This window comes from Erinaceus europaeus, chromosome 4, assembly GCF_950295315.1.
Source record: "Erinaceus europaeus chromosome 4, mEriEur2.1, whole genome shotgun sequence".
Taxonomy (NCBI): domain Eukaryota; kingdom Metazoa; phylum Chordata; class Mammalia; order Eulipotyphla; family Erinaceidae; genus Erinaceus; species Erinaceus europaeus.
In genome coordinates this window covers 105,196,140-105,339,631 of record NC_080165.1, presented here as the reverse complement: position 1 = coordinate 105,339,631, position 143,492 = coordinate 105,196,140, and the positions used below count along the sequence as shown (strand labels likewise).

At 47.9% G+C, this 143,492-nt stretch overlaps 2 protein-coding genes across 3 annotated transcripts; one reads left to right on the top strand and one right to left on the bottom strand.

Moving 5' to 3' along the window:
• Window positions 1-27,830: 27,830 nt before the first annotated feature.
• NINJ2 (ninjurin 2) lies at window positions 27,831-29,452 on the top strand (the record flags this gene model as incomplete). Its single annotated transcript, XM_060190829.1, is given in 3 exon segments — window positions 27,831-27,878; window positions 29,259-29,316; window positions 29,319-29,452. Coding segments are annotated over 3 exon segments (240 nt in total), but the record flags the coding sequence as incomplete, so codon positions are not given.
• A 4,832-nt stretch (window positions 29,453-34,284) lies between these two features.
• Window positions 34,285-139,928, bottom strand: B4GALNT3 (beta-1,4-N-acetyl-galactosaminyltransferase 3). Of its 2 annotated transcripts, XM_060190325.1 has the most exons (21): window positions 139,673-139,928; window positions 66,152-66,208; window positions 58,681-58,784; window positions 57,831-57,908; window positions 47,848-47,943; window positions 47,620-47,710; window positions 47,272-47,372; window positions 46,932-46,999; window positions 45,381-45,459; window positions 45,214-45,280; window positions 44,386-44,529; window positions 42,917-43,026; window positions 41,952-42,052; window positions 41,680-41,741; window positions 40,148-40,757; window positions 39,132-39,412; window positions 38,044-38,197; window positions 37,817-37,889; window positions 37,084-37,237; window positions 36,292-36,418; window positions 34,285-36,067 (listed from the first exon to the last, which is right to left on the bottom strand). In XM_060190325.1, the coding sequence occupies exons 1-21, from the start codon at window positions 139,842-139,844 to the stop codon at window positions 35,959-35,961; spliced, it is 2,838 nt and encodes a 945-aa protein (XP_060046308.1). In that variant the 5' UTR covers window positions 139,845-139,928; the 3' UTR covers window positions 34,285-35,958. The 2 variants fall into 2 exon arrangements, with proteins under 2 accessions (XP_060046308.1, XP_007526323.1); XM_007526261.3 differs by lacking the exon at window positions 66,152-66,208 and having other exon boundaries at window positions 34,287-36,067.
• Between the last annotated feature and the right edge of the window lie 3,564 nt (window positions 139,929-143,492).

Sequence of the window (143,492 nt, the reverse complement as noted above, 5' to 3'; positions counted from 1 at the left end):
TGCTCAAAGTTATGGAACTGTGAAGGTGCAAGGCCCAAGTGAAACTCTGGCAGCAGAAGCTAACTTAACTAATAAATTGATTAATTTACCAGAAGGTAGTTCAATAGTGGTTCAGAGAATATCTCTTCATTGCAACCCCTTGAATCTTTGAATTGTGAATCATATTAATATAAAAACCTATTCCAAAAACATCTTAAAGTTGACTTTTACGTGTATTGAGTGGCTTATCCACTGAATGTTAGGCCAACAATATGGAAATGGGTTATCAAATTGTTTTTGGTTTTTTTTGGTTTTTTTCTCCAGAAGGGCATCTAAATATTTATGCTTTAAAGTCTTCTCCCCAGTGGGCTAGGCAGTGGCACACCTAGCACATAAGATGATCATGCACCAGGACCTGGTTTCAAGGCCCTGCTTTTCACCTTCAGGGGAAAGCTTCATGAGTGGTGAAGCAGTGCTGTGGGTGTCTCTCTGACTCTTTCCCTCAGTGTCTCCTACTCTCCTCTCAGTCCTTCTCAATCCTACCTAATAAAGAAGAAAATAATAATGGAGTCTTCTCTCTAGATCACTGAGACTTGTCTATCAAGAGTCTTATAGACTCCTGTGGGGTAGGTGTGGGGGGAGGTGGTACACCAGGTTGTCAGTTCTTAGCAGTGAGAGATGAAGGTTGGCTACCCACACACACACACACTGTTTAGATGCAGGTTTTCTGTGCAGTTATACACACAGAGGAGTCTGGGAGGTGAGAAGCATCTAGAGCATGCTTCTCAAGCTGTACATAGTGAAGGTCTGGGTTTTCAACTGTCAGGGGCCCACACTCTGGATTCTCCCACAGGTCACTGGGAAACATATGACCCACAGCAGACATCCAAATGCCCTAACTGTCCTGTCTCCTTATGAGTGAGAAGCCACATGTCTAAATGTTCTGGCCATTTCACATCTCTATAAAAATTCTACACACTTATTCTCACTTTCTGTACTTAACTAGATTCAGACTAGGAACATAAGTGGTAGACCTAAAGCAGGTTAAAAACTACACCATAGTCTGTTTCTGTAGTGAAGTGGTTATCATGTTCGCCTCACAAACTACATCATAAAGGCTCTAGCTCCCCTTGAGGGAGCACAGTGGATAAAGCACTGGATTCTCAAGCATGACTTCTTGAGTTCCATCCCAGCACTGCATGTGCTAAAGCAATGCTCTAGTTCACTCTCCCATTAAAAAAATAATAAGTAAGTTTTTTTAAAGAGCACCACACAGGGCTGGGCTGTGGTGCACCAGGTTAAGCAGACATGGTGCGAAGCACAAGGATCCCAGTTCAAGCCCCACCTGCAGGGGGTTGCTTCACAAGCAGTGAAGCAGGACTACAGGTATCTATCTCTCCTCTCTATCTTCCCCTCCCCTTTCAGTTTCTCTCTGTCCTATCCAATAAAAATGGAAAAAATGGCCACCAGGAGCCATAGTACATGCACCAAGCCCCAGCAATAACCCTGGAGGCAAACAAACAAAAACATGCTAGAAAATAATTCATCTCAAGTCTTTGCTCTTGAGAAGGAACTGTACCAGGCTTTGAGAGGGAATCTGAGGGTTCAATTGTTCTATAAACAGACTTCCAGCCCACCCCTAGCACAACTCTTCACCTCACCCCCATGTTCCTGGGGAGTCTTCCTAGACTGTGTGCATCCTGCAGGTCTCTTTCTGCAGGGATCAGACCCACAGGTTCTGCCACTTCCTCAAAACATTTACTCCTTCTCAGTCTATGTAACTCTTCTCTTGTTCTCTTTGTCTCTGTAGTTTGTGCTTTTGAAAACCCCTTGACTGTTGTCAGGCTGGCAGTCCTCCCCAAACTGACCCACAGATGGAATGCACTCCCTGTCAGAATCCCAGCTGAATTCATTACATATTTGTTACTATAGTTTACATGTACTTTCTTTCTTCTTTTCACATGTAATTTCAAGGGAATAGATGTGTTGGTCTTGAAAAAGAACAAGGTTAGTTGAATCACAGTTTTTGACTTCCACATGTAGCACATGGTACCACTTATGAGGATGCAGGCTCAAGCCCTCGGTCCCCACCTGCAGGGAAAAAGCTTCACTAGTGGGTGTCACTCCTCTTGTTATCTCTCTCTCTCTTTCATCCTCTAACAAAAAAGGAGGAATGAAGGAAAGAAGTAGGGGAGAAGGGAAGACAGGAAGGAAAAAATGAAGGAAGGAAGGAAGGAAGGAAGGAAGGGAAGGAGGGAGGAAGGAAGGGAGGAAGGAAGGAAGGGAAGGAAGCTGGAAGGAAGGGAAGGAAAGGAAGGAAGGAAGGAAGGAAGGAAGGAAGGAAGGAAGGAAGGAAGGAAGGGAAGGAAAGGAAGGAAGGAAGGGAAGGAAAGGAAGGAAGGAAGGAAGGAAGGAAGGAAGGAAGGAAGGAAGGAAGGAAGGAAGAAAGGAAGGAAGGCCCATTGGGAACTGTGGAGTTTCATAGGCATTAAGCCCCAGTGTTAACCTTGGTGGGGAAAAAAATGAACTTACTATCTATGATAGACATAAATTGATGAAATTGAATTGAGAATCCAAAAATAAGCCTTCAGATTTATGTTTAGCTGACCTTTGACAAGAGTCCAAAGACAATTCAGTGGGGGAAGTACTGTGTGAAAAGCTGACTCACACAAAACTGTCACAAGATGGTGGTGCCCAGATTGGGGTTCAGCTTCACCCTTTCTCCCCTGAATCAAGGTCTTAGTTGTGCCATGGATTTCTTAGGACTGATGATCACTATCTCCCTGAGTGACATGGCACTGAGCAGCCCAGAAGCAGAGTGGGGTCACTACAGCCCCGGGGAGCAAGGTGGGCTTATTCGAAACCAGGATGGGTGACACTGGAGCCAGAAGCTGGAGAGCAGGGGTGTAGGTTGCTGGGGAGCAGGGCTGCAGAGAAGGAGGGTAGCGTGGAGCTAGGTTGGGGACCACAGGTAGTCAAGCAGAGTCTAAGGAGCAGAATCAAAGGTTTTTTTGTGTGTTTTTTTTTAATTTTTTATTTGTAAAAAGGAAACACTGACAAAAACCATAGGATAAGAGGGTTACAACTCCACACAGTTCCCACCACCATATCCCATCCCTTCAGTTTTTGTTTTTTTCTAATCAAAAAGTAATTTGATTAGAAGAATAATGGCTTACAAGACAGCTGTAGTCACAAGAGCACAGTTTTTTTGTTTTTTATCTCCCTGTGCTCTTGGTCCAGTCTTTTGCTTTGCTACAATACACCTCACACAGTCCAAGTTTCGACAGGTGAGTGGTTCAGAAAGTTGTAGTGTTTATATACACAGTGAAATACTACTCAGTTGTAAGAAGTGAGGAGACCTCACTTGGAGGAGACCTTGCATGGAGCTTGAAGGACTCATGTTAAGTGAGACAAGCCAGAAGGAGAAGAACAAGTAGCAGGTGCTCAAGCAGCAAGGCATGAACAGGGAAATGCAGAGGTATTCTTTACTGAGCTGTTGTCGTGTGCTGTGGTGGCGTGTCTGTGATCCAAAGCCCCTTCCTGTGGTGTTCTCCACGCATGTTGTTCTGTCCTGGTGGCAGTGAAGGGAAGCAGGTCCTTGCTGAGCTGGAGGAAAACACTCAGCCATCTTGGCTTTACCTGCCATGACTGTTCCAGTGGAATGCTTACTTATTGCTATGGCATTGCTAGCACATATACCTAGAAATGGTGTTTCTGGAGCAAGATGAATTAATAAGCTGTACCTGAACTTTTTTCTCTTATTTCATAAAAAATAATTGGTTTCATTTTTCTAAAAATATCGCTCCTTTCATTAATAACAAATGAAACATGAAAGCCTCTCTATACTTACAAAACCATGAATACATTTGGATTCTCATTTTTATTTATTTACTTATTTATTGGGTAACAACAGAGAGAAATAGAGAGAGAGAGAGACAGAGAGACACCTGCAGACCTGTTTCATTACTTATGAAGCCTCCTCCCCTGCATGTGAAGATTGTGTAAGAAGGCTGAACCAAGTCCTTGAGCATGGTAACCTGTGCTCTACCAGGTGTGCCATCTCTAGGTCCCAAGATAACGCATTTGAAATTCAGATGGGATCCCATCATGTGCTCTCTAGATTCTGTGAATAGAATGAAAGCCAAACTAAAACCAGCTCAATCAATAAGACTATAGACCAAGGAGAACAGAGCAAACAGAAATGAAAAAAGGAAAGAAATGTAGCAATCTCAACACACACACACACACACACACACACACACACATCCTATCTCCACTCCAACCATTATCTCAGGCTTCCAGCTCTACTACTCTCCACCCCCTAGCCCAGGTAACCACTGTCACTGCTCAGAGCACCCAGCACACAGGACCACCCTCCCCTCCAAGACTGGCTGTGAGAACCCCAGGCCTGAGGCACTAAGGGGGTAGCAGCAGCCAAGACCCCCAGTTGCTTAGGTGTAGCAGGTTGTGGGTTGGAGGAATAGCCAATTCATGAGGCTCCCTATGCCAACTTGCTTCCGGACACATTCCCGGGACTCCAGTCAGGCAGGGAGGCTGGGGGGAGCATGGGGATACTGGGGGGGCAAAAGGGCAAGGAAGTGGGTACATAGTCTGAGGACCTGAGGCTCAGGGGATGCAGCGAGGTCCTGGCCATACATCAGCATGTTGCCTTTCCCTCTGAGAGGAGGGGGCTTACTTCTCTGGGAATCAGGACCCTGAGCTCCCTCCCTTGCAGAGTGTGTGTGAGTTCTCAGGGGGGGTATGTCACAGTGAAGGCCTAGTGTGGCATGTGGTGGTCCATACTCTCAGGAGCACCCCACCCCCACCCTGCCTGTGAGGATGTAGCTTTGTTATTATTATCCCAGGGGAAGGGTTCTTCACAGGCTGATTTACAACCAGGCTTTAGAAGACTGCATTTAAAAAAAATATATATATATATATATATATATATTTATTTATTCCCTTTTTTGTTGCTCTTGTTTTTTATTGTAGTTATTGATGTCATTGTTGGGTAGGACAGAGAGAAATGGAGAGAGGAGGGGAAGACAGAGACGGGAAAGAAAGATAGACACCTGCAGACCTGCTTTACCACTTGTGAAGTGACCCCCTTGCAGGTGAGGAGCCAAGGGCTTGAACTGGGATCCTTAAGCCAGTCCTAGCGCTTTGCACCACGTGCACTTAACCCACTGCACTACCGCCTGACTCCCTAGAAGACTGTATTTTTATAATAGGATCAGAACATTCCAGGAAAATAACAAACAAAACACAATATCAAAACAGTCTCTAATCCAACCCCTCCAAACTAGTCAGTTAGCAGTTCTTTTTATTTTTATTAGAATGTTTATTTATTGTTAATGAGTGGAGTAGAGGGGGAAGCAGAGTGTCCCTCAGGTAAGGGTGATGGCAGGGCCCCTGGGGAGTCTAGCACTTCACCCACTGGGGCCACTTGCTGTAGCATTTTTATAGTGTCTCCCAAGCTTTTCTTCTATACATATTCAAGATTTATTTACTTATCTCCCCTTCCCCCCAATCCCAGCTCAGCTCTGGTTCATGGTGGTGCCTCAAACACAGGAGTCCATTTGCATAACCATTATACTATCTGCCGTCTTTTGTTCTATGTAGATTACTTAAGTGTCCCTTTTAGACCCTATCTGAGCATTGCCCATACACCACACATCTTATAGAATAGTTAACTATTATTTAGAATATGATACTCCATAGTATGATTATGCCAAAATCACTTCACCCCCTACTATTATCAATTGCCCAATTTTCACTCTGTGGGGCTGGTGTGGAGGGTAAAAGGAAGCAATCAAGGGCTTTGCAAGACCAGGAATACATCTGAGATGCGTTTGAACCCATCCTCAATTTTATTGCTCTGGGTAGCTTTTTCCTTCCACTACAGAGACAGAGACAGGGAAAGAGACACCACATCACTGGAATTTCCTCTGGTGCTATAGCACCCCCTCATGTGGTGCCAGGGCTTGAACCTGGGCCCCCCGGCTCCCCACCTGCAGGGCAGTCACTTCACAGGTGGTGAAGCAGGTCTGCAGGTGTCTATCTTTCTCTCCCCCTCTGTCTTCCCCTCCTTTCTCCATTTCTTTCTGTCCTACCTAACAATGACGACATCAACAATAATAATCAACAATAATAACTACAACAACAATAGAAAACAACAAGGGCAATGAAAAAGGGGGGAAATAAATATAAATAAATATACAAAATATATTTTAAAAAAAGAATCTAAAACTTTCATGAACTCTATCACTCAGAGATAATTGTTCTGGACAGTCTGGCGTACAATCAGAAGCTTAGACTTAACAAGCAACTAGATATTTTTGTTTTAATATATTTTATTGATTTTTTTTTACTCAGAAGGTTAATGCTTTACAGTGCAATCACTGACACATGAATATAGTTTCCTGCACCAAGACCCTAAATTTCACTTCCACCCCTCCCACCCCCAATTCCCCATAGTCCTTTGCTTTGGTGAAATATGAAATTATGCCCAGTCCAAGTTTCATTTTGTGTTCTCCATCTCTGTCCTTATTTATTAAGTCCCATTTAATAAGTGAGATCATTTGGTATTTGTTATTCTCTTTCTGGCTCATCTCACTTATCATGATGTCTACAAGTTTCATCCAAGATGATGCAAAGGAGATGACTTCATAATTTTTAACAGCTGAGTAGTATTCCAGTGTGCCTATATACCACAGCTTTTTTTAACCACTCATCTGTCATTGGACATCTGGGTGCTGCCAAATTTGACAATTACAAAATGTACTGCTATGAACATAGGTGTACAGGGATTTCTTCTGACAGATATTTTGTTTCCTTTTGGTAAATACCCAGGAGAAGAATTGCCAGGTCGCCTTCTGAGGGTTCTCCAGACTGTCTAGGTTGGATCAATTGTCACTCCCACCAGCAGTGCAGGAGAGTACTTCCCCCCACACACCCACATCCTCTCCAAGATCTGTTGTTACTATTCTTTCTAATTTATGCCATCCTTGGGCATCTCTCCCTTCCCATCATTGTCCGCACCCCCAACAAAGCCCCATCCTGTTACCTGGCCAAGCTTCTTCACCCCTCTGGAAGCCGCTGTCAGGCCCCCCTCGCTGGGCACAGGGAGTAGGAAAGAGCACGGGTGGGATGGTGGAGACAATCTGCTGGGAGATGTAGGCTCTGACATTCATGCCCTGGGTGCTCAAGACGGGAGCACTGGTAACGGAGCCAAGTCTGGAAGCACCCTTGGGCAAAGGAGAAGCAGGCCGTTGGCACAGCATTTTCTGCACACACTCCACACTGCAAATTAGCAGCAGGCTTAGCTCATCTCCTGGCCATTAGCAAGTGCATTTCTCCAGAGAAAACTCCCATCCTGGGAAAGGTGCTCAAGTAAGAGACTCTCCTTTGCCCTTGGGGGACACCACCCGAAGACAAAAAATAAAACCTTACTGTCAATAATGAAAAGCCCCTTGATGGGGAAATAGCATAGTGGTTATGCAAAGAAGCTCTTATGCCTGAGGTACCAAAATCCTAGGTTCCACACCACCATAAGGCAGAGCTGGGCAGTTCTCTAGTAAAATAATAATAATAATAATAAATTAATTTAAAAATAACAATAATTAAAAGTTCCTTATACTAGAACAGTTCAATATAACACTAAATATGTTCATTGTGACAAAGACCTCTTAACAGCTCAGGCTTCACCACAGACTAACAACCACCCAGTTCATCTACACCTTAATTCAGAGTTTGGGCTACTTCCAGAGATAGACTCCACCTCTGAATGCTAATTGCTCATAGTAATTCCTACTGGGCTTAGGCAGTGGCTTAGTGAGCAGGGCACCAAACTTGGAAGCATAAGGTTCTGAGTTTGATCCCTGGTACCCCATGTGCCAGAGTGATGCTCTAGGTCTCTCCTCCCCTTGCCCTTCATTTTGTGTTACTGAACAAGTAGGTTCATTTTTAAAAATTATAACTCCAAGGGAATCAGGCAGTAGAACAGCGGGTTAAGCTCACGTGGCGCAAAGCACAAGGACTGGCCTAAGGATCCCAGTTTGAGCCCCCGGCTCCCCAACTACAGGGGAGTCACTTCACAAGCGGTGAAGCAGGTCTGCAGGTGTCTTTCTCTCCCCCTCTGTCTTTCCCTCTTTTCTCCATTTCTCTCTGTCCTATCCAACTACAATGACATCAATAACAACAATAACTACAACAATAAAACAACAAGGGCAACAAAAGGGAAAATAAATAAATATTTTATAAAAATTATAACTCCAGGGAGTCGGGCGGTAGCGCAGTGGGTTAAGTACACGTGGCGCAAAGCGCAAGGACTGGCTTAAGGGTCCTGGTTCGAGCCCCCAACTCCCCACCTGCAGGGGAGTTACTTCACAGGTGGTGAAGCAGGTCTGCAGGTATCTATCTTTCTCTCCCTCTCTCTGTCTTCCCTTCCTCTCTCCATTTTTCTCTGTCCTATCCAGCAACAATGGCAACAATAATAACTATAACAATAAAATAAGGGCAACACAAAGGGAATAAATAAAATTTTAAAAAACTTAAAAAAATTTTAACTCCAATTAAGTAATTCTTCTCTTCCTTGGCATATAAGATCACATGTTCTTCATGAAATCTTGGTCAATATCAGAAGAAGTGGGGTTTCACTTGACTGTGCTTGACCTCTAGGCTTGATTTCTTTGAGACATCTCCAGTGCAGCCTAGGCATAGAACACCCCCTTGGTCTTATGGAATATGAATAATATGCATTGATTTCATTTTTTTAATTTGTTTTACCTGTTTTCTTTTTTATTGACCACCAGGGTTATTGCTAGGGCTTTTTGCCCATGTGATTCCTCTGAACCTTGTAGTTTTTTCTTTAATATTTATTTATTTATTCCCTTTTGTTGCCCTTGTTGTTTTATTGTTGTAGTTATTATTGTTGTTGTTGTTGATGTCGTTGTTGGATAGTACAGAGGGAAATGGAGAGAGGAGGGGAAGACAGAGGGGGAGAGAAAGATAGACACCTGCAAACCTGCTTCACCACTTGTGAAGTGACTCTCCTGCAGGTGGGGAGCTGAGGGCTTGAATCTGGATCCTTAAGTCAGTCCTTGCGCTTTGCACCACGTGTGCTTAGCCCGCTGTGCTACCGCCTGACTCCCGCTTTTTTTTTTTTTTTAATAATAGAGACAGAGTGGCAGGGAAGCAGAGAGACAGTGAGAGAGCCCACAGTGCCAAACCTTCCTTCAAGGTGGTGAGGGCCAGGCTTATTTCCTTTATAATGTGGAGGATGAGAGACAGAGAGAAGGAGACGCTCTGCAATACCACTCTGCCATTTCTGAAGCTTCCCCTCTGTGTAATGTTTCCATGTGGGGGCCAGGAGTTCAAACATGGGTCCTTACACAGGGTAATGTGTACACTATACCAAGTCTCCTGACCTCCATCTAAACTATTTTCATTTGTCTGTTCCTTGTAACTTAATTTTCTATTTGTTTTACCAGAGCACTGCTCAGCTCTGGCTGATGGTGATGCTAGAGATTGAACCTCAGATATATATATCTTCCCAGACCACTGAAACCTGTGCAATGACAAGAAAATAAATAAATGAGCACATTGGATGGTGCAGTTTGTCCCAGGAAGCAGCTGGCAACTGGTGTCCCACTATGACAGACTGTCAGGCACAGGACAGCAGGAGCAGCTCAACACATGCAGGGCCAGGTGGAAATAAAAGGAGGAAGAAACCACCAATCACAGGAGACTGAGGTGTGTCTACCTGTTGTAATGTGGACCTGTAGAGAAATCTGAACTCTGTTGAGCCTCCTAAGCACATTAGACAAAGTGCTGACACTGTCATTGTGGAGACAGTGTGGGAGAGTAATTTGCTTATTCATTATGTGATGCCAGGGAATGAACATGCACATTACCACACTCCCTGGCCCAGTCTTGGCACTCTTTTTTAACCAGAGCACTCAGAGAGGGAGGCAGACAAAGAGACAGAGAGAGAATGGGAAAGACACCAAATCATAGCTGTCCAAGGGACTCCATGTGGTGGCAGAGTTCACATACGAGCTACTAGCTGAACTATTTCCTAATCCCTTTAATTAAATGATTGGTCAATCATTTTATTATTTTATTTAAATATCTTTATTATTTTAAAAATATTTATTTTAATCAGAGAGATACAGGGTTAGAGAGAGAGAGAGAGATGCATCAGAATCCTGCTCAGCTCTGGCTGATGGTGACGCTGGAGATTGGAACTGGGACCTTGGGGTGTCTCAGGCATGAAAGTCTTTTGCAGAACCATTATGCTATCTCCCCAGTCCAGTTTATTTTTTTACTTTTCTATAATTCTTTTTTCTTTTTTAAACTTTTAAAAATCATTTATTTACTTATTTGTTTATTTATTTATTGGCTAGAAACAGAAAAATTGAGAGGGGAAAGTAGAGAGAGAAGAGAGACAGAGACACCTGCAGCCCTGCTTCACCACTCTTGAAACTTTCCTCCTGCAGGAGGACCAGGGGCTTGAACCTGAGTCCTTGCACACTATAATGTGAGCGTTTAACCAGGTGTGCCATTGCCTGGTCCCTTAGTTTTGATTTTTTTTAACTGAGAGAGAACAGAGAACCACTGCCATTTGACATGGCATAAGGCCTCCCACACATGCAAGGCCTGTGCTATAAGGCTGAGCCATCTTCCCAGGCCTAGATAATATTTCTCACAAGGTCTGGAATGATAGGAAATGACTCACCAGGCACTGCTCCTACTTTGACCTGCTTGAGGACAGGGGTTTGAGCCCCTGGCCACCATACAGGAAAGGGGACGCTTCATGAGCAATGGAGCAGTGTTGGTATCTTTCCTTTCTTTGTCTCTCTCCTCTGTCTCTTACCATCCATCGGGGGGAGGGGAGAATATATGGATCAACTGGTGGCTCCCCTGGTAAAGTGTGTGTGTTACCGTGCAGGAAGACCCTCATTCAAGCCCCTATCCCCACCTGCAGGGAAGAAATTTCATAAGCAGTGGAGCTGAGCTGCAGGTGTCTCTCCTCTGTTTCTCTCTCTCTCTCTCTTTCCCCCTCTGTCTCTCACTCATTATCAAAACAGGAAGAAATATTGGCCACCAGGGACAGTAGAGTCATATAGTCATCAAACCCCAGTGATAACCCTGGTGGCAAAAAAAAAAAAAAAAAAGACAAGCAAAATTGACTGTTCAGGTCAAACTCCAATCCATAACACCTGTGAGATGCCACTGACCCTGAGCCCCCCTTGGTCACTGTCACAGCAACTCCCTGAGGTTGGGGACACTCTGGGATCCTCATTGTGCACTTGAGGAATCCAGAGCTCCAGGAGTTCAGTCACCTGGCAAGCAAAAGGGACAGGCAGACTTGACCCCATTCTGACCTCAGGTTCACATTTCTACACTTCACAGAGTCATGGGAAGCTCCCCACAAATGCAAGCTCAGGGCTGGTGAAATAGCTCACTCGATAGCATACTGCTTTGCCATGTGTGTACCCCAGGTTCAAGCCTAGCCCCCTCACCTTACAGTGGAGGAAGCTTCAGTCTCTCACTCTCTCTACCTCTTTGACTCTGTTTCTACTTAGAGAGAAGGAGAAAGGGAGAAGGAGAGAGAGAGGGAGGGAGAGAGAGGGAGAGGGAGGGGGAAGACAGAGAAGGAGGTAGGGAGAGGGTGAGAGACAGAGGCAGAGAGGGAGGGAGAGAGGGGCAAAGAGAGGGAGAGAGAGGAGAGGGAGGAAGGGAGAAAGAGAGAGAGAAAAAAAGGGAGAGGGAGAAAGAGGGAGAGAGAAAGGGGGAGAGAGAGAGAAAAGGGGGAGAGAGAGAGAGAATGTAAGAAGACTGGCCTGTGGGTCTCAGGAGAGGTTGGAGGGACACAGGGGTGACTTGGTGACAGTCACAGTGATTCCCCTAGCTATACCTGCCAAGGCCTCTCACAGTCCAGAAGGCGTTTCTGCTCAGATGGACATGGGCCCACCTCAAGTGGACTCCCACAGGGCCTGGCAGCCCTCCTGCTCCAGCCTGAGATAAGAGCCACCAGACTGGTGATGCCCAAGGGCCACTTCAGTGACCTCTGTCTTGAGGCCTCAGGGCTCAAGGATGCCAGGGGCTGTGGCCCAGCTCTGTGGGGCTGGCCAGGCCTTTCCAGAAGCCTCCACTGCAGTCCTCTGTCCAGGAGGAAGGAGAAGGGCCTGAGCTGGGGGGGGGGGCCTGAGCCGGGGTGAGAAGAGCAGGAAAGGCTGGAGCTGAGAGGAGTGGGGCTTGCTGAGTGTGTGTGTGGGGGAGGAGTCAGGACTATTTCTGCCTTGCAGGGAGTTAGCACAGCACGCAGCAGGTGAGGCTGCCATTCAGGAGCCCTGTGAAATGCAGAGCTCCTTGGGCTTTGCTGGGGGTGGGGCTGGACGGAGGGTGACAATAACCTCAGAACTTGAAATTGCTTTCAGTCCTGGGGCTCCAGGAAGGGGAGAGCTCCTTCATGCCCTTCAAAGAGAAAGGCACTTGTAGTGGGGAAGAATTCTCACTGGGTGGGGCTAGGGCCTTGCCATGCAAGCAGCCCAGGCTCAAGCCCTGGCACCATGTGGGAGGTATTATGGCACTGAGGGAAGCTCTGGTGCTGTGGTCTCTCTCTCTCTCTGTCTCTCTCTCTCTCTCTCTCACACACACACACACACACACACACACACACACACACACACACACACACCTGCTGCCATCTCTCAATCTTCTTATCTATAATAAAAATAATGAAAAAGCCAGCCTAAGAACAGTGAAATCACACATGTACAGGAACCCAGAGCTACCAAAAAAAAAAAAAAAAAAAGTCATCGCTGGGCATGGTCTGGTCTGATCATGTCCTTCTTCCCCCATCCCCGTCATCTTCCTGAATTTGATCAGAACTAGCTCACCTGGACGGTGCACTCTTTTGCCATGTGTGCAGCCCAGGTTTGAATCCAGCTCCACTGCAACAGAGGAAGCTTCAGTGCAGTGGCAGTGTTGCATTTTTCTCTGTTTCTCTTTCCCGTTCTGTCAGAAAACAAACACAAATAAAAAAAGGTCCACTCAGTGAAAAAAATAGATAGATAGATAGATAGATAGATAGATAGATAGATAGATAGACAGACAGATAAAATTGAAGCCTATTGTGGCTATAGTGCAGTTCTCCAGCTAGAAGCAGATGGGAGCCACCAGCTCTCCTCAGCCTTCACACCCTGTGTTCCCTCCCCTCCTGCTTCTAGGGTACCCTCTCCCTGCAAAGCACATGTGTCATCCCTGTGACATCTCAGATGGACTCTCCATCCAAGCCCCCCTTTGTGCTGCCTCCATCACTTTGCAAACCTTTACAGACTATCAGCAGGGCAGGCAGTGGTGCACCCAGCAGAGTGCCTGCTCTACCATGTGTGAGGACCAGGGTTCAAGCCCCCACTCCCCACCTGTGTGTTGGGGGAAGCTTCACAATCAGTGAAGCAAGTTCTGTAGGTGTCTCTCCTTTGTCTTTCTGTCCCTCTAAGTCCCTCTCTCTTGAGATCAGATGAGTTCAGGTGTGTTCAAGATGGCATGGCCATATACTAAATCCCTCTTTATTAAAAAGAATTTCTTTAATTGAAAATAAAAAAAGATGGCCAGGCACAGCAGAGTCATCATGTAGACACTGAGCCCCAACAATACCCTGGTGGCAAAAACATTCAATTAAGTAATAATAATAATTTTAAAAACTATTGCAAGAGTGTCCCTCCTTTGAGGACTTTCCTATTATTCTCAGAGTTCTCTGTGTAAATTTCAGCAGCTGACAGTGTCCTCCTTGGACCCTTCAGCCCTGTTGCCAAACTTCTACCTCCCACGCACTTCCACAGCCCTCAGTGCCCTGTCCACTGCCACCACCCTATCTGCTCACACGCTCAGAACACACCACCCCCTATAGCCTCCCACCCTGAGGATCCCACCAACACTGTCATTTGTGTCCCCCATTTGAGAAAAAGTTCCCTGGGCCAGTGAAATAGCTCACCTGTATAGAGCGCTGCTTTGCCATGTGTGTGACCCAGATTCAAGCCCCTACCACATTAAAGGAAGCTTTGCTGCTATAGACTCTCTCTCTCTCTCCCTCTCCCTCTCCCTCTCCTTCTCCCTCTCCCTCTCCCTCTCCCTCTCCCTCTCCCTCTCCCTCTCCCTCTCCCTCTCCCTCTCCCTCTCCCTCTCCCTCTCTCTCTCTCTCTCTCTCTCTCTCTCTCTATATATATATATATATATATATATATATATATATATATATATATCCCAGGAAGCAAGGTGATGGTGCACCTGGTTAATACACACCCCACCATTATCACCATCATGCTCAAGGGCCCAAGTTCAAGTCCCACTTCCCACCTGCTGGAACAATAAAGCAAGTCTGCAGGTGTCTCTCTTTCTTCCTATCTCCTCCTCCCCTCTCAATTTTTTTCAACCCTATCAAATAAAATAGAAAGAAAATAAATGGGGGAAGAAAAAAAAAACAGGCCTCTGGAGCAGTGGATTTGTAGTGCATCACTAAGCCCCAGCAATAACCCTGAAGGTAATTAATAAAATGAAATAAAAAGTCCCGAAGGGAAATCTCCATGTCTATCGTCCTTGCCACTCCAGCACCCAACACCCAGTACTGTGCCTGAGACTAAGTACACAGTAAATATACCCAACAACTGCTTATAGAACAAAGAAAAAAATGAGGGGACAGGGTATTTGTGCTTATTCATCATATGTTTGATTGTATCTTTATTCTATTTTTTCCTTGATTATAAAAGAATTCCATCTGGTGTCAAAAATTTTAACTGGAATGTCCTAATTTGGAAAGAAAATTGGTTGTATAGAACTCTTCCCATATTATTTCTGTTTTTCTGCTAATGTATAAAAATATAAAATAGTTCTCTGATTATTTTTCCTTTGGAGCAATGTAAAATCACATCACATTTATAGTGGATTTTTTCCACCACTGACTACTAGTTGTATATATTTTTTATACATATGCAGAGGACTTTACCTCATTGTTCTTAATTAATTTTTCAAGCCACTTTTTAATTTGTGATTAACAGCAGATTACAAAATTCTAAGACGACAGTGTCTAGTTCCACACCACCAAGGTTCTGTGTCTACACCCTCCCAGTCATCATGCCATAGTTTTCACAAAGTTTTAGAGACCATTTGTTTACTTTTTTTACTTTTTTTTTTTTTGGCAAGTTCATGTGCTTCAGTTCTCTGGATTCCACATATGAGTGAAACCATCCACTAGCTGTCTTTCACCTACTTACTTATTTCACTAAGCATCACCATCTCACTCAGACATCTCTATCTTAAAGAGTATTTAGTAATTCATTATAGGGATGTGTACCAATTTACGTAGCAAGCACATTGCTGATTACAGCTGAGGTCACAAAGATGCAGTGAACATAGAGTCTTCTTGTGGAAAAGACTCTAGAAGTGGACATAAGCAAGTGAATACAGATATTTTAAGTCTCTGTAGGCAACTGCTAAGTTACTCTTTAAAATATTGCAGTAATTCTAATGTGTTTGGTGATTATTTAGATTCATATTCCCATCAAATGTGTGAAAATGATTTTATACACAGCGTCATCTGAATATGACCAGTTTCTTAAATGTTTGCCAATTATGACACACATAATAAAGTTATTCGTGATGCTGCTTCAGTGGCCTGTCAATTCAGTCTCTTCGTTTCTTTATTTATTATTTGGGGGGGGGGGTTAAACCAGAGCATCACTCTGGCAGATGTGAAGTGCAGCGAATCAAATTCCAGACAATACTCTAGTCACTGCATGCCCTCCCTGGTAGCACTCACTCTATTTTTCTACTTGGGTCACTTTAACAACCTCATGACCTCTCTGTATCTCTGGGAGGCCAGCCCTGTGCTCTCTGTGTTGCAATTTCCTTCCTCATTTGTCTTTGTCTCCCTGACACTTGATGAGATGCAATGGAATGTGGGGAGGGGTAGGAATACCAGAGCTCAGGCAGATGTGATCACTCTCCTGGTCTTATCTACAACTTACCAGTTAAACCAAGAAAGAGCAACTGCTCTAACCCATGGGAGAGTTATGAGAATGAAAAGCTTTAGTTGGTGCATCTAGAATATTCAGCACAGCAGTCCAGGAGGTGGTGTGGTAGATAGGGTGTTGGACTCTCAAGTGTGAGGTCCTGAGTTCAAATCCTGGCATCACATATGCCAGAGTGATGCTCTTTTTTCCATCTTTCATTAATTAAGAAATAAATCTTTGTGGGCTGGGGAGACAGTATAATGGTTCTGCAAAAGTCTTTCATGCCTGAGGCTCTCAGGTCCCAGGTTCAGTCCCCACCACTATCAGCCAGAGCTGTGCAGTGAGCCTTCTAGTTTCTCTCTCTCTCTCTCTCAAGTAAATAAGTAATATATTTTAAAATATGTTCAGCACAGTGTTTTGCATGAAGCAAGTACTATAAAGGAATTCTTTTTAAAATTTATTTTGGATGGAAGCAGAGAGAAATTGAGAGGGGAAGCAGAGGGGGCGGGGGAAGATACCTGCTGCCCTGATTCACAGCTCATGAAGCCTCCCCTCTGCAGGTGGAAAATAGAAGTTAGAACCTGGATTCTTGTGCAGTGTAATGTGCGCTTAACCAGGTGCACCACCACCTAGCACCTATGAAGGAATTCTTATTCTGCATCCAAGTCACCAAAACTGCATGCAGTCCAGTGTACTGACGTAGAGTATGAGGAAGTGACTTTGTGGTACAGCTTTGCACATGGGAGGCCCTGTGTTCGAAAATCAGCACTACATAAGAGCATCAAAGGCAGAAAAATGAGGAGAGATATTTGAATGGTGGAGTGGTGCTCTACTTGTTCTCTCTCTCTCTCTCCCTCTCTATCTATCTATCTGTCTCTCTTTCTCTTTCTCTCCCTCTCTCTCTCTCTCAATGTCATAAAATACAAGTTGCGCTGGGCAGTACACAGTATGTCCCCAGGATCCAGGGCTCCTTCCTAGCACCAAATACAAAGCAAATTTATTGACCTGTTCTGACCTAGGGGGTTCCTGTCAAGCTCACAAAGGTCGCCCTCAATCTAGAACAAAAAAAAAAAAAAAACTGTCCTGGGATGTAAAGTAGCTCCCTTGGATAGTGTGCTAGGTCCCAGAGGTGGGAGGAGGGCAGAGGGCAGCCCAGGCTCAGCCTGCAGTCTGGGACAGAGCCCTCCAAAGGCTCCTGGCTGTTAGGGAGCTGATGGGCCTGGGCTGCAGGCTGTACTGGTCTCAGCGCTGCCAAATTCTGTGACCTTGGACACAGTCCTTGTCCTCTGGGGGTTAAAGTGAAAATTGTGAATGTGGCAGGCACTTCCAGGGAGAAGTTATCCCCTACCCCAGGCCTTCCACTGAAGACCACAAGCCTTCTTCTTTATATATAAATAAATAAATAAATAAATACGAATTATTGATTAGATAACGAAATGGGGGAGAGAGAGAAGCAGAGCCTCACTCTGGCACATTTCCCTGAGTATCAAACTCAGGACCAATGGACCACCTCCCAGCTAGCAGGATTTTTTTTTTATTAGTGATTTAATAATGATCAATAAGATTGTGGGATAAGAGTGGTACAATTTCATACAATTCCCACCACCAGAGTTCTATATGCCATCCCTTCCACTGGAAGATTCCCTATTCTTTATCCCACTGGGAATATGGACCAAAGATCTTTATGGGGTGCAGAAGGTGGGAGGTCTGGCTCCTGTAATTGCTTCTCTAGTGGACAAGAGGGCTGGGGAGAACCAGAGCATCACTCTGGCACATGCAATTCCAGGGCTCAAACTCAGAGCCTCATGTCTGAGAGTCAAACACTTTACCCACTGCATTCCTGGGCTATAGCTCAAACTTTGCTCTTCAGCCCTGACCCTGGGGAGACACAAGGCCTCCAGTGTCTTTCCTTTCTAAAACCTTTATCTCTGAGGTGACCATGGGAAGAACAGTGCCCCGGGCTCCGGGGAGAAGGGCTGAATCTAGAAGATGCTCTTCCTCTCCAGCCCCTTGCCCTCTTGATTTCTCTCTATCCTATCAAATAAGTCATAAAGTATTTAAAATATTTTTTAAAAGGAAAAAGCATATAAAACTAAAAAGGAAAGAAATACACCCAATCTTATTGCTTAGATGACACCATTAGTATTTTAGTTTATATCTTGTCTGGTTTATCTCTGTATAAAAAGATACACCTGTAAATTTGTGATAGTAAATGTAGCCCTTTGTGACAACAATCTTGTAGGCCAACATTTCCCCAAGAAAATGATATTGAAGTTGAAAGAAGAGCTGATATTACTGGGTCAGAGGACTAGCTCACAGGTTAGGGGGTGAGCCTTGCCAGACACCCAATCCAGGCACCACTTGCAAAGTGCTGTGGTGCTGAAGGGAGCTCCCCCAGTGTTATGGGGTCTCTGACTCTCTCCCTGTCTCTCTGTCTGGATGGAATAGTAGCCCAGAGCACTGAAAGTGTGCATGTGTGAAGCCCCACCTATTCTCTTAAAAATCACAAATTAGACCCCACTATCATCTTATTCTAGAAGCCAGGCGATGCCCAGAGCTGAAAGTTCTGGGGACTTCTCTGTCTTCACTCTCGTCCTAAAAATACAAAAAGCAGGAGCCCACCAGGAGCTGTCACTACCTAAGTTATTTTATTTATTTATTTATTTATTTATTTATTTATACAGAAATTAAGAGGGGAAAGAGAGAGAAAAGAGAGAAAGAGAGACCTGCAGACCTGCTTCACCACTCCCAAAGCTTCCCCTCTACAGGTAGGAAAGGGGGGGCTTGAACCAGTCATTGTACATAGTAATGTGTGCACTCTACCAGGTGCACCAACCCCACCCCACCCCCACACTGAACAGAGACGCCAGGTCATACAGCTTCACAAGGCTGACTGTGAGGCCAGTGTCCAACTCCCCACACCTGGCTTCCCTCTCTGGCTGGGAAAACACAGGGTTGACTGTGTGGGCTCCAGGGAAGACCCAAGCTGCCCCCCTCCCCAGGTTGCCTGTACTTTGCCCTGCAGTAAACAGTTGCGGGTGGCAGGGTCAGTGGACAGAGGCCAGCTGCAGCAGCCATGAAACCAGGCTGAACGGTACTGACCCCGGAGGCAGCTGGGAGGCTGCCTGGTGGCTTGGCAGGTTTAGCTCTGTGTATTTTTAGAAGGAGAATAAGTACAGAGCTGCCACCAGTCAGCAGCCTCCAGCCCTGGGCATCACCAGCTTCTAAAACAGGGGTTTCCAGCCATGGCCTGGGCAGCATCTGGGATCCTGACCAAACCCCCCACTCCTTCCTTTTCAATTTTCATACATTTTTGTTTGCTAATGAGAGAGACAGGAAGGGAGAGAGAACCAGAGCAACACTCTGACACATGTGATGTTAGGAGTTGAACCTGGGACTTCATACTTAGGAGCCCAACACTTTATCTGCTGTGCACCCTCCTAGACTGCTCTTTCCCTTTTTCCTTCTTTCTTTCTTCTTCTGCCTTTCCTTTCTTCTCTCCTTCCTCCTGAGGAAATGAACAGCCATCTCAAGCAGATCTGGGCCTAGAACTGGCCTTCCTGGCCCCCCCCACCCCCCGTGGGCCAGTCACTCAGCCTCTCTGAGCCTGTCTTCCCCTCAGGAGGTCTCAGTTACAAACAAGCAAACAAGACCTTGTGTAAAAAAAAATTTTTTTAACTAAAAATTAAAAATAAATCCAAGCAAGCAGAAGCAAGCAAACTGTTTGTAAGACTTGTAAGACAGTCACTCAGAGAGGCTGAGTGACTGGCCCACTGGGGGCCAGAAAGGCCAGGTGTAGGCCCAGATCTGCTTGAGATGGCTGTTCGTTTCCTCTCCTGTCACCTTCCCGGAGGTGACAGAGCCCTCAGGAATTCTCCTCCAATGCTGGACACAAAATCAGGAGGAAAGAGAGAAGAACTATGTAAGAACTATGGTGGTTATCTCTGGGAGATGGCAGGGTGGGGATACAGAACTTTGGTGATAGGTGTGGTGTGAAACTGGACCCTGTAATCTTACAATCTTTTAACAAACAATTAATCACAAATTTAAAAAAGAAAGAAAAGAAACTCTAGAAGAGGCTGAAAGGAGGCCTGTTGAAGACACATAGCATGGGGGGGGTGTCCTGTTCAATCACCTGAGGAGCAGAGAGGTTGAAGGAATTGCATGTGTGTGGCAGGGGAGCTCAGTTCTCAGCACCAGGCAGCCATCCACCCCACCCTCCATGCCCCCACACCCGCAAGAGCCTACAGCAGAGTGCAGGTGTATTCTTGCACTCAGATCCAATGAATCAGCATGGCTTGGGCTTGGATCCCTGGGCTTCAGTGTTCTGGGGACCCCTGTGCATCTTGTCCACCACCACCACTCCCCACGCAAGCTACCACAGGGCTCCTTCCAGTGACCACAACTGAGTCCCTTCCTGTCCTATAACCCATCTTTCTACGACCATTACTCACACACTGCTGGTCACAGTGATGCAGATAGACAGAGGGGCAGGTGATGGCTGGCTGAAGCCATGCTGACACTCTGAGGGGAGTGCCTGGCACCCCCTGCTGTGTGTGAAGCCCTGGGTTTGAGCTCCAGAACTACAAGGGACCCACCAAAGGGAGCGCCATGGATATGGATGTGTCTCCCTCTTTGTACATGTCTAGTCTTCTTTCTCCTCCCTCTCTAAAAAAAAAAAAAAAAAAAAAAATGAGGACTGGAGGAGATAGCATAATGCTTATACAAATGACTCTTATACTTGAGGCTCTAGGAACCCAGGTTCAATCTCCAGCTGAGCACGGCTCTGGAAAAATAAATAAATAAATAAATAAATGTAAAAATAATAAAAAATTGGGGGCCCCTCAGTGATGTTTTGCATATGGGAGGGAGGCCCTGGGTTCAATCTCCAGCAATGAGCAAAAGAGATAGTCATGCAGTGAATCTCTGCCTAAGGGCTGGAAGATGCCTGAGAGTGCAGGTGGCATCTGACATGGAGTTGAGAAAATGGGAAGGTGGTGAGTTTCCCACCCCACCCAGCCTTGTAGAGTGCTACCAGGGTTCCTGACTAGTTCAGGGCAGCAGGCAGACACTGTGGGTACTCCCCATCCCCTCAAATGAGGTGCAGCAGAGGGCTCAGAGCATAGAAGGAACACCAGGGGATGCCAGGACCTCTGAGTTCTGGCCTAGCAGATGGCAGCCTGGGAACCCAAGCTCTGTCACTCCCTCCCAGCTGCCACTGCTAGGAATGAATGATGCATTTGTAATCCTGCTGCATTAATTCAGAAGGGGCTAAGAGGCTGTGCCTCAGGGCACCGTGCTCTGCTCTGTGGAGCTCTCACCTGGTGCTAGTGGTGCTGGGGCTCAAACCCAGGGCCTCACACACAGAAGTGTATGTACTCTGTCGGTTAAGTTCTCTTCCAGTTTTGTTGGGCACAACTCGGATTGTTTCTTATTCTAATGGGGGATGCATCACTCTGGCACATGTGATGCCAGGGTTTGAACTAAGGGCCTCATGCTTGAGGAGTCCAACACCTTATCCACTGCACCAACTCCTGGGCCATTGTTTCTTATTCTAACCTCCTGAGATTCCAAATGTAAACAATAATAAATAAAATAAATATCACCCTAGTGGAGACATATGCCAACTCATATAGACTCGTACTGTGGAGTGTGTGTGTGTGTGTGTGTGACTATTTTGTCTAGTGATAAGATATTCTACAAGTTATTTTCTTTTTAAAAAAATTTTTGTGATTAATAATAGGTTACATGATTGTAAGATTACTGTACCCACCACCAAAGTTCTTTTTTTTTAATTTTTTATTTATTTTTTCCTTTTTGTTGCCCTTGTTGTTTTATTGTTGTAGTTTTTATTGTTGTTACTGATGTTGTTGTTGTTGGATAGGACAGAGAGAAATGGAGAGAGGAGGGGAAGACAGAGAGGGGGAGAGAAAGACAGACACCTGCAGACCTGCTTCACCGCCTGTGAAGTGACTCCCCTGCAGGTGGGGAACCGGGGGCTCGAACCGGGATCCTTACATTGGTCCTTGCGCTTTGCACCACGTGTGCTTAACACACTGCGCTGCCGCCCGACTCCCACCACCAATGTTCTGTGTACCCACCCTTCTGCCTCCCAAAGGTAACCACCATAGTTCTCACAAGTCTTAGAAAGTTCGCTTCTGTCCCAAAGAACACAATGTAGCCTTTTTTTTTTTTTTTTTTGATTCTTCATGTCATATTCACATACCTCTGTTTAGATCTCCTCTCTGGATTTGGGTCCATAACAAAGTCTAGGGTCCTGCAAAAGGCTCTGTAAATGTCCTTGAAAAAGACACAGAAAGGCTCTGAGAAGAAATACATCAGACCCTTGCGAGCAGGCACCACAAGGCAGCAAGAGGCCAGGCAGGCCGTGGGGTTGTCTGGCTGCTGGTGCAGAATACCAGTCCTGACCCATTTAGTAGAAAGACCTAAATATATTACCCATACTTACTTTTTCTGTCTTCCTTCCTTCCTTCCTTCTTTCTTTCTTTCTTTCTTTTTTTTTTTTTTTTTTGTTGTTGTTGTTCTGTTTTACTGAGCTAGAGAAAGAAGAACAGTTCTTTTTGTGATCCATTTGCTTGGGTCTTTCTACTTTTTCCTATGAAGCTACAACAAAGAGAAGGAGAGACAGCATAACTGGGACTTCCCCCAGGACCAGAGCATTTCCCCATGTGTTACTGGGGCTCCAACCATGCATACGTGACAAGGCACATACTACCCCAGTGAGCACGGTCTCCAACCTGTTTCTGTCTTTCTGGTTTAGGGAGCTAAGTCAGGGCTTCCCACCTGCAGGCATGTACTCTACTAGAATATCCTGGATTCTACCAACTTTCTGATTTGGTGAGGTCAAACCAGAGATTTTACATTTCTGGCAAGTTCCAAGGCCTGTTGCAGTGGCTGGCTGCTGGTCAGGAGCCATACTTTGAGAACCAGTGGGGAATGGCAGAAGGAACAGAGGCTGAAGATCTGACATGGGGCCACCTCTCAGTAACTGTGACTCAGGATATTCTTGTCTCCACATCTCTGCTTGTGCACTGAGACCATGGACACTACATCACACAGTAGTGCTGGCACCAAGTTACTGTTGCTAAAACCTTATCTCCACATGTCCACCTGGGAAGGACCCAGAGACTGAGCCAAGATGGACTGGGCAGGCTTAGAAAGTGTGGCTTAGAGACCCAAAACTAAGTGGGGCTCAGGGGGTAACGTAACCTCAGATGGGTCTGGAAGCCTGTGAACAAGGGGTTATTAGGAAAATGTCTGTGTCCAGGGTTAGGATTAGGGGCAAACAGAAAATTCTTCTTTTTTATTTCATCTTAGTTTATTTTCTTTGATTTCATTTTATTTGATTTTTATGGCTGCGTTGTATTGGGATTACACATTGGCTTCTGCGGCTAGTAATAGTAGGGGTTAGCAAGTGGGGGAACATTTTGGCTATTTCAAGATCCCTAGTGTGCAAAACGCAGAAGTGAAGTGAGGCACAAAGGAAACCTCAGTCCTGTCCATAAAGCAGGTAAATCTCAGATGGAGATGTTAAAAGAGGAGCGGGTGAAACAGTGCACCCTGGATCCCAGAAAACCGGCTTGGAGGTGTTGCCTCCCCTCAAGAAAAGCAGGAAATTCTTAGGAGGCTTCTTTTTGTTTTCAAATTATTTTTATTGGGGATTTATATTTCCCAACACAGTTGTTGACACATGGTACAATTTCTCACGTTCCCGTGAGAGTGTGTGTGTGTGTGTGTGTGTGTGTGTGTGTGTGTGTGTGTGTGTGTGTGTGTGTGTGTGATCGAAGAGGAGAGAGATTCAGAGCATCACTCTGGCAGATGTGATGCTTGGGCTGGAACCTTTCCTCTCATGCTTGAACCTTTGGTGCTTTATTCACTGCGCCCCCTGCCGGCTTTAAGGAAGCTTTTATGTGGCAAATCCAAGCTGCGCTCTAGAGTCCGACATGGAATAGTGTCTCCAACCCAAGGCTGCAGAGCTGAGCGCGTTCGGCGGCTCCCCTGCGCCGCCTGGCGGGAGGCCACGGCTATGCAGCCCCACACTGGCCACTGAGCGCGCCTCTCTAGGCCTTGGTGTGTCAGCAGCGGTGGAGAGGCAGGTCAGACTGTGTGGGCTGCCAGGGCCCAACCAGCACTGGCCACGCCACGCACCCAGCAGCCCCAGGTCCCAGATGGGCAGGCTTTGGCCTGTAGAAGAGGCTCCCAGCTGAATCAGCTGTTTCCTATGGCTGGGCCAGGCCAGCAACGCCTATGCTTTCTTTATTTTTATTTATTATTTTTTCTGATAGAGACAGGGAGAAAGAGAGAGAGGCTCCAACCACAGCACTCGAACTCAGTTCTCCCAACTGGCAAAGCAGAGCACTACCCATGTGTGCTATTTCACCACCCCTCTGGGCGCAAAAATTCACTACAGATGATTCCCCACCTCACCTACCCCTCCAGGACAAGGTAGGATAGGATACAGAATATAGGATATAGGATAGGATATCTGAGATTGGACCCCCACCCTCAGAGAAAAAAACCACCCTAGCAGCAGCCTTCCATCATCCATCCCCATGTAGCCCCTGAGTCCAGGGCTCCCCCCACCCAGGGCTGGGTGCAGGAGGGGGGAGCTGGGGGCAAATAGGCCTTGGGTTCAGGAATAGCAGGTGGCAGGAACGGCCCAGTGTGCTCAGGTCAGTGTGAGCAATGCATGAGTCCTGCCGGGAGCACCGGGCCTGGCAGAGCTGAATCCAGGTATGGACCCTCTGGTACAATGTGGATTCATTTTTACCTCAGGGACAATGTGGGGTCATTCTCACCTCAGGACAGCGGGGGGGGGGGGGGGGGGGGCAGGGTCATTCACACCTCATGACAGTGTTGGGTCATCCTCACCTTAGGAAAATGTGAGGTCAGGTATCACCTCAGGGACAGTGTGGAGTCAGGCCTCACCTCAGGACAGTGTGTGTGTTTTGGGGGGCAGGGTCATTCTCACTTCAGGACAATGTGGGGTCATTCACACCTCTGGAAAGTGTGAGGTCAAGTATCACTTCAGGGACAGTGTGGGGTCAGGCTTCACCTCAGGACAGTATGGGGTCAGACCTCACCTCAAGCTCCTGGGCTGTTAGAGAAGCTACCCTGGACAGTGTGCCTACTTTATTCTGAATATGACCCAGGTTCAAGACCAACCACTACTGCACTGGAGGAATCTTTGGTGCTGTGGTGTCTTTCCTCTCTGCCTCTTTCGATTTGAAAAAAGTCAATCTGGAACACAAATCCTGATGAGGACAAAACAAACAAACAAACAAAAAAAAACTGTGCATACATTACCACCCACAAGGATCTAGTTGGAGCCCTGCTCCCCACCTGCAGGGGTGAAGCTTCAAAGTTGTCTCTCTCCTTCTCCCCCTCCCCTCTCAGTTTTCCTCTGTCCTGTCAAATAAAATAGAAAAAAAAAAAAAAAAAAAAGGCCACCAGGAGCAGTGGATTCATAGTGCTGAGACCCAGAGATAACCCTGGTGGCAATAAAATAAATAAATAAATAAATATGTTTATGTTTAGATAAGTGTAACATTCTTTTTTTTTTTTTCCTCCAGGGTTATTGCTGGGGCTGGATGCATGCACTAGGAATCCACTATTCCTGGAAGCTATTTTTCCTATTTTGTTGCCCTTTTTGTTCATTGTTGCCATTGCTGCTGTTGGATTGGACAGAGAGAAATGGAGAGAGGATGGGAAGACAGAGAGGGTGAGAGAAAGACAGACACCTGCAGACCTGCTTCACCACTTGTGAAGTGACCCCCCCTGCAGGTGGGGAGCTGGGGGCTCGAAACCAGATTCTTAGTTCGGTCCTTGTGCTTGGCGCCATGTGCACTTAACCCCCTGTGCCCAAGGCCCCCATAACATTCTTAAGAAAATTAAAAAAAAAAAAAATTCCCTACCAAGGGAATCCGGATACAAGTGGCTGTGTGGACCTGCATAGGTCAGCTAGTGGAGCTGAGGGATGTCCCAACAGACACACCTCACAGCTCTGGGCTGCTTCTTCATTCAAGGAGGGAGAAGCACCATAGGCCTGTTCCTCCCATCCCACCCTTCCACCACCACTATCCCCCACATCACAGCACCTCCATTGGTGCTGGGGCTTGAACCCAGGCCAAACAGCTGGCAAGGTAGTTCTCTTGACTCTCCCCACTCACAGTGCCCTCATGGTCCCCAGGGGGCGGTGAGAAGAGCAGATACCAGGACTTACACCCCTTCCAGGCTTAGCCCATATGTCCACAACCAAGCAGAAACATGCTGGCTGTTGACAGGGCATCCTTTCTCCACCTGCACCCCACCCCACCCCACAGATCTGCACCTCTGCCCCACCAAGGTCCGCAGCCCTGTCTCTCCAGCCGGCACCCCAAACCCGTCCAGGCCCATATGCCAAGCCTGCACCCTCACACTCCTCAGGCCAGCACCTCATGCCCATACACGCCCCCACTCCAGACACACACACACACACACACACACACACACAAACCATGCCCAGGCCATCAGCCTGAACCCCTGCAAACACTCCATTTGCTCCCCCAGACCCAGCCTCCCCCCACCCAGCCTGCACCCCAGGCCCCCAGACTCACACCCCAAGCTCCAGACCTCCAGCCTGGCACCCCGACTCTCCTCAGCTTGCACCTTAGTCCTTGGCCCAGCCTACACACCCCCACCTCCGCCCTGGGGACGCCCCGCAGCTCAAAGTGGGAGAGGGAAGAAGGGCGGGGCGGGTGCCGTCCTCTGCAGCTGAGAATCCAGCTGACTCACGCTGGCTCCTGGCCGCCACATTCCCGCCTTTGTTCCCGCCCGATCTTAAAGCGCCAGCTCAGCCGCACCCCAGCTTGCACCCCCAGCCTGCTGCACCTCCAACCCACATCCCCAGCCCAGCACCCCTAGCCCTGCACCTTACCCCGCACCGCCAGCCCGGGGCCCCCAGCCCTGCACCCCAGCCTACATCCCAGACGCGCCCCAGCCCCTCGCCGAGCTCCGCAAGCCCGCCTGGGCATAGACCCCAAAATCCGGGTCCCCGCAGGCCAGGCGTGTCACCCCACCCTCATCCCCAGCAGAGGGAGGGCGTAGACACGGGCCACGGGACAGGAGACGCCTGCGGCAAGCTTCCGCGAGGTTCCCGGAGGCACCGAGAGGTTTTCTCCCGGGGTTCCCCACCACCACCACCACCAGCTCCTCTAGGCGTGGGCTGGTGCTGGCTGAAGGGGCTGCCTAGGCTTTGGGGGTTTGGCCCCCTCCCCCGCCCCGGCCGTCCCGCCGGTCCCGCCGCTGCTGCTGCAACCGCGTCCACAGACCCCGCGCGCCCTCATGTGGCCGTTCCCAGACCGACCACCTCGCAGACAGGGTCCCCTCCCCTCCATCTCCTCCAGGGTAATTGCTGGGGCTCTGCCTGCACTAGGAATCCACTGCTCCTGGTGGCCATGTTTCCGGTCTTATTGGATAGGACAGAGAGAAACTGAGAGAGGAGGGAAAGAAAAACACCTGCAGATCTGCTTCATCGCTTGTGAAGACTCGAATTTGTCCTATTCGATAGGGCAGAGAGGAATTGAGAGGGGAGGGGGAGATAGGGAAAGAGACAGAGACACCTGCAGACCTGCTTCACTGCTCATAAAGCGCCCCCTTCCCCAAGTGGAGAGCAGGGGTGGGAGTGGCTCGACCCCCGGTCTTTGTGCATGGTAATATGTGTGTTCAAAGATATATGCCACCGCCCAATCCCTTTTCTTTTACTTTTTTCTTTCTTTAATTTTGCCTCCAGGATTATCGCTAGGGCTCAGTGCCTGCACTACGAATCCACTTCTCCTGGTGGTCATTTTATTTCTCATTGTTGTTGTTGCTGTTATTGCTGTTGTTGGATAGGACAGAGAAATTGAGAGAGGAGGGGAAGCCGGGGGGAGGGGAGAGAGACACCTGCAGACTTGCTTCACCACTTGTGAAGCAAACCCCCTGCAGGTGGGGAGCCGGGGGCTTGAACTGGGATCCTTGCTCTGATCCTTGCGCTCTGCACTATGTGTATTTAACCTGATGCATTCCTGCCTGGCCCCCTTCTTTCTGTTTTAACCAGAACAGTGCTCGGCTTTGGGTTATAGTGGTACCGCTCAGCTTTGGGTTATAGTGGTGCTGGGAATTTAACCTGGAACCTCAGAGCTTCCAGCATTTTTGTATAGCCATTATACTATCTCCACAACCCAAGAAACCTGCTCATGCCCACCTCAAACCCAGGGCCAGCCCAGTGCACCCACACGTGCTGCAGAGCAGCTCCTGGACAAAGGGCTGCACCCCACCTTGGCAGCACCTGGTGATTAACAGTAACATGAGCCCAGATTCTCTTTGCACAGACTGCCTCCTCATCCTGCTTCTCCTCCACCACCTCCATCCTCTTGCAAAGTTGATGCTTCTGACATGCTCAATTTCACTGGTCCTAGAGTTGGCATTTTCATTCATCTAGACAGAAGGAAGATGCCATGGCAGCAGAGCTTCTCCTGGTGCTGTGGCACTTTCAGGTGGTGCTAGGGCTCACACTGGATTATCACACATGATAAGGCAGGTGCCCTACCCAGTGAGCTGTATCTCCAGCCTCTAAACCACTTTATTCTTTCTCCTCTCCCTTCCCCTTCCCCATCGTTATTGTTATTATGATTACAGACAGTGGCAGGGAGTCAGGAGGTGGTGCACCAGTTAAACACCATGTGCAAGGACCAGGATTCAAGCTCCTGCTCCCCACCAGCAGGGGGGAAGCTTCGTGTGTGGTGGAGCAGGTCTGCAAGTGTCTTTCTCTTTCTCTACTTCCTCTCACCTGTCAATTTCTTTCTGTCTTAAAAAAAAAAATAGCAAGGGAAAAAATGGCCACCAAAAGCAGTGGATTCACAGCGTCAGCACTGAGCTCCAGCAATAACCCTGCAGTCAAGAGACAGAGAGAAAGAACAAGAGAGAGCCCACAGCACCAGAGCTTCCCTCAGTGCATTGGGGGCAAGTGTTACAGACAGCAAAGCAGCACAGTATCCAAGTGAGCTATGTCACTGTCTTCCAGCCCACATTCTCAGAGAAAAGGCCGAGACCCCAAATGTCAATGCTACTAAATATAATGTGGGTACCTTCCACCCCTAGCCCCCAATGAGGGCATCTAGCACCTCAGTCTATCAAGCCCTGCCTTAGCTGCCGCTTGACTCCCCCTTACCCCTGTACTCTGCCCCCTGAGGCTCCACCCCCGCCCTCCCCACACCAGCATAGTTGAACCTCAACCAGGTGGAGAAGCAGTAGAGGCTGAACCAGCTCGGCAACACTGCCATCAGCTTGTCTCCATCATTGTGGTCACCAGCATCTTCTTCATGGCCTTTGGGGCACACCAGACAGGGGTCCTGGTCCCCAGGGCCTCACAGAACCCTTTTAAAACAATGGCCATAGGTAGGGGCAGAGGGGCTTAGGTAGGTCTTCTCAGACTCTGGGCTTTGGGATAAGATACTCAGCAAGCCATGGAGCTGGGCACAGGCTGGGGTACAGAAAGGCCCACCTGGTGCCCCTGCTCTGTTAGCTGGAGGTTCACCTTCAGCTTTTTTTTTTTCTTTTTCTTTTTTCCACCTACAGGGTTATCACTGGGGCTCGGTACCTGGCGACTGTCCTTTTTTCCCATTGTTGTTGTTTTGCTCTTATTGTTGTTGCTGCTGTTGCGGTTAGGCAGGAGAGAAACTGAGGAGGGAAAGACGGGGGGGGGGGGGGGGGGAGAAAGAAGTGACCCCCTGCAGGTGGGGAGCTGGGGCTGGAACCGGGATCCTTGCGCTTAATCCAGTATACTACTGTCATGCCCACCCCCACTATACCCCCAGTTTTTTAACACTTTTTTTCCCCAGAGCACTGCTCACTCTGCTGCTGGGGATTGAACCTGAGATCTTGTTGCTTCCGAAATAAAAGTATTTTGCATAATTATTATGCTATCTCCCCAGCCATTTCCTTCGAATTTTAAAAGACTAATTTATTAGAGAGAGAGAGAGAGAGAGAGAGAGAACCAGAGCATCACTCTGGCACATACGATACCAGGGCTTGGATCAAATATGGGACCCCACACTTTAGCCAACACTTTAGTGCAACACTTTAGCCACTCTGCCACCTCCTGGGTTGCTCTCCTTTGGTCTTTTTTTTTTTTTTTTACAGAGGGGAGCAGGGAGGGAGGAAGGAGGTAAAGGAAGAGAAGAAGGCACAGGGGAAGAACTACCAGAGATAGAACTTGGAAGCTCTTGCATGAGAGCCCAGCTCATGGGTCCATTCAGCCTTGAGGATGGGATTTGCCATAGTGTGTGGCTCTGCCCTCTGGGAAGGGGAAGGGTGGGGCTGTGGCCTTTCTCTTGGCATAGTCTGAGGGTCCTTGCTCCTTGATATCTGTGGTCCACAGAGTGGACAACTTTCTGGGGAGTTTGCTGAGCTGGCTCCTGGGTGTTGATGTCTGCCAAGGGCACCAGAGACACATGTTTAGGAGCCTGAGGCTGCTCTGCCCTCCTCACCCCTTCTCTGTGCCCCCTACAGGCAATGGCTCTAGAACTACTCCTCCCCCCACTGCCTGCTAGGCTGATGACACTTGTCATAGCCCTCAGGACAGCTCTCAGAAGCCTGTAGACCCTTCGTCCCTGCTGAACAAAGAAGTGATGATTTAGGGGCCAAGTGATACCATCTTGGACCTGGGCCGAAGGCTGAGCCTGGGGCACTGCCACTCCTTCCTCATGACAACCTTGGCTCTGACTGCCACAGGCCTCCCTCCCCACCCTGCCCACGGCTCCTCTTTCGTAAAATGTCACAACCCTTTATCTAAAGGTTTCTGAAAATCTGTGTATCTGTCTTTAATTTTTATTTTTCTATATTTTATGTACTTTGGATAGAGACAGAAACAAAGGGAAGAGGGAGATACAGAGGGAGAGACACTTGCAGCACTGCTCCATTGCTTGTAAAGCCCCCCCCACACACACACTCACAAAAACAAGATCAGGGGCATAAATCCAGGCCCTTGCACTTAGTAAAATGTACCTTCAAATAGCTGTACCATTACCTGGCCTGCCTCCCCCCTAATTTTTTTTTTTTCTTTTTTTCTTTTGCCTCCAGGGTTATCACTGGGGCTTGGTGCCTAAACTATGAATCCACTCCTCCTTTTTACCCTTTCTATTTTTATTTGACAGGACAGAGAAATTGAGAGGGGAAGAGGAGAGAGGGAGAAAAAGATAAGACACCTACAGGCCTGCTTCACCACTCATGATGCATCCTCTCTGCAGGTGGGGAGCAGGGGCTCGAACCCATGTCTTTACGCATGGTGATATGTGCACTTACTTGGATGCGCCACCTGCCCTCCACCCCCTGGCATCCCAGGTGGAGGCAGAGAGAGACAGTGAAATCAACCACAACACTGAAGTTTTCTTCAATGCAGTAGGGGCTAGACTCAAGCCTGAGCCATGTACATGGCAAAGCACACTACCCAAGTGAGCTATTTCCCTGGCCCTACTGGGAGTCATTTTCACCATGTCCTGGACAAGAATCAAAGGAGCCAGCCCACAGCTTGCAAAGTGGAAGGCTTCTAAATCACTACCTTTCCCATGCCTTGCGCCAGTTACCATCTGAATATCAATAGGCCAGTTCACTCCAGCTTGGCTCAGGGACACATGATCCTTTTAGAGAAGCTGTAGTGCACCTGCCTGTGCCAACTTCTGCATCAGCACCTTCCTTTGGGCGTGTCTGAGGGATACAAGCTAGTACCATCCTTGTCTGGGCCAAACAAAACAAGGAAGGCAAACACACACCTCTTAACCATCAGGAGGGCAAGCAGAAAAGGTTTTTTTGTTTGTTTGTTTGTTTTTTGCCAGGATCCAAGGTTTCTGTTGGGAACCACTGATAGAAAGAATAGTCTCTGGACACAGTCTGAAGTGAAGCATGTTGAGGTGACTTCACGTGTGGAATGACAACCCTTCAGCTTCATTACTCGGGTGAGACCTTTCCTTTCATCATCTCAGGTGGTTCACTTTCTAACAAAGTCCCAAAACCTAGATATACACCAGTTTCTGTGAGAGAGAGCATATGTTCACATGTATCCGTAAACTACTGCAAAATATATACCTGAAAGCAGAAGTACACTAGAGTTTGCAGTGAGTACCCCCCTAACACTTCCTCTCCACTATTCCAAGCTTTGGGTCCATGATTGTTCAACAATTTGTTTGGCTTCGTATGTTAACTTTCTTTTCAGTCACTAGGTTCCAGATGTCATCAGGATGCCGGCCAGGCTTCCCCAGACTGAAGACCCCACCAATGTTTCCTGGAGCTCCGCTTCCCCAGAGACCCACCCTACTAGGGAAAGAGAGAGGCAGACTGGGAGTATGGACCAACCAGTCAACGCCCATGTTCAGCGGGTAAGCAATGACAGAAGCCAGACCTTCTACCTTCTGCAACCCACAAGGACCCTGGGTCCATGCTCCCAGAGGGATAGAGAATGGGAAAGCTATCGGGGGGGGGGGGGAGGGGGGGGTGGGATATGGAGATTGGGTGGTGGGAATTGTGTGGAATTGTACCCCTCCTACCATAGGGTTTTGTTAATTAATCCTTTCTTAAAGAAAAAAGAAAGAATGACTTCATCACACCATCTGCAGTGAGAGAAGTTCAGAGAGGTGGGTACTGGGGTTCCTCTCAAGATGTGGGTACACTGAGTCCCATGTGCATGGGCCTCACCCTATAGCTGTTTATTGAGTATATGCACATAGAGCTATGCCAAGTGTAAACACCTTAGGGGAGTACATAAACATCTTAAGGGCATACATATTTGAATGATCTCTCTCCCAGTATGTAAACCACTTTACATCAGACTTATTATCTCCAATTCTAGTGATTACATTAAATCCTATGTTTACACTGCAAATCCTGACCTTACTCCAAGGATATAGGGGTTATCAGATTCTGCAGAGCCTTTTGGTCCACTATCTGTTTATCCTGATGTCGGCCAAACATCGCTGGAGGCTGGAATTTCTGACATGACTGGGTCTAATACATTTTTTCTTAGTTATTAGAGTAATGGGTCTCATACCCATAAGTAACAGGCATTATGAATTACATGGTTCCCAATACTTTTTTTTTTTCATTATTGGGGCTTCACTGCTCTGAACCAACTTTTTCTGATAAGAGACAGAGAGACACCACAACACCAAAGCTTCCTACAGTGTGGCAGAGGCTGAGTTTGAACCTGGATCATCCATATGGCATAGCAGGTGCACTATCCCAGTGAGCAGTTTTGTTGGCCCCATTATTACTGTATTATTTTATTGGTGCTAAGACCCCAAGTATGTGTAGTTTCAACACTCAGGCTTTTTCTTTCTTTCTTTCTTTTGATTGCCACCAGGGTTATGGCTGGGGATCTGTGCCACCATTATGAATCCATCACTCCTAGTGGCCATTTTGGCCTTTTCTGTTTTTTATTGGAGAGACCTTAAGAGAGGAGGGGCAGAGAAAGAGAGAGGGAGAGGGAGGTGGGTGGTAAGAGAGATATCTGCAGACCTGCTTCACTGCTTATGAAGCACGCGCGTGCGCGTGCGCGCGCACACACACACACACACCCGCAGGTGGGGAGCAGGAGCTCAAACCTGGGTCCTTGCACATGGTAATATGTGTCCTTAATCTGATGTGCCTCTGTCTGGCCCCCTGACTTTTTTAATTATTGTTATTTATTTATTGGATAGAGACAGCCAGAAATTGAGAGGGTAGGGGTGATAGGGAGAGAGACAGAGAGACACTCGCAACACTGCTCCACCATTTGTAAAGCTTTCCCCCTGCAGGTGGGGACTGGTGGCTTTGAACCTGGGTCCTTGTGCATTATGACATGTGTGCTCAACCAGGTGCACCACCACCTGGGCCCCCCCCCGACTGACTTTTTAGGGAGGGAGAGACACTTTCTGTGGCACTGCTGTGACACTCCCATGTGCTGTCCTGGAGGCTCAAGCCTGGGTTGGCACCCTCCCAGGCAAACTATCCCACATCCCAGACATTATGATCTTAGAAGAAATCGCACTGTGGCCCAGGAGTTGGTGTAGTGGATAAAGCACTGGACTCTCAAGCATGAGGTCTTGAGTTCAATTCTTGGCAGCACATGTACCAGAGTGATGTCTGGTTCTCTCTCTTTCTCCTCCTATCTTTTTCACAAATAAGTAAGTTAATATATATATATATATATATATATATATATATATATATATATATATATATATATATCATTATCCTTAGCCTTCCTCATACAGGGCCAGCAGCCCTTCCCACCTGAAACCACAGAATTGCTATCATCTGCCCAGAAAATGCCTCCCTGAGCAGACCACACAGACACCCAGACTGCAGCTCAGGGCAGGTGACAAGCAAAGGAATGGGGTGGGGATCCCAGGTACCTCCTCCAAGGCCTGGCAGCTGGGAGGTGCACCCGGGGCCCCTCCCCCCTCCCTCCCAGGACAACAGAAAGACACAAGAACCACCTGGTTTTCTAAGAAGATGCTGTATTGACAGTTTCCCTGCCCTCTCCCTGGACTTGTCCTCTAGAGCAGGGGTTGTGCCAGGCCCCCCTTAAGGCAGCTGGTGTGGAGGTAACAAACACTGGACACAAGGAAGGCACTGGGAGTAGGGGGTAGCTGGGCACAGCAGGGGGTTGGGGGGCTGTCTGGGCTGACCCAAGTATAACACCTGAGGGTGACAGCTCCCCCCCAGCCAATGGCCACTGTCTTGGCCCTGATTCAGATGGGTCCCCTAAAGTCACAGCAGGTCCACTACAGTCTCTGTCCTTGATGCCACAGAGAGGGGAGGCAGGGGGCTACTCCATCCTACCCCAACATCCCAAGTTCTGCAGGGCCAGATGCTTAGGCTGGGCCCTTGGTGAAAGAAGGGTACCCAGGAGAGACCTGGCTTCTGTCACAGCCTGGGTCTGGGGGCTCAGCAGCCTGGCTGGCACTATACCTCCATAAGCCCCTTCTCACAGTGGGGGGTCTGCCCCCCCCAGCCCCTCAACAGACACTGGAGTGTGAGAACCTGTGTCCAATGCATGGCTGGTGTGTGCAGCACAGCCCCTCACAAAGGCACCTGGGGCTGTTAGTACACGAGAGGTGACATTAGGTGACAGGCAGGTGGCTGGGTTCCCTGACACCCTACTGGCTTGGTCACCATCAATGGGGGGGTGTCTCTGAGGGTCACCCCAAACCTGCACCCCCAACCACCCACAGACCCTTCTTCATCCACCTAAGACCAGGGGGCTGGGGATCTCTCCAAAGGAGAGCTGTGTTTCTGGGGCATCCAGGCCCTGGGGACCATGCTTCCCATTCACCCTTCATTTCAGGCCCTCATCCTGCCGGGCTTCACCCCTTTTCACTCTGAGACTATGGCCCCCCTCAGCCCTCAGCCTCTGCCCCCGACCCCAGCTCCTGGCTCACATGCAGTGACCCCCTTCCCAGGGGGATAAGGCTCTCCAGAAGTGACACCCCTGGAGGTGAGTTGATGGTGGGCTGGGGGCCAGCTCTCAGGGGCTCCAGGGAGAGGGTGTTCCTGGGGGCAGAAGCCTGGGCAAGACCTCCGGGTGTGAGGCAGCTGTCAGCCTGACAAGGACAGGTAGTGGGGAGGGCTGAGGTATGCAGGTGGGGACAGTCCCCCAACAGGCCCCCACCTCAGACAGCATGGTGCTGGGCAGTGACAGAGGGTTTCCTTAAAACAATCACAGCTCCAGAGACAAGTGTGCAGTGACCAGCCTAGCTCAGTCATCTCCCAATGGGCCATAGGGTATGACACGGAGCCCCTAGGCTCTTCCCTGGGCCTGATGTTGACCCTCCTGGAGCCTCCTCTCACCCCTGGGAGTCATCACTCCCCAGACCCAGACAGGGCTGGGGGGGGGGGAGGGTATCTCCCTGCTGGAGCCTCCTCTCAGGCAGGCAGTCAGTCCAGGAGTTCAGGGTGCCTTGAGTGGACGGCGGCTCCACATGCCACGCTTGGAGTGGAAGTGGTGGAAGAAGTTCCTGAGGGACAGGCGTTCCACCTCCAGGCCGGCCTGCAAGATCCTGGGGAGAAGGGGGAGTGAACAGGGGACAGATGCGGGTGGGGACCCCATACCCACACAGACACCCTAGGCCCCTTGAGAGGAACACCCTCACACCCACACAGACACACAGAGCCCCCCCCCAACCCCTAGGGACAGTAATCTCCACCCCCATATAGCACTGAGCCAGGGTGCCAGGTGGATATCCCTGTCCCCACCCAGAGTGGGGAGGCCGAGACCAGTCACCTGTCTAGCAGCTCCCAGTCCTCCCCGCCCCAGCGATCTCGGAACTCCTTGGTGTTCATGCCCCCGATCCTGTCCAGGTCTGACTTGTAGATGCCCAGCAGACCGAAGCCGTTCACCTCCCAGTAGCCTGTGCGTGGGTGGGAGTTCAGGTGAGGGCCGACAGGCCTGAGCTAACACCCTGGCTGTGTGGAAGTGCAGCCCCAAGCCCGGGGTCAGGGTGCAGGAAAGCAGGGGTACTCCAGTGCTGGCGATAGCCACCCCCAGCCCCAGGGCCTAGCCAAGGCTAATGTCTGAGGCCTAAGTGAGGAGAGATAGATGGCAGAAGACTTGCCAGGGCCACCAGAGCCATCAGCCAGTCTTGGGCAGTGCCCTGTAGACCACCAGATGTAGTGGATGAGGAGTTGACCTCTCACACTTTAGGTCCTTGGTCTGAGTCCTGGCACTGTATGTACCAGAATAATGCTCTGTTCCTCAATCACCTCTCATTAATAAAAAAAATATATTTTTTTAAAGGAACAAATGGGGCCGGGTGGTGGCGTACCTGGTTGAGTGCACACATTATAGTGCACCAGGACCTGGGTTCAAGCCCCCACTCGCCACCTGCAGGAGGGGAACTTCACTAGCAGTGAAGCAGGACTACTGCTTTCTCTACTTCTCTCTCTCCCCTTTTTCTCTCAATTTATGTCTCTATCCAAAATAGATAAGTAAATAGATGCATACTTAAAAACTATCTTTAAAACAAAGGAGTCAAGGCCAGAGCCCCCCCCCACACACACACCACTGCCCACTCACCCTCGGGCCTCTGGGGGGTGGCCCCACAGTGCAGCCGCATCACCATGGGGGCAAACGCCATCTTGCCTTCCACGCAGTGCTTGCGGATGGCATCCACCACGCCGGCAGGGAAGTGGATGTGCAGGTCACACAGGAAGATGATGCTGTGGGGGTCCTGAGGGGGAGTGGGGTCAGGGGCCAGGACCTTCTCACAGACAGCCTTCCCTGTGAGTGACCACAGACAGCCAGAACAGATGGTGGGGTAGCACTGGGCACATGCCAGAGCTCTTAGAAGCTGAGTGTGGTGATGACTGCCCCTTCTGTGTCCCCTTCTGTGGACACCAGGACTCCAGGCCCTGCTATCATCGCTTAGCCAAGGACCAGCCTCTCTCAGGCCCCACCCCCCACCCCCATACTCATGCCCCTCCTTCCCTAAGAAACTGGCTCCCTGGGCTGAGTAACGGCTCACCTCATAAAGAGCACATGTCACCATGCACAAGAACCCGGGTTCAAGGCCCAGGTCCCCACCTGCAGGGGGGAAGCTTCTTGAGAGGTGATGCAGGGCTGTCTCCCCCCTCACTAACCTTCTATCAAAAAGAAAGAAAAGGGGGAAATGGCTGCTGGGAGCAATGGAGTGGTACAAGCACTAAGCACCAGAGGTAACCCAGGTGGAAAAGAGAGAGAGACAGAGAGAGAGAGAGAGAAACCAGCTGTCTCCCCAACCCAGTACCCAGCCTGGCCAGCCTTCACCCACCTTCACCAGGTCGATGCCAGCCTGAAGCCCAGCTGAGCGCTCAAAGTTTCCACTGAGCTTCCTGTACTGGTAGCTGCAGAGAACAGAGAGAAGAGGGACTGAGCACCAGCACTCAGCAGGGGCCCCTGAGCCAGGGGAGGGGTGAGTGGCTACAGCAGAAGTGACATTTACTGCCAGGACAGGGCCTGGGGTGAAAGCGGGAGACCCCCCCATCCCCAGGCCTTCACCTGTGCAGGCGAGAGCGCCTTAGGGCAGCATCCACATCCATGTCCTCGCTGCTATAGTCCACCAAGATGACATTCAAGTGCGGGTCCCCAGTGACCTGAGACAGCCATTCCATGTCGCGTATGAACTGCTGCACCCAGCGCGCCTGGTTTTTCACTATGGGGTGGGAGGGAGGTGGCCTTGGCAACCAGCAGAGGGGATGCCCAGCACCTCCAGCAGGGCCCCAGGAGAATTTAGCACCAGCACTAACACTCAGCCCTGACTCTGCCCATTGCATCAACTCCCTTCACTTCTACCTGGTCCCATGGCACACTCTTCTTGCTGATTAGAAAATAAAATTATATGTATTTCCTTTGCCACCAGGGTTCCATGCCTGCACAATTTCATCACACTAGGTGAGTTTTTTTTTAATACAGGATGAGAGACAGGGAGAGAAAGAGATAGACACTACAACTTCCTCCACTCCTAGTGGGGTTTTGTTTTGTTTTGCCCCCAGGGTATCTCTGGGGCTTGGTGCCAGCACTATGAATCCACTACTCCTGGCGGCCAGTTTTCCTTCTTTTCTTTTTTTCCTAATTTTTATTACATAGGGTAGAGAGAAGTTGAGAGATGAGGGAGAGATAAGGAGGGAGAGAAGAAGAGAGACACTTACAAACCTATTTCACCACTAGTTAAGTTTCCCCCCTGCAGGTGAGGAGTGGTAGCTCAAACCCAGGTTCCTGTGCTTGGTAATATGTGCATTTAACAGGGTGTGCCACCACCCAGCTCCCTCCTGGTGGGATTTTTTTGTTTGTTGTTTTTTTTTAAGATAGTGAGAGACAGAACGGGAGAGACAGCCCACAGCACTGCTCCACGATGAACCTGAACTCAGGTAACTGTGTGCTCTACTGTGTAAGCTAGCTCCCAGCCATCCCCCCACTTCTCACTATAAAAGCAGCACCCTCACTCTATGTGCCCCCATCAGCCCCAGCCATGCTTGGCTGACCTCACATCTAGTCCTGCCCTATGGGGCCCCTACAGGGCTCTCCCCTCTGAGCTTGGGGTGCAGGATGGCCCCCCTGGGTTGACCAGCTCAGCCAGCGCGGCTCACCAGGCACGACGAAGTGGACAACAGCGCGGTGGCTCCAGGAAAAGCCCTGCGGCCAGCACAACCTGGGCTCTCCAGGACTGCCCAGCAGCCGGCGGTGGGGCCCCCACACCAAGTCTTGCGGGCTGTGGTCGGGCTCAGGCCAGCCCCGTGTGGACACATACTCGGACAGCCGTACCCGGCGCCGGCCGCGCTCCAGCAGCTCCAGCTCCAGCAGATAGCGTCCCCCACGCAGCTGGTCCTGCCGCTTCTCCACATTCAGTACCCGCTGCAGCTGGTACCGCCTGGGGTGGAGGGGGGTCACAGGCCGGGCTCAGGCCAGCCAGACCCACCCAAGGAAGCTCCACCTCTGCAAAGTCCAGGCCCCACCCAAAATGCATCTACAGAGCTGAGTCTTTCATTGCAGCCTGGGGGGGGGGGGAAGCAGTAGATAACACACTGGATTCTCAAGCATAAGGTTGAGTCTGAGCCTCACATCACATGGGCCAGACTGATGCTTTGCTTCTCTCACTCCTCTTATGAAAATCAGTGGAGCTAGGGGGGCTGGGGAGATAAACGTAATGGTTCTGCAAAATACTCTCCTGCCTGACGCTCAAGTCCTAGGTTCAATCTCCAAAACCATGATCAGCCAGAGCTGAGCAGTGCTCTGGCAAAATAATAATGATGATGATGATGACGATGATGGTACGTTGATTGGATGCAAGAATGACAGGGAAGTCACAGATCATGGGATGCAGGACCCTGGCACTGGGATGGGTCAGCTCAGCAGACTACATGGGGTAAAGGCACTGCAGGGCTATACAGCCCCTGGTGCCAGTAGCTCAACCTAGGGCACCTGCCACCACCCACTCCCAGCCCAGATCTGGGGTCTGAATTCCGAGGTTCTGGCCCGGGTTGGGCTACCCTCTCTGATAGGCCCCCTCCCAGAGTGCCCTGGGGTGGCTGGGGAAGCTTCCTAGGGACACTGCCTTCACTTCTGGGGCGGGGTCTCTGGTGTGGATATGGAAACCCCCCCCTACCCTCGGCTCCGCTGGTGCAGCCTACGTAGAAAGGCACGGGCCACCTCAAGAGCATCTCGCGGTGCCAGCAGCAAATTCCCAGACACGTTGCAGCTCAGGTCGATCCAGTCAGAGCGCAGCGCCTGCAGGTCCAGGCTCGGGGCGCTGAAGGTCTGAGCCCAGTTGACCACCGGGTCGAACCCAGGCATGTAGTCAGGCAGCTCGGCTGCATCCTCCTGTTCCTCCTGCTCCTCCTCCTGCTCTTCCTCCTCTCCGTCCTGCACCCGGGGCAGCAGCCCATCTGCCCTCTTCTGCTCCGCGATGTACGACTCCACCTGGCTCAGCCACTGCGACTGGCCTGGCGTCTCCTGGTGGTCACCCCCCACCAGCCCGGGCCTCTGTATCATGGGTGCCCCTGTTGCTGGCCAGGAGAAGATGCTGGGCCGGGCTAAGAGGCTCTGGAGGGAGCCCTGGGGCTGAGCCAGAAGTTGCCGCAGGCCTTGGAGGTGGGAGTCTGTGCCCCCCTGCCCGGGGCTGGGGGTCGACACCTTGGGGTCCTGGGGCTGCAAAGCTGGGCTCTCCTCGACCACTTCTCCATACTGGGAATCTTCCAGAAAGCTGTCCCCGGCACCTAGTGAAAGCAACAGTCAGCTAGCAAAATAGCTCACCTGAACAACCTAGGTTCCATCCTGGTTCATCACACTGAAGGGAGCTTCAAGGCTGTGGTCTCTTTCACTCCCTGCCTCTCTCTCTCTCTCTCTGAAAAACTCAGCCCAGAGCAGTGAAGCCTTGATGACAAAAAAAAAAAAAAAAAAAAAAAAAAAAAATCACTAAGTTCCAACACCAAGCTGGTGTTAAATACAGACATCTTCAGAGCTGGACAGATAGCTTACCAGGTAGGAATGTGCCTTGCCATGCCAGCATCCCAGCTTTGAGTCCTAGCACCATAAAGCAGCACTGGGAAAGCTCTGGTGCTGGGATGTCTCTCCCCCTCTCTGCACCTAACTGAATGAAAAAAAAAAAAAAAAGGCCCTGCAACAGTGAAATCATACCTGTATGAGTCTGGGCTCTGAAAAAAAGAAAAAGAAAGTCATTTTTCTTATTTTTGACATTAGAGTCATCACTGGGGCTTGGTGCATACATGACTTAACTGTTCCCAGCAGCCATTTATTCCTTTTCCTCTCTTGACAGAGAGAAACACAGAGAAAGAAAGACAACACAAGACTACTCTACTACTTGCTTGTGGAGTACACACACACACACACACACACACACACACATGGACTCCCAAGTGGGATCTAGGGGCTTGAACCCAGGTTCCTGTTCATGGCGATGTGTGCACTCTCCTGGGCAAGCCACCTGCCAGCCCCAAGGAGGTGCACTTTCTCCCTGTGTCTTGATGTGGAAGCTGGAGGGGGGCTCCCTGGCTGTGGGGCTCAGGTCTCCGATCCTCAGAGGCAGGTGCCGTGAACTAACCAGAATCCCTGCATGATAGCACATGGCCACTGTCCCCAGTCTGACCCCAGGCCTCACCTGTCCCTGTGCCACTGTACCTGGCTGCTCTGGCCCCTGCCTCTCAGGCTGATCCATCTTGATGTACCCCTGGAAGCTGAGCCTGCAGGAGAGGGGGACAGGGGTAAGCACTGGGGGTCAGCCAAGGGGTACTGCTCAGCCCCATAGGGGCCCCAAGTCCTGCTGGGCTGGAGCAGAGTGTGGAAGGAGGAGATATGAGTACACATGTGTGAGTGTGTATGCACCAGCACAGGCATCTCTCCCTGCCTCTGAGAGCCCTCCCCAAGGTCACCTCCCCTGCGGTGTCACCTACCTGTCCTGGTAGTAGCTGTTCTCCTGGTAGAAGCATTTGTTCTGAGTCTCCATGTGGCTCAGGCGTGTGTAGTCGTTGGGGTAAACAAAAGACAGGTGAACCTGGAAGAAGCAGAAGCAGCAGCAGCAGGAGTAAGAGGGTGGGGTCTGGGTAAGAAATGAGACAGTTCTATGGCCCAGGAGTGGTAAGGTGGGTAAGGTGTTGGGCTTTCAAGCCTGAGGTCCCGAGTTTGAATCCCACAATCACACAGCCAGAGTGATGCTGTGCTTCTCCCTCTCCCCAGAGTAATTCTTTGGTCATCTCTCTCCCCCTCCTTCTCTTTTGTTTACTAGTAGATAAATAAATTTTTAAAAATAAATGAGATAGTGGAATGGGAAGTAATGTAGTGGATAAAATGTTGAGCCTAAGAGCATGAGGTCCTGAGTTCCATCCCTGGCATCACATGTGCCACAATGATGCTCTGATTCTCTCTCTCCCTCGTGCATGCATATTCTCTTTCTCCCTCTCCCTCTCCCTCTCTCTCATAGAAGTAATTTTTTTAAATAATAAGGACATCAGATTCAATCCTCAAACCATCATAGGCCATAAGCTAAGCAATGATTTAAAAAAGTAGAAGGAAAACAGTCACTGTGGGAGTGGTGAAGCCTTGCAGACACCAAGCCTCAGTGACAGCCCTGGTGTCAAAAAAAAATTAAAAATTAAAAGAAAACATTCCCCTGCAGCTGAGATGGTATGGGGGAGAGGTTCAGGTGCCCCAGGCCTCACTTGCCACTGGTGGGGCATCGTGAGGAAACTACTCATTCTTGGGCTTTGCAGGCAGGAAGTGAGCTCCCCCTGCCTTGAGCCTGGATGGCCATGGTGTCTGTTGACCAGTGGAGAGGAGGGGCACCTGGCCTCACCACCTGCACTCCATCCAATGAACCCCAATTTTTGCCACCCAAGCCTCCCACCTTGCCTGGACTTACAAAGCGGAGGCCCTGGTAGCGCTGTAGGGGAAGGCCATCCACCAGGTAGCTGGGCTTGTAGGGACAGTCAGGCAGCACATAGCGTAGCCGGGACTTGGGCATCAGAGGCACTGCAGGCAGAAGGGGCGAAAGGGCAGTGGTGGGGAGCCAGGAAGGTGCCCTGAGGAGAGACTGAGCCCCCAGCCTGGAGGTCCTTTTTGGGCTCACACTGGACAGAACCTGAGTACATAGCTGGAGCTTTGGACCCAGGCTGTCTGCACTCTCCAGGCTAGCCTCCAGAGAGCACTAAGCAGGCAGGGGGGTGGAGCACCATCCCCAGGGGAGGGCACTATGGGGAGCTGGGCAGGGTCAGCCTTGGAAAGGACCAGAAACTTCCAAGAGGCACCAAGCCTCCTCTTGGTGCAGTGCCCAAGGCTAGCAGCCCCACAGCCATCACTTGGGGCCTGGGGCTTTGTCTTCCTTTAAAACATAAATGTGGGAACGAGGCTGGATGGCATGGCACCACGCAGAGCACACACTTTATCAAGTTCAAGCCCCCAGTTCTCACCTGCAGGGGAAACAGTGCTGCAGGTGTCTGCCATTCCCCCCTCCCCATCCTCTGTCAAAAAGAATCAAAATGGCTAGGCAGTGGTGTACCTGCTTAAGTGCACATGTTCCCATGCACAAGGACCTGGGCTCAAGCCCTTAATCCCTACCAGCAGGAGGGAAGCTTCATGAGTGGTGAGGCAGGTCTGCAAGTGTCTCTCTCTCTCTCTCTCCCCCTCTCCCTTTATTCCCCTTACCTCTCAATTTATCTCTGTCCTATCAAATAAAATTAATTAAATTTAAAAAGGAATAAAAAATACTGGTCACTGGGAGCAGTGGAGCTGTATAGATACTGAGGCTAGTGATAACCCTGGTGGCAAAAAAAAAAAAAAAAAAAAAGAACAAGTCATTAAAAATAGTGCTGACAAAATAGCTCACTTGGATAGTGTGCTGCTTTGTCATGTGAGCAACCCAGGTTTGAGCCCTGGCCCCAGCTGACTGGAGGACATTTCAGTGCTGTGGTCTCCTCTCCTCTCTCTGCCTCTATCCAAAATAAATAATTAAGTAAGTAAGTGAATGAATGAATAAATGAATGCAAGAGGTCCCGAGAGTCTAGCTCTAGCACCTCAGCAGGAAGTGGTTCCCCTTGCTGAGCTGGGAGCCCATTCAGAGCTGTGCTGAGTGACAGCAAAGCCAGGGTGCCTGGTGCTAGTTCTGGCTCTCAGTGATGGCTCCATGTGCTTGTGTCTGCTCTGTCATGGTCTATGTGTCATGGCAGGGCTGGACATGCCTTCTTGCACTGTCCTATACCCATGCTCTGTTTTCTATTTGGAAGGGAGGAAACAGTTCTGACATGGAGGTGAAGGAGAACTGACAGGCCCTGTCTTACCCAGGACACCCAGGGACCTGCTATCCCAAAGAGGGGGACATGGGGCAGGGCCTACCTTGGTAGATGGTATCCCGGGGGTCAGGTCGCAACATATCGATGGGGGGCTGCTCGTCTGCAGGGAAAGGGTCTGGGGGCCCCTCGTGGCTGGCTGCTGTCTGGGGGATGTGACCCACCTCATCCATCCTGAGCAATGTCTCATCTGGGCCATGATGGGATAGGATAGGGCACAGTGAGGCCTGAGGCCCAGCCCTGAGTCCACTCCTAAGTCCAGCCCTGAGTCTAACCACAGCCCAGCCCTGAGTCTACTACTAAGTCCAGCCCTGAACCCAGCCTTCAGTCCAGCCCTGAGTTCAGCTCTGAGCCCAGACCTTCCTCTGGGGCCAAATGAGACTTGGCAAGGCTTCTAGAAACCCTAATCTAATAAATCACTGCTCCACCTATCCAACTGTGCTAGAGGTCTCTCTCTAAATAAACTTAGAAGAAAAAAAAGGAGGGGCCAGTAAATGGTGTATGCAGTTGAGCTCACATTATCAAGTGCAAGGATAGAGCCCCCCTCTACTCTCTGCCTGCAGGGAGGACACTTCAGTAGTGGTGAAGCAGGGCTGCAGGTGTCTCTTTCTCTTTACCACTCTATCTCCCCTCCCCTCTCAATCTGTTCAAATAAAATAGAAAGAAAAAAAGAATAGGAGGAAGAGGAGGAAGCAGTGCAGTTCAGGAGGTGATAACTCAAGTGATACTCTGGTTCTCTGTCTGTCTCATAAATACATCTTTAAATAGCATATCTCCTGTGTTCTACCCCATGTCTTGGACCCCCTTGGTGCCCCAGTCCCATGTGTTGCTCCCCCACCCCCGCCCGCCACCCCGGGGACCTGAGCCAACTCACTGGTGAAGAGGGACAGGGATGGGGAGTCGATGATGACAAATGTGGCTCCAGGGTCATCACGCCGCCACTGGAAGAGGAGAGGGAGGATGTAGGAGCAGCCAATAGGGGGCAGTCAAGGGGGAGGATGCCTGAGGGGGGTGGGGTGGGGTGGGGTAGTGACCACTCACCGCCACCTCCACGTGGTCAGTGCCCTCCTCATTCTGCTTGTGCAGCACCTCGAAGTAGTACCTCCGTGAGGCCGACAAGCTGCAGGCACAGGCATAGGCTGGTTGTGTGCACCCTGGGGTTCCCCTACAACCCAACTCCCAGCTTCCCCTTCTTCCTCAGCCCCAGGATCGTGGCTCAGCACTGTCTGGGGTCCAGTGCTACCTGCCTCTCACTGACATCGTGGTCTCAGTCTCCCAGAAGATGAGACAAGGGTGGGGGGGGGGGGGTTCAGGGACCTGGGTTCGAGCCCATGCTCATCACCTGCAGGGGGGAAGCTTCATAAGTAGTGAAGCAAGTCTGCAAGTGTCTCTCTTTCTGTCTCCCTCTTTATTTCCCCTACCCTCTCAATTTCTCTCTGTCCTGTTAAATAAAATATAAATTTAAAAAAGGAAAAATGGCTATTGGGAGCAGTGGATCTGAAGTGCCAGTGGTAATCCTGGTGGAAAAAAAAAGAAAAAGGAGGATGAAGGCCGAGGCGTCACCTGCCCAGCACTGATGCGATGCCCACTGTAGGTAAAGGCCCAGAGGCAGAGACCCCACTGATGACTTGCCCAGAGCCACCCAGGCTACAAGATTGAGACATGGGGGCTATGACAGGGAGCCCTGATCTGTTAGCTACCAGCAGCATCATATGTCATGTAAGGGTACACAGTCAGCTCCTGACAAGGGACAGGGAGGGACTGACTCCCCAGCCTCACCAAGGAGCCACACATGGCCTCGCCTGTACGTGTGTCCACTAGGTGGCACTCTGAGCTAAGCTAAGCTTCCCCATTTATCAATGCTACATTATGTTTCCCTATTTATAATAATAATATTCTGCTGTTATCATTTTATCCAGGACACTGCCCAGCTCTGGCTGATAGTGCTGCTGGGCACTGAACCTAGAACCTCCAGCCTCAGGCAGAAAATAACTCTACTATCTCCCCAGCGCCAAGATTTAACTTTTCTGAATAGGAAACCCATTTCTTATCCTCCAGCTCACCCATTTTTCTTTTCCTATATGTGTTTAACAGACCCGTGCTCAGCTCTGGCTGATGGTGGTACTGGGGATTGAACCTTAGAGACATCAAGGCTTCAGAACCATTGTGCTGCCTTCCAAGTACCTTCCCTACCCAGGGGTGACTGTGACTTACTCCAGGGCATGTGACTGTGGATGTAGGGGCCTGGAAAGCAGGGCTGGGGGGGGGGGCATGTCTGGGCTTTTCCCATCCTGAGTGTCACCCCAAAGTCGTGTGACCTTCACTCGCTCACACACTCTCTGAGACCCAGCTTCCCCCTCTAGAAAAAGGAAAGATGAGCCACATGATGTCAAGTCAAAGATGTTACTGAGCAGAGCCCATGGTGACTGGGAACTGTGGGTGTCTGGGGAGGGAGGGCAGGTGTGTGGCCCTGGGCTCTGAACCTGGGACTAGACCTCAGCACCCAGGCAGAGCAGAATTGGAGGGATTGGGGTTCAGGGTTTAGTTACAGTTCTGTGATGCCACCAGCATAGTAGGACATACCCCACTCACCTCACCGGCTTGGAAATTTGACTCCGAAATTTCCCAAACTCTCCGGGTGCTGTCCACTCTCTCCCAGTCTGTGGGGAGGGTGAGGGAGGGAGTGAGCCTGCAGCAGACCCTTGCTCCCCCTGCACGCCTGCTTCCTGCTCCCACACCTGGGACACTGGAGGAGGGGGGGACAGCCAGAACCACCAGTAGCCAATGACAGCCACCTTGCCAGGGTCAACTCCTATAGGGCCCTAGCTCTCCTTACCTCATCCCACTTGCCCCCTTACCCACCCCTCCTCACATCCCTCACTCGCTCCCCCACCCTTGCCCCTCATCCCCTCCCTCCACCTGCCCCCCCCACCTGGCCCACGCTCGCCAGCAGCCGGAGACCCGACACCTGTTCATCCCGGCTGAGCCAGAACTCCGCGTTGTCATCCGAGGCCACAGCAAACTGGACCTTCCCTGGGCAACAGGGCCAGTTTGGGGTGTCAGCACAGAAAGTGAGGGGAAACCTCCCATGGCTTTGGGATTGGGGGCTGATGTGGGGGTTCCCAGGACATTGGAGGTGGGAAGACCAGTCCAGAACTGCAGCTCAGGAACACAGGGGTGACACAGGAGCCTGCGCCCAGCCTGACTCAGTTTCTGTTTCCCCTCTCCTGACAGAGCTTGCCATGCCCAGGGTCCCCTGGAGGCCTGGTCAGGGGCTCACCGTCTGTGAAGGGGTGCAGGTAGCCAAAGATGCGGAGGCCATAGTTGGTCCATCGGGGGGACACAGCCAGCTTCCTCAGGGTCGTACGGGTCTAGAGGGGGCAGGTGGGGTCAGACTTTGTACTCCCTGGGGCCGGGGGCCCAGAAAGGGAATAGATAGTGGGAAAGCATGGGGGGAGGCCCTAGGGTGAGGGGGATGCAGAGAATGAAATGACATGGGGGCACTCACGTGGGGGTACAGTGGGAAGTGGAGGTTTCGACGCAACTGCTGGATGGAGCCGCCACACCAATCTTCAAACACATGCAGGTTGGCTCGGCCACGGAACTGGGGGGGCAGAGGGGATGAGAGGGGCCCCAACACTGCCCACAGCCCAGCGGGAGGCCACCAGGGCACTCCACCTCTTGGGATGACCAGGCACCAGACTCCAGACCATCCTGCACGTTTGCCAGGTCACCTCCATCGCCTAGCTGCTAGGGCCTGGCCTCCTCAGCTACTCACGTACACATGCACACTGAGACACACACTCAACACACACACTCATACACATACTGCTTTCACACATACCCATGCACTCACTCACATAGACACTTACACAGGCACAGTCACATAAACGCTCACAAAGACTTGTGTCAACGCGCACACATGCCCTTCAGCGCAGGAAGGGGCTGGCTCAAATTTGGGGGTGGGGAGGAAGGGGCAGGACAGAAAGGCAGAGATAACAGAGGAGGCCAGGAGGCACTGAGCTGGGGTTTCAGCTAAAGTTGTCTCCCCTGCAGCCCCCTCCCCACCGCCCAGGAGACAGAGAGCCCCAGCTGTCCTAGAAACCTTATCTGGCTGTAGGTGTTGGTTGCCTTGGGAAGTGTGGCTGGGGAAGCTCTGGGGAGGAGGCAGAGGGGCCCCAGAGGCAGACTGCAGGGATAAACATGGGTGCTTAGGCTTTGGGGCACTCTAAAATGGAGCTGTGGGTGTTCTCTCCTCCTTAACCCTATGACTGCTGGGGGCAGCAGTAAACGGAGAGGGGGCAGAAGGCAGGGTGAACTCCTCCCCAGAGCCTGTTTGAGGCTGTGGAGGAGGGACCTTAATCACTGCAGGACAAGCAGCCCCTACCCCCAGACCACCAGATCTCAACACTCACTGTTTTGAGGACAGCAGAATGGAGGATCACCCCAGGCAATGGGGATGGACGGAGGACACACACACACACACACACACACACACACACACACACACACCAGAGGTGCAGGGGGGTGGTGCTGGGAGAACTCCCCATGGCTATGAAGATGGGAGGCATGACTGTGGGTTGACCCCAAGCCCCCAGCATCCAGGGAATGTCAACCCGAAATGGGGTTCACAGAGACCCAGGTGAACTGGTGGCTCCCAGGAATGTAATTGTGTGTTTGGGGAGGGGGGGGAGTAGTGAAGGCTCCCTGGGGGGAAAAGGGACTTTGTCTGGCTGGGAAATTCCTTAATCCACTTGCCAGGACTCTGCATCCTGTCATCCATTCTACCCTCACTCTGCCATCACTCACTGTTTCAGGGCTGGGGCTGAGGGCCAGGAGGACATGGGTCTTCCCAGTACCAGGGCAGCTCATGGTCAGTTTTTTTTGGGGGGTGCAGGGACTGCCCTCAGGGATAGTCTGGGTGTGGTCACACCTTGCCTGGGCTCAGGTCTCGAAACTTTACATCAGGCTCAACCTGACGCTGTTGACTGGCTACGGAAGAAGGGCAAACGCTAGAAGAAGTGCATTCAGCACACATGAGAGGTCATTCTCTCACACAAAACACAAATGAGAGGTCAGCAGCCTGGAGGGGGTGCAGTGGGTAATGAATTGAGTTCTCCAACATGAGGTCCTGAGTGTTACATGTGCCAGAGTGATGCTCTGGCTGCCTCTTCCTCCTCCTCCTCCTCTCTCCCTCACAAATAAATAACTATATCTTTATAAAATAAAAATTAAAAAAGAACAAAAGCTTTTTGTACAATCTCTCTCATCAAAATAAATAAATGGAAGCCAGGTGGTAGGGCACCTGGTTGAGCACACATGTCACCATGCACAAGGGCCAGCGTTCAAGCCCCTGCTCCCTACATACAGGGGGGAAGCTTCATAAGCAGTGAAGCAGGACTGCAGGTGTATCTCTCTACCTTTTTTTTTTTTTTGCCTCCAGGGTTATCGCTGAGACTCAGTGCCTCCACTACGAATCCACTGCTCCTGGAGGCCATTTTTCCCATTTTGTTGCCCTTGTTGTTGTTATTGTTGCCACAGCTGTTGTTGAACAGGGCAGAGAGAAATCGAGAGAGGACGGGAAGACAGAGGGGGAGAGAAAGACAGACAGACCTGCCTTACCATTTGTGAAGTGACCCCCCCCAGCAGGTGGGAAGCCGGGGGCTTGAACTGGGATCCTTGGACCAGTCCTTAATTTTCACACCTTGTGTGCTTAACCTGCTGCACTACTGCCTGCCCCCCTGTCTCTCTACCTTGTTGGTATGCTTCTAATTCTACTTCTAAAAACCTCTTCTGTTTCATTTGGTTTAATCCCCCCTGCTTAACACTGCATTCTATTTACATAACCACTGTATTCTATTTACATAACCACTGCATGGCATTGGTTTAATCCCCACTGGTTCATGATGTGTTTTTGCTCTGCCCCCTCTCCTTGTCACATCCTGATTTTCACCAGTCACTTTTCTCTCCACCCTCTCTACGTCACATCCTGTTCACACCCTACTTGGGAAGTATATATATAAAGACAACATTGTTCGTTTTAGTTTTAGTTTTAGCTTAGCTTGGCAGAGATTGTGCTGCATCCTGCATTTTTTTTTTAAGTCAATGTCATACAAAAATTCAGTCGTTCAAATCACTCTCTTATGAGACAGATCTCACCATGTAGCATCATGAGTCCCCGGAGGGCGTCCTAGTCCAAAAAGCTCTTCGAAATTCCATTTAGGGTGCTTCTGACTATTCCTGCAGGATTGCAGATACCCATTTTTAAAAGTGTCTTCCCTAGGGGTCGGGCGGTGACGCAGTGGGTTAAGCGCATGTGGTGCAAAGCGCAGGGACCAGCCCTGCAGGAGAGTCGCTTCACAGGCGGTGAAGCAGGTCTGCAGGTGTCTATCTTTCTCTCCCCTTATCTGTCTTCCCCTCCTCTCTCCATTTCTTTCTGTCCTATCCAACAAAGAATTGCGTCAACAAGGGCAATAATAATAACCACAACAAAGCTACAACAAGGGCAACAAAGGGGGGAAAAAAAATGGCCTCCAGGAGCGGTGGATTCATGGTGCAGGCACCGAGCCCAGCAATAACCCTGGAGGAGGAAGAAGAAAAAAAAAGTGTCTTCCCATCAAAGAAAGAATCCAATCAGGAGAGTAGAACTAACCACATGTCTCCATTCTTGGGGACTGCCAGGGTACTCGAGAATGTTCCTCAAATTAGAGTAGTCCTTCTCAGCAGGAAACATGTGAGAAGTCCAGAAAGTCCCAGGGGAAATTTCCGTGCATATCCCAAGCTCTATGACAGTCACAAAGAACCAAATTGTGGCCTGGAGCAAAATGTAGTCCTTCTCCTCAGGAAACATGGGAGAGGGAATCCAGAAAGTCCAAGGAGAAATCTCATCTTCCAAGCTCTACGATCACGGCCATAAGAAACCAAAGTTCCTGGTCAGGGAACCGAAGTGTGGTCCAGAGCAAAATGTTCCAGAGACAGAGTAACTGTCTCATGATGAAACAGCAGAGGCTTTGGCAAACCTCTTCATAAGTAGAAAGGCAACTCATGGCGGATGGGTAGCCAAGTTTACTTATCTGGGCGATGGGCATGTTAGGTCCCACGTCGGTGCCGGTCCCTGTTTCAGGGCTTATGTCAGTGACTGTTCAGGCGCCATATGCCGGGCTGAGCTTCACTGACGGGAGACAGACGACCCGGGACTCATGGTTGAGCTGTACACAGTATCTCTTTATTCATGCAGGACGCAGCACAATCTCTGCCAAGCTAAGCTAAAACTAAAACTAAAACGAACAATGTTGTCTTTATATATATACTTCCCAAGTAGGGTGTGAACAGGATGTGATGTAGAGAGGGTGGAGAGAAAAGTGACTGGTGAAAATCAGGATGTGACAAGGAGAGGGGGCAGAGCAAAAACACATCATGAACCAGTGGGGATTAAACCAATGCCATGCAGTGGTTATGTAAATAGAATACAGTGGTTATGTAAATAGAATACAGTGGTTATGTAAATAGAATGCAGTGTTAAGCAGGGGGGGATTAAACCAAATGAAACAGAAGAGGTTTTTAGAAGTAGAATTAGAAGCATACCAACACTACCTTACTATACCCACTTCCTTCTCAATTTCTCTCTGTCCTACCAAATAAAGAGGGACAAATAGAAAGAGAAAGGAAGGGAGTTGGGCAGTAGTGCAGTGAGTTAAGCTCAGGTGGCGCAAAGCACAAGGACTGGCGTTAAGGATCCTGGTTCCAGCCCCTGGCTCCTCACCTGCAGGGGAATCACTTCACAAGCAGTGAAGCAGTGAAGCAGGTCTGCAAGTGTCTATCTTTCTCTCCCCCTCTCTGTCTTCCCCTCCTCTCTCCATTTCTCTCTGTCCTATCCAACAACGACGACATCAATAATAACTACAACAATAAAACATCAAGGGCAACAAAAAGGGAAAATGAATAAATAAATTTAAAAAAAAAGAAAGAGAAAGGAAAAAATACAAAAATAAATAAAGGGGTTCTGCTTTACTGAGCAGTTTCACATACACATGTCTACAACTCATCGCACCTCGCCACCAAAGTCTTTATACCATCACACCAAATGAAAACCTCTTTTGGAAGGTGGTGCAGAGGCTAGAGCTTTGGATTTAAAAGCATGATGTCCAGAGTTCAACCCTTGCCATTCCCTGTAACAGAGTGATGCTGTGGTTCTCTCACATAAATAAATAAATATTTTAAAAATAATTTTTCAAAAACCTTCTGTCTAAGCTCTCTTCTTCTCACTCCCCTCCTTTGATAACCACCTCTTTCTATAGAGTCAAGGGAGCAATCTGGGTACTAGGACTGTTGTGGGTTTTTTTTGTTTTTTTTTTTTGGCTAGTTTGTTCGTTTTAGTTCTCTGTATTTTGCACATGAGTAAAACCATCCCATGTAGCTGTGTTTCACTTATTTCTCTTTGCATAACTGCCTCCAGGTCTATCAAACACCTAAATATTTTCTTGAGAACTAAGAGTCAATACTATCAAGTTATATCTAGTGTGTGTCCATGGTTTTGTGTCAAGATATGTATATGCTTACCTCTACCCAGTACTGGCCACGACTAAGTGGAGAAGCATGTAACTAGTAAGGTAGAATGCAATATAGCAGACTCTTTTAAAATAGCTGGCTCAGGAAACACAAAGCAGAACTTGGACTAGAATTGGTGTATTACACCCAAGTAAAAGACTCTGAGGTTGGGGGGAGGGCTCAGGTAGGTCCTGGAACATGATGGAGGACCTAGTGGTAGTTAAACTGTTTTGTAGAAAACTGAGAAATGTTACTTGTGTATTTTACTGTTGACTGTAAGCCATTAATCCCCCAAAAGGAAAGAAAAAAATAGCTGGCTCAGGTGTTTTTTTTTTTTAATATTTATTTATGGGGGAGACAGACATCACTCTAGCACATGAAGTGTGGGACTTGAACTCATGTCTGAAAGCCCAAAGTTTAACCACTGCACCACCTCCCAGACTGCTTAAAAAATTATATACATAGGGGCTGGGCGGTGCTGCACCCAGGTAAGTAAGTACATAGTACTACTCACAAGGATATGAACAAGGACCTGGGTTTGAGCCCCCACTTCCCACCTGCAGGGGGTCTACTTCATGAGCAGTGAAGCAGGTCTGCAGGTGTCTTTCTCTCCCTCTCTCTGTCTACCCTCTCTAAATTTCTCTCTGTCCTATTGAATGAAAGGGGGGAAAAAAGTCACCAGAAGTGGTGGATTCATAGTGCCGGCACCGAACCCCAAGGACTGGAGGCAAAAAAAAAAAAAATAACAACAACCTCACACACCAAGAGAGGCGAGAGAATAGTTTGTTCATTAGAAAAATGGCCCTCGCTGTTGCCCAAGGGGAGTAGGTGGAGCCCTGAGCCACCATCTTTGAGGCACCTGCTCTCCCAGTGCTGTCTCAGGTGGGGCGAGGCATAATTGCCTGATGAGCTCACGAGCACAGGTGTGCCAGAGCTATAATCCATCCCTGCTCGGGGCAGTTTCGTGGTGTGGCTGACCCAGCACCTCACTCAGCATGATGCCATCACCCTACCCCACCCACCCTGTTCTCTACAGTAAATGGGAGGTGTGGGGGAGATGGAGATAGAATCTCCCAGGCTGAGGAATTAAATCTGTGATAGATATGGTGGCTCACCCCATGCCACCAGCCCCGGAAAGGAATGTGCATCCTCAGACCTTGGGGACTGAAAGACAGGAGGCCAAGGGCAATTTGTGGAACGGGAACCTGAAGTGAGAGCTTTTGCCCCCGAAAAGCATACCACTGTGGAATTGGAGTCCAAAGTCACCTCACTGAAGTGTAGCTGCTCCACAAAGAGAGAAAGAACTTGTTGACTGCCATAGAAATAAATGTTGTCAGGCTGGGCAGTGGCTCGCCTACTAGAGTGTACACATTACCACATGTTCAAGCTCCCACCCCCCACTGCCTTCCTTCTCAAGTTTTGTCTACTAAAAAAGACTCTTGTCTCATGGGACTGACTGGCCTAAGAAAGCTAATTTGGGGGACTCCTATCTTGAAGACTGGAAGAGGGGTTGGTGGCTAGAGTACTTCAGCAGATAGAACACAGGACTCACATGCCTGAGGCCCTGAGTTTGGTTTGATCCCCAGCACTGCCTGAAAGTGGACTGGCATGAGCACTGTGACTTTCCCAAGCCTTGCTGCCTTACCTCATAATATCTAGATGGCCTATCATAAAGCTGACAAGAGACACTACTCAAGGCCTGGCACATAGTAGGTCCACAGAAAATGAGAGATCTTCCAAAAGGAAGAAAATTTACTTTTTTCTCCTAATTAAGTGATTTTTAAAAATATTTATTCCTTTTTGTTGCCCTTGTTTTATTGTTGTAGTTATTGTTGTTATTGATGCTTTTGTTGAATAGGACAGAGAGAAATGGAGAGAGGGGGGAAGACAGAGAGGGCGAGAGAAAGATAGACACCTGCAGACCTGCTTCACCGCCTGTGAAGCGACTCCCCTGCAGGTGGGGAGCCGGGGGCTAGAACAGCGATCCTTAACGCCGCCGGTCCTTGCACTTTGCACCACCTGCGCTTAACCCACTGCACTACCACCCAACTCCCATTAAGTGATTTTTTTCCCCCACATTCCCTTTGAGTAAAGAAGAATCAAACCTAACAAGATCCAGGGGCAGACTGAGCAAAGCACAGGCTGGAAACAGGGCAAGAGCCTGGGTATAATAATTACCTCCAAAATATTTGCTGGTAAAGGTGTCTCAGGACAGAGTCCCTATACACTGTCTTATAAATAGACTCCCAGAAGCTGGCATGCTTCAACAGATTCACAGTTCAACTGGGAGGGCCTGAAGTGGGACCCCTGGACAGACTGGCAGTGACATTTCAGGACAGAATAATCAGTGATGTCTCTTTAGCCCTCATCAGGATTACCACCAATTCTGAGTCTCTGGTATTGGCCACTGGCCCTCCATCATGTACACTAGTGGCCACTCACCACTGCCAGAGTCCTCACTCGGGTGCAGGTCTCCAAGCTCTCTAGATCACACCACCACCACCATTACCAGCTGTTTCCTATCTGCAGTCTCTTATTCTCCAACCTATTTCTTTTAAATATATATATATATTTCCCTCCAGGGTTATTGCTGGGCTTGGTGCCTGCACCATGAATCCACCGCTCCTGGAGGCCATTTTTCCCCCTTTTTTTGTTGCCCTTGTTGTTGTAGCCTCGTTGTGGTTATTATTATTGCCATTGTTGATGTTGTTCGTTGTTGGATAGGACAGAGAGAAATGGAGAGAGGAGGGGAAGAGAAAGATAGACACCTGCAGACCTGCTTCACTGCCTGTGAAGCGACTCCCCTACAGGTGGGGAGCCAGGGGCTCGAACCGGGATTCTTACGTGGGTCCCTGCACTTTGCGCCACATGCGCTTAACCCACTGCGCCACCGCCCAACCCCCTTAAAAAATATTTATGGACAGATGGAATAGCTCACTTAGATAGGATGATGTTTTTTCATATGTATAACCCAGGTTCAAGCCAGGCCCCTATTGCATTGAAGGAAGCTTCAGAGCTTCACTCTCTCTGCCTTAGTAAAAATATTTATTGATTTATTTGAGAGACAGAACCAGAGCATGATCAAGTTCTGGATCTATACTTGATCTTAGCCAAAAGGCCAAGAAGCAATTGTCCTGGATCTCATATCTAAGGATCCAATGTCCAATCCACTGCACCATTTCCTGGGCCACTCCAACCTGTGTCTTTTTTTTTTTCCATTATTTCCTAATATTTTACTTATTTTCCTTTTTGTTGCCCTTGTTGCTCTTATTCTTGTTGTGGTTATTATTGTTGTTGTTATTGATGCTGTTGTTGCTGTTGACAGAGAGAAATGGAGAAAGGAGGGGAAGACAGAGAGGGGAAGAGAAAGATAGACACCTGCAGACCTGCTTCATTGCTTGTGAAGTGACCCCCTGCAGGTGGGGAGGCAGGGGCTTGAACCAGGATCCTTATGCCAGTCCTTAAGTTTTGTGTCATGCACTTAACCCACTGCACTACAGCCTGGCCCTTCCAACCTGTTTCTTAAAGGTGGGTGTTCTCTAGGATCATCTTTTCTCTTTCTATCATCCTAGTAGTCTCTGAATCATCTCACCCACCTCAGTGGCTTCTTTTTTTTTAATTTTTTCTTTTTTTAATATTTATTTATTTATTGCCTTATGCTGCCCTTGTTGTTTTATTGATGTAGTTATTATTGTTGGCATCGTTGTTGGATAGGACAGAGAGAAATGGAGACAGGAAGGGAAGACAGAGAGGAGAGAAAGATAGACACCCGCAGACCTGCTTCACCACTTGTGAAGTGACTCTGCAGCAGGTAGGGAGCTGGGGGCTCAAACCGGGATCCTTATGCTGGTCCTTGCGCTTTGTGCCACCTGCATTTAACCCGCTGTGCTACCACCCAATTCCCTACCAGTGGCTTCTTTTTTAAAAAAAATTTTCTTTATTGGGGAATTAATGGTTTACAGTAAAATACAAGTTTGCACATGCAACATTTCCCAGTTTTCCACATCACAATTCAACCCCCACTATGAAATTTTTATAACCACCATAAATCTCTAAGCGGTCTCTCAAATGATCAATTTTTCTTTCCTTTTTTTGCCTCCAGGGTTATTGCTGGGGCTTGGTGCCTGCACTATGAATCCACTGCTCCTGGAGGCCATTTTTTTCCTCTCTTGTTGCCCTTGTTGTTTTATCTTTGTTGTGGTTATTATTGTTATTGTTATTGATGTCATTGTTGGATAGGACAGAGAGAAATGAAGAGAGATGGGGAAGAGGAAGATAGACATCTGCAGACCTGCTTCACCGCTTGTGAAAACGACCCCCCTGCAGGTGAGGAGCCGGGGGCTCAAACCAGGATCCTTATGCCAGTCCTTGTACCAGTCCTTGTGCTTCACACCATGTGTACTTAAATGCTGTGCTACCACCCAACCCCCAATTATTTCTTTCTAATTAAAAATTTTTTTAAAACTTACTTGTTAAGGATATGTATATGTATATGTATATGTATATGTATATGTATATGTATATGTATATGTATATGTATATGTATATGTATATGTATATGTATAGTATATGTATATAGAGGGAATCAGAACCTCACTCTGGCACGTGCAATAATGGGGTTTGAACTCAGGACCTCATGATGGAGAGTCCAATGCTTTATCTACTGCACCACCTGTAAGAACTGTTTTATTTTTCCTTTAATTTTTATTTATTTATTATTAGATAGAGACATAGAGAAACTGAGAGGGGAGAGGGAGAGAGACCTGCAGCACTGCTTCACCACTCATGAAACTATGCATACAGGTAGGGACCAGGGGCTTGAACCCAGGTCCATGAGCCCAGGTCCATGAACAATGCAGTGTGCACTTAACCAGGTGTGTCACCACCTGGCCCCCCCAAACTATTTTTTAACTGTCTCAAGGAACAGGACAGAGACTCCCTCACCTCTGAGAGCCAGGGCACTGGCTTATTCCTCTTCAGGTAGCTGCTGTTACCATTCCCTCCTCGTGCCGAGTCTTGGTCCTGACAGAACAGTGAAGACAGGGCTCAGAGCAGATCTTAGAGTAATAGCAGAACTTGGGGGGCTTTGAGAGTCTCTGCAGTGGCCCGAGGGCTAGGGCACCATCCCCTCCCAGGAAGCCCACTGACCCTCTCTCCCTAGTCTCCTTGCTGTTTGTGTGCTCAGAGTGAGCTTGGACAAGTCTTTACTTCCCAGAATTTTCCTAAATGGAAAATTTCAGTTGTTCTCATGAGACCAGGGTCTCCTTCGAGCAGAGACCTGACTCCTCCTCCTTTCCCCACCCCCAGAGCTCCACCAGCTCTGTCCCTCTCCTGCGCTGATATGGGGGAAACCCCTTGGAGACATCCCAGCCTTGCCCTGCCCTGTGGGTCATGGGTCCTCCCTGGCTCTAGTCCCAGCATGGGGATCCATGTCTGTTTCAGGCACCAAGTCTCAGCTATGGGGCTCCAGCTGGAATGGGCCCCCATACCCCCTCAGCCTCACCTCAGCTATCCTGCCACCTTTGGGACTGTAGACCCAAAACTCTGTCAGCAAGGATGGAGCCTGTCACCAAGGGTCTGAGCTTGTTGCCATGTATGGGGCTTGTTACCAAGGGTCTGTCACCAAGCACTTGTCCAGCTGTCACCCCAGGACAGGTGGACATGCCCCCCCCAAGTTCACTTTGTTATGGGGGTGCAGACATAGCCCTTCAGCCACAGGAGAATAGTATAGACACCCCATGAGGGACTCAGGGCTCCAGACATCAGGGGGAGGGATGTGGAGGTCTCTACCCACCTCGAGGCCCAGGCTCTGGGGGCCGTAGAGTTGGAGGTTTGGGTTCCCTGCTGGGCTGTCCCAGCTGCCCAGCGCTTTGGCCAGCTCCCTCCAGCTGCCATACCCTGGGGAAGAGGACAGGAAAGAAGAGAGGTCACCATGGCCTGAGAACCTCACAAATCAATGATATGGGCGGTATGGGTAGGGGAGCAAGGGTCTCCCCATTTCTGTTCTTCCATGTGGGCATGAAGGGGCAGCCAAGGCTGCTGGCCAGTCCCAGAGCAGAGAGAGGACTTGAAAGCATTGGTCACTGTCCTTCCTAAACCAGCCAGGCAGCTGGAGTGAGCACCTGCTATGTTCCCATAATGCTCCCTCCCAGCTGACTCCTCTCCACTTCCTCTCCAGCTGGAAGCTTAGTGTCCCCAAAGGCACCTGATCGGAAGTGGCTGTGCATGGCAAGAACCCCTGCTCCATACCAAAGCTTCCCCAGCCAGCAGAGGCCCAGGGAGGCACTTGGCACATGGGGGTCCAGGGTCCAGGCACCACATACAGGGCAGTGGTGCCCTGGTCTCTCAATTAAAAATATATTTCCAAGGTGATCAAGAAATGGTTCAAGCCCCTCGCCATACAGAAGCACTTGTAGCGGGGAAGCTCCAGGAGCAGTAGTGGGATGTATCTCCTCTCTCTCCATCTCTCACCATCTCCCTGAAGGGGGAAAATAGCTGCTGGAAGCAGTTGTGTAGGCATGAACCCTAGCAATAACCTGAAGGCATAAATATATTATTAAATCAGTGTCTTCTTTAACAATAAAAACAGTGGAACTCAGCTTTCTACCACAATTCCCTCTCCAGTTCCAGGCCCACAGACCACAGGGCTGCCTACTGTGTGGGGAGCCCTCCCAATACCCCCATTGTTACTATGTGGAACAAGCATCAGAGGAGGTGGAAAAGAGTGGTGAGGGCCTGTGTCTGCCACACAGATTCATAAACTGCTGGAGATAGAAGGTTCCTCCGGAACCAGTCAGTTTACACCAAATGGAAAGGTAAAAGCCAAGCCATACTGGAGGGGCAGGAAACTGTTGAGATACATGCAAACACGTGCAATGAAGCAAGGAGTTGTGTGGTGGAGAGGGTTGGCGGGCTGGAGGGCAGTGGGTAGAGCTGTCCAGAGCCTCCTGGCTGTCATGGAGACCACTGGGCACAATTGCTGGACTTTGCACACACAGCACCAGCCACTGAAGGACATGGCCAGAGGGCCAGACCACAAGGACTAGCAGGCCGCCCTAGTCCTGGTCTCCAGAGGAAGGTGGCATGGCTGGCCAAGGAGCTTCCAGAGCATAGCAAGGCCATCCTCAGCCCCAGGGGTTGAAATGGATCCCAGGGCACCGCTGCATCTCTCAGATGCCACCCCCTCTCCCCCCAGAAAAAAGAAGAGAGTGCCACTGGAAGCCAAGGGCTAGCCCCAGAAAGAAGTATCCCAGGAGCCTCCAGACATGCTGAAGCCAACACCCACAAGCAGGAGCCAACAGGAAGGGAACACAACAGATGCAAGAAGGTACATGCTTATTAGGACAGAGATAAAAAGGCAGAGAGAAAGTACCACAGCACCACCAAAACTTCCTCCAGTGTGGTGGGGGCCAAGTGTGAACCTAGGTCACATACATGGCAAAGCAGTGCACTATCCAGGTAAGCTACTTTACCAGCCCCACTTGCAGAGATAGTTACATGACTGACTCTCAGGTGGGGTCTGCAATGTGGTGAGGGTGCTCTTCTCCCATTCACTGGAGCCTTGTGAGGGCCTGGCAGTGGTGCAATTGGTAGAGAGTACGTGTCACCATGCACAAGGACCTGGGTTGAAGCCCCTGGTTCCCACCCAAAAGAGAGAAGCTTTGAGAGCAGTGAAGCAGTGCTACAAGTGGCTCTCCTCTCTGTCTCTCACCCTTTAGCAAAAATACATAAAATGACCCCTGGGAATGCAGTAACCATGGTAACAAAAAACAGACAGACAAACAAGAGCTATGTGAGCTGGGGCAGGTCAGATTCCCTCCATGGGATGGCTGAGGAAGGAGCAGTTCAGCACTTAAATCACAGGTCCTCTGGGCCGGAGAGGCAGCATCATGGTCTGCAAAAGCCTCTCCTGCCTGAGAGGCTCAATGCCCAGCACCACCAGCAGCCAGAGTTGAGCAGTGCTCTAGTGTTTCTCTGTCTATATCATTAAAATACATATAAATAATCAAATATGAAAAAGTCAAACAAACATCATCTCAAAGCTGGGATAGGAGCACAAAGAAGCCTCTAGCATTCTCCCTCTGGCCTCTAGCCTCTGTCACAGCAAGGAGACATCTGGGGTGTCCAGGGTATCTGTCTCCCAGGCACTGGCCACTGGTCTCTGCAGACACGGAACCCTAGCCCCAGGACTGCTAGAAACTTATCCCCCACCATCAAGGCCACTGGTTTCCATGGCGGGCAGCAGGCAATCAGAACAGGTCAGACAAGTTCAAGGCAGCAGGTGTTTTTTGGGTGTTTGTGGCTGAGGCCACAGGAGGGAGGTGAGGACACAGAAGAGGACAGAGCAAAGGGACACCTTCCCGGAACACAGCCTCTATTTCCAGATGAAGTCTCCCCCATACCTCTCACTCTGCCAGGGCTCCCACACAAGCCCTTCCTCCCCAGACCCAGGAGCCACTGGGTGAGGCTGGGGGTTTCAGCTACCCATGAGACAAAGCAGCCGTTTGTAGTTGGTGCCTTAACTCAGAATTCACTGCTCCAATTTGGCTTCTGACTTTATGGAAAGAGAGAGAGAGAGAGAGAGAGAGAGAGAGAGAGAGAGAGAGAGAGAATGGAGAGGGAGAGGGGGAGGGGGGGAGGGGGAGGGGAGGGGGAGGGGAGGGGGAGGGAGAGGGGGGAGGGGGAGGGGGAGGGAGAGGGAGAGGGAGAGGGAGAGGGAGAGGGAGAGGGAGAGGGAGAGGGAGAGGGAGAGGGAGAGGGAGAGGGAGAGGGAGAGGGAGAAGGAGAGAAGCCACAGTATTGCAGCTTCCCCCAGAGCAGATGGGGGCTGGGCTCAAACCTGGGTTGTGCGCATGGCAAAGCAGCACACTATCCAGATGAGCTATCCTGCTGGCCTGAAACACCAACTACTTCTAGACAGAGTTATGAAGTATCAATAGTAATAATGGTAATAGTAACGATAAAATATAATAACAAAGCACACTCTCACATTACAGTCCCCAGCACTGCCATCAGCCAGAGCTGAGTATGGCTCTGGTTGAAAATAAAATAGACAGAAAGAAGAATTCCTTTGATGTCTTAGCCATATCCACCTGTGGTCCCTGCTTGCTTATTATTCCCCCCCCCCCCCAGAGCACTGCTCAGCTCTGGCTTCTGCTGGTGCTGGGAATTGAACCTGGGACTTGGGAGCTGTAGGTGGGAGTCTTTTGCAAATCCACTATCCTGCCTCCCTGCCCAAATCCCTGCTATAAGCCCCAAGTTGCAGGCTGTATCCTGAACTGAGCTCTGGTCCACACTGCAACCTCTTCCCCAGCTCCAGGAGTGCTGAGTGAAGTCTCCTTTGGAAGGGGGGGGTCTCCATGCCAAGGCACAGAAACCTTGGGAGAGGGGTCAGGGTCAGGGTCAGTGAGTGCCCAGTTCCCCAGGTGCTGCCCCCCAGACTTCATGTGAGCCCTGAGGGCTTTGAGGGGGCCTGGAAATGGGGTTGTAGGCACCCAATCCTGGTGATTCCAGGAGCAGACACTCCCCACACAGACTTACAAAGGGAGTGGGAATGGGACCCAGAGTCTGGACTCTAACTGGGTGACAAGTGGACAGGGGGTGGATGCTTGGCCCCTATTAGCCTATGTGAGGGATTCACCCCTGCACTGCACTTTGAGGGCAGAGATCTGATTTCTCTCATTAAAGAAGCAGTAATAGGGGGCTGGGTGGTGGAGCACCAGGTAGAGTGCACACATTACCATGCAAAAGGACCCAGGATTGAGCCCCCACTCCCCACCTGCAGCAGAGAAAGCAATGAAGCAATGAAGCAGGTCTGCAGATGTCTCTCTTTCTCCCCCTTTTTTAAGGAAAGAAAGAGAGAGGGAGAGAGAGGAGGGAGAGAGGGGGAGGGAGAGGGACTGAGGGAGGGAGGGAGGGAGGGAGAGAGAGAGAGAGAGAGAGAGAGAGAGAGAGAGAGAGAAAGTCCAGAGCCTTGCTCAGCTCCAACTAATTGTGGTGCTGGGGATTGTACCTGGAAACTTGGAGCCTCAGGAATGAGAGTCTTTTACGGAACTACTGTGCTGTCTCCCCAGCCCTCTCTCTCTCCCTCTCCCCTCTCAATTTCTCTCTGTCCTATCAAAATAAAATAGAAAAGGGGAAGGAGTAAAAATTGCTCCCCAGGAGTGGTGGATTCATAGTGCAAACATGAGCCCCAGAAATGACCCTGCTGGCAAATAAAAAAAAAAGCAGTAGTAGGGCTGGCATGACAGCACACTTGGTTAGTGTACTGTTTTATCATGTGCACAACCCAGGCTCCAGCCACACTCCCACTGCACTGGAGGAAGCTTTGGTGCTGTCATATATTCATGCCCTTTCTCTCTCTCTCTTTGTCTTTTCTATTTAAAATATATATTTCTGGCTTAATAATAGTTTAGAAGATTATAGACTCTCAGGGTGTAGCTCTACGCCACACACCTCCCAAGCTCTCTGCCCTGATGACCTGCTGCCTGCTGCTGAGGGATTTCTCTTGCTCCCCCTTCTCAGGGTGCCAGTGGTAGAGCCCGACCCCACAGCAGAGGTGAAGTGTGTGCAGGCATCCCAGAACCTGGCACCCACAGCTGGCCTTCCCAGCTAGACTATCTATCACCTTCCTGTCAGCTGGAACCCGGAGCCCACGTCTGCTAAGGGGGGAGGGAATAGGAGAGACTTTGCCACAAAGGTCCAGAGATATCCAGCTGGGCTCACTCTCACTCTTTCTCCCTCCCTCCCTCCCTTCCTTCCTCTCTTCCTTTTTCCTTTCTTTATTTCTTTCTTTCTTATCACCAGGGTTATTGTTGTTGCCTGTGCTACAAAATCACTATTTCTGGCAACTGGTATTTTTTTCCCTTGCTCTTTTATTTTATTTGATAAGACAGAGAAAAATTGAGGAGAGGGGGAGAGAAATGAGACACCTGCAGATCTGCTTTACCAGCTGTGAAGCTCCCCCGCCCAGCAGGTAGGGAATGGGGGCTCAAACCCAGGTCCTCACATGTAGTAACATGTGCTCTCAACTAGGTCCATTCCCTCCCATATCAATTTTTTCAATAAATAAATGAAATAAAAAGGTGTAAAGGAGGGAGTATAATGCCCAGGAAAGAAGAGGAAACACTGGATGGAATAGGCTCCAACACAAGTCACTGAAGCCTGTCTCCAGCCTGGGAAAGGCCAGCACCAAGCCCAGCCTTGAATAGCACAGCACCCCTCCCTGGCAGGGCTGGTCCCACAGGCTCTGCCACAGTGCAGGGCCCAGGGGAGGGGTGTGTGCAGATAGATTGCCAGGAAGCCAGTGTCAGCACAGAGCGGAGATGATGACATGATGGAGCCATCCAACTGGGGGACAAGAGGTTGCCCCAAGACCAAGAGGTAATGGCCCCTGGGGTCTGGCTCCTTGAGGGCCAGGAACGCACACAGAGGGCCCAAGACAAAGCAGCAGAGGACAGTGCCATGACCTTGGAGCACAGCTGAGAGCCAGCCACCTGTCAGAAGCTGAATCCAGCAGTCCTGGATGCCCCCTCAACCCAGAGTCAGAGAGGAGGCCAGCGCTGGCACCTGGGAGGGGTCTCAAAAGCAACCCAAGCCCCATCCTCACCTATGCTCGCCTTCCAACCCTCCCACCCCTGGGACACTGATGCAAGAAGCCCATTACAAAGGCAACCATGACAGCCTCCATCCTGTGCCACCCTTAGACATAAGATACATAAACCCTAGGGGCTGGCTCGTGTCGTGTCACACCTCGCTAAGCACTCACATTACAGCACACAAGGACCTGGGTTTAAGCTCCCAGTCCCCACCTGTGTATGGGGGGAACTTCATGAGTGGTGAAACAAGTTTGCAGGTGTCTCTCTCTCCCTCCTTCCCTCTCAATTCCTGTCTTTATCCAAAATAAATAATAAAAAATAGATTCAATTTACAAAGATATGTACACCCTACATATATGCCTGTATATAGGAAATAAAATTCAGGGTTGTGTTTTTTTTTTTTTAATTTGACAACAAGGTTATCACTGGAGTTTGGTGTCTGCAGGATGAATACACCACTCTTGGCAACCAGCTCTGCCCCACCCCGGGTTTTTTTTTTAATTTTTTATTCTTTCTTTTATTTGGCAGGACAGAGAGAAATTGAGAAGAGAAGGGGAGATAGAGAGGGAGAGAGAAAGAGAGACACCTGCAGCCCTGCTTCACCATTCATGAAGCTTCCCCCTCGCAAGTGGGAACTAAGGACATGAACCCAGTTCTTCTTGAAAGGTAACATGTGCACTCTACCTAGTGTGCTGACTACAGGTTACTTTAAAAATTATTTATTACACAAGTGAGAAAAAGTCACATGAGGAAGAGTGAAGCAAAAAGAGAGAGAGAGAATGCAGAGCACCACTTCTGCACATGCGATGCTGGGCAGCAAGCCAGGACCCACAGGCATTGAATCTGGTGCTCTGCAGTGGAGCTCTCCCTCTGACCACCACACGGGAGGTTTATTTAATTCCACTAGTCTACGGGAAAATGAGGCTTAGACGTCAAGTCTTGCTGGCTATCACAAAGCTGGTAGGAGGCCAGTCTCTGAAGTTGGGACCAAAGCCAGCATTCACTGTCCACTGAAGCCACCTGAGAAGGTCTCGTTACCATCACCTCACCTCCAGCACCCAGTGTCACAGTCATGTGATCACACCAACCCAGGTCTGTGTCTTCCCACCCTCCCGACTACCACCTGCTCAGCTACACCACCACACACACACACACACACACACACACTATACACCACACACACCATACCACTACATTCCATACACACACACAACACACATACCACATACACCATGCATACACTACATACACACTACACACACCATGCATATGCCACAAAAACACACCACATACCATACCCACTCACACACATACACACACCACTCACACACATACACACACCACACACCCTTACTCTCTAACTTAGCCACCAACACTTCGCCACACAAGAAAAACAAAAGGGTGGGTCTGGTGGTGGGGCACCTGGTAGAGTGCACACATAACCATGCTGGAGGCCCTGGGTTCAAGTCCTTGGACTCTACCTGCAGGGGAGGAAGCCTCACAAATAGATCAGAGTGCTGCAGATGTGTCTCTCTCTCTCTTCTCTCTCTCTCTCTCTTTCTTTCATTCTCTCTATTTGTGGAGCTGGGCAGTGATACACCCAGTAGAGTGCACACATTACCATGATTAACATGCACAAGGATCTCAGTTGAAGCTCCTAGTTCCCACCTTCAGGGGGAAGCTTCTTGAATAGTAGAGCAGTGCTGCAGGTGTCTCCCTTTGTCTCTGTTAGAAAGAAAGAGAGGGCCAAGTAGTAGCACAGTGGGTTAAGCGCACATGGCACAAAGCGCAAGGACAGGCGTAGGGATGCTGGTTTAAGCCCTCGGCTCCCCACCTGCTGGGGGGTCGACTCACAAGTGGTGAAGCAGGTCTGCAGGTGTCTGTCTTTTTCTCCCCCTCTCTGTCTTCCCCTCCTCTCTCAATTCCTCTCTGTTCTATCCAACAACAACAATGATAAACAACAAGGGCAACAAAAAGGGGGGGGATGGCCTCCAGGAGCAGTGGATTCATAGTGCAGGCACCAAGCCCCAGCAATAACCTTGGAGGCAAAAATAAAATAAAATAAAATAAAATAAAATAAAATATAGGAAAGGAAGAAAGAAAGAAAGAAAAGAAAGAATGGAAGAAAGGAAGGAAGGAAGGAAGGAAAGAAGAAAAGAAAGAAATGGAGGGAAGGAAAGGAAGAAAACTATATATAATGGCCTGGGCTGGGTAGTAGTGTACCGGGTCAAATGCACATGTTACTGTGGAGAAGGACCTGGGTTCAAGCCCTCAACCCCCACCTCCAGGAGAAAGCTTCAATAGTGAAGCAGAGCTGCAGGTGCCTCTCTTTCTCCTTCTTTACCTCCCTCTCCCTTCTCAATTTCTATTTATATCCAATAAATATATAGTATTTAATGAAAATAGTAATAGTCTCCAGAAGTGGAGACTCTTATCTCAAGCTTCTGGACTGACTTTCCTGAGCCCACAAGGTTGGGTGATGGTCAAGGCTGAGTGGGAGTAACCTGCACACTGGCAAAGGGGGAGTCGGGGAATCAGTGGCCTTAGCAGATGCCACCCAGCGCTGCTATCTACTCAACTGGAACAGACAGGAAGGAGAGACTCAGCACATCTACTCCTAGGTGCCCTGAGGGCCAGTGCCCCAGCCAAGGAGAGGGCCAGCATGTCCCTGAGCTTGAGTGTGTGGCCTGGTACTGGAGCCCTCCATGCTGCTGCAGACAGACAGGCAGACAGGCAGACAGGCAGGGAGATAGCATTAGATAGCTGGGCTGACAGGATACTAAGGGTGTAATATTGCTTCATGATTTTGCAGCCTTGCAGGACCCTCAGGTAAGTGGTCTGAAAACACCTCTTAGGGTCACTGGTCTTGAGGGTCCTCGAGAGTTGAGTAGCCAAGAGTAGAAGTCTGGTCCACTAAGGTGACAGTGGTGTCACTTCAGGAGAAATCACCAGGGCCCACCTCTCCCAGGGCAGCCCTGCAGGAAATGGGTCCATGCCACTGCCCTCCCCTCCCTTTCCCTGCTCATGAAAGGAGAAGCTATACAGACACTAAACCCCAGTGAGGGAAAACATCTACTAGGGAAAAATAGAATGCATGACCATGAGCTAATCGGACAGGAGGACAGAGGTGGGACAGAGTGTGACCTCACTGTGCTGAGTATAGAGAGGCCAGCCTTGCAAAATGACATCCATGAAATGCCAGAATGTCCTGCCGGGGAGCAGCACTACACACTGAGCCCACAGCCCTGATGCCCAGCAGCCATGCACTCAGCAGAGCAGAGGCCCACTGCCACCAGGTATATTCACCAGCCCCCCCATACACCCAGCCCCTCCAAGCACCAGTTCTCCCCTACTCTTTGCAGTCTCCCCACTATGAGAAAACAAGACCCTACAACACCCAGATAAGAGAGCAGAGTTTTTTTAAGATTTTATATATTTACTCATGAAGAAGATAGGAGGAGAGAAAGAAAGAACCAAACATCACCATGGTACATGTGCTGCTGGGGATCGAACTCAGGACCGCATGCTCGAGAGTCGAAGGCTTTATCCACCGTACTACTCCCTGACCACAAGAATATATTAGAGAAAGAAATAGGGATTAAGATAGAGACACCTGCAGCACTGCTTCACCACAACTGGGGACTCAAACCCAAGTCCTTGTACATGGCAACATATACTCTACTGGGTGAGCCACCATGCAACCCCAGTCACTTGTCTTTCTCTTTAGTTCTGTATGCCCTGTACACCACTCCTTTTGTTTATTGAGTGAACAGTAGAGCCCAGGAGGCCCAGGAAGAGAGGAGACCCTGAGGTGGGAACATGTTCTCAGACCACCCACTGAAGAATACTTGGAGCAGCTGCCCTGAGCCTGCAGGAGGACAAAGCCTCCTCTCAGGGCACCTCTCTCAGGCCTCTGGTTGCGTTCTGCTCTCTTCTGAAGCCAGATAAGACACACTATCAGATTGAAGGGCTGCCAGCTGCTGGCTCCAAGAGCTGGCAGGTGGCCTGGCAGAGCCGAGCTGAGGTTGCCGGAGCCAGTGGACAGACAGGTGGGCAGTAGCACCACTGCTCCCTGAAGCAGAATGCAGGGGCCCAGTGCACCCCTTCCCCTCCAAAGGGTACTTCAATGGAATTTCCAGGACTAACCCGCACACAGGCCCCACAAGCAATCCATCTACCATCTCTCTCTTCCCCTTCTCCTTCCTTCCTCTTCCTTTCTTTCCTTCTCTCCTCTTTCTTTCTTTCTTTCTTTCTTTCTTTCTTTCTTTCTTTCTTTCTTTCTTTCAGACAGAGACACAGAGGGAGAGAGAGAGAGTGGAACAGACCACAGCGCAGAAGCTTTCTTCAACACAGTGGGTCCAGGCTCAAACCTGGGTCATGCACATGGCAGAGCAGTGCGCTGTCCAAGGAAGCTACTTTGTCATTCCTTTCACGTTCGAACTAGTTGCACAAGGAGCAGCAACGGACACATAAAAATAAATAAATAGGGGACTGGGCATTAGCACATGGGTTAAGTGCACGTGGCACAAAGCACAAGGATCCCAGTTCAAGCCCCTGGCTCCCCACCTGCAGGGGGGTCGCTTCACAGGCAGTGAAGCAGGTCGGCAGGTCTCTATCTTTCTCTACCTCTCTGTCTTCCCCTCCTTTCTGATTTCTCTCTGTCCTATCCAACAACAACAACAAAATGCGGGTGTCGGGCAGTAGCACAGCAGGTTAAACGCAGGTGGTGCAAAACGCAAGGACTGGTGTAAGGATCCAGGTTTGAGCCCCTGGCTCCCCACCTGCAGGGGAGTCACTTCACAGGTGGTGAAGCAGGTCTGCAGGTGTCTATCTTTCTCTCCACCTGTCTGTCTTCCCCTCCTCTCTCCATTTCTCTCTGTCCTATCCAACAACGACAACAATAAAAAAACAACAAGGGCAACAGAAGGGAATAAATAAATAAAAATGTAAAAAAAAAAAAAAAAAGGAAAAATAGCCACCAGGAGCAGTGGATTTATGGTGCAGGCACCAAACTCCAACAATAATCCTGAAGGCAGAAAAAATAACAATAACAATAATAATAATAAATGGTGAGAGTGGGGTGGCCTTTTTTTTTTTTTTAATCAGAGCACTGCTCAATCTGGCTTACAGGGTGCTATGGACTGAGCCTGGGATCTCAGAGCCTCAAGAATGAAATTCTTTTTGCACAACCATTATACTATCTCCCCAGCACTCAAATTTTTTTAACTTTTTTTTTAATCTACCATCTTCTTATGGGTCCTCTTTCATATTCTTGGTCTCATCCTTATTCTTATCTCTCAGCCATGTTGCTGGTGGGGACACAGGCTTACAGCTAAAACTGGGTGATGTGTCACAGAGCGGTGGGCGTGCCAAGCCCTTACCTGTCATGCTGGAGCAAAAACTGCAAACAAACTGGATGAGGCGGCCTGGGATGGGGTGCAATGCTAGAGTCCCAGGCTTAGGAACAGGAGGTACCAAGTTTGATCCTGGCATCACCTGTGCCAGAGTGATGCTCTGGTTATCTCCCCCCACCCTGCCCCATAACCCCCCTCCATACCTCATGTTAATAAATATATTTTTCTTAAAAAATACGGGACAAGTTGGTCCTCCTTTGTTTGACTTAGCATCATAGGTCTGCTTGTCTGTCTCCTTTCCCTCTAGCTCTCCTTCCTTCCCCACCCTTCTCCTAACTAATTTTGTCAAAAGGAATCTTTGGGTAAGGCCTACAGAGTAGCTCTCAGAATCTAAGGGAAAACCTCAGAGCCAGGCCTCAGGAATCAGAGAATGAGATCAGTATTGGAATCTCAGCTGCCAGCTACTCAGCCCTGAGACCCTACTCAGAATTCAGGTTCCCATGAAGGAGATGCCATGTGATCTTACCATGTGCAAAGGTGGGTTCCTGGAAGTAACAATAAGAACCCTAAGCTTCTCAGCTTAGGAGACGATGCAGTGAATAAAGCACAGGACTCTCAAGCACAAGATCCTGTGTTCTTTTTTATAATATTTATTTATTTATTTATTCCCTTTTGTTGCCCTTGTTGTTTTATTGTTGTAGTTATTATTGATGTCATTGTTGTTGGATAGGACAGAAAGAAATGGAGAGAGGCGGGGAAGACAGAGGGAGGAGAGAAAGATAGACACCTGCAGACCTGCTTCACTGCTTGTAAAGTGATTCCCCTGCAGGTGGGGAGCCAGGGCTTAAACCAGTATCCTTAATGCCTGTCCTTGCTCTTTGCACCACCTGTGCTTAACCCACTGCACTACCTCCTGACTCCCAAGGTCCTGTGTTCTATCTCAGGCATTGCATGTGCCAGAGATGCTCTGATTCACTCTCTTCCTCTCTCTCTCTCTCTCTCCATGTGTGTGTGTGTGTGTGTGTGTGTGTGTGTCCCCTTCCCCCTCTCTCACTATTAAATGAATAACTTTTGGGAGGGGAAAAAAAAAAAGAATTCCTCACAAGGACCAGCACAAGGATCCCAGTTCAGGCCATGGGCTCCCCACCTGCAGAGGGGGTCACTTCACAAGCAGTGAAGCAAATCTGCAGGTATCTATCTTTTCTCTTCTCCCCATCTCTGTCTTCCTGTATCTCTCAATTTCTCTCTTTCCTATCCAACAACAACAGCAGCAGCAGCAACAACAATAACAACAGCAGCAACAACAATGGAAAAAAGATGGCCACCAGGAGCAGTGGATTTGTAGTACAAGCACCAAACCCCAGTGATAACCCTGGAGGCAAAAAGAAAAAAAAATAATCCTGAGCTCCAGTGTGACTATGAGGATATTCTGAATCTCTCACATGAAATGGGCTAACTCTGAATAACTGAGGGTTGTTTTGTTTTATTTTGTTTTGTTTTTTTTAGGTTCCCACTAGCATCACTTACTTTTGGAAACAGAAGCATATGAAAATACATATGGAGCATCTACTATGCGCAAGGATCCAGGTTCAAGCCCCCAGACTCCACCTGCAGGGGGAATATTTCCTAAATGATAAAGCAGTGCTGTCTCTCTACCTCTCCCTCTCAATTTCTCTTTGTCTCTATAAAAAATGAGAAAGGAAGTAAAGAAGTAAAAGAAAAAAGAAAAACTGTAGGAATGGTGGATTTGTTGTGTAGGCACCAAGCCCCAGTGATAACCCTGGTGGCAATTAAAAAAAAAAAAGCGGGGGTCGGGCAATAGCACAGCAGGTTAAGCATATGCGGCACAAAGCACAAGGATCCCGCTTCGAGCCCCCGGCTCCCCACCTGCAGGGAAGTCGCTTCACAGGTGGTGAAGCAGGTCTGCAGGTGTCTATCTTTCTCTCCCCCTCTGTCTTCCCCTCCTCTCTCCATTTCTCTCTGTCCTATCCAACAATAACAACATCAATAACAACAACAATAATAACTACAACAATAAAATAACAAGGGCAACAAAAGGGAAAATAAATAAATAAAAACTTAATGAAGACAGAGCTGGAAACATTTAAGCCACAGGGGGGTAGTTCTACAATACTTGAAAGACTTTGCAGAACATGTCAGAGATGGGAAAGCTGATTATTTAGAACAGCCTCAGGGAAGCAAGTATTAAACTCATGCAGGTAAACAGAGCTCAGTTTCTTGGAAAGATCTCAGCAAGATAAGAGGAAGTGATTATTTGTTAGCCTTTGAAAGTCACACTCCTCACATTTTAACCTCAGTTCAAAAAATGACCAATAGCTGCAGCCTAGGAGAATGTAGATGTTAGAGACCCCACACTCTACATATTACAAAGGGGGAGGGAGAGAGCTCAATCACTGGTCGGGCAACCAGCCATGTACACAGCCCAGATTCAAGCCCTGGCACCACGTGGAAAGTGTATGGAACTGGGGGAAGCTTTGGTGTCTCTGAATGAAAAGGTGGCGTGGGGGGGTCGGGCGGTGGCTCAGTGGGTTAAGCGCATGTGGCAAAAAGCACAAGGACGAGCATAAGGATCCAGGTTAGAGCCCCCGGCTCCCCACCTGCAGGGGAGTCGCTTCACAGGCGGTGAAGCAGGTCTGCAGGTGTCTATCTTTCTCTCCCCCTCTCTGTCTTCCCTTCCACTCTCCATTTCTCTCTGTCCTATCCAACAACAAACAACATCAACAATGGCAATAATAATAACCACAACGAGGCTACAACAACAAGGGCAACAAAAGGGGGGAAAATGGCCTCCAGGAGCAGTGGATTCATGGTGCAGGCACCAATCCCAGTAATAACCCTGGAGGAAAAAAAAGAAAAAAAAAAGAAAAGGTGGCATGGAACAGTAAAATCCCACATGAAGACATCAATAACAACAACAATAATAACTACAACAATAAAATAACAAGGGCAACAAAAGGGAAAATAAATAAATAAAAACTTAATGCAGACAGAGCTGGAAACATTTAAGCCACAGGGGGGTAGTTCTACAATACTTGAAAGACTTTGCAGAACATGTCAGAGATGGGAAAGCTGATTATTCCAGGCTGGCCAAAAGGACCACTGAAAAGTGGAATGAAGACTCACCTCCATCCACTCTCCTCCTCTGTGGGACAGGCTTGTTTAATGTAAGAGAGACAGAGAGAGACAGAGAGTTCAGAGTACCACTCCAGTTCAAGAGGTGTAAGGTGATGGAACTAAGGGCCTCAAGTCTATAAGTCCTATGCTCTGCTGCTGAGCCTCCTGGCCAGTGCCAGCCACACTCTACACCCTTGGCTAGAAAGACTGATCCGAGCAGTGGCAGTAACCTGTCCTAAAGTCAGGGGCCCAATCTGGCTTGAAGAGCCTCCATGAGCCAGCAAACTCAGGGGGTAGGCACAAGATGGGGGCATGGGAAACAGTTCATCAGGTAGGGCATATGCCCAAGTCTAAAGCCTGGGACCATGTGGGAAAGTCACAGAACTGGGGTGGGACTAAAGTACTTCGGTGCCTCTCCCCATCTTCCACCTTTCTTTCTTGTTTTTTTAAGTTTTTAAATTTTTATTTATTTTAGATAAAGACAGAGAGGAGTTGAGAGGAAAAAGGGAGATAGGGAAAAAGAGGGAAAGATACTGCAGCACTGCTCCACCTCTCATGAAGCTTTCTTTCTGCAAGTGGAGATGGGGTGAGGGGTGGCACTGCAGGGGTGGGAACTGAACTCAGGAAATTGCTCACTGTAATGCATGTGCTCAACCAGGTGTAGCACCACCACACACCTTTCTTTCTATAATGGAGGGAAAAGTCAACCCAGGGGCAGTGAGGCTGCACAGTGAGGCTCCAGTTCTTCAAACACACACACACACACACACACACACACACACACACACACACACACACATCTGGTGGGGAGAAAAGTTAAGTTCTAAGAACGGACAGCTGAAGAGGTAAGTAATAACCTGCTCCTAGCCTGGACAAACACCTCAGGCCCTTGCCAACAAGAGGAGCAGGAAAAGCAGTGCCTGGGAGAAGAAGCAAGAAGCAGCACAGAGGTGGCAGGAGCGAGCAGGGGACAACATGTGGCTGACAGTTTCATGTTTCCAAGTCTCAGATCCCAACCACTCTCGCCTGGCCCGTGAGTGCTGCCGGAATGCTTTCTGGCACTTTCTCCTGCGTGGAATGCCCTGAAGACAACTGAGGCTCAGAGAACTCAGGTTTTCTCTTGGCATCCTGAGCATAAACTCTGATATTTAATGGCCTGTGACAGGCAGCCTGAGCTGGTAATACAGAAAGCCCTTGGGACAGTATTAACTGTTTAGAAGCTCCAGGTCTTAGAGGAATAGAGTGGTGGGTTTTTTGTTTGTTTGTTTGTTTTGTTTTGTTTTGTTTTTTCCATCTTTCAAAGAGCCTGTTGTGGGCAAATATTCCCAGGGGTGGGCTGAACCCCCAAGCTGGGGTTCCCCAGGAGCTCACAGCCCTGCAGAAATACATACAGGTAACTCAGAGACCCAGCAGTCACTTGGATCATTTTATTAGAGTTCTGACGATTGCACTAAAAGGCTTATAGTGGAAAGGCAGTCTGGGAAAGGAAAGTCAGGCCAGTGAAACAGCTCACTTGGACAGTGTTGCTTTGCAATCTTTCACTCTCCCACTCAGCCTCCCTGTCTCTATCTTAATAAAAAAAAAAAAAAAGGAAAGGAGAAAGACTTGTGACATCCAAGAGGGAACTGCCCAGGTGGTCAGTAAGCCAGACTTGCTGGGCATATGGTCAGCACACAAGGCTGAATATTCTGGTTCTGACCAGGCAAGTGATTTGGCCTTGTTTCAGAGCCAGAAAGATCTAGAATTGAGTCCCAGTCATTCCACCTATGTTTGTGCAACTTTTGGATAGTTCCTGAAATTCTGATGCAGTGTCTAGCAGAGTAGCGCAGAGGAAAGTTCCTGAAGTTCTTTAAGATCCTTTGTGTCCCCCTCTCCCCCCACCCCTACAGCCCACCTCACTCCTTATCATCTACCATATGTTCTGGCAGGAGATAACAACTAGCTCCTTCAGTATTTGTGCCATCAGCTGCTAGCAGTGTTTACTCTTTGTCAGGAATTCTTTGTCTATTTCTGACCCATAAGGACCTGTAAGGTTATTAGTCTCATTCTCCTAGCAATCAAACTGAGATTTAGCGAGTTTACACAATTTATTCAAGATGCTATAGGTGAGGGAGGGGAAGACAACATCATAGTTCTGCAAAAAGTCTCTCATGCCTGAGGATCTGAGGTCTCCAGCACCACCATCAGCTGGAGCTGAGCAGGGCTCTCACAAATGACAGAAGTTTATCTACCTCAACTGGCTGTCCTTCTCATCCTGTGTCACCCTCAAACCTTTTCTCTGCCACCCATCCATCTGGCCAGAATAACTCTGACAGGACCACAGAGTTCAATGCACAGTGTTAAATGAAGTCTGACTGACTGGCTCTGTCATTTGCCTAAGAGTTTAACCTCAGAAAGGTTCTTTAATCTCTAAACCTCCTTACCTGGAAAAAAAAATGTACACAAAGAAACACATGCCTCTTAGGAGGGGGAGCAGAGGATAAAGTGTTGGACTCTCAGGCCTGAGATCCTGAATTCAACCCCTGGCAGTACATGTACCAAAGTGATACTCTGGTGTTCTCTCTCTCTCCCCCTCTCCCTCTTCCTCTTCCTCTCCCCCTCTCCCTCTCCAATAAATAAATAAAATAGTTTTAAAAAATTGGATGGCTGAGAAGTGATTTACACACTAGAACACAGATATCACCATTCACAAGGGTCTGGGTTCAAGTCCCCAGCCACAACATGGGAGCACCTGCAGAGGGGAAGCTTCACCAACAGTAGAGCAGAGCCGTGGTGTCTCCTCTCTCTCTCTCATTCTCTTTCTCTCATTCTCTCTCTCTCTCTCCCTCCCTCCCGCTCCCTCCCCCTCTCCCTCTCTCTCTGCCTCTCATCCTCTATTTAAAAGGAAAAAGGCAAAAAGGCAACTGGGAGCAGTGGTGCAGGCACTGAGTGCCAGCACTGACCCTGGTGGGAAAGGAAGAAAGGAAGGAAGGGAGGGAGGAAAGAATGAAAGATTAAAAGTTGGGCTGGGGGGATGCTTTTGCAGGAGAGCAAAGCCTCTACTCATCTCTGAGTCACACATCCCATGTTCCCTCATGTTGGGAACATGAGGACATCCGTCAAGCTCCAGGGCCCAGGCTGTGCACCCCTCCTCCTCCCTACCCTCCCACCCTCGCTCACCTCATCTGGACCCTTTAAATACAGTCTCTAGATCAGTGATTTTACTCCTGGAGCTTCATGGAAACAGACATCAGTCTGTCTGGTTGATGTGCTCATTCCTACACTTGGAGCCCTGTGGAGCAGCTCAAATGTGACAGGCTTAAAACCTAACTCCTAGGGGACCCACTAGACAGGGGAGGGGGATACACCCAGTAGAGCACACGTTACCTACCATACATGAGGACCTGGTTTCAAGCCCATCTGTAGGGAGGAAGCTTCACAGGAGGTGAGGTAGTGCTGCAGGTCTCCCCCTGCCCCACCCGCCGCTTCTCTCCCCCTCTCCTTCCCTCTCTCCCTCCTCCCCTGCCAATTTCTCTATGTCTCTATCCAATAAAGAGATTAAAGAATTAATTTTAAAATTAAATTAAGAAAAAGAAGAAGAACCTGTCTTCTCCTCCCAACACGTATTATGCTCCTTGTGCGCGGCACATAGTAGGGACTTGTGGAAGATTGAGGCCACTGTTGGCCACATCCGTCAAATTTCACACAGAGGTAAGTGCTCCGGGGTCAGAGGCCACATTCTAGGAGCCAGGTAGTGAGGATCTCTGAAACACCAGGACCAACCTTGGGGGGTTAGTGAGAAGACTAAGTGAGAAGGGCATGTAGCAAGTACCCAAGAAATTCTAGAAATCAAAAGAAGGCTGATAAGAGTTAATAGAGAAAATGAAACAGAAATGGCTTACTTGTTACAGGTACAGAGCTGAGGTAAGCAGGGACCGGGGGAGGGTCACTGGGACTTCCATTTAGGGATGTGATGTTATTATTCTTGACATTCATGTCAAGAAGTTGGAACTTGTAGTCTAAAAACTTATCAGCATTAGTTTTTGTTTGTTTTTATTTTTGTTGCTGGAGTTCCACTATTCTAGGCCAATATTTACAGAGACAGAGACAGATGGGGAAAGGCACCACAGCACCAAAGCTTCCCCACCCCCCACCCCATGGAGTGGTAGCTAGTCTGAACCTGGGTCTCGCAGGGCAAGGCAGCACACTATCCAGGTGAGATATCTTGCCAGGCCCTTAGCCACAGTTCTTACCCACTACTCTGCTTTGATTACAAACACTTCCCATGAATGGCTCCTTTTGTTCTCCAAAAATTCCAAACAATAGACGTCTAAGTATGTCCTCTCTCCCTGCCCACAAGAACTAAAGCCAACAGTCCTACACGCCACCCTGCCTTTTTGCTTTCTCACACACAGTAATAGGATCATTCACTCCTTGCTTTTCTTTTTTTTTTTTTTTATTGTTGTAGTTATTATTGTCGTTGTTCTTGATGTCGTCGTTGTTGGATAGGACAGAGAGAAATGGAGAGAGAGGAGGAGAAGATAGAGAGGGGGAGAGAAAGACATATACCTGCAGACCTGCTTCACCACTTGTGAAGTGACTCCCCTGAAGGTGGGGAGCAGGGAGCTCAAACAAGGATCCTTTTTTTTTTTTTTTTTTCCTCCTCCAGGGTTATTGCTGGGCTCGGTTCCTGCACCATGAATCCACCGCTCCTGGAGGCCATTTTTCCCCCCTTTTGTTGCCCTTGTTGTAGCTTCGTTGTGGTTATTATTATTATTGCCCTTGTTGACGCAATTCGTTGTTGGATAGGACAGAGAGAAATGGAGAGAGGAGGGAAAGACAGATGAAGGGGAGAGAAAGATAGACACCTGCAGACCTGCTTCACCGCCTGTGAAGCGACTCCCCTGCAGGTGGGGAGCCGGGGGCTGGAACCGGGATCCTTCCACCGGTCCCTGCGCTTTGCGCCGCATGCGCTTAACCCACTGCGCCACCGCCCGACCCCCCACTCCTTGCTTTTCTAAAGTACATTTGTGTTATGTCTATGTTACATCTGAACTTGCTTTTTCTCACTTGAGTTATGAACATTTCTCTAGGTCAAACCAGAATTTGTTTTCAAATTGTCACTGCAATAACAGTCCACAGCATGGTTACAGCACAAACAAGCTGACTGCATTCCTGGGAACAAGCATTCAACTTTAGCAATACTTCATTGTTTCCAATCCACTGCTCCAAGCCTATGGGGCTGGTATGGGGCTGGTATGGGGCTATATATCAGCTTCCAATGTGAAATCACAAGGGACAGTGAATTATTTTCAATTTCAGTAACTGATATCTATTTTTTAAAACCTTGAACACAATGCTACCATTATTATAGCATCTGTGTCTAGTGACTCCTTGTAAAAGTTTGCCAATCTGATGAGTGTGTAAGTTTTTCTTAATTTTTATTTATAAAAAGTAAACACTGACAAAAACGACTCTACACAGTTCCCACCACCAAAGCTCCATATACCACCCCCTACCTTGATAGCTTTCCTATTCTTTATCCCTCTGGGAATATGGACCCAGGGTCATTATGGAAGGTCTGGCTTCCGTAATTGCTTCCCTGCTGAACATGGGTGTTGACAGGTTGATCCATACTCCCAGTCTGTCTCTTGTGTGTGTAAGTTCTTAAAACATACTCTTCTGCTACCTGCTTTCACCCCTTCAATCCTAACATTACAGGTATCTGTTCCGCAGTTTGCTTTATGTCACCATCCACCACATCTGAAGCACAGCTGATTCCTGCTGTGACTCTGAGTGGCTGAAGAGATAGCACTGACCTGCCCTGACTGTCAAAAAGGTGGAAATGATTTTACAGCAAGTTCAGAATCACTTCACACCTACCCATCATCAAAAAAGGGCCAGCAAGTGCCTCACCCATTAGAGCACACATGTTTCCACACTTGAGGACATGGGTTCAAGTCCCAGGCAACCACAGAGGAGCACCTGCAGGAGAAGCTTCATAGGGAGTGAGCCATTGTTGTGGTATCTCTCCTCTCTCTCACACTTTCTCCCTCTCTATTCCCATCTTGCACACTCTATATAGAGAAAAGAAAATTAATGACTGCCTGAAACATTGGAGTTATACAGGCATTGAGTCCCAGCAAAAATCCTGGTGGCAAAAAAAACTCCAAAAAATAATAATAGTAATGTGTTGTTGAGAAGGTAGGAGATATTGGAGCCTGAATACTGTTGGTAAGAGCTGAAATAGTGTGCCTACTTTGGGAAAATCTGGAAGTTCATTGAACATCAAACAAAATTATCATCCTTCCACTCACTGGCATGAGTCCAAAAGAAATAAATATACCACAGCAGCTCTTCACAATAGCCAAAGAGTAGAGATAATCTAAATGCCCATCAATGATGTATAAGCAAAACACAGTGTATCTAGACAATGGACCACTCTACACAATGTAAAGAGAACTACAAGACAACACGATGAATCTTGAGTACATTCTCCTCAGTAAGAAAGACGAAAACACACATGTACAAGGCCACAGATGCCACCCCCCAACCCCCCACTTGCCTGATGCTCAAAGGAACAAGGCCACAGAGACAGAGCAGAGCAGAGACCGCCAGTACCTGGGAGAAGCACAAGTACTCTTTGAAGAATGCTAAGAATGGTCTGGAGAGAGGGAGAAATAGCTCACTTGGAAAGTGCACTGCTTTGCCATGTGTATGACCCAAGTTCAAGCCTAGCCCCCACTGCACTGGAGGAAGCTTTGTTGCTATGATTCCTTCCTCTCTTTCTCTCTCTCTCTCTCTCCCCATGTCTTCTCTATCTCTATGTAAAAAAACACAAAAAGAGGGGCCAGGTGATGCACACCTGGTTGAGTGCACTTTACGGTGCACAAAGGCCCAGGTTCAAGCCCCTGGTCTCCACCTGCAGAGGGAAAGCTTCACAAGCAGTGAAGCAGGGCTGCAGGTGTCTCTCTGTCTCTTCCTCTCTATCTCCCCCCTCAATTTCTGGCTGTCTCTATACAATAATAAATATAATTTAAAAATTTTTTAAAAACACAAAAAGAATGGTTTAGAGCTAACAGATGTTTTTGCTCATATGTGGAATATAGAGAACTGAATCACATGAACATGCAAACAAAAAAAAGGAGGAGGGGACTAACAAAGTCTCAAAGACTTTGTGAGAATTCTGGTGATTCTGGCTGGAGGATGCACAGAACTTTGGTGATGGGTATGGTATAGAACTACACCCTGTAATCTTATAAACCACTATTCAGTCACTAATAAGGGAGAGGGATATCATAGTAATTATGCAAAAAGATATTCACACCTGAGGCTCTGAGATTACAGGTTCAATCTCTAGTACCACAATAAACCAGAAGTGAGCATGACTCGGGTAAAAAAAAAAAATCAATAGGGCCAGGCAGTGTAACACTACCATGCACAAGGACGAGGTTCAAACCTAGGAAAAATTCACAAGTGGTGAAACAGTACTGCTCTTATCTCCTTCTCAGTTTCTATCAACAAAAGAAAGGGGGGGTGTTGCCAGGAGTAGTGAGTTCATCATATAGTCATCAAATCCCCAGTGATAACCCTGGTAGCAATAAGAAAATAAAAGTATGAAAAGTTCAAGGACAGGCGTAAGGATCCTGATTCAAGCCCCCTGCTCCCCACCTGCTTCACAAATGGTGAAGCAGGTCTGCAGGTGTCTATCTTTCTCTGCCCTTCTCTGTCTTCCCATCCACTCTCAGTTTCTCTCTGTCCTATCCAACAACAACAACAGCAATAGCAACAATAACAAGGGCAATAAAAATGGGAAAAATGGCCTCCAGGAGCAGTGAATTCATAGTGCAGGCACCGAGCCCCAGTGATAAGCCTGGAGGCAAAAAAAAAAAAAAGAAAGGTAAATAAATAATAGTGTAAAGAAATCACTAATGAAAACTATATTGAATTTAAAGAACGGTCTGGAATGAAGTAGTGGCAATGGCTGTACTATACAACTTGGTACACAGACTAAAACCACTGAACTCTGTGTTCTAATAATCAAGTAACATCCAAGGCCTCCCCCTCCCCCTGACATCTGAGTCTCTGTTCCTCCCCCACCAGTCTGCTGTAAAGATCCTGGTCCCCAGAGAGTGGGCAGCAGGCCTCCTCCAACACCCAGGAGGCTGGGCATGCTGACATTACTGCCCTCCTGCCAGCCGTCTGTATGCTGGGATAGGTTACTCATTAACCCCGGCAGATGAAAGGGCCTGTGTCCCTCTGTCCAGCTAGCCCTGCCCAGCCCAGTGCCCCCCACAAAGCCATTCTCAGATCACAGGAAGAAACCTGATCAGGAAACCTGGGGAGGGGGGTGGGGGCTGCTACCATAGCCACTGTGCTCTCTGCCTTCAAGGGAGGCCTGGCCCAACGCTCAGAGTGGAAACAGTCTCCCTGTTCCCCATGCTCAAGCTGACAGGTGGCTCAGATGCTGGGCAAACCTGTCACAAGCAGTGAAACAAGTCTGTAGGTGTCTCCCCCTATCTCTCCTCTCTCATTCTTTCTCTCCCCCTTTACTGCGCTCTGTCTCTCAAATTCTTTTCTTTTCAAAGGATGGTGGGACACCTGGTTGAACACACACATTACCATGCACTAGAACCTAGGTTCAAGCCCCTGCTCCCACCTGCAAAGAGGAAGCTTCACTAGCAGTGAAGTAGGTCTGCAGGTGTCTGTCCCCTCCCATCTCCCCCATCTCTCTCAATTTCTCTCTACTCTAATAAAATGGAAAGAAAGAAAGAGAGAGAGAGAGAGAGAGAGAGAGAAAGGAAGGAAGGAAGGAAGAAGGAAAGGAAAGGAAAGGAAAGGAAAGGAAAGGAAAGGAAAGGAAAAAAAAAAAGGGAAAAAATGGCTGCCCAGAGGAGTAGATTCATTTTGTAGGTCCTGAACCCAGATAAGCCTGGTGGGAAAAGAATAATAAATAAAATAATATAAAATAAAAATACTACACCTGTCTTGTGCAAAGTTGTGGGGAGGGTACTTGAAGCCCCTGTTATATGCCTGAGCACCTGGCAGCAGGCCCCCTGCCACTTCTTTAGGTTCCCCCCATGGCTGTCCACTGGCTTTGGGTGCCTACCTGGCACACGGCATCCAGGTCCCTCACAGAAGACAAGAGCGTCACTTCCCACACAGCCTCTCAGGCATGTGTCTCTGCAGCTCAGAGCCAGCAGGGGTGGGTGTGGTAGATTTATGGGAGGAAGGTGTAGAACAGCCAGGAGCACCAGCAGGAAGCACTCACATACATGCCATGGGAGACGGGACAGGGGTGCATGCAGGAGTCTCTCTGGAGGTGAGAAGAAATCTCTGGGTATCTCTCTTCCCAGACACACTGCCCTGCCCTGCCCTCTGGGAGACAAACAACCTCAAGGTAGTAGAGGTTCTCAGGGTGCCATCAGCACTCCCCACCCCCAGTCCCACCAGCCTAGAGTCTAGGAAGGAGGTGAGATCGAGTCAGACCTGCCCTGGAGTGGGGATACAGCCACCTCCTTGTGCCCCCACCCTAGGAATCCCCTCTGCTGCTGGGAATTTATGAGCCTCTCTGAAAATAGACCTACCCACCCCCACCCAGAGCAAACCCAGCTCTGAGCTGATGGAGGCAGGTTCCCCAAAGGCTGGGCTGCTGTTTCTCCTCTGACCCCACACCCCAGGTTTCCAGTTTCAAGCCATCACACACACCAGGACAGCCAGCTACTTCCTGATTCCCTCTCAGCCTCCTCTCTCCTCTCCTGACACAATAGTGCCTGAATTCTGACCAAGAGATCACATGAGGGACACTTTTGTCCAACAGGCCCACATGCATGTTCACCTGAGCTCTGTGGGGGAGGCCAAGGTTAGGGACACAGCCCCCCGCCCAGCCACCAGTCCCCATCAGCATAGGGACCAGCAGGAGGAAGTGACAAGTGGTGTCACAGGAGCAGCTGAGTTGGGGTGGGGAGTGTGCTGTGACCCCTCCCCAGGCCAGGCCTGACTCAAGTGCTTCCTGTCAGCCTGACAGGCTGTGCCAGAACAGAGGACCTGGGGACATGGAACTTTGTACAACTGTCCAGCCTGGGGCCAGCTCCAGCCTGCAGAGAGACAAGGCAGAAGTAATAAGACTTTTCACTCCCATAGGCATTAGCCCTCGGAGTAGGCAAATTTTCAGATCTTTTCCAGTTCCAGTTGGTAATTACCAAATTAAAAAAAAAATCTTGAGCTTGAGAGATAGCTCACTGGGCAGGGTGCATGCCTTGCCATGCACATGGCTGAGGTCCAAATGCATGGCACCAAAGCACCATGAGAAGTTCTGGTGCTATGACATCTCCTCTCTATATGAATCTCTCCACCTCAATGAAACAGCAGCCCAAGAGCAGGGAAATCACACATGCACACAAGGCTCAGGCTCTACAAAAACAAAAACAGAAAAGTCTTCCCAGGTTAATACCAACCTTCTACTCAAGCATGGCAGACAGGTGACCGCCAGCCACTGCTAGAAGTAGCTAGTGACACGGAATGTCCCTCCTGCCAGGGTGGTTGTGTTCATGTTATCACAAGCCTGCTTTCTCCTTCAGAGCTCCCAGTGTAAGCCCAGACTCTCACGCCAAAGCACTACAGCATGTGGGGAACACTGTACTGTGGGGGTGGGGGGAGGGCACTAACCCTGTTACTCTATTTATTTACTCGCGCAGAGCTGGGAACTAGCAGAGTGTGCTCACCTCACCACTCCCCAGCCAGATTTTTACCTTCTGTAAACAGGTGATCAGAACCATCTTGGGTTCCTTGAAATAACACTCATCAATGCAGTCTGACTTCTCCAGGCCCTAAAATAACTCTGACCTGCCTAGATTTTCCAGGGACACTTCGACACACCCACCCTTATCGGTGCTGTTTCAAGCGACAAACTGGGCTACAGCCAATTGCTAGAGAAGAACCCTGGGGGCTGGAGGGTGGCACATGCTTAACTGGCTGGGATCTATGCAAATGGCAGCACATGCGGGGGGTGGGGGGGGGGCACCTGCAAGAGGCCATTCTCCTCTGGCCTCCATCCTGGCTCATCCTGGGAGAGGATGGAAACTCCTGGGTGGCCCCACCCCAACTTTGTTCTCTACTCCAGCTGCAGCCAATGCCAGCAGGAACCCATTCAGACCCCTGTCTCTGCAGAGATAGTGATCCCAGTGGTAACGTGAAACATGGGGCTTCAGGACACTGTCTCTCTCCCTCCAGCTGATGACAATGTGACACTGGAGTGCAGCTGAGAGACAAGATCTCACTCAGCCAGGATGTTCTGGAAAAGGGGATGAGGAAGCATGAGAAACGGCAGCAATCAATCCCTATGTTGTGTGTGTGTGTGTGTGAAAGAGACAGACAGTGAGAGAGAGACAGAGAGGGGCTCCAGAGCCCTGCTCAGCTCTAGCTTATGGTGGTGCTGGGGGTTGAACCTGGAACCTCAGAGCCTCAGACAGGAATCTTTCTGCAGAACCATTATACTGTCTCCCCAGCCCTAGAAGAGCATTTCATTTTTTAAAGAGGATAAGGCAAATGTGCCCCAGACACAATTCAGCAAGGGCCAGCTCTTAATTTGGGGTTTATCCAAATCAGAAGGGAGACTAGGGGTATGGGTGTGCAGGGGGGCATATTGGGAGTCCAGACTGGAAGCTCTAGTGGGACAGACAAGGAATGGCTGTGAAGAGACTCTCTGGTGGAGGCTACAGTTTCACAGGGGGTTCCCACCCTGCTATGCTCTCACCTGAAGCTGATCTGTTCTAGCAAGTGAGTCAGGCCCCCAAATCATCTTACAGCAGAGCTGGCAAACAATTCATTCGTTCTCTAGCTACTCAGCACATCCTACGAATCACTTATGAAATAATGGGACATTGTGGGGGCAGGTGGTGCCGCACACCTGGTTGAGTGTACAAGGACTGGGGTTCAAGCCCTCGGTCCCCACCTGCAGGGAAGAAACCTCATAGGCAGAGAGACCTGTCGTATGCTTTACATTGGTTTGTTCTAGCCCTCCCCCGCCAAGAGAATTGGATCAGTCCAGTTAATTTCGCGGCCCGCTTGGCCCCGCCCCAAGTAACCCAGGGAGAGGGTTCCTGAGTTCCAGAGTGCCAGAGTTTCAGAGGGTTCCCGAGTACGAGAGTTCGAGAGGGCAGAGTTCCTGGGTTCCTGAGTTCCAGAGTAAGAGAGAGAGTGCTTGCGCCGCCGCAAAGAGACAGCAGAGTTCTGTTTGGTGATTAGTTTGTCTTAGTTTATGAATCGTTGTTCCTGAATAAAGAAATACAGCTTCCCTGCCCAGCCGTTGTCTCCGCGTCTCTGTTACCCGCCCGTGAAGCAAGCCAGCCCAGCAAGAGCCTCCGAAAATTTTAACAACAGAGACCTGCAGGTCTCTCTCTCTCTCTCTCTCTTTCTCTTACTCTGTCCTATCATATAAATAAAACTTTTTTTCATGTGGGATGTGCCCTGGAGGTAGCACAGTGGATGGAGGCCTATGGAGCCTGTTCAGCTGGAGGCTGGCACTCACTGACATAGGATACCTAGCTGTCACCTCAGCCCAGCGTCCTGGCTGTGAATGGCTCATGAGGATCCTGGATTTGTCATCCAATGAGTGGTGGCAGAGCCCCAGGAGAGGTGTAATTCGGCTGGGCTTGGGCAAGAGTGAGACCCACCCTGAGCCTTGACCACGTTGAATACCAAGGGACAGACCTGCATGTCCCCTGGCCTCACTGAGCTGTGTCCTCATCTGACTCCTGGCTCCTGCAGCACAGCAGGAAGGACCACTAGGAGACTGTAATGAGAGTTGCCGTGCCACCCAGACAGCAATTCTTGGTTTGCTTTGTTTCGTTTTTAATAGAAGCAAGGGGGGGGGGGGGTGCTAGAAAAGACCACAGCACAGAAACTTCTTTCAGTGTCATGGGGCTGGACTCAAACCTGGGTTGTATCCATGGCAAAGCAGCACACTGTCCAAATGAGCTATTGCACCAGACCTAGACAGCATTTTTCTTATTTTTTTTTTAATTAAAGATTAAGACTTACCAGTGACCCAATTATCAATTTAGTGGGCCACAAGAAATACCATTAAAGAATGGGTGGGAAGAGAAGACATAACAATCAGCCACATCACCAATGTACCATGTTGCTAAACTTCTGCACCAGTTATGTCTATGGAGTGTGTGTGTGTGTGTGTGTGTGTGTGTGCATGCTTGTGTTGACAATGTAAAGTCTTCTGTTAAGAAAATAATATAGGTGGCGGAGATAACATGCATAATGGTTATACAAAGAGGCTCTCATGCCTGAGGCTTTGAAGTCCCAGGTTCAATCCCCCACACCATCATAAGCCAGAGTTTAGCAATGCTCTGGTAAAAAATTTAAAAAAAAAAGTACAGATGTGAGAAATAGCACACTTGGTTGTAGCCTTTTCACTGATGTCTATCAATGAAGTCTGACTAGAGACCCCTGACTTTTACATGTCTACATGACTACAACCATGCCTTGTTTTTCTTTAAAATTAGCTTAGACTTCCCAGCCCCTTCCTCAATCTCCCTTTTCCCATTATAGCCACATTGTCCTGGCCAAAACCCCTTCCTTACACTTCCATTCCCATTATAGTAGAACCCCGGCTCCCTCCTAATATCCGCTCACATCCCCTTTTCCTGAATGTGGTTAGATTGTGAGCCAATTCCCTCTTGCCAAAGGGGAAGAGGACAGGTTGTTCCCATGTCCAGTAATGTATAAAAAGGCCCTGAAGATTGCCTTTGGTGTGCTTGCTGGCTTATGCCCTTGCACCCATATATACCTATACATATATATATATATATATATATATATATATATATATATATATATATATATATATATATATATATATATATAACTGTTGCTTTGCTCATGCCTCTCAGTGTCTCTGTCCTTCTTGTAAGGCATAGAAACAGTGTGTTTTGCACTGTTTCCCACACAGAGATCACCTGGAACCACAACAAGAAAGGACTAGAAGAGAGCTGGGTGGTAGCAAAGCGGGTTAAGTGCAGGTGGCGCAAAACACAAGGACCAGTGTAAGGATCCCAGTTCGAGTCCCTGGCTCCTCACCTGTAGGGGAGTTGCTACACAGGCGGTGAAGCAGGTCTGCAGGTGTCTATCTTTGTCTCCCCCTCTCTGTCTTCCCTTCCTCTCTCCATTTCTCTCTGTCCTATAAGACAAAAACAACATCAATAATAACTACAACAATAAAACAACAAGGGCAACAAAAGGGAATAAAAAAAAAAAGACAGGACTAGAATGACTTCAGAAACCCACCAAATCACTGGTAAGTGCAAACACATTTGGCTCGTGGACAGAGAGGAGCTTAAGGAGCGACTGAGCAGCTGGTAACAGTCCAGCAGTTTACCAGTGAGGCACCACCTTCAGTTTGTTTTACCAACAAAAAGACTCCCCTAAGACTCACCAAATGTAACTGTGAGTCTCCATTGCTACTGCCTTCAGAGGCTGGAGCAACAGCGGGGAGGCCCTGTGCTGACATCAGGGGACAGAGAACTAACCAGGAAACTCAGAATATCTACACCTCAGTGACCCAGCAGTGGGGCTGTATAGTGGGAGCCTTTCCACATTGTTCCCCTGATGAGACGATGGTGAATAATTGCCTCAGAACCTACAGACTATAACTGGGATTTGTTTAGAAACTCACAGGGCCCAGCAGTGGTGCCTAGCTTCACAAAGAAGCTGAATTGATCTTGGAGCTTTGGATCCTTGGGGTGTGAGAGTCTCTTTGCATAACCAATGTGCTATCTTTCCCCCACCCTGCTTTATCACTTGGTTCAGAGTGAGTGACTAAGCAAAGAAGCCTACTTAAAGCTTAAAAGTCCTCAGGCTCCCATAGCCTACAGGGAAGAAAAAGAACAAAAGAGGCTCTAACAGCCACTGTGCTCCAACTCAGTGATTGAAATAATATTGAAACAACTGTTAATCTCCACCACTGTGAACTCTTTATGTACCTTAATTATACAAAAGTCAATCTAGGCAACAGTGATCAGTAATTTGAAAAGTACTGAGAGAGGGAACTTATAACATACTATATAAAATGGTTAAACCAACAAGAAGAAATATTAGAGAAATGAACCAGGACAAAAGTCCAGCTAAAAGCCCCCCAAAGGTTGAAGCATAGAATAATGAGGTCAACATCCAAATGCTAGTTAAGGAAATAATCACAGGAGTGAGTAAAGAGTCTGAAAGAATTATCATCAAAAATGCAGAAACAAAAAATGAGACTCTAGAAGAAAACACTAATTATCTCAAGGTTATTAGAGAGCTGAAAACTGAAATAGCTGAGCTAAGAACAAAACTAGCTGAAAAAGCTAAACAGTATCAGAACAGGATAACAAAATAGATGGACTCCAGAAAACAGTAGAGGGGAGAGAGAATAGAATAAATGAGGCTGAAGACAGAATTAGCAAGATCGAGGATGATTAGAGACAACTAACAAAGAAGTAAGAGATCTCAAAAAGAGATTAAGAGATACTGAAAACAATAGCAGAGACCTATGGAATGACTTTAAAAGAAATAATGTACACATTATTGGTCTACCAGAGGAAGAAAGAGAAGGAGGGGAAGAAAGCATTCTCAGGACATAATAGCTGAGAACTTCTCTAGCCTAGACAACTTCAAAGACATAAAGGTTCAAGAGGCCTAGAGGGTCCCAAACAGAATTAACCCAGACTTAAAGACACCAAGACACATCATGTTTAGAATGGAAAGGAATAAGGATAAAGAAAGGATCCTGAAGGCTGCAAGAGAAAAACAAAGAGTCACCTACAGACGGAAACCCATAAGATTAGCAGCAGACTTCTCCACACAAACACTACAGGCCAGAAGAGAATGGCAAGATATCTATTGAGTGCTCAATGAGAAAGGTTTACAACCAAGACTACTGTATCCAGCTATACTGTCATTCAGACTAGATAAAAAACTTTTCAGACAAGCAACAGTTGAAAGAATCAACTATCACCAAGTCTGCCCTGAAAGAAGTTCTGAAAGGTCTCCTATAAACAACAACGACATCAATAACAACAACTACAATAATAATAATTTTTAAAAGACTTTCATGCCTGAGGCACCAGAGAGCCCAAATTCAATCCTTAGCACCAACAAAAGCCAGAGGTAAGCAGTGTGTTTCTCTTCTCTCTCTCTGAACCTTTCTTTATGTATCCCTCTCATTCAAATAAAATAAAATAATATTCACAATTTTTTTTGCCTCCAGGGTTACTGCTGGGGCTCAGTGCCTGCACCATGAATCCACTGCTCCTGAAGGCTATTTTTCCCCCTTTTCTTGCCCTGGTTGTTTTATCATTGTTGTAGTTATTATTATTGTTTTTATTGCTGTCCTTGTTGTTGGATAGGACAGAGAGAAATGGAGAGAGGAGGGGAAGACAGAGGGGGAGAGAAAGACAGACACCTGCAGACCTGCTTCACCACCTGTGAAGCGGCTCCCCTGCAGGTGGGGAGCCAGGGGCTCGAACCAGGATCCTTACGCCGGTCCTTTGCTATGTATCACGTGCACTTAACCCACTGTGCTACCGGCTGACTCCCACAAAAGTTTTTTTAAAAGTTTTCTGGGACCTCTGAAGTATGAGGCCCCAAGTTCAATCCCTGACACTCCATGTGCCAGTGTGATGCTCTGGTTCTCCTACACACACTTAAAAATACACAGAGACATGTATCTGTCTTCAGCAAGCACAAGCCATGGTGTCAGGGTGACTGATACTTTATTTCATTGCACAATATCCAAGAGGAGCCCAGGAGGGCAGGAGTCAGAAACCCCCCTTTACAGGTAAAAGCACTGAGGCTTACCCAACAGGGAAGCAGCAGTATATGAATACTTGTCCAATTTCCTTATTTATTTTGTTATTATCTTTACTTGTTTACTGGATAGAGACAGCCAGAAATCAAGAAGGAAGGGGGAAAATAGAAGAGGGAAACAGATAGATAGATAGATAGACAGACAGACAGACAGACAGTCTCACAGACAGACAGACTCGCAGACAGACTCACAGACAGACTTGCAGACATGCTCCCCCCCATGCAGGTGGGGACTGGGGACTTGAACCCAGGTCCTTATGCACTGTAATATGCGTACTCACCTGAGTGCATCACCACCCAGCTCCCTTATTTATTATTTAGTCTATTTATCCAACCAACATTTAGGGAATGGTTCACATATGTCACTGTTGTGCCCTGGATTCAAGTTCCTGGTCCCTACCTATTGGAGGTAAGCTTCAGAAGCAGTGGAGCAGGTCTGCAGGTCTCTCTCCTCTATTAAAGAAAAGAAGAAAGAAAGAAAGGAAGGAAAGAAGGAAGGAAGGAAGGAAGGGAAGGGAAGGGAAGGGAAGGGAAGGGAAGGGAAGGGAAGGGAAGGGAAGGGAAGGGAAGGGAAGGGAAGGAAAGGAAAGGAAAGGAAAGGAAAGGAAAGGAAAGGAAAGGAAAGGAAAGGAAAGGAAAGGAAAGGAAAGGAAAGGAAAGGAAAGGAAAGGAAAGGAAAGGAAAGGAAAGGAGGAAGGTAGGTAGGTAGGTAGAAAAGAAAAGGGAAGGGAAGGGAGTCGGGCGGTGGCACAGCGGGTTAAGCACACGTGGCGCAAAGCACAAGGACTGGCGGAAGGGTCCCGGTTCAAGCCCCCGGCTCCCCACCTGCAGGGGAGTCGCTTCACAGGCAGTGAAGCAGGTCTGCAGGTGTCTATCTTTCTCTCCCCCTCTCTGTCTTCCCCTCCTCTCTCCATTTCTCTCTGTCCTATCCAACAACGACATCAGTAACAACAATAAGAACTACAACAATAAAATAACAAGGGCAACAAAAGGGAATAAATAAATAAATAAATATTAGGAAAAAAACTTAAAAAGAAAAGGGAAGAGAAGAGAAGAAAAGTAAAAGGAAGGAAAGAAGGAAGGAAGGGTGGGCTACCAGAATGGTTGAGTTGTATAGGCCCAGAGCCCCAGTTACAACCCTGGCAGCAAAAAAAGAAAAAAAAAATCCCTGACTTCAAAGAAGAGACAGCAGACACTGAAATTAGTACATGCTTTAGGGTTAGGGGTATAGATCTGACACCCTTCGTGATGATATGGGGGGGGGGGCTGTATTTACTTTAGTTCATGTTCATAGCATTGGACCTTCTTTTCCTGCCTTTGTCATTTGAGAGAAGAAAAGGCCTACAGGTATGTGGTGGGCAGCTCATCAGTCAGAAATGGTGGGGGGGGGGCAGAGTTCTCCCAAGGGTCACAGACTTCGAGGAGGTAATCAAGGGCTCCCCTGTGAGGTGGACTGAAGGAAGGACAGAGCAGGTCAGGGCTGCCACCTGTCACCAGCTCACTGAAAGCCTCAGCTCAGGGCCGGCCCCTCCCAGTGAAGGCCATGGCAACAGGGCTCGTTTTACAGAGGAGAAATCCTAGATAGACGGGAAACCGCTTTGTGAGAGAGCCAGAGGATATAAGGGGCTCCCTCCTGGGAGAAGGGCCCTGGGACTGTGATGTGGTCACTCGTGGGTGGCAGCAGCTGAGCAGGTGAGGGCAGGGAGAACTGCAGTCCCTGAATCACCACACACACCCTAGACATGCCCTGGGCCTCACCACCCAGACAGATCCAGAGATGCTCTCTGCTGAGTCACCCCACCTGCCCAGGGCTCCCCCTCCACCAGAGGCCTGTGCAGACAAAAGCCAAAGAGCTCGGGGAACCTCACTCACCCCACAGCAGGCCCAGGATTCCCACACTCTGCTGTCCTTCCCAGCCTGCCCAGAGTTTAACTTCTCTTTCCTTAAACAACAAAGACTTCCTTTGCTTTAAAGAGATGTATCTGTAAGGGCCAGTTGGTGGCTCCCCTGGTTGAACACACACATGACCATGCTTGAGGACCCAGATTCAAGTCCCTGGTCCCCACAAGTAGTGAGGACACTTCACAAGTAGTGGAATAATGATGCGGGTGTCCTTCCTCTCCCCCTCTAGTTAAAATAATTGGCCACCAGGAATGGTGGAGTTGTACAGGCACCAAGCCCCAATGACGATAACTCTAGTTTTGTTTATTTGTTTTTATAACAGAACTAACAAACCGTTTCAAAGAACTCTGGTGGTTATCTTTGTGGGGATGAGGGAAGGGACACAGAACCTCGGTGGTGAATGCAGTATGGAACTATACCCTATCATCTTAAAGTCTTGAAACCCTCTATTAATCACAAATAAAAAATGAGAGGAAAAAAATAATTAAAATAATACTCATTTATCTTGACAACGAGAGAGAAAGGACCAGTACACCCACTGGTCCATACAGTGCCAAGGCTCAAACTCAGGACCTCATGCCTGAGCGTCCACTGTACCACCTCCCACCCCCCTGCTTTCTTCTTCAGGTCTGCACCCCTATACCCTATACATCTGCCTTGTGCACATCCATCAGATCCCATGCAACTGGCCCGGGGGTGGCCCTATGGCCCAGCACCTGACACAAGCCCCAGCACCCACCCAGCCTCAGTAGTCAAGCAAGCAGGAGGTGCCCAATCAGCACACAGGAAGTCCCGTCAGCAGGTGGCTTCCCAGGGATCAGTCAGCAGAAACCATGGAGCTGACGCATATAAACAAGCCAGCTCTCCCAGCCATTTTCTTCCTAGAAAACACAGCCCAGTTATGTGTCTGTGGTTACCTGCAGGCTGTCCTGCCTGGCACTTATCGGAAGGTCTGCCCACCACCCCCCATAACCACCAGCAGCTAAGACATACCTACCCAGACCTCATACCTGCTGCAGGTGGGGTCTAGGAGAGGCCGCATGCAGGAGGTGGCATGTCCCTCACCACAGCAGTTGTAACTAAGGGTCATCTGTTAAAGACCCTGAATGTGGGGGCCTACCAGGTCCACTAACCTGGACTTCCTTGAAGGCTTTACATTTGGAAGCAAACTATAAGAACTGTAAGAACTATAGTGGTTATTATTGGAAGAGTGGGAATACAGAACTTTGGTTGTGGGTGTGGTATGGAACTATACATTGTAATCTTACAATCTTGTAGCATACTATTATAAAAAATAAAATATATATAATTTTTTTAAAGAAGGCTTTGCATTTGGAAACCTTACCAGCCAGGGGACACTGCCAGCCCTGGGGACTGAGGGAAGGGGACAAGCAACTGTGCCTTTAGTCCCTGACCTCCAGTTCTCTGGCCTCTACTCCTCCAAGCCGGGTGCAGACACAGGAAAGGGAGGAAAGTGATTTCCTCCTGTCTCAGTCATTCCCTGAAACCTCAGTGAGATGTCAAGGCTGTTGTAACCCCATTGGGTGGGGAAAGCTAAGCTGAATGTTTTTCCAGGAGAACTCAGCCAAGGGGAGCCAGTACTGACATTCAGTTCTACCCAGAGTAAGTCACAGGCAGAAGCCAACTCGCAGGAAGAAATGGTAGCTGCCCCAGAGCGGGAGCAATGGATAAGGCCTTAGACTCTGAAGCTTGAGGTCGCCAGTTCAATTCCCAGCACTGCATGTGCCAAAGTGATGCTCTTCTTCTCTGTCTCTCTCACTAAGAAACATAAGTTTAAAGGACTATTTAATTTATGAGAGAAAGGAGAAAAAGAAAGGGTACACTGGCTTCCCCCCTTTTTTTTCCTCTCTCATAAAAAACTCTTCCTCTGGGGATATATCGTAAGGAACCAAACACACCCATCCAAAAATATCTGTGTATACCTATGTTCAAGCAGCACAATTTGTAATAGCCAAAACCTGGAAGCAACCCAGGTGTCCAACAACAGATGAGTGGCTGAGCAAGTTGTGGTCTATATACACAATGGAATACTACTCAGCTATGAAACATGGTGAATTCGCCTTCTTTACCTCATTTGGATGGAGCGTGAATGAATCATGTTAATTGAGATAAGCCAGAAAGAGAAGGATGAATATGGGATGATCTCACTCATAGGCAGAAGTTGAAAAACAAGATCAGAAGAGAAAACACAAAGCAGAACTTGGACGGGAGTTGGTGTATTGCACCAAAGTAAGAGATTCTGGGGTGGGGGGAGGCTCAGGTCCTGGAACATGATGGTAGAGGAGGACCTAGTGGGGGTTGAATTGTTATGAGGAAAACTGAGAAATGTTACACATGTATAAAACTATTGTATTTACTGTAGACTGTAAATCATTAATCCCCCAATAAAGAAATTAAAAAAAAAACCTTTTTCTTTCTTGAAATAAAAATAAAACTCTTGAAAAAAATGTAAGAACAGTACTCTGTGTCAAGAAGCCATGAGTTCAGCACTCAGTAACTGTTTTGACCTCCAAAGCCAGCACAGCATGATTTTACAGTCTTTTTATCATTTTTAATTTAATTTTTAATAAAACGAGACAGGGGGAAAAAGGAGACACCTACAGCCCTGCTCTATCACTTGTGAAGCTTCCATCCTGCAGGTATTAGAGCATGGTAACGTGTGCATGCTACTGGGCACACTACCGCCCACCCAAGGACCCTTATTTTTGCCCTCAGGGCTATTGCTGGGGCTCAGTGCCTACACTACTAACCCACTGCTCCTGGAAGGCATTTTTCCCATTTTGTTGCCCTTATTGTTGCCCTTGTTGTGTTTGTTATTATTGTTATAGTTATTATTGTTGTTGTTGTTATTGTTGTTGGATAGGACAGAGAGAAATCAAAAGAGGAGGGGAAGACAGAGAGGGGAGAGAAAGATAGATACCTAAAGACCTGCTTCACTGCTTGTGAAGCGACTCCCCTGCAGGTGGGGATCTGAGGGCTCAAACTGAGATCCTTACACCAGTCCTTGCACTTGGGACCCTGTCTTCAGTGATGGGTTTTGGCCAAGGGAAGCCAGTACTGACATTCAGTTCTACCCAGAGTAAGTCACAGGCAGAAGCCAACTCGCAGGAAGAAATGGTAGCTGCCCCAGAGGGGGAGCAATGGATAAGGCCTTAGACTCTGAAGCTTGAGGTCGCCAGTTCAATTCCCAGCACTGCATGTGCCAAAGTGATGCTCTTCTCTGTCTCTCTCACTAAGAAACATAAGTTTAAAGGACTATTTAATTTATGAGAGAAAGTAGAAAAAGAAAGGGTACACTGGCTTGTGTGGGTGCTGGGAAGGGAGGCAGCCCATTCAAAGTTGCCAGCTTGCTGACCTGAACACAGGGGAGGGAAACCCAACCTCCCTGGGGCCAGCTGTGGGGTGCTTGCTGCCAAGGGATTAATAAACTCGGGGAAATGCAGAGGGCTTGGCAAGGTGGGGGAGCAAGTCAGAGGGTCATCATGTGTGAAGAGAAGAAACAGGTGAGGTGACTGTTCAGCCTCACACACACGGGAGCCCTCACGTGCAGAGACAGGGCTGGGAGAGACCAGGAGCCGCAGTGCCACCAAACCAAGTACTCAGGGAATGGGGCAGACAGGCATGTCATCCAAATGAAAGGACCCAAGTTCAAGCCCCAGGCAACCATGTGGGAATGCCCACAGGGGGAAGCTTCAAAGGGGGTAGAGTGGAGGAGCCATGCTTCAGTGTCTCTCCTATTCTCTGTGTATCTCTCTCCCTCTATCACACTCTTTGTCATTATGTACAGGAAAGAAAAAAAGTTGTCCGCCAGGAGTGGTGGAGTTGTGCAGGCACTTAGTCCCAGTGATCACCCTACTGGGGGGAAAAAAAGGCTAGTGATGTCCACACCCTGATCTGGCAATGGCATAAAGGTGTAAGAGAGGGAGGAGAGGTGGAGCATGGAAGAAAGGAGCTGCCACCTGACTCACTGTTCAACAAGGATGTGTGAGCAGGGCTCCCTGGAAAGGCAAACATTCCCTATAGAACACACACATTACCATGTTCAAGCCACCCCCCAACTCCTACCTACAGGGGAGGGAAGCTTCATGAGTGATAGAGCAGTACTATAGGTTGGGGTCTCTCTCTCTCTCCCTCTCCCTCTCCCTCTTCCTCTCCCTCCTCTCTCCTCTCCTTCTGTCTCTCACCCTCTATCAGAAAGAAAGAAAATGGCAGCCATGAATGGTGGCATCATGCAGGCACCAGTGAACATTAGTGGCCAATAAAAGGAAAAAGGCCTTTGCCAATTGTTTACTCCTTGTTGCTTAATTTTAGGTAAGTTGTATCTCTTAAAGAATTGGTCAGGGTGGGAGTCGGGCTGTAGCGCAGCGGGTTAAGCGCAGGTGGCGCAAAGCACAAGGACCGGCATAAGGATCCCAGTTCGAACCCCGGCTCCCCACCTGCAGGGGAGTCGCTTCACAGGCGGTGAAGCAGGTCTGCAGGTGTCTATCTTTCTCTCCTCCTCTCTGTCTTCCCCTCCTCTCTCCATTTCTCTCTGTCCTATCCAACAACTACAACAACAATAATAACTACATCAATAAAACAACAAGGGCAACAAAAGGGAATAAATAAATAAAATAAATATTAAAAAAAAGAAAGTTCTAAAAAGAAAAAAAAAGAATTGGTCAGGGGCTGGATGGTGACACACCTGGTTAAGTGCATGTGTTACCATGCACAAGGACACAGATTCAAGCTCCTAGTCCCCACCTACAGGGGAAAAAATTCACAAGTGGTGAAGCATTGCTGCAGGTGTCTCTCTGTCTTCCTCTCCCTCTTTATTTACCTCTATCAGATAAATTAAAGTTTTTTTTAAAAAATTTTTTAAAGGAATTGGTCCATATATCACCTAGCTTGTCAACTTTGTAGGCATAGAGCTGTTCATAACAGCCCTTTCCTGTACTTGTTTCAAACACAATTTATTTATCTTGAGGTAGAATGAAAGAGGTAGATGGAGACTAGAGCACATACAGCAGCTGTGGTGTTGAGGATGGAGCTGAGGACCTCAGCATGCAGGCCCTGCACCACCTTCCTAGCAACTTACCCCTGCTCTTAGTCTCCTAAGGTAGGAGCTTAATACTGTGATTTCGGCATGTTACAAGTTCTTTCAAATCCCTGCTCTCACTACGTTCACACCGATTTTGATTAAGTCATATTTTAGCTTTCATTTTGTTCAAATTTCTTGGGTTTTTGTTTAAAATTCTTGGGTTTGGGAGTCAGGCAATAGCACAGTGGATTAAGCTCATGTGGCACAAAGTGCAAGGACTGGAGTAAGGATCCTGGTTCAAGCCCCTGGCTCCCCACCTGCAGGGGAGTCACTTCACAGGCAGTGAAGCAGGTCTGCAGGTACCTCTTTCTCTCCCCCTCTCTGTCTTCCCCTCCTCTCTCCATTTCTCTGTCCTATCCAACACAACAACATCAATAATAACAATAATAACTACAACAATAAAACAAGGGCAACAAAAGGGAATAAATAAATTTTTTTTTTTAAATTTCTTGGGTTCATGTGCTGCTTAGAAGCCTGTTGTTTAAGCTCCAAGTATTTGGGAGAATTTTCCAGTACTTTCCTTTTTAAAAAAATTCTTACTGTATTTATTTACTAATTTTGTCATCATCAGAGATCCACTGCTTCCAGGCTGGCTTTTTCAGAGAGAGAAAGAGATGAACAGAGAGGGGAAGACCACAAAGCACCAAAGTTTCGATCTATGCAGTGGGGGGTGGGGTCACACACACACACAGCAAAGCAGGAGCACTATACAAGTAGCTATTCTGAGGCCCCCCCACTATGTTTGTTATTAGTGTCTAGTGTAATTCCACTGTAATCTGAGAATAGATGTTGTGTGGCTCCCATACTTTGCCATGAGTGCAGGTGTTCTTTATGGCAGAAATGTGCCCTGCTCTGCTGAGTGTACTGAGCTGGAGGAGAATGAGCCGTATGTTGTTCTAAGGTTTGTTCCCACCTTTTTTTTGCCATTGATTTTTAGTTTCGGAAATGTCTCTTGTCATGACCCCACCAAAAACATTCATTTCTGTAACCGGTTTTAGGTTCCTTTCATTTGTTTTTCAATAATTTTCATTAATTATGTATTTATTTGATAGAGACAGATGTGGGACAGCTGGCTGGAATAGCATTGAGTTGGGTGTTTCCCTTCCCCAAGCAGTGAGGCTCTAAGAAAATAAGTTATCCTTAGGGTAAGCCTTAAAGAACAAAACCTGCTAGAAGATTAATTATTTTATTTTATTTTGCCTCCAGAGTTATCACTGGGGCTCAGTGTCTGCACTACAAATCCACTACTCCTGGAGGCCATTTTTCCCACTTTCTGTTGCCCTTGTTGCTGTTATTATTGTTATTGCTGTTGTTGTTGGACAGGACAGAGAGAAATTGAGACAGGATGGGAAGACAAAGAGGGGGAGAGAAAGATAGACACCTGAAGACCTGCTTCACCGCCTGTGAAGCAACCCCCCTGCAGGCGGGGAGCTGGGTACTCAAACCAGTATCCTTGTGCTGGTCCTTGTGCTCTGCACTATGTGTGTTTAACCCCGTGCACTACCGCCCAGCCCCCTATTTTATTTTATAGGTAGAAACACACAGAGGCAGAATAGGGGAGGCGGGGTGGGGGAATCACAACACCAAAGCTTCCTTCCATGCAGCAGGGTTTGGGCTTGAACCTGGGTCATGAACTCGAGGTTTTATGTTTTCTTTCCTAAGAACAGAATTGACACGGAGCATAGCTTCAGCTTAAAGAGCACAACGTGTTGGCCAGATGACGCCTCTGCTGCACAGTAACTATGGGTTCACTTTTGTGGTGGAAACTGTTAAGATCAGGTCTCTTAGCAACTTGGCCCTGCTGGCCATGCAGGGCATCTCTCATTACCCACAGTGTCCCTCCCCTGGCACCTTCTCCCCAGAACTTTCTACTCCATTACGTTTGGTTGTCAAGTTAACTATACTTTATGGACAATAAAGTGTACCTGTTTGAGTTAACCAACCATTCCATGGGTGTGGATGAATCTATTTGCTGGTATAACCTCCACCCCTTTATGTCAATGATTTTTGGAGCTTTCCTGATGATGTAGTGTGCTCCCAGAGATAAGAACTCAAGAGGCTGTGGTCCGGGAGGTGGCGCAGTAGCTAAGGCACTAGACTCTCAAGCATGAGGTCCTGAGTTCAATCCCTGGCAGCACATGTACCAGAGTGATGTCTGGCTCTTTCTCTCTCTCCTCCTGTCTTTCTCATTAATAAATAAATAAACTCTTAAAAAAAAAAAAGAACTCAAGAGGCTGGTCACTGGCACACCCAGTAAAGCACACGTTACCATGCATGAGGACTCAGGATCAAGTCCCCACTCCCCACCTGCAGGGGGAGCTTCATGAGCAGTGAAGCAGTGTTACAGCACCCTCTTTCTCACACTGTCTCTCTCTCCCCTATCTCTCTGTGTATCAAGAATAAATAAGGGAGTCGGGCTGTAGCGCAGCGGGTTAAGCGCAGGTGGCGCAAAGCACAAGGACCGGCATAAGGATCCCGGTTCGAACCCCGGCTCCCCACCTGCAGGGGAGTCGCTTCACAGGTGGTGAAGCAGGTCTGCAGGTGTCTATCTTTCTCTCCTCCTCTCTGTCTTCCCCTCCTCTCTCCATTTCTCTCTGTCCTATCCAACAATGACAACAACAATAATAACTACAACAATAAATAAAACAAGGGCAACAAAAGGAAATAAATAAATAAAATAAATATTCAAAAAAATAAGTAAATTAAAAAAAGAAAAAAAAAGAATAAATAAATAAATATGGGGGCCAGGCGGTGAGCACCTAGTTGAATGCATATGTTACTATAAGCAAGAACCTGGATCCAAGTTCCCAGTCCTCACCTGTAAGGGGGAAACTTTATGAGCAGTGAAGCAAGGCTAAAGGTATCTCTCTTCTCCCTTTTCCCTCTCAACTTCTATCTCTATCCAATAGTCAAATATTTTAAAAGAACAAATAAATAATAAATGTTGAGCCTGGGAGACAACATAGTGGTTCTACACTCAAAACTCTCATGTCTAGTTTCTGGTCTAACATCCAGGTCCTTGATCCACTTGGAATTTACTTTTGTGTTTGGTGAAATATAGTGGTTCAGTTTCATTCTTTTGCATGTTTCAACCCATCTTTTTCTAACACCATTTGTTGAAGAGACTCATCTTTCCCCATTTAATAGTCTGGGCACCTTTGTCAAAGATTAGATGTCCATAGGTGTGGGGGCAAATAAGAACTTTCTATATTCTTCTTTCTCTTTCCACAGTCCTTGTCTTCTTGAGTAATCTCATCTGGAGAGAAAGTATAGACTTAAGGTTCTCTACTTTTCCCTCCTAACCAGATCATCTGGAAAGATGATGCTTTGCTGATGCTTCTCCTCTCATGTCTAATTTGAATCACAGAGCCTCACTGGAACAGACAGACCCAGGTGTTGAAGCCTCCAGGATGAACTGAGAGGGCGAGGGAGTCAGGCCTGTACCAGCGGAGTGGCATGGCTAACACTGGGAGGTGAGGGGGGACAGGTGCTTCTACCTCCAGATCTCAGCTCCTGAGTGACCATTGCTGACAAAGCTGAAGCCAGCACCCTGAGGGTACCAGGGCAGAGTGAGATTTGTCAAGAAAGGTACAACATTGGTTCTCAGCAAGTGTCAGCTTTTACACTGGCACCATACTTTTATATTTAAATTATTATTTTTTTAATAGAGAAGCAGAGAGTATGTGAAAGAGAAGTGAAAGAGACCTCAGCACCAAAGCTTCCTTCAATGCAGTGGGGGCCAGGCTGGAACCTGGGTCACACACGTGGAAGAGCAGAACACTATTCTAGGAAGCTACTTTGCCAGTTCTTTCATGTTCAAACTGTTTGCAAAAGGAGCAGCAAGTGAAGTTAGTTCCATTGTAGAGATTAGGAATGAGACATTTGTCGAGTAACTATCTTGCCTTCCATTCCCCACCCAGCTCACTGCACAGACCACTCATTGGCCCCTCATCATGCAGGATAACAACCAAGGTGCAAGCACTCACATTTGATTGCAAAGAACTCCCAGGACTGGGTAGCAGCACACCTGGCAAAGCATACACATTACAGTGTACAAGGACCTAGGTTTAAGCCACCACTCTCCAAATAATATTTATGTGAGCAGGAGGGAAACTTCACAAGTGGTGAAACAAGTAATACAGGTGTCTGTCTTCTCTCCCTCTCTATCTCCCCCTCCCTTCTCAATGTCTCTCTGTCCTATCAAATACATAAAATAAAATAAAATGTAATCTCCAACAAGCAGGTAGCCTCTCCAAAGGCTTTTTTCCCCACCAGCAAGATGGAAACAATAAAAATGAAACTGCCTCTCACAGGGCTATCAGGAAGATTAAATTGAATCAGATGCAAAGTTTATGTTGTCCAGTTATTACAGTATCGCAGCTCCGCCAAAGCACATGCCACTCAGTCACATAATCATGAGTGGTGGAGCGGTAATATAGTGTCCCCTTTTCTCTCCCTCTTTGTCTCTGTTTCCCTTCTCTGGAAGGGGGGAAGGAAGGAAGGAAGGAAGGAAGGAAGGAAGGAAGGAAGGAAGGAAGGAAGGAAGGAAGAAAGGGTCATCGCTAGGAGCAATGGAATCACACAGGCACTGAGCCTCAGTGATATCCCTGGTAGCAAAAAAAAAAAAAAAAAAAAAAACCACAACCTTAAGGGGCTGTTTCATAGTGCACCCAGCTAGGCACACACATTAACATGTGCAAGGCCACAGGTTTAAGCCACTGCTCCTCACCTACAAGCAGGGTAGAAGAGGGCAAGCTTCATGAGTAGCAAAGCAGGTCACAATTTCTCTCTGCTCTGTCAAGTAGATATAGAGGGGAGAAATGGGAAAAAAATGGCCACTGGGAGGGGTGGATTCATAGTGTAGGCACTGAACTCCAGCAATAACCCTGGTGACAATAAAATAAATTTTAAAATAAAATAAATAAAACCTTAGTTCCCATCTAAGGCAAGATCATTTTTCTTCATTTTTCTCCCCATAAATTATCACTGTCCTAAGGGGCCAAGTGGTGGCACATCTGGTTGAACACACTTGTTACAATTAGCAAAGACCCAGGTTTGAGCCCCCGGTCCTCACCTGCTGGGGGAAGGCTTTGCGAGTAGTGAAGCAAGCTGCAGGTGTCTCTCTGTCTCTCTCCCTCTTTATCTCCCCCTTTCCACTTGATTTCTGGCTGTCTCTATCCAATAAATAAATAAAGATAATTTAAAAAAATTACCACTGTCCTGAGCCGAGATATCTCCTTGATGTTCTTCACCAAAAGCAGACAGGTCCCAGCAATCATTTATTTTCCCTGCAGCCCCAGAATATTAACCTTCATGGGGAGTCATCAAGTGGGACTCAGCAGTGACTAATCTAGTCAGGGGGAGCCCAGCACCGTGAGGCTGGTTTGCCATGTGCACAAGCCAGGTCTAGCCTGACCCACACCTCACTGGAGTAATCTTCAGTGCTGTGGTCTCTTCCTCTCTCTATAATAACAGATAAATTGGTACATTTAAGAGATAAACTGTCTGGGTGTGGGTAGATAGCATAATGGTTATATAGATTCTTATGCCCAAGGCTCCAAAATCCCAGGTTAAATCTCCTGTATGCCACCAAAAGCCAGAGCTGAGTGATGCTCTGGTAAAAAAAAAAAAAAAAAAAAGAAAGAAAGAAAGAAAAACCAGACTGTCACTAATCATAAGATTCAGCAAATGATATAATATTTATGTGAGCAATGGACTGGGAAGACAGCATAGTGGTGATTCAGCAAAAGACTTTCCTGCCAGAGGCTCTGAGGTCCCAGGTTCAATCCCCAGCACCACCATAAGCCAGAGCAGAGCAGTGCTCTAGTCTTTCTGTATTTCTCTCTCCCTCTCTCTCATGAAAATAAATTAAGTATTAAAGTAAATAAGGTAGGATGATTCATAAAGCATTGGCCTCTCAGGCATGAGGTCCCAAATTCTAACCCCAACATTGCATGTGCCAGAGTGATGCTCTCTCTCTCTCTCTCATGAAACATATAAATAAAGCCTCTAAAACAAGCCATGCTAGTGTGGTCTCCTGCTGTCTCCCCAGACATGTCATTGTGCAAGCTATTTTCAGAACATGCCTGACCACAGGTAACTGCCCTGGCAGAAAGTAAAGCCGCAGGTAAGGGTTGAACTGCCAAACCAGGGCTGGCCTGAGCCAGGACTGTTGGAAGGCCCCACTGCCTCCCTCTCATTGTCAGGGGCCCACGGGTCCACTACACAGGTAGTATCTTCCAACCCACAGAGCCCCTGGAAAGCAATGAAGAAGGCTGGCAAGCTTTGGCGCTATGGTCTCTTCCTCTCTCTCTCTCTCTAATTAAAATAATAATAAGTGGGTGGGAGACAGAACTATGTTGCAGCCCAAAGAGTAAAGGATGAGAGACAGCTGCAGGTATGACCCTGTGCCCTGGTCCTCAGCTGCACAGCCATAAGGCATGTGTCCCCAAGAGCTGGCCTAGGGCTGTGAGGCTCCTGAGGGCCTGCCTCAGCCGTGGCTGCTGGCAGGGCCTCCAGGTCTAAAATTAGCTTTAGCTCCCCACCCAGCAGGCAGCATAGCCTGGCAGTCAGGCCGCAGTGAGCTCACAACTAGGGCCTGTCTGCTGCGAGGCCACGGGGTCAGGGACAGGCAGCAGAGTACCCGGCCCCATAGTGGCTGGGCCCAGGCTGGGAGTTGCAGAGATGCAGCAGAAGCCAGGCCATCTGGGTATGGGGGACTGGGCTTCAGCTCTGCTTCTGTACTCCTCCATGCTCCATGGATGCCCCTCTGGGTTGCACCCCATCCTACCCCAAACTCACGCCAAGGAAATGAAAACCAACTTCGGGCTGTATGTACCAGCTTTTCCTGTGGCCCCCACCAGCAGGGAGCCAATCACTAGTCCCATTATCCACACAGCAACCAGGGAAGCTCAGAGAGTGAGCTGGGCAACTCGGTGACCATGAGGAAGATTCCAGAAGCAGCAGCCCCCATTCCTCCTGAGGGGACAGCAGCTTCCTGCAGGGCCTGGGATCCCTGACTCCCTCCACCTCTGGTCTCAAAACTTCTGCTGCTCAGGTTGAGAGGCTTGGAGCTGGAACTGCCAAAGCAAGCAGTCAGCCCCCAGCCAGGCCGTGAGTGCCAGGCCCTCCCAACCCAGCTGAACACACTGCCCAGCTTATGTGCTGTCGGCAGGGAGGGGTGAAATTCTGGGAGGGGATCTGCCCACAGCTCCCAGGGGCATAGGAGCAAAGATGCCCGTGGCCCCAGGGCCTAGATAATGTCTGCCAGACATCCAGGAGGGGTGCAGCAACAGAATTCTGGACTCCCAAGTATGAGGTTTGGAGTTCAATCCTTTGCATCACTTGTGCTAGAGGGATGTCCTGGGCCTCTCCCCTTCCTCTATCTCCCTCTCCCATAAGACTCCCAGCCCAGGACCCTGAGCTTCAAAGAGAATTTTTCTTTTAGCCTAAATTCTCTAGGATTCTGTGATCTAGCCACTGCCTCCTTCCACCTACAACAGATCTCAAATGCTCCTTTTTTTTTAAAGGTAGTGACAGAGAGGGAGGAAGGAAGGGAGAGAGGGTGGGAAGAAGGGAGGGGGAAAGGGAAGGGAAGGAAGGAAGGGAAAGAGGTAGGGAGGGAGAGAAGGAAGGAAGAAAGGAAAGGAGGGAGGGAGGGAGGGAGGGAGAGGAGGAAGGAAGGAAGGAAGGAAGGAAGGAAGGAAGGAAGGAAGGAAGGAAGTCACAACACCAAAGCTTCCTTCAATGCAGTGTAGGCTGGGCTCAAACCTGGGCTGTACATATGACAAAGCAGCACACTGTCCAGGTGAGCTGTTTCACCACCCCACATCATCTGCTTGTACTGTGGCTGACCCAATGCCAAGTTCTGCTCCTACCACCCAAGTTGTAAAAAGGAGCACCAGCTCACTGGGCCAGGGGAGGACTCTGTATAGAATGACACCATCAGAATCACAGCCAGGAAACAGTGCCCTCATTGAGAATGAAGTTACTAGAGAAAATCTGGACTATTCACTCTGGCCTGCTGTGCTTGAGCCATGGCGTGACCCTTTCCTCCACTCAGTATCACAACACTCCAGGGAACTTCACCAGGCCTGTCCACATCAGCCACTTCCAGCTCTGGTTTCTTCTCCCTGTAAGGGAGGTGACAGGCTGTGGCTTCTGACTTCCTGTTGAAATCCAGGCCTGAAGGCTTCACTTTCTGTTCCTCTGGGCTCCATCCTCTCTGGCAAAAAGAACCAATGTTCCTCCAGGAGGAGAGATCCTGAACTAAGTGTGCTCTGAGCTCCCAGGAGGAAGGTTCCACCTGCAGACAAGTGGCTACTGTTCTCCCACAGTCCTTCCCCACTCCTGTCACAGGGGTGCTTCATGAAACCCCAGCCACTGGGAGAGTGTCCACTACCCAGAACTTTCCAGACCTCCCCAGAGAGAGAAAGAATCCCACATGCACAGAGAAATAGTCCTTTGTGAGGAGTTTCCTTCTGGCTATAGAAGATATGACTCTGGGCTTGGCTCTTAGGGTTTGCCTCATCCGCCTCAGACCTCAAATTTCTAAATATACCAAGTGTAATCATTCTGAGCAAACCAAGTAATGTAGCTGTATGTTTATCTTGCAAAACTAACACAACTAAGATGATGTACTTGCTTGGTCCAGGGCACCATCCATGTTTAAGTCCAGCCCACACCTCACTCAAAGGAACTTAGGTGTTCTAATGTCTGTCTCTGTCACTTTATCTGGAGAATAAAATAAAAAGTCAGCCTGTTGTGGTGAAGCCCCAGTGATGACAAAAAATAAAAATAATAAAGTGGGGAGTCGGGCGGTAGCGCAGCAGGTTAAGCGCATGTGGCGCAAAGCACAAGGACCGGCGTAAGGATTCCGGTTCAAGCCCCTGGCTCCCCACCCACCTGCAGGGGAGTCGCTTCACAGGTAGTGAAGCAGGTCTGCAGGTGTCCATCTTTCTCTCTGCCCCCCCCCCCGTCTTCCCCTCCTCTCTCCATTCCTCTCTGTCCTGTCCAACAACGATGACATCAGTAACAACCACAATAATAACTACAACAAGAAAAAAAAACAAAGGCAACAAAAGGAAATAAATATTAATAAAAAAGACATACATGTGTCATATGTAAATATAATAAAATAATAATAATAATAAAGTGTACTGCATTTTTTTCATAATTGTTTCCCTAAAAATATTGCAATATATTTCCATTTCCTAGAAGTAGAAGAAGCTCATAGGGCTGGCAAGCTCCAAGCTCCTAGCTCACTTGGACAGTGTGCTGCTATGCCATGTGCTGGACTCAGGAATGAGCCCCACACCCACCAGCTTGCATGCTGTGGTTCGTTCCTTCCTTCCCTCCTTCCTTCCTTTGTTTTCTTTCTTCCCCTCTATGTCTCTAAGAGAAAAAAAAAAGATTCAAACCAGATAATCTCACATTGGAGTCTGCCCTCTTTAAAAAAGAAAGGAAGGAAGAGGAAAAGAAAGGGAAAAGAAGTCAGAAATAGAAGCTCCTTAATTTCTGTTCCCACAAGATTCTCAGGCAGGCTAAGTCCATTTTCTCTCAATTTCTAAGTTAATAGTTCTCACTTCAGTAAAAATTTCTCTGTAAGACAGGTGGTATTTCCTGAGAAATAGAGTAAAAGCTTTGCTCTAGTCAACTATTCCTTATGTAAATATTTCCCATTTTCATGTTAATCAAGGAAAAGTTGAACTCATAGTCAACAGACTAAATCAAGCTGAAACACTTTTTTCACCTGTTCTCTACATTTTTCCAAGCATGCTCTGGACCTGCTTTCTGCTGCTTCTCTGCAGTTTATCTTGAATTTGCCATCCATCCCATCCTCTCCTCCCATGCAGAACTACCAGGAGTGGCCTTCTATTGGATAACCAGAGCTAGGATCATGAAAATATCCATCCTCATCAATCTGTAATCTTTCTATGGAAATGAGACTAAAGGCAAAGGTGTTTTTTTTTTTTTTCTTGCCTCCAGAGTTATTGCTGAGGCTGGGTCCCTACACTTTGAATCCACTGCTCCTGAAGGGTATTTTTTCCCTTCTGTTGTCCTTGTTATTTATTGTTGTTACTGCTGCCATTGTTGTTGGAGAGGACAGAGAGAAATTGAGAGAAGACGGAAAGACAGAGAGGGGGAGAGACAGACAGACAACTGCAGACCTGATTCATTACTTGTGAAGCAACCCCCACCCCTTGCAGGTGGGGAGCTGGGGACTCGAATCGGGATCCTTATGCCGGTCCTTGTGCTTTGCACCATGTGCACTTAACCCGCTGCGCTACCACTTGGCCCCCAAAGGTGATTTTTTTAGATGGAGACAGAGAGGCAGAGAGAGAGAGAGAGATAGGGAGAGAGAGAAAGAGAGAGAGAGAGACCACAACATTGAAGCTTCCACCAATGCAGTGGGCCAGGTCCAAACCTGGGTCACACACACAGGAAAGCAACGCACTATCCAGGTGAGCTACTTCACCAGTCTGGTAATTTTTTAACTGTTTGCCCTTTTTTTTTAAAAATAAAGTTAATTTCTTTTTTAAAATTTTTTTTATTTTTATTTTTTATATTTATTTATTTTCCCTTTTGTTGCCCTTGTTGTTTTTCATTGTTGTTGTAGTTATAATTGTTGTTATTGATGTCGTCATTGTTGGATAGGACAGAGAGAAATGGAGAGAGGAGGGGAAGACAGAGAGGGGTAGAGAAAGATAGACACCTGCAGACCTGCTTCACCGCCTGTGAAGCAACTCCCCTGCAGGTGGGGAGCCGGGAGTTCTTACACCAATCCTTGTGCTTTGCGTGGTCACGTACATTTAACCCGCTGCACTACCGCCCGCTGTTAGCCCTCCTATCAAAGGGTTTCATGATTCATATGTTCAAGGTTTTGTCTTTTATTTTATTTGAAATCAACTCCATTTAGTAGTGTAGTAACTGGTACAGTGACAAGAATGCTGGACTTACAAGCATGATGTGCTGAGTTCAATCTCCAGCATCACACGTGCCAGAGTGATAGTCTGATTCTCTCTCCCTCATAAATGAATAAATCTTAAACAAACAAAAAACACAAGAACTCAATTCCATTTACTCCTATTCCACAGTGTTTGTTGTTCTTGTTTTGTTTTTGTTTTTGTTTTTTACCAGAGCACTGCTCAGCTCTGGCTAGTGGTGGTGCAGGGGACTGAATTTAGGACTTTGGAGCCTCAGGCATAAGAATCTTTTTACATAACCATTATGCTATCTACCCCCATATTACACAGTAATTATCTATTTCTTTGTTTTCATCATCACAGCTCCAGGCCTACTTTTTCAGGTAGAAAGAGACAGAGAGACAGGGGGAGGGGAGGAGAGAGAGAGACCTGGTAGAGGAGAGAGAAATCTTCCTCCAGTGCAGTAGAAGCCATGCTCAAACCTGGGTCACATACGTGGTCCCTTTCCAGTTGGGCTATCTTGTCATCACCCCCCCACGCCCCCTATCTTCCTTAATTCATGGAGGTTAGACAGGAAGTCACAGTTCTCCATGCTTTCTTTTAAAAGCTTAGACACGGAGGAATGATCTCATGAAGAAAACAGGCCACCTCCAAGGCAAGAAGCATGGCTTCAGAGGAACCCAAACACACTTCTAGAATTGTGAGCACAAGAATTTGTTTAAGTCAATACCAGACCATAATAGTGATGCCAAAGGCTTTCATGCCCAATCCCCAACACCACCAGAAGCCAGAGTTGAGCAGTGCTCTAGTTAAAAAATAAATGTATTAGGGAATTGGGTGGTAGCACACCCAATTGAGTGCACATATTACCATGTGCAAGGTCTAGGGTTCAAACTCCCATTCCCCACCTGCGGGGGGAAGCTTTTTTTTATTTTTATTTATAAAATGGAAATATTGACAAGACCATAGGATAAGAGGGGTACAATTCCACACAATTCCCACCATCAGAACTCTGTATCCAATCTCCTCCCTTGAAAACTTTCATATTCTTTATCTCTCTGGGAATATGGACCCAGGATCTTTATGGAGTACAGAAGGTGGAAGGTCTGGCTTCTGTAATTGCTTCTCCACTGAGGCTGTTGGCAGGTCCATCCATACTCCCAGCCTGTCTCTCTCTTTCCCTACTGGGGCAGGACTCTGGGGAAGCAGAGCTCCATGACACACTGATGGGATCATCTGCCCAGTCAGCATCATGATAGCATCTGGAACCTGGTGGCAGAGTAATGAAGCTGGAGAGTTGACATTCCACGCCTGATGTCTCTGGATGCAGTCTGAAGTGAAACATGCCAAGGTGGTACTGGTTGCAGCAGGGAGAAGCTTTAGGAGCAGTGAAGGAGATCTGCAGGTGTCTTATCTTTCTGCCTCTCTCTATCTCCCCCTCCTCTCTCAGTTTTTCTCTATACAAATTATTTGATATAATTTATCAAATAAAATACAATGAGAGGGAGTCGGGCTGTAGCGCAGCGGGTTAAGCGCAGGTGGCGCAAAGCACAAGGACCGGCATAAGGATCCCGGTTCGAACCCTGGCTCCCCACCTGCAGGGGAGTCGCTTCACAGGCGGTGAAGCAGGTCTGCAGGTGTCTATCTCTCCCCCTCTCTGTCTTCCCATCCTCTCTCCATTTCTCTCTGTCCTATCCAACAACGACAACAACAATAATAACTACAGCAATAAAACAACAAGGGCAACAAAAGGGAATAAATAAATAAAATAAAATTTAAAAAAATTAAAAAAAAAATACAATGGGAAAGGAAAAAATGGTTGCTGGGATTGGTAGATTCATAGTGCTGACACCTAGCCCAGAGACAACCCTGGTAGCAATAAAAAAAATTATGACTATTTAATAAATAAATGGATAAATATAAAACAACTATGCCGGGTGGGGGGATAGTATAATGGTTATGCAAAAAGACTCTTATGCCTGAGGCTCCAAAGTCCTAGGTTCAATCCCCTGCACCACCACAAGCCAGAGTTATACAGTGCTCTGGCAAAATAAATAAGTAAATAAACTATGCCAATACTCATGCCCACCGCAATTACCCCACCCAAAAAGAAGTTCTCATGTTTTAAGTTTTTTCTGGGGGGGATGAGGTACAAGAGAGGAGTGCTGGGGAGCATTTCCCATGTTCCAGGGCCTCATGCCATCTCTAAGCCTGACACTTCTCCGGTAGACGGGCTCTGCAGCTGAGAGGGAACAAAGAACCCACTGAGCCAAGTCTTGGCCGATATCTTGCAACATGAGAGTTCAAGATCAACAAGAACCACTTTGCAGGTTCTTCTCAAATAGCTCGATCACTGCAGGTGTCACTGGAGAAATGTCAGCAAATCTACAATCCTATCCCAGGGTAGCAGCAGTACTAGGGTCAGGAACCACCACCAGTGAGGTGGCAGTGACTCCAACCAACCCCCAGCCAGAAGAATAAAGTCAGTGGACTTGAGAATATGTTCTGAGCAAGCTCTGTGCACTGCCGTGTAGCAGTGCACACCACCTGCAGCAGAGATCAAAGACCTACCCAAGAGCTTAATCCCTCTTGCCTACATCTCCTAGCCCTGGCCTTTCTTGCAACTAACACCTGTCCACCACATCTCTGGAAAAGGAATTTTAAAAAAGAAAAGAGGGAGAGTTGGGGGCAGCCCTGCTCAACTCTTGCTGATGGTGGTGCTGGGAATTGAACTTGGCTTTCAGAGTCTTAGGCAGGAGAGTCCTTTGCATAACCACTGTGCTGTCTCCCTGGCCCAGGTAAAGAAATTTATTGGGAGGTTATATCTAAGTCAAACACTGAGCATTTCCCATGTACCAGATACTGGGCAAAGCATTTAGCTAGAAAACCAGGAGAGGTCTTAGCTAGAAACCCAGGAGAGGTACCAGGGGCCTGAGCACCTCCCAATGACAGCATGTGAGGTCTATGAAGGGGGCTGGTGAACTTCTGGGAAAATACTTGCCCATTTCTGGAGCTGGGTGGTGGCACACCCAGCAGAGCACAGGTTATAATTCCAAAAAAAATTCAAGTGGTGAAGCAGGTCTGCAGGTGTGTGTGTGTGTCTCTCTCTCTCTCCCTCTCTATCTCCCTCTTCCCTCTTGATTTCCCTGTGACTATCATATATATTAAAATGAATTCCTCCGCCAGCTGTGGAGCTCGTCGCATCGCCGCCGCCGCCAAGTCCGGACCGCAGACTTTGGGGCCTGACTAGGTTCTTGAACTCCTGATTATGAACCTAAAATGATTTCAAGTCTCTAATCTTGCAGTCTGGGGAAAATACTGACTTTAGCTCAGTATTGATTCACCTACCCCCTAGACCTCAGAGGGATTCTAGCTTCTATAAGAAAAATAAAGAAACCAGGTCGGGAAGATGGTGGACTGAGAAGCTGCTAGCAGCGTGTGCTCTGATCACATCTGGAAACGACAGCAGGAACCTCACATCTCCACTATAGAGCCCCTACTTCCCCCAGTCCTGGAACCCTTGGATAGGGCCCACTTTCCCGTATGCATCTCCCAATCCAAACCAAATAATATTGCATCCGCCGATCACAACCTAACCAACGCAACGATTGCCACCTCAACATGCTTCACCTCAGACGGTGTCCAGAGACTTCACATGTGGAATGACAACCCTTCAGCTTCATTACTCAGGTGAGACCTTTCCTTTTATAGTACACTCTAATTTCATCTCAGGTAGTTCACTTTCTAATAAAGTCCCATAACCTAGATATACACCAGTTTCTGTGAGAGAGAGCTTATGTGCACACGTATCCATAAACTACTGCAAAATATATACCTGAAAGCAGAAGTACACTAGAGTTTGCAGTGAGTACCTCCCTAACACTTCCTCTCCACTATTCCAAGCTTGGGATCCATGATTGCTCAACAAATTGTTTGGTTTCGTATGTTAACTCTCTTTTCAATCACCAGGTTCCAGATGCCACCAGGATGCTGGCCAGGCTTCCCTGGATTGAAGACCCCACCAATGTGTCCTGGAGCTCAGCTTCCCCAGAGACCCACCCTACTAGGGAAAGAGAGAGGCAGACTGGGAGTATGGACCGACCAGTCAACGCCCATGTTCAGCGGGGAAGCAGTTACAGAAGCCAGACCTTCTACCTTCTGCAACCCTCAACGACCCTGGGTCCATGCTCCCAGAGGGCTAGAGAATGGGAAAGCTATCATGGGAGGGGGTGGGTTATGGAGATTGGGTGGTGGGAATTGTGTGGAGTTGTACCCCTCCTACCTTATGTTTTTGTTCATTAATCCTTTCTTAAATAAAAAATTAAAAATAAAATAAAATAAAATAAAATGAATTCCTCCATTTCTTCAGCAGATTCTTCTAAGTATATGCAAAGTATCTTTTTAGCAAGAGGTTAAAAATCCCTGCACTGGGCAGACAAAGTGGGGTGGGAGCAGGTTCAGCACTCTAGAAACTCACTATCTTGTGGGGGAAGAGAAACACAGACAGAAATAGCCTGAACACAAGGCAGGCTTTGATAAGTGCACTAATGGAGGTGCAAAAACAATGCTGAGAGCAGGCGGGGAGCATGGAAGGCTCATCCCAACCCCCCAGTCAGCAGGAAAGCCTCCTTCCCCAGGTCGGATCAGGGATCCAGGCTTGCACTGAGGGGAAGGAAAAATAATAATAAAACAACCACCAGTACTTCCTGGGTTCACATGGAGCTGGGATTCTTTCTCAGGAGTCCAGCAGAGAGAGCTCAGAGTCTGTGTGGGCTTGACCTGCCAGGGTGGTGAAGGAGAACATTGTTTTGGGGACAGCAGGAGGCAAAGAAGGAGCTGTTCCCGCAACAATGAGCACTGACCTGGTTCTGGTCTGCCCTGCTCCCATTCCTGGGTCCCCAGGGCACTTTCCAGACTGGCAGTATGTGATCACGCCCTCAAAGGTGCTGGTCTTTAGGGATGCCATTTCTCAGTGTTCCATAATTCCTCTCTCACTCCTCCATCCAGAAACACTATGTCATTGCCATGCTTCAATTTCTCTCTCTCTCTCTCTCTTTTTTTTTTCTTCCTTCATTTCTTTCTATGATAGAGACAGAGAAACCGGGCTGGGGAGACAGCATAATGGGTCTGAAAAAGACTTTCATGCATGAGGCTCCAAGACCTCAAGTTCAGTCCCCAGTACCACCATAAGCCAGAGCTGAGCAGTGCCCTGGTCTTTCTGTATCTCTCTCATAAAAATAAAATAAATTGGGAGTCAGGTGGTAGCACAGTAGGTTAAGCGTATGTGGCACAAAGTGCAAGGACCAGCACAAGGATATGGTTCAAGCCCCCGGCTCCCCACCTACAGGAGTCACTTCACAGGTGGTGAAGCAAGTCTGCAGGTGTCTCTCTTTCTCTCTCTCTCTCTCCTCTCTTCATTTCTCTCTGTCCTACCCAACAACAATGACATCAATAACAATAGCAATAATAACTACAACAATAAAACAACAAAGGCAACAAAAGGGAAAAAATAAAATAAATTAAATAGAATAAAATAAAGTAAATAAAATATTTTAAGAGAGAAAAAAAAAACTGAGAAGGAAGAGTGAGATAGGGAGAGACTGCTAGTGAAGCTTCTTCCCCCTGCAGGTGGGGACTAGGAACTCAAACCTGAGTCCTTGACCACTGTGGCATGTGCAAGAGTTCATACCCACCACCCAAGAGTCTCAGCTCTGTTTTATGTTGGCTGTGTTCTTCCCTCATGAAATAGAGGTTCTGTGGCAACAAGGACTTGCACCCTGCTATCCTCCAGGTCCCTACTACTCAGAGGTAGCAGGTGCTCAGTAACCAGCTGTTGGATTTGTATGGGGTGGGGGGGAACCTGGCATCCAAGTCAGAGAGACAGAAGCACAGAAGGAATCCTCTCAGGAGAACTTTTTGTCCTTCTCTTTTATTTATTTATTTGGTTTTTATGCATTTTTATTATTTGTGTATATTATTATTATTATTATTATTATTATTATTATTATTACCACCAGAGCACTGCTCTCAGCTCTGGTGGTGTGGGGATTGAACCTGGGACTTTGGAGCCTCAGGCATGAGAGTCTCTTTGTGAGTTCTACCAGCTGCACCAACACCTGGCCCCATAAGAGTCTCTTTGTATAGCCATTATGCTATCTACCCCCGCCCCTCTTTTCTTTTTAATTGGGAGGTTAATGGTTTATGGTACAGTTGTTGGCATATGAGTTCAATTTCTCATCTTAACATAGTGTCTGCAAAACAATCTCACCTTCAAATTAGGTCCACCAAGACCTGAAAGCTCCTCTCTCTCTCCCCAACCCTCTTTCTGCCCTCCTTCCCCAGAATCCTTTGCTTTGGTGCAATATACCAAAGCCAGCCCAAGTCCTACTTTGTGTTTCTCCTTTTTGTTCTTATTTCTCAACTTCTGTCTATGAGTGAGATCATCCCATATTTATCCTTCTCTTTCTGGCTTATCTCACTTCACGATTCCTTCAAGTTCTATCCAAGATGAGGTGAAGATCTTTTTATGCCATACATCAGACAAAAGGTTAATAACCAAAATATACAAAGAGCTCATCAAACTCAGAAACAACAACAACAAAATACAAAGTAGGGAGAGGATATGAACAGAATTTCACCAAAGTAGTCCAGGAAGTGGTGCAGTGGTAAAGCTTTGGACTCTCAATCATGAGGTCATGAGTTTGATCCCCGGAAGCCCATGTGCCAGAGTAATGTCTGGTTTTTTCTCTCCTCCTATCTTTCTCATAAATAAATAAAATCTTTTAAATAATAATAATAATATTTTCACCAAAGGGGCTGGGTGATGGTGCACCTGGTTGAGCACATATATTTCAGTAAGCAAGGACCCGGTTTCAAGCCTCCAACCCCCACCTGCAAAGGGAAAGCTTTGCAAGTGGTGAAGCAGTGCTGCAGGTGTCTCTCTGTATCTCTCTCTATCACCCCCTTCCCTCTCAATTTCTTTATTTTTCTTTTAATTATCTTTATTTATTTACTGCATAGACAGCCAGAAATCAAGAGGGAAAGGGATGATAGAGAGGGATATATATAGATAGATAGATAGATACAGAGAGAGGGGGATATATATATATATATATATATATATATATATATAGAGAGAGAGAGAGAGAGAGAGAGGTTGAGAGAGAGAGAGAGAGAGAGAGAGAGAGAGAAAGACCTACAGCACTGCTTCACCACTTGCAAAGCTTTCCCCTTATAGGTGGGAACTGGGGACTTGAACCCATGTCCTTGTGCATTGTAACATGTGCACTCACGCAGGTGTGCCACCACCCAGCCCCATTTCTGGCTGTTTCTATTCAATAAATAAATTAAGACAACAAAATTTTTTTTTAAGAATTTCATAAGACACAGCTATATACAAATAATGTCAGAGGACATAAATTATGGTGATGCCGTGTATGACACAGAAAATCCTAACAAAGGGATTTTCAGAGTTAACCCAACTGACAGATAATGTGATTACAGCAATAACTATCTATTGTCTTCTTAAACCCTAAGACAGCAGGAACCTCCCGCTTCCTCTATAGAGCCTATATTTCCTCCAGTCCTGGAACCTGTAGGGTGGGGCTCAGTTTTCTGCAAGCTTCACTCAATTCACATACCAAATGATATTGCATCTGCTGATCCCAACCTAACACCTCAGCATGCTTCACTTCAGACTGTGTCCAGAGACGTCAGGTGTGGAATACCAACCCTTCAGCCTCATTACTCGGGTGAGACCTTTCCTTTTATAGGATTCCCTAACTCCATTTCAGGAGGTTCACTTCCTAACAAAGTCCCCGTGAGATAGGGCATATGTTCACATATAACCATAAATTAGGGCAAAATATATACCTGAAAGCAAAAGTACACAATAGCCTGCAGTGAGTCAGTATATGCAACAATTAAGTAGAAAACCCTAAAAAGACACTTTAAAGATCCTAAAGAAATAGTGTCCTCACCTACTTCCTGTTATACTTCCCTCACTCACCTACTTTTTATTATACTTCCCTCACTTACTCCAAAGCTAACCTTATCAAAGTAAGGACTACAAAAGCTGAATAAGAGCAAGAGACTGACATACTTTAACTATGACTCTTTAGTCACTATCAGGCCACCCCATCAGATGGGGCCCTAGTCAAGGAGTCTTGAGATTCCCAAACAGACATGATGGGCCTAAACCTCAAATAGATCCCTCTGCACAATATTACCTCTCTTCTCTATCAGGAACAACACAATAGACCCCTTTGTGGACCCCCATAGGACCTTGCCCTCAACATGGATCAATAATGGTAGAGAATGTTCCATCCTCTGAAGGGAGGCTGGACAACATACTCTAATTAGCACCTGAAGAAGATGGTCCTAAAATTGGGGCAGCTTGGAACATTTCTACTCATGACCACAAAATGTGAGATCTACAGGGATGCAGAGGTCACATAGGATCCTAAGCTGAATATGGGCCCCAGATGAGATCAAATTGATGGGGTTTAAAGTCAACTATATTTATACACCTTTCCTATATTTGGGAGCTACTCTCTTCCCTGATCCAGCTTTCTGGTCCTTTTTCCAGCCATGACATCATCTCCCCATACAATAACTTGGATCCACCCGCATATCAGTCAGGCTGGGGGGGGGGGGGGGAAACCAGTGTAGTCATGGGCTCTTTGGAATATAACTAAAATAGAGACCCCTCAACTCTTCATATGAACTATTCCAACCTTTAGGTTCATTATTAGCCAACAATTTGTTTGGCTCTATATGTTAACTCTTTTTTCAGCCACCAGGTTCCAGATGCTACCATGATACCAAACAGACTTCCCTGGGCAGACAACAATCAATGTGTCCTAGAGCCTTGCTTCCCCAGAACCCCACCCCACTAGGGAAAGAGAGAGACAGGCTGGAAGTATGGATCAACCTGCCAATGCCCATGTTCAGAGGGGAAGCAATTACAGAAGCCACACCTTCCACATTCCACAACCCATAATGATCCTGGGTCCATACTCCCAGAGGGATGAAGAATAGGAAAGCTATCAGGGGAGAGGATGGGATACAGAGTTCTAGTGGTAGGAACTGTATGGAGTTGTACCCCTTTTATCCTATGGTTTTTGTCAGTGTTTCCTTTTTATAAATTTTTTTTTTTTTTTTTTTTTTACCAGAGCACTGCTCAGCTCTGGTTTATGGTGGTGTGGGGGATTGAACCTGGGACTTGAGAGCCTCAGGCATGAAAGTCTCTTTACATACCATTATGCTATACCCCCACCCTAAATAAATTTTTTTTAAAAAAAAATAATTTCACCGGGACCAGGAGGTGGCGCTCCTGGTTAAGTGCACACACTACAGTGCACAAGGACCCAGGTTCAAGCCTCTGGTCCCCACCTGCAGGGGGAAAGCTTACGAGTGGTGAAGCAGGGCTGCAGGTATCTCTCTGTCTCTCTCCCTCTCTATCACCCCCCTTCCTCTTGATTTCCGGCTGTCTCTACCCAGTTCTTCTTCTAGCGTTTGCCCTTCTTCCGTAGCCAGTCAACAGCATCAGGTTGAGCCTGATGTAAAGTTTCGAGACCTCCTTTGAATCTGGAGAGGTGGCAGTCGTTGACTATGTGGGTCATAGTCTGTCTGTAGCCGCAGGGGCAGTTCGGGTCGTCTCTGGCTCCCCAGCGATGGAACATAGCGGCGCACCGGCCATGGCCTGTTCGATAGCGATTGAGGAGGGCCCAATCATAACGTGCTAGGTCAAAGCCGGGTTGACGCTTGCAGGGGTCTGTGATGAGGTGTTTATTCTTTACCTCAGCTGACTGCCAACTCTGTTTCCAAGACACTGGAACAGAGAAGATCAGTGTAGGCATAGGGGACCAGATTGGGTGACGAGACGTCAAGCGTTGGACAGTAAATAAAGATAACCTACCCAGTAAATAAAGATAACAAAAAAACAAATTAACCCACTGGGCGGTGGCACAGTGGGTTAAGCACACGTGGTGCAAAGCTCAAGGACCAGCATAAGGATCCCAGTTCGAGCCCCCGGCTCCCCACCTGCAGGGGAGTCGCTTCACGGGTGGTGAAGCAGGTCTGCAGGTGTCTGTCTTTCTCTCCCCCTCTGTCTTCCCCTCCTCTCTCCATTTCTCTCTGTCCTATCCAACAACAAATAACATCAACAATCAACAATGGTAATAATAATAACCACAATGAGGCTACAACAACAAGGGCAACAAAAGGGGAAAAAATGGCCTCCAGGAGCAGTGGATTCATGGTGCAGGCACCGAGCCCAGCAATAACCCTGGAGGAAAAAAAAAAAGAATTTCACCAAAAAAAAAGATACAAAGGGTCAACTGACATATGAAAAAATGTTCCATGTCACTGGTTACCAGAGAAATGCAAATAAAGACAGTAATGAGATACCACTTCACTCCTGTGAGAATGTCATACATCAGAAAAGGTAGCAGCAACAAATGCTAAAGAGGTTGTGGGGACAAAAGAACCCTCATGCACTGCTAGTAGTAATGTCAATTGGTCCATCCCCTGTGGAGAGCAGTCTGGAGAACTCTCACAAGGCTAGAAATGGACCTATCTTATGACCTGGCAATTTCTTTCCTAAGGAACCAAACACACTCATCCAAAAAGATCTGTGTGCACCTATGTTCATAGCAGCACAGTTTGTAATAGCCAAAACCTAGAAACAACCCAGATGTCCAACAACAGATGAGAAAGTTATGGTATATATACACAATGGAATACTTCAGATGCAGGAAAACATTCTCAGAGTACTGGGTGTGCAAGGCAGCCCGTCACTAAAAGTGTTAGGGCAGCAACCATGGGGAAGCCAGAACTTGAGAATTCCGGGACCTGCAGCAACACCTGTCACCAAGCTTGTCGCTTCTCCCTTTGGCAGCCTCAGCTCTCTGCCATCACCCTTCTCAGCCACACACTCAGCACCCCCACTCAGGAGCCTGACACTTAGCACCTGGGGGCCTCAGTCTGCAAGCCAGACCCCAAACTCCCAACAGTGTACTCTGCTGCCACTCAGCACCCAGGGTATGGGGTGCATGGTGAGACCATGAGGAACCAAAGCATAGATGGGGGTGAAAAGAAGGAGACACCACCTTTGTCAGATCCAACACCTGCCTGAAGAAACATGTTGCAGGGGCCAGGTGGTGGTAGAACGTACACAATACCACTCACACTGACCCAGGTCCAAGCCCCCAGTTCCTACTTTCAGGGGGAAGCTTCAAGAGAGGTGAAGCAGGCCTGCAGATGTCTGTCTCTTTCTCTCTCAATGTCTCTGTCTCTATACAATAAATGAAAGATAAAACAAACAAACAAGGGAGTCGGGCGGTGGCGCAAAGCGCAAGGACCAGCGTAAGGATCCAAGGATCCGGGTTCCAGCCCCCCGGCTCCCCACCTGCAGGGGAGTCGCTTCACAGGCGGTGAAGCAGGTCTGCAGGTGTCTATCTTTCTCTCCCCCCCTCTGTCTTCCCCTCCTCTCTCCATTTCTCTCTGTCCTATCCAGTAACAACCACATCAATAACAACAACAATAATAACTACAACAACAATAAAAAAAAGACAACAAGGGCAACAAAAGGGAAAATAAATAAATAAAATTAAAAAAAAAAGAAATGGAGGCCAGGTGGTAGCATACCTGGTTAAGTGTTCACATTACAGTGCACAAGGACCCAGGTTCAAGCCCCTGGTCCCCACCTGTAGAGGAAAGTTTCACAAGTGGTGAAGCTGAGCTGCAGGTATCTTTTTGTCTCTTTCCCTCTCTCCATCTCCTCTTCCCCTCTCAATTTCTCTGTGTCTATCCAATAATAAATAAATTTTAAAAATAAAGGTTAAGCATTTTTAAAAATAGAATAAAAATAATAAGAAAGATGTATGTTATATCTGTAAACTCAAACCTAGTTTTTTATTTCTCTAAAGGTGTCTCTGGATTTTCTTTTAGTAGCTTAGATGTTAGTTCTGAAATGAAGACCTATATCTATGCCCATACAAAAGAAATTACTGGGTGGGTGGGGAGAATACAGGTCCAAGAAGGATTCAGAAGACCTAGTGGAGGTTGTATTATTATATGGGAAACTGGGGAATGTTATGCATGTACAAACTATTGTACTTACTGTTGAATGTAAAACATTAATTCCCCAATAAAAAAAAAAAGTTTACCTCAGCGGCAGGGTGGTAGCACACCTGGTTGAGCGTACATGTTACAATGTGAAAGGACCCAGGTTCAAGTTCCAGGTCCTCATCTGTACGGGGAAACTTGACATGTGGTGAAGCAGGGCTACAGGTGTCTCTCTCCTCATTCTCTCACAATTTCTGCCTGTCTCCATCAAGTAAATAAATTTTGAAAACAAATTAAAAAATGAAAAGCTTAAAAAAATTACTAATTCAAATGAGAATTTGACAGACACACACACACATATAATTACTTTAAAACCAACTCACTACTCACATTGTGTTTCTGTAACTTTCAACTTTTATTTTTCTAATAAAATGTTAAAAATCAAAAAGAAAGGAAAAATGAAATTTATGTTATGTCTGCCTAAGTCCAAGCTCAGCAGTCCACAGGGACACCTAAGCATGTCAAAATCACCTTCTTAGCCTCACCTCCTGCCCAGCAAGCCATCTGCCTTCCCCAACCTCTAAGTTTATGTTGAATTCCTCATATGAAGTATTCACTTACACACATACCCCACTAATCAGGCCACTGGGCCTAGAGGAGTTCTCCAAAATTTCAAGCCCAAGGACTTCCTTTTAGGAAACAGAGCAAAATACTGGGCTGTCATAAAAGTCATGCCACATTTTTGCACAGAAAAATGAAACACACACAAAAAAAATGCATCATGGATGAAAGCAATTCACAACCCTTTTTCTTTACAAAGTTAAGTTCCCTATAAAGTAAGGGAGATCTCCAGGGACAAAACCCCAGCACACCAACAATGAGAACAACAAGCAGAAGTTAACTCTGCAGCCCCTTAGCTGGGGGTAGCCAATGGCTCTGCATTTAAAGACTGACAGACTCACTTGAGTGCAGAGGAGCCAGAAAACCACTGTGTCACTGTCTCAGCCACCCAACAACTTTAGATAATTGGTTAGATTAAATAAATTTGATCTAGATTGGGGCTAGAAGGTAGCTCACCCATAGGGCACATAAACACACACACTGCTTTGTGTGAGGTGCTAGGTTCGGCACCAGCACCAGGGGAGTCCCACAGGTGGTGAAGCAGTTGTGGTGTCTTTCTCCTTCCTTTCTCTCTCAGCACCATGGACATCAAGTGAGCTTTATGGATGGTGGAACTGTAGTGTCTCTCTCAGAAAATAATGAATGAAAAATTAGACCTGAAAGGCTACTGAGTGGTGGCATCATGTATGCAGTTCATTCCCTGAGTTCATTCCCCAACTCCATATAAACACATAAATCCTGTACCCTGGGAGGTGACACAGTGGGTAAAAGACAGGATTCTACGGCATGAGGCCACATCACATGTATGCAGTATCACATAAGCCACAGTGATGCTCTGGTCCTCTCCTCTCTCTCCTCTCTTCTCTTTCTCATTAATAAATAACTATATAAATCTTTAAAACACACACAAACTCATTTTAAATTATTAAACACAGAAATATAATGCTTTTTAAAAGGATCAACTTTGAAATAGGACCAAATAAAACTTACAGGTATGAAACACATCATCATTGAATCACATAAAAACTGGGGAAGATGGTTCTCCCTCAACGTCCCTTCCTAATTTTCTTTTTATTAAAAATTTATTTATTGGGACTCGGGCTGTAGCGCAGCAGGTTAAGCGCAGGTGGCGCAAAGCACAAGGACCGGCATAAGGATCCCGGTTCGAACCCTGGCTCCCCACCTGCAGGGGAGTCGCTTCACAGGCGGTGAAGCAGGTCTGCAGGTGTCTTATCTTTCTCTCCTCCTCTCTGTCTTCCCCTCCTCTCTCCATTTCTCTCTGTCCTATCCAACAACGACAACAACAATAATAGCTACAACAATAAAACAACAAGGGCAACAAAAGGGAATAAATAAATAAAATAAATATTTTTAAAAAATTTTAATTTATTTATTTATCTGTGAGAAAGGGAGAGAGAGGGGAGAGAGCCAGAGCATCACTCCAGCACATGCAATACTGGGGGTTGAACCCAGGGTCTCATATCTGGAAGTCTAACAGTCTAGCCACTGTGCCACCTCTCAGGCCACTCTCTCTCCCTTCTTTCCCACCCTTCTTGATAGCTATGTAATTTCTTCTAACTCCTGTTGCTGAAGTGCTTCACCTGAGATGTGGTTCCTCTACACAACTCCCTTTTCCCAGCCCTTAACTCAGCTGAAAAAACAAAAATTTTGAAACAACAACATCAATTACAACAGCAATAACTACAACAATAATATAAAAAACAGGGCAACAAAAGTGAAAATAAATAAATAGATACAAAAAAAAGTTTGAGAAGAATTGGAGGTCAGGTGGTAGAGCACCCCAATGAGTGCACACATTACTGTGTGCAAGACCCCAGGCTCAAATCCCTGCTCCATGTCTTCAGGGGAAGCTTCATGAGCATTAAAGTAGAGCTACAGGTGTCTCTCCTTCCTTGTGTGCCTGTCTCTATCTCTTGTCTCCTCTATATCTCTGCCTCTTACTTTCTATAAAAAAAATAACTAAAATAAGGGGTTGGGTGGTGGTACATCTGGTTGAGTACACACTTTGCTCAAGACATGAATTCTATCCTCTAGTCCCCACATGCAAGGGGGGCAGTTTCATTAACAGTGAAACAGTGCTGCTGTTGTCTCTCTCTCTCCCTATCTCCTCCTTCTCTCTCAATTTATGTCTCTATCCAAAAACAAAAAATGAAAACTATTTTTTAAAAATTAAAAACAGGGGTTCAGGGTCAGGCTGTAGTGCAGCGACAAGCACACATAGCGTGAAACTTGAGGACCAGCATAAGGGTCCTGGTTTGAGCCCCCAGCTCCCCACCTGCAGGCGGGTCACTTCACAAAGACCTGAAGCAGGTCTGCAGGTGTCTGTCTTTCTCTCCTCATCTCTGTCTTCCCCTCCTTTCTCCATTTCTCTCTGTCCTATCCGGCAACAACAACATCAATAACAACAATAATAGCCACAACAATGATAAAAACAAGGGCAACAAAAAAGGGAAATAAATAAATAAAATATTTAAAAATTAAAAACAGAACACTGTATTTAGTTTTACAACTTAAATAAAAATATTTTAAATAAGTAAAATATGGGGGCTGGGCAGTAGCACAGAAGGTTAAGCGCACATGGCACAGAGTGCTAGGGCCTGTGTAAGGATCCAGATTCAGACCCCCACCTCCCCACCTGCAGTGGGGTCGCTTCGCAAGCGGTGAGGCATGTCTGCAGGTGTCTGTCTTTCTCTCCTACTCTCTGTCTTCCCCTCCTCTCTCAATTTCTCTCTGTCCTATCCAACAACAACAATAGCTATAAAAACAATGACAATAACAAACACAACAAGGGCAACAAAATGGGAAAAATAGCCTCCAGGAGCAGTGGATTCGTAGTGCAGGCACCCAGCCCCAGTGATAAGCCTGGAGGCAAAATAAATAAGTGTGTGGTCTGGGAGGTGGCGCAGTGGATAAAGCATCGGACTCTCAAGCTTAAGGTCCTGAGTTCAATCCCTGGCAGCACATGTACCAGAGTGGTATCTGGCTCTTTCTCTCTCCTCCTGTTTCTCATTAATAAATAAATAAAATCTTTAAAAAAATAAAAAACAAATAAATAAGTGTATAAAAGGAGAGAGAGAGGACTGGGAGCATACTGACTCTGTCCCTACTGCATGTGGAAATCACCCACCATGCTCACCCCTCCCAGCCTAACTTGGAACCGAGTGGCTGGCAGGGAAAGGTACGGAAGGGACACACAGGCCCCTGTGCTTCCATTTGAGCCCTGGGTTGGCAGGTGCACTGGCAGGATGGAGGAGAGAAGTCTGTAAGAAGATCTCAGCAAGGGAGCCCTTTCATCTCTGAGGCCACTGCCCGCATGAGACCAGGTGCAAGGGCCAGCCTTGGCTATGTGGTGGCTGCCACCTCTCAGTTCAGGACATTCAGCCCTGAAGGACTAGCGGCACAATATCCAAGGGTGACATTGGTGCTTTACCCCTGAGAGACATGGGTAAGACTCCAAGCCTAGCCCTGAAGCATCCTGTCACCAGGCTTCAAAAGAAAAGGGCTGGCCCAGGGATTCCCAGTAAGCCTCTCACAAAGCCAGGTTCAGCCCAGATCACAGTCCAGGGAGCCTGCCTTCCGGCCCAAGGAGCCCTTGGCACGTCCTCAGGGAGTGCCAAGCTGCCATATCCCGAGGGCCACGCATATCCCAAAGGAAACTTCCGGAACACCTGTTACCCTCAGCAGAAATCTGAGCTTCGGCCTATTCCTTTTCCCTGGGGAGGATGGTGAGAAGGAAGCAGTGCTGGAACTTGGTAGAGCAAAGAGTTTGGGGTGTCTGGTGGTGGCACACCTGGTTGAGTGCTCATGTTACAGTGCACAAGGACCCAGGTTCAAGCCCCTAGATCCCATCTGCAGGGGAAAAGCTTCATAAGCAGGGCTGCAGGTGTTTCTATGTCTCTCTCCCTCCCTACCTCCCTATTTCTCTCAATTTTAAGCTGTCTCTATGCAATAAATAAATAAAGATAACAAAAATTAAAAGAGAGAGAGAAAGCGTTTTTGGGCTGAGGAGATAGCATAATGGTTCTGCAAAAGGCTTTCATGCCTGAGACTCAGAGGTCCCAGGTGCAATCCCCAGCACCACCAGAAGCCAGAGCTGAGCAGGGCTCTCATCATAAATAAAATATTAAAAGAAGGAGGAAGAAGAGAAAAGAAAAAGTGTTTGGCAGGATCCAAGAAACAGATCTGCTGGTAGCACACTCACTTCACCTAGCCTCTGGCCCCAATTTTGAGTCCTAGTATCACCCAAAAAAATAAACATTTGTGGGGGCTGGGTGGTTGTGCACCTGGTTCAGTACACATAGTACTAAGCACAAGGACCCACACAAAGATCCAGGTTTGAGCCCCTTCCTGCCCACCTATAGGGAGATCACTTCATAACCAGTGAAGCAGGTCTGCAGGTGTCTATCTTTCTCTCCCTGTCTTCGTCTCTTCTCTCAATTTCTCTGTCCTATCCAACAACAATCCAATAATAACAGCAAAAACAACAATGGGGAAAAGATAGCCACCAGGAGCAGTGGATTCATGGTGCAGGTACCAAGCTCCAGTGATAACCCCTGAAGTAAAAAAAAAAAAAAAAAAAAAAAGAAGGAGAAGAGAAGAAGAAGGAAAGAGGGAGGAGGAAGAAGAAGAGGAAATGACAACTTAGGTGTTGGTACAGTGGATAAATCAACAGATGCTCAAGCCTGAAAACCCAAGTTTAATCCCTGGCAGTACATGTGCCAGAGTGATGCTCTGCTTCTCTCTCCTATGAGCAAATAAAGAAACATTTTAAAATGAAAGAAGAGGCCAGTGAAATAGCTCACTTGAACAATGAGTTGCTTTACCATGTGCATGACTCAGGTTCAAACCCAACCCTCACTGCACTGAAGGAAGCTTTAGTACTGTAGTCTCTCTCTCTCTCTCTCTCTCTCTCACACACACACACACACACACACACACACACATTCTCTCTTTCTCTCTCTGCCTCTAACTCTGTCTGTATCTAAAAACAAGTAAATTCACAAGTGAATAAATGGGCAGAAGAGGCAGATAATGCCTCATCCCTGAGTCAGCTTCATGGGGTAGGAGAGAGTCCAGATCTCTGAGTCTGTGGCTTTTTACATACACAAGCCAGAGTGCCGTGTGTTCCAGGGAGTGAACCTGGAACCTCTGAGGCCTCAGCATTTGAGCTTGTGCTCTAGTAGGCGAGGAACTGTCTCCCAGCACAGGTCCCCTCACTTTTTCTTTTCCTTTTTTTTTTCTTTTTTTTTTCCTCCAGGGTTATTGCTGGTTCAGTGCCTGCACCATGAATCCACCGCTCCTGGAGGCCATTTTTCCCCCTTTTGTTGCCCTTGTTGTAGCCTCATTGTGTGGTTATTATCATTGTTGATGTTGTTCATTGTTGGATAGGACAGAGAGAGATGGAGAGAGATGGGGAAGACAGAGAGAGAGGGGAGAGAAAGGTAAGACACCTGCAGACCTGCTTCACCGCCTGTGAAGCGACTCCCATGCAGGTGGGGAGCCAGGGGCTCGAACCAGGATCCTTACGCCGGTCCTTGCACTTTGCGCCACATGTGTTTAACCCACTGCACCACCGCCTAACCCCCACCTTTTCTTTTTCTTAAGGTTTATCTATTAACTAGAGAACCAGGGCATCACTCTGACAAATGTGATGCTGAGGATCAAATTCAGGGCTTTGAACTCACAAATCCTGCATTCTACCCACTGTGCCCTCATTTTATTTATTTGTCTTTTTTTCCTTTTTTTTTCCATGAGAATGAAGCCAAAGAGAATCCTGCAGCACTATGGTATATGCAGTGCTGGGGATAAAAATGCAGGCTCTCAAGCATGCAAACTACCACCCCACCACTCCTACTTACTTACTATTATTTAATAACTCACTTTCTATGGTTGACTTTCATGATTAATGAGTGGGGGACTAGTGAAGAGTAATTACCATTGTTTCTAATTAAACATTGGTCAATGTTAACTTTTTACTTTGTTTTTCTTATAGAAACAGAGAAATAAGGAGTAGGGGAGCTGGGCATTGGTGCACCTGGGTAAGTGCACATAGTACTATGCTTAAGGACCCATTCAAGGACCCGGGTTCAAGCTCCTGCTCCCTACCTACAGCAGGGACATTTCACAAGACATGAAGCAGGTTGCTGGGGATTGAACCACAGCCTCTTTTTTTTTTTAAAGATTTTATTTATTTTATTAATGAGAAAGATAGGAGGAGAGAGAGAGAAAGAGCCAGACATCACTCTGGTACATGTGCTGCCGGGGATTGAACTCAGGACCTCATGCTTGAGAGGCTAGTTCCTTAATCACTGCGCCACCTCCTGGACCACAAACCACGGCCTCTTGATCACACAGAATGTACTTTACCATTGGCCTATGTCTCTGACCAAGGACTTAGTTTTCGATAATAGTGGCTTGGGCTCCAGTATCTGTCAGCAAATGCCTAGCAGTGGATAATCTTTTTCTTTAAGGTTTTTTTTTTTTTTTTTTTTTTTGCCTCCAGGGTATTGCTGGGACTTGGTGCCAGCACTACAAATCCACTGCTGCTAGAGACCATTTTTCCCATTTTGTTGCCCTTGTTGTGGCCCTTGTTGTGTTTGTTATTGTTGTTATAGCTGTTGTTGTTGTTGGATAGGACAGAGAGAAATTGAGAGAGGAGGGGAAGACAGAAAGGAGAAGAGAAAGATAAAATACCTGCAGACCTGTTTCACCGCCTGCGAAACGACCCCTCTACAGGTGGGGAGCCAGGGGTTCAAACCAGGATCCTTATGACAGTCCTTGCACTTTGTGCCATGTGTACTTAACCCACTGCACTACCACCCAGCTCCCAAGGTTCTTTTTTTTATGTTATTTATTGATTGATTTAAAATAGAGACTGAGAAAGAGGAGAAAGAGAGACACCTGCAGCACTACTTCACCACTCAGGAAGCTTCCCCACTATAGCTGGGGAGTGGAGTCTTCAATTCGGGTCTTAGTGGATTGTCACATTTGCACTGTACCAAGTATGTCACCTTTCTCATACTTTTATGAGAAAGAGATGTTTTACTTTCATTAACTTTTTTTAAAAAGATATATTTATTTATTTACTCCCTTTTGTTGCCCTTGTTGTTTTATTGTTGTTGATGTCATCATTATTGGGCAGGACAGAGAGAAATGGAGAGAGGAGGGGAAGACAGAGAGGGGGAGGGAAAGACAGAGACCTGCAGACCTGCTTCACCGCTTGTGAAGCGACTTCTCTGCAAGTGGGGAGCCGGGGCTCGAACCGGGATCCTTATGCCAGTCCTTGCGCTTTGCACCACATGTGCTTAACCCTGTGTGCTACCACCTGACTCTCACTTTTTTTTTCCCCCAGGGTTATTGCTGGGCTCGGTGCTTTGGCTCATGGTGGTGGCAGAGACTGAGCAGGCAAATCTTGTGCTCTCATCTACTCAGCTAACTTCCTAGTCCTGATACATTTTTGAATGAGAAGCAGTTGAGGGTTTATTTTATGTCATTCTACACTTTAATATCTAAATGGAGAAAAAGTCAGAAAAATCACTTTTCAGCCATTCCACCTGGAGTTTTTGTTTAAGGTTTCCATAATCTAACACTTGGTTATCATTATATTTTTTTTAATTTTGCCTTTAGATAATCTCTAGACCAGAGTAATGAGATTTTTTTTATTTTTAGAGTTATTTCTTTTTTAAAAATATTTATTTATTTCCCGTTTTTGTTGCGCTTGTTGTAGTTACTGTTGTTGTTATTGATGTTGTCATTGTTGGATAGGACAGAGAGAAATGGAGAGAGGAGGGGAAGACAGAGAGGAGGAGAGAAAGACAGACACCTGCAGACCTGCTTCACCGCCTGTAAAACGACTCCCCTGCAAGTGGGCAGCCAGGGGCTTGAACCAGGATCCTTCCACCAGTCCTTGTGCTTCGTGCCACATGCGCTTCTTCTTCTTCTAGCGTTTGCCCTTCTTCCGTAGCCAGTCAACAGCATCAGGTTGAGCCTGATGTAAAGTTTCGAGACCTCCTTTGAATCTGGAGAGGTGGTAGTCATTGACTATGTGGGTCATAGTCTGTCTGTAGCCGCATGCGCTTAATCTGCTGCACTACCGCCCGACTCCCATAATGAGATTTTAGATGGTTGGTTATTTCTTCTTCACAGTTTAAAATAACAGCACCTTTATATTTTCTTTTTTTTTAATTTTTTTATTATTTATTTTCCCTTTTGTTGCCCTTGTTGTTTCATTGTTGTTGGTTATTATTGTTGTTATTGATGTCGTCATTGTTAGATAGGACAGAGAGAAATGGAGAGAGGAGGGGCAGACAGAGAGGGGTAGAGAAAGATAGACACCTGCAGACCTGCTTCACCACTTGTGAAGCGACTCCCCTGCAGGTGGGGAGCCAGAGGCTCGAACCAGGATCTTATACTGGTCCTTGCTTTTCATGCCATGTGCACTTAACCGCTGCACTACTGCCCAACCCCTTGTATTTTCTTTTATTCTTAGATTTGATCCAGAAAAAAAAAATTGGTTTACAAGAACCACAGAATGCAAAATGACCTAAACCAGAAATGTAGAAAAAGGAAAATCAAGGTACAGGTAAAAAACTGATTCCAAAATGCAGATTACAAACCCTTTTGTAGTTTTTCCCAGATTAACCAAAAATTAAATTCTAAAGCTTTGTAGTAAGCAACTCAAAGAGAAAAAAATCTGAGTGCCTCTACAACTTACATGGCCAATGAAATTTAAAACTGACAGGGAAAAAAAAGGATACCCTCTTCCTATTATTCTTTCCAGAGCACTACTCAGCTCTGGCTAATGGTGGTGGTAGGGATTGAACCTGGGACCTCAGAGCCTCAGGCAGGAGAGCCTTTTTTGCAGAACTGCTATGCTGTCTCCTGGTCCAAATATCCACATCTAATAAGAAAACTGGAAGAAACAAGGCACAGGAAAGCAGCAGTTCTCAACACCTTCCATACAAGAGTTCCAGAGAAGACAGCCATAGAGCTACAGCTGACAGCATTCGGATGCTAACCCCCTGCCCAGGCCACTCCCTAAGCCACTGGACAGTTGTATCTGAGTATCTGAAGCACAAAATGGGGGGGTAGTTTCACAGGGTTAATATGCCCCAAGTATATAGCTGTCATCTGATATAATGAATATGGACCAGGTTTATAATCACAGAGAAACAGTTTAACATAGATGATACATTGTGACTCCATATACCTGAGCATGAAGCCAGCCAGGCTTATGGCTGCGCTGAATGCTTCCAAGAGGCTGGCAGGCTGCCAGTGATCTCCACCCAGCCCTCACACCAGAGGCCTGTCCAGTCTGTCAGGCTCATCAGACTCTTATGTGTACTTTTCTGTACGCACAATGGACCTCAATAATGAGTGTTAAATGGGCCAGGAGGTGGCACAGTGGATAAAACTGGATTCTCAAGCACAAGGCCCTGAGGTCAGTAACAGGATCTGCTTCTCTCTCTTTCTCATCGATAAACATTTATTTTTTTAAAAAAATTATAAAGTACATGCACAAGAAAAAAAACTTCTGTTTTGCTTATCACAAGGATACCACTAATATTCTTTTTAGCATGGTACCAGGCGATAAACTGGAGATGTCATGAACCCATACCACCAGTGAGCCATACCCCAACTCAACTTTCACTCTTTATTTTGAGAATGGGGGAGAGGAGAAGGGAGACTAAAGCATTGCTCCACCATCCATGGAGTTCACTTGCTGCTTTGTGTGGCACTGGGAGTCAAACCCAGTGCCTGCTGCATAGTAAGATGTGCCCTCCACCTGCTGAGCCACTTCCCAAGCCTCAGTACTGCTGACATTTAATACAGCAATTGTCTAGGCTGGGGTAATAGCTTGCTGGCAAGCGCACTGAATAACTACATGTGCAACCCAGGTTTGAATCCACCCTCTACCACACTGGAGAAAGCTTTTGTGTTGTGGTCTCTTTCACTCTTTCTGCTTCTCAGTTTCTTAAGAAGCAAAGAAAGAAACACTCATGAGAGGCACACCAGATTGAACACACACATGTACAAGGACCCAGGTTCAAGCCCCCAGACCCCACCTACAGAGGGAATCTTCACAAGTGGTGAAGTAGTACCATCAGTGTCTATCTCTCTCTCCTTATATTTCCATTCTCTCTTGATTTCTCTCTGTATTTATCCAATAAATAATAAATGAATTACAAAAAAATATTTAAAATAAAGAACACACTTTATTTATGCCCTTTTGTTGCCCATGTTGTTTTACTGTTGTAGTGATTATTATTGTTATTGATGTTGTCATTGTTGGATAGGACAGAGAGAAATGGAGAGAGGTGGGGAAGACAGACGAGGAGAGAAAGATAGGCACCTGCAGACCTATGTCACTGCCTGTGAAGCAACCCCCCTACAGGTGGGGAGCTGGGGGATTGAACCGCGATCTTTATGCCGATCCTTGAGATTTGCGCCACCTGTGCTTAACCCACTGTGCTGCAGCCCGACTCTCAAGAATACACTTTTTTTTTTTTGCCTTCAGGGTTATTGCTGGGGCTCAGTGCCTGCACCATGAATCCACTGCTCCTGGAGGCCACTTTTTCCCTCTTTTGTTGCCCTTTTTGTTGTAGCCTTGTTGTGGTCATTATTGTTGTTGTTGATTCATTATTGGATAGGACAAAGAGAAATCGAGAGAGGAGGGAAAGACAGAGAGGGGGAGAGAAAGACAGACACCTACAGACCTGCTTCACCGCTTGTGAAGTGACTCCCCTGCAGGTGGGTAGCCAGGGGCTTGAACCAGGATCCTTATGCCGATCCTTGTGCTTTGCGCCACGTGCGCTTAACCCACAGCGCTACTGCCCAACCCCGGCAAGAATACACTTTAAAAAAAAAAAAAGAAAGAAAGAAAGAAAGAAGCATTCATTCATGAGTAGTCGGGGAAAGAGTTCGCCTGGTAGAGTGCAGGGCTCTCCCCTCTCCCTCTCACTAAATAAAGCAAGTATTCAAAAGATAAAGTAGTGCTTATAAGAACACAAGGATCTATAAACATTTTCAAAGTGATTCCCTGTGCTTTGGTCAGACTTTCTAGCATATTTAGCCCAGCACCTTTTACACATGCCATCCAAACTCACAACCCCTCTTCCACTCATTGTTTGTTTGTTTTAATTACCAACAGGGTTATCCTTGGGGTTTGGTGCCTGCACAATGAATCCACCACTTCTGGCAGCCATTATTTTTTTTCCTGTTTAGTTTTTTTCTTCTTGGGGGGGGGGGGATGGGTGGGTAGAGACAGAAAAATTAAGTGTGAAGGGGGAGGTAGAAAAAAAGAGAAAAGGTACTGCAGCCCTGCTTCACCACTTGTGAAGCTTCCGCCCTGCAGGTGGGGATAGGGGCTTGAACTCAGGTCCTTACACCACCCTCTCCTTCCACTCAATTTTTTTTCTGGGAAACATACAAGCCTATTAGCTGTGGATCACAACAGGGCCACCTGAAAGTTCAGAGTGGACAGCCCATAGAGTCCGACCTGATCTCCCTGGAGAAGGAAAGGTTTCATGGAATATGAAGGAGGAGGAGGGTTAGGCAGTGGCACACTGGGTTAAGTGTACATAGTACAAACTGCAAGGACCCACGCAAGGATCCCAGTTCAAGCCCCTGACTCCCCACCTACAGAGGGGTCACTTCACAAGCAGTGAAGCAGGTCTGCAGGTGTCTGTTTCTCTGTCTTTCCTCCTCTCTCAATTTCTTTCTGTCTTATCCAATTAAAAAGAAAGAAAGAAAGAAAGAAAAATGGCCTCCAGGAGCAGTGGATTCATAGTGCTGGTACCAAGCCCCAGTGATAAACCTGGAAGGAAAATAAAAAAAAAGAAAGGGTGGACTGAGCCAGGTGGCTCTGGGGAGAGAAGCAATGGTGAGAGGTGGCTCCACTAGCCTGTAGGCCCCCTTCCAAAGCAAACTGCTCCTCCAGGCTCTGCTCTGCTCCATGCAGCCACTCGCAGGGCAGTCAGGCTCTGTGGCCTGGAAAATTACTGCCCTGAAACCGCCCACTGCTCCCAAACCAGCCCAGACATAGAGAAAGTCTGGTCTGAAAGCCGGTCACGGAAGTTCAGCTACATCCAGCAAGTGGGGACCCACTCAGATTGAGGGTCCCCCACAAGGGGGGTGGTGAGCAGGATAGACGACCGAGCTGAGTGGTGTTCTGGTAAATAAATAAATGATTAGTGCTGTTTATTTTAAAAATGCTTTATTTCTTTATTGGATAGTAATAGACAGAGAAATTGATAGAGAAGGGGGAGGTAAAGAGGGAAACATATCTGCAGCACTGCTCAGGAAGCTTATCCCCTGCAAGTGGGAGGCCAGGGGCTTGAACCTGGATCCTTCCACATAATAGCATGTGTACTATACCAGGTGTGCCACTGCCCACCCCGATTACTGCTGTTTCTATATAGTACAAGAAACAAAAATTCCCAGGTTCTGTCCCTAACCCATCACTGATCAAGCACTTCCCCCTGGGGAAGTAGCAGGTGTGTGGTAACTAAGAGCTGGCCTCCCATAGCCCCTCAGTCAGGAGGCATCAAATTGGTCTTAACTGAATGCAGATTAGACGTCAGCCCAGCAGCCCAGTGGTTAGTATAGCAGAGAGAAGAGTTGGTATGAGCAGAGCATAGCCTGGCACCAGGCACTGGAAGCAGCTATCCTCCCCTGGGTCCTGCCTCTTCTAGAAGTCTCTAGCCCCAACCCACCCCAGCCCCACCAACTGTACATCTGTCTCAGCTGTCACTCCCTTCCCCCCAGCCTGTGTCTACCACTGCCCTGGGTCACCTCTCCCAACAGGCAGGGTTGGGTGACTTCAAGAGATGGAGCCATCTGCACCAGCTGGGAACAGCAAAGGCCAGTGATAAAACTGTGGAGGAGACTGTGGAGATCAGCGAGAGCTGACATGCCCCTGAACTTGAGAACACCTGGGGACTCAGCAGGTAGAGACAGTACCTCATGGGCACACATCAGGCATGGGAAGAGGCTGCTGTGTGCCTCACCAGGCCTTGGCTCTGTGTCCAGCTGTGAGCTCTCAGCTCAGGTTTGTCCCTGCGCTACCAGCACCACCAGATCTATTATTTTCTTTTTCTCCTTTTTTTTTTTTTTTTTTTTGCCACCAGGGTTGTCACTGACAAACCCACCACTCCTGGTGCCATTTTTTTTTTTTTACTTGATAGGAAAAAGATAAATTGAGAGGGAAGGGAAAAAGAGAGAGGGAGAGAGGAGAAACACCTAAGGCATTGCTTCACCACTCATGAAGTATCTATCCCCCATGCAAGTGGGGAGCGGGACCTTGAACCTGAGTCCTTCTGCATGGTAAAATGTGCACTTAACCAGGTCAGCTACTGCCTGGCCCCCACTAGGTCCATCCCAGAACAAAGAGCTGAGAAACTATTTATGAGTCCGGACCTTAGCCCCCAGACAGAATGTGGGTATGACTTGTCCAAACCTGCCAGAATCACCTTTAACTCCCAGTAATGGTCTGTTCCCAGAGAAGCTCTACAGCTGCTCCAGTCCAGTGGGTTGTACCAGTTATGAAGACACTAGATGGGGCTGGGCAGTGGTGCACCCAGTAGAGCACACATCAGCATGCACAAGGACCCAGGTTCAAGTCCCCATTCCCTACCTGCAGGGGGGAAGCTTCTTGAGCAGTGGAGCAAATCTGCAGGTGTCTTTTTCTCCCTATCTTCCCCACCCTTTCCACATCTCTCTGTCTCTATCCTTAACATATAAATGAAGATACTACATTATTAGAGAGTGGAAACTTATAGCACTGCCCCAGGCCCTGTGACTGCCCACAGGCCCCTAACTTGGCCCCCAAGACTATCAGCACCTGCTGTAAAAACCCAGAGGTCCCGCTGAGGAGCTGTCCTTCGTCCTGGCTGCTGCACTCCATACGCCACCCTGTTCACGAATTCCAACTGCTTTCTCTCCCTCACAGGCAAATGCCATGCTGCAGGTCAGCTTTGCTTCCTCAAAATCTGAACCCTCCTACAGTCTCCTCATGACTTCTGCTTGACCAGACTCAGATGGCCAGATCTCCCAGACTTTCCCCTGACTCTTCTTAGTCTTTGTTTCTGCAGCTACTGCTGTCCAGAACAGCCTCCTCTATTTTACTTTATTTCACCAGAGCACTGTTCAGCTCTGGCTTATTATGGTGGTACGTGAAACAATAGTTGAGAGAGCCAAGTTCATCTCATCACAGCAGCATCAAGGCTCTGACTATACCAAGCTTAGTGGCTGCCTTGGCATGGGGTCACCTTATACTTACAGACCTGTGTGCAGCTGAGCATCTTTCCAGAGAAAAAGCCATGAGTACAGAAATCACTGTCCCGCCACCAGAATGGTCAGTGAGACAGCGAGTATCTAACTTGGGCATGTGCTCAGTCAGCATTGAACAAAGCCTGTGGGCAGCCACGGTGTCCAGGAAAGACATTTCTCAGTCCCCTAATGACCCAGTCATTGTGCTCTGAAGCTGCTCCAACTGTGGTCGGATCTTTTTTCTGCATGTAGAGCCAAAATTGCCAACGGTCTCTCAAACAACGGGTGTGTTCCGGGAAGATGAAGCGAGAAGCAGGCTCCCCTGTCATTACTCCCCACCCCAGGAGCTGAGCTGCTTCCCTGCCACATGCTTCTTCCAGTACCAGCAATGGGCAGGGCACACAGGGACAGCAAATGACAGGCTCCTGATCCCCTGGGCTGGCCTTAAAGATGACAGGGCAGCAGTGGGACAGTGAGCTGGCAAGGGTGGAGAGGCACAGGAGGGGGGTGCTGGGGGAGGTGGTGCCAGGATGGGACCCTGGTTCCTATGGTCATGGCTACTGGGCAGTTCAGGAAGGGCATGGTTTACTCCCCTGGTTATGACTGGGAGGCCAGCACCCCCATCCTACCTCCCTACTTCCCAGCTCCCCAACTTTGCTCATCTCAGGGCTGGGGGGATGGCCTACAGTGCAAGAGAGGATTTTGAACAGCTCAGGAGGTAGCACAGTGAATAAAGTGTTAAGACCCTTGAACATGAGGTCCTGAGTTCAATCCCTGGCATCACATGTGCCAGAGTGATGCTCTGGTTCTCTCTCTCTCTCACACACACGTTAAGAAAGAGAGAACTTTGACACAAGATACTTGGGCTTGGGGGGGGATTAATTTATTAAGGAGAGAACTAGGGCATCACTCTGGCACATAGGATGCAGGGGATTAAACTCTGGGCCTCATGCTTTTAAATCCAAATCACGAGGCACTGCTTAGCTCTGGCTGATAGGGATGCTAGGGACTGAACCTGGGACCTTAGAGGCAGGAGAGTATTTTGTAGAAGTCTCATGCTGTCTCTCCAGCCTAACATTACACATACACATTTAAATGAGTGAGAAACTAGAGAGAAAGAGAAGCCAGAGCACTGCTCATCTGTGGCTTATGGTGGTGCTCAGGATTGAACCTCAGACCTCACAGCCTCAGGCATGAGAATCTTTTACAGAACCATCATGCTAAACAGAGCTCTGACATTTATATTACTGAATCAAGGAACTGGACTAGAAACTTACAAATAAAAGAGAAATAGAGGCTTCTAATCAAATATGTCCAAGTAGTACTGATGGCTGGTTAGTTTGTCTTAGCCTGATATGACAAGATGCTAATGACCTGTGACAGCATGATGTGTGTCACCTTGTGTGTGACCCCTACAGACCCAGGCTGGCTCTTCTCAGGTCACCTCTCAGAGTTGGACCTGATCTGATTACCAGTTTGCAAACCAGTTCACTGGGGAATGGGACAATTCTGCTTTTGTCTCTTGGCTAAGAGTTCCCTTGATGAACCTAGAAATCTCATGAGAAGACCTGGCAAGGGAGAGAGTCAACTACACATAACACAACAGCAGAGAGAAGAGTGAAGCAAATTATCTGGGCTCCTTGGAAATGGGTGTGTGACCCGGATTTGAACCTGGCCCCCCCCATAATGAAGGAACCTTCACTGCTGTGTTCTCTTTCACTCTCTCTGCCTTTCTGTCTCATTCTTTCCATCTGAAAAAAAAAATCAGACCAGTGAAACCCTGGAAGTGACCCCCCCAAAAAAAAAAGAGGATGGGAAACAAAAAAGCCATAAACCAAAGTCATTATCTACTCTTCATCCCAAAAGGAAAGAGAGTAGAACACAGTGGGAGAGTGGCCAGCCTATTCCAGCCCACACAGCCAACAGGAGCTGGCGAGCAGGGCACAGAAAAGAGGGGATAGGCAAGCTGTCACTGCCAGGTCTGGGCTCTCATGAGATGGAGAGTTAAGGAAACAGAAAGTCAGTTCTGGAATAAGGAGCTGGGAACATTTTTCTGGAGACAGGTCTGTTTGGAGAAGAAAAATAAAGAATAAGAAAACTCAGTATTAAGAGTCATCCAAGAGGGCCAGGTGGTGGCATACCTGGTTGAGTGCATGTATTACAATGTGCAAGAACCTGAGTTTGAGCTCCCAGTCCCCAGCTGCAGGGAAAACACTTTACAAGTGGTGAAGCAAGGATGAAGGTGTCTCTCTGTCTCTCTCCCTCTCTATCACCCCCTCCCTCTTGATTTCTGGCTGTCTCTATCCAATAAATAAAGATAATAAAAAAATTTTTTTTAAATAAGTTTTAAAAAAAAAGTACAAGTACACAAGTGGTCCGGGAGGTGGCACAGTGGAGAAAACACTGGACTGTCAAGCATGAGGTCCTGAGTTCGATCCCCAGCAGCACATGTACCAGAAAGATGTCTGGTTCTTTCTCTCCTATCTTTCTCATTAATAAATAAAAAAATATTTTTAAAAAGAGTCATCCAAAAGGGGTTTGGGAGGTGACACAGTGAACTTCAAGCATGAGGTCCTGAGTTCAATTCCCAGCATCCCATGTGCCAGAGAGATGCTCTGGTGTGTGTTTTTTCTCTCTCTCACTCTCTCCTTGTTCACTTAAATAAATAAATCCATATATATATATATATATATATATATATATATATATATATATATACATATATCTGTTTATCAAAGAGCCCATTTTGCCATGTACACAACCCAGGTCAAAGCTCAGTCCCCACAGCACAGGGAGACACATCAGTGTGCCTTGCCCTGTCTTTCCCTTCCTTTCTTTTTAAGATTTATTTATAGGAAAGAGAGGAAGAGAGAAGCAGAGCCTTACAGTAGCACACACAATGCTGTGGAATCAAACTCAGGATCCCAAGCTTGAGAGTCCAGGGCTTTGTCCATGGCACCACCTCCCTGGCCAATTTCCTTTCTGTCTGAAAAAGTCAGCCAGGAGCAGCAGAGTCCAGCAGCAACAAACAAGAAAAATAATGATCCAAAAAGTCACCCTAGAGAGCCTTGAAATGACACAGTACCTAAGCAGGAGGCACCCTTTCCCCCCAGGGAGGCTGAGCCAGGGAGTGAGCTTCTGACTCTGTGGAAAAGCCGCCCAGGTCTCTGAGGACAAAGCACACCAGGTGGTAAAGGAAAGGGGGTAGGGGCCTGATTACAAGACCATGAACAAACCGCTCTCCTGTCTGTGCAGCAGACCCCACCCAAACTAGCAAAATGATGGCAACCCGGCCAATACCACCCCCAATCCTAACTTACCCACCCTCCAACTGGGCTTATAGACTGGCACTGTAAGCACAGCTGTAGGGAGAGTCGACTTGCCATAGCCAAGCTAAGAATGGATACACTGTGGATTACTATTCACCCACAAAAAAGAGGTTCCTGCCATTTGCAACAATATGAGTGGGCAGAGCAAAGTGGGCCAGCAGGAAGAGAGGTATATGGAGGTATATGGTATATGGAGAACGCAAACAGATAAGTGAGCTAAATAAAGCAAAAGTAACACAAGTGTTTGTAAGGAAAAGAAAAGAAAAATAAACTTCCAGATCATAAGACCAACTTAGTGGTTCCCAGACAGAAGGGGGGGGGGGGGGGGAGCAGGTGAAAAGCTGAAGTGTCAGGGACAAGCTTGAAGCAGTTGATCACACAGATGCTGACTCACATCTGTCACACACCTGACCGATTTTTCGTTTAAGTAGGTATTTTTCTGTTTCTGAAGAAAGAATAAGACTTAGGGGAGGCAGAACAAGCTAGCTCTGGGAAGGCAGATTACATCATCAGAAGGAGAAATGCACAACCAAGAGGTGGTGCAGTGGATATAGCCTTGGACTCTCCAGCAAGAGGTCCTGAGTTCAATCCCCAACATCACATGTACCAGTGATGCATGCTCTAGTGTTCTCTCTCTCCCCCCCCCACTTCTCTTTCATAAATAAAAAGCTTTTAAAAATAAGTAAATTAATCTAAAAAAAAAAAAACAGAATAAATCTGCTTGGAGTTTGGAAACTGAGGCTAGACAGTCTTTCTCATAATCTCTGAACCTGAAAATACAAAGAAAGAAAAAAATTAGGGGGCTAATGAAATAAATCACCTGAATAATGCGCTGCTTTGCCACATGTGACACCCAGCTTCAAGCCGGGCCCCACCATACTGAAAGAAGCTTCGTGCTTTGGTCTCGGTCGGCCTCTCTCTCCATCTCTCTCTCTCTCTCTCTCTCTCTCTCTCAACTTAAAAAAAAAAAGTTAAGAAATAACTCTGAAAAGGAACAGAAGTAGAAGCCAAAATTGAGAAGCAAAGGAAGGAATTGAGAACGCTCAGCTCAGCCCTAGCCTGGGATAAAGGAGCCTGGAGAGGCCTTCCCCCCCCACCCCCCCGCCCCACCCGGCCCCATAACTCCAGCTCCTAGGTGGCAGCGACGAGGACCCTCACCCCGCCCACCACAGCTTAGGCGATTCCAGCGGCTCGGCTCTCAGGATTTGGGAAGGCCTCAACCCTCGGGGGGTCACATCCTCCACTGGGGGTGGTCTCCGAGGACTGGGGGTCCCCTTCTGTGTCCCCGAGTCACTGCGCAGCACCCAAGAGCCCTGCAGTCGCCGGAGCAGCCCAAGGGAACACAGCCCCCCACCACACACACACCACAACCCCAGGCAGCAGGGGCTCAGCCAAGTGCGGGGGGACGGGTGGGAGGGAGGCGAGCGCCCATTGTCTGCTCGGACCCTGGCGAGCGGGGGGCGCGGGGAGGGCCCAAGGGGGGGGTTCGGGGTATTGTTAGGGTCCCAGAAGGGCAGGGCGGGCTGGCACGCGGCGAGCCCCAGGCTCCCACTGCGAGATGCACGCAGCACCTGGGGAAGAGCACAGGGTGGAGAGGGACCGGGGGGGGGGGGGGGGGTCCCGCTACTTACTGCGGTTCAGGGGGTTCCCGCCAGCGCGGGCGGCAGCCACCAGCTCCAGGTAGAGTGTCCAGAGCCCGAGCGACAGCAGCGCGAGCAGCAGCAGCAGCCGGAAGCGCCTCCGCAACAGCCGCAGAGGTCGCACGAGCAGCAGCAGCCTAGAAGCGGCGCGAGGGCGCCCCATGCCCCACCCCGACCCCTCAACCCGGCCCTGGCCCCTGCCTGCTCTGCGCCGGGCCCGCCGCTGCTCCAGCCGGCTCCTCCCCCGACTCCCCGCAGCTCTCCAGGCTCTCAGTCAGCCTGCCCACCTGGCCCGCCCCCGCCGCTGCTGCCACGCCCCGCACAGGTGGGCCCCGCCCTGAGTCTGGGGGCGGAGCCTGGGCCTGGGCCGAGCCCAGGGAACCCCAGAACTAGTGTGTGGGGTCTATGCGCGACGGGAAACTGAGGCATCGGAATGGGGCTACTCTCCAGAAACCGGGCGAGGGGGTCGGGCAGTGGGAGTCCCTGGGGATGATATCCCAGTTGTGACTTGGGATGGGGATTGCCTACTTGGGGCCCAGTCCCCAGTCACACAGCACCCCAAATAGTTGTCCTCAGACTAGCATGGAATAACTATCTGGGCACAGTAAAGATGGGAGACTGCTAGAGAAAGATCAGACATCAAAAATAACAACAATAATAGAGCGGGGTAGGGGTAGCACACTCGGTGGGAGCCCACATCACAATGCACCAGGCCCTGGGTGCAGCCCCTGGCCCCCATAAAGGAGCACCTGGATGGGGGAGGCTGCAGCAGAGAATGGAGCAGGGCTGCGGGGTCTCTGCTCTCTCTGTATATCTCCCCTCTATCTCTGTCTCTCAGCCTCAAAGAAAGCATGTGTGTTCGAGGGCATTAAATCAACTCATTGTAAGTGGAGCAAATTTCACAAGGTCAGGAAAGTAAGTGGCGACATATCTTGGAAGGTCCTGCATTCCAGATTCACAGCTGGCATTTTTTCAGTAAGCACCAGAGAGCCACTGAATACATCTGAGCAGGGATGGCTGTCTGAGAGAACTTTATAAAGACGACCTGATGGTAGTTGTGTAGACAGCTGTAGGCAGGAGTGGAGGGCCAGAGAGTTAGTGAGGGAAGTTAAATAATCTGGAGGAGTTAATTAGACCAACACCACTAGGTTCAAGCCCCTGCTTCTCAATTGCAGGGTTGTGAATCAGGGCTGTAGGTCTCTCCCTGTCTCTCTCCCTTTCCCTCTCCTCTCAATTTATCTAGGTCTCTATCCAATAATAAATAGATAAAACAAAAACAAAAAAACCAGCCCTCACAAGTCTTGGTTCAAGACAGTGGCAAAAAGTTCTGAATCTTTTCTTGTTTTATTTTGTTTTGTTTTGTTTTCAAGAGTACAGGAGGTCTGCCGAGGTGCCCGAGCTCTGCCAAACATTTGGCAAGTGTCAGTGTGCCAGATCTCTCTCCACCTCTCCTCTCTCTCTCTTTCTCTCTCTGTTTCTGTCGTCATGGATATCATCCTTACGTAGAGCTATGTGTCTTCCCGACTGCACTGTGCAGATGAGGAGAGGCTCTGAGTGTTTAGTCATCTGCTCCAGGTCATAGAGGTGGCTGGTGACTGAAAGGGACTCAAACTTACTCTTCGAATCTCAAGACCGACTTCCAGTCCAGAACCACTGCATGTATTTCTTTCCTTTGCACACTTCGTTCCCTGGCTGTTCTCTGCAGGAGCAATTTCACCCTGGAAACTTTGAGCTCACGCTCAGCACACCCATAACTCACCCATCACATGAGGCTTCTCCTTGGCCCTCCTCCCCTCAATCACGCTGACTGCTCTCTATTAAAGACATCTTTTCTCCTAGCCAGGGAGACATTAGAAATCTCTCTGCAGGGAGATAAGTCCAGACATTAGAAATCTCTCTGCAGGGAGTCAGACAGTAGCAGCAGGTTAAGCACATGTGGTGTGAAGCACAAGAACCGGTGTAAGGATCCAGGTTCGAGCCCCCAGCTCCCCACCTGCAGGGGAATCTCTTCACAGGTGGTAAAACAGGTCTGTAGGTGTCTTTCTCTCCCTCTTTCTGTCTTCCCTTCCTCTCCCCATTTCTTTCTGTCCTCTCCAACAACAACAACATCAACAACAACAACAATAATAACTACCACAATAAAACAACAAGGGCAACAAAAGGGAATAAATATAAAAAAGGAAAGAAATCTCTCTGCAGTTTGCTACTCTACAGGCCAACCCCAGAGAAGGGGTTGATTACCTTCTCATCTTTTTTTCTTTTCTTTCTTCTCTAGCTCTCTTTTTTTAATCAGAGACCCACTCAGCTCTGACTTACAGCAGTGCCAGGAACTGAACTTGGGACTTCAAAGGCACAAGCATGAAAGTGTCGGGCTGCATCGCGGGGGAGAGAGAAAGGATAGGAGTGGAGAGGGAACACAAATCTTTATTCATGCAGATACCTCAGAGTTGGGTGAGAGCGCAGCAGTTCAGGCCACGTGGAGCTAACAAAATTGCCACCTCCCACTATGCGCAGCAACCCTTCTCTGCATCCAGTCGCCAAGGTGAAAAGGGGCAAAGAGACTGGACCTGCAGCAGCATTGGGCTTTATAGGATAAAAACTGGAAGTGGAAGTCGGGACAGGATTGGTCAGGAAAGGCACTCCAGGAATAGAGTTTTCAACTTTCGCGGGAATTAACAATACCCTCAGGGGACAACATGGTGAATGTGACCACATCTGCACAATTTCCCAACATCTCCCCCTTTCCTTTTATCTAATGGACACAGTATAGGAAATTTAGAGTGGAGCAGGCTTAAATGTTTTTTAAGGAATGCCATGCTCAGGTGGGAAGATGTAGGATGTTTTTGTGGGGGAGGGAAGACTTACATGGCCACCAACCTTGTGAGATTTATGTGTCCCCCTTGTGCTCAACCCCTCTGTAGAGAGAGAGAGACTTACCTGGAGGGACTCATCTCATAGGTTAAGCTCTACCAGGCTCCACCATCTCCTCACAATTTTTCTACATCTTTCCCTATCTTTCTATCTAGTTATCACATTAAGATGGGTCAATGTCTGTAAAAGACTGCATCTGTGACAGAGGAATAGTAGTGTAGGGGTGAGCAGAAACCTTTTGGGCATAAACCTGAATGATATCATGCAGTTCTTTTTTGAAAAGAACTGGAACAAGACAGGAAGGAACAAGTAGGGGAGCAGCAAGAGTCAATGTGATGCCAAAGGAAGGCTGTTGGGCAAGGGGGCATTTCCTGTCTCTGGGGGCATCTCCTGCCTCTGGGGCCAGGGCCTAGTAAGGGGTGCATTTCCTGCCTCAAAGGACAGGACCTGCAGGTGGGAGGGCGTGGCCTGCCAAGTGGAGGGGCTACTTGGCGTTGTATAGTCCCCAAGGCAACAGGCTGCAAAGTCCATGAACTACTGCGGGTCAGTCTTTGAAAAACCAGCAGCGTGAAGGGAAGGAAGCTGCTGTAAAATTGTGTAAAGTGTCCAAAGGGTGTACCAGCAAGTCCAATAGAAGTCTCAGTCCAAAGTAGGCAACTAGGGGAAGAAATGCCAGGAGATGAAATGCTGCACGTCTGTCTCTGTGGGAAAAGTCAGCCACTAGAATTCCACTTTTCTGTAGAGAGTGAGCTGGAACTGCCAAAACATGACAGGCAAAGCAAAAGCAGGAAGGACAGACAAGCAGTAAGAAAGTTCTGTCCTTGGAGCCTGTGAATCAGGTTCTTCAGATCATGTCAGGTCATATCATTGGTTTCAGGGGGTGTGCCACTGAAGTTGTGCTGTCTAGTGGGCGATGTTGGAGTGTGCAGGAGTCCAAATG

What these genes read in the sequence shown, in the direction of transcription:
- B4GALNT3 (XM_060190325.1), bottom strand. Translation starts at nt 139,844, where the DNA reads ATGGGGCGCCCTCGCGCCGCTTCTAGGCTGCTGCTGCTCGTGCGACCT. An exon ending in ATCCCTGTCCCTCTTCACCA is followed by an intron (nt 44,530 to 45,213) that starts GTGAGTTGGCTC and finishes ATCATGGCCCAG; the next exon opens with ATGAGACATTGCTCAGGATG. An exon ending in GCAGGGGCCAGAGCAGCCAG is followed by an intron (nt 40,758 to 41,679) that starts GTACAGTGGCAC and finishes TGCTTTCACTAG; the next exon opens with GTGCCGGGGACAGCTTTCTG.